Here is a 144,179-nt window from a genome sequence, read left to right on the forward strand (position 1 = left end):
CCCTCCCTCCTCACTCTGCAGTGCAAAGTCAATCCCTGTACACAGAGAGAAACACTGATTGGGAATCATTAGGTTGACCCTTTACATGCGTACCATATATTGTACTTTACATCACAAGAGCTGCTGGGTTTTTTTGTTTTAAAATTTTAATGAGAATCATTGAACAGCATCTGTACACCGTGCATTCAGTTGCAGAACATTGTGTAGTTACAAATTCATTTTAGAATAGAATGATTCTTTTTTTGGGACAGAAACTAAATAGAGACATTAATGCAACATGTTTGTAATTGATCATTTCTATTCTCGTGTATTGACTGGACTGGGTTTGTGATTGAATCTTAGAGGAGAAAATATGACCAAAAATGTATTTGTTTAAACGACTTTTACTTGCAGCAGTGTTGGGACTGCTTTAAAATTTGTGTATGGTCATGTTAAAACATGCTAATGAAGATGCACACACTACATCAGCATGAAAGCAGAACTAAGCTTGTGCACAAATAACGTGCATGAGAACTGTTGCCTCACAGGAAAACTGCACAATGTGAAATAAATGGAAATTAAATATCAGTGGACACAATCCAGCGTATTTGTGTTACGCTGATTATATGAGGAGGGGGGTTTATAATCATGAGAAAAGAATGTATTAAAAGGTACATGTAGATTTAATGACGATGCAGATTAAATAACCATAGCTGAGCACAATGCTAGTGTGTTATGACAGGTGAGGTACATCAATTTATAGCTGAAAGTGGAAATTAGGGTAGAGACTAAGCTCTCCCATTTCATTTTAAAAAGACCAACCATGCATGACCATAGACTTATAAATCTCTCTCTCACACACACACACACACACACACACACACACACAGCTAATCTTATTAGTAAGGTACACGGCCCTAGAAACCACTCTTCCCCAGTACACGGCTGCTATGAGGAACTGGGATGTGGTGTTAGAATTATTAGCTCTGAACTCAACTCAAGATTTTTCAGACACTTGGACCGAGACCTCATCTATGAAGTGATGACTAGGGCTGTTGGGGTATACCGGTACTGAAGATAATTGGGGTATTAAAACATTAAATCTCAATAACGTGTTAAAAATGCGAAGATGATAATATCGTCTTGGGGTTTGGCGCGCGCCTCGCCCACTGTGTCATTTTATTTACACTGAAAATCTGCGCTCGCTCTTGATCTCTTTGAATACCGTTTATTGGTGCACTTCCACTCCTGACCAGAGAATACAATTGAGATACATTGATGGTAGGGTGGCGCTGTTGAGCTACTGCCACCTCAAATCCCGTGAGGTGAAGAAGACCAGCAGCGAGTGAGAGGATGTAGATGGAGCGTGTTAGATAGCGGCGTAAAGACAAGCGAAAACTCAAGATAAGTTAGGAAAATGACTATGTTTTTACCAAGGTCGATTCCACCGCATGGTTGTTGTATGGTTGAAGTCTGTATGAATAATGGGTGCATGTTTTATGTCCTGCAGCAGCAGGCTAAGTAGTACTGATTTTATTTCCTGCATGTTTTGTCCCATGTTGCATTGGCTATTGCACTAAGTGTCTTTGTATTTGAAGTGCCCAAGGCCTAGTAATTATCCATGTATGTCTTCAAATATTTCAGAGTGCTTCAATTCTTTTTCTTGTTTAAAGAAGCCAAATAGATGTTTCTTGAATGAAAATGTGAAGCATAATAATCGGTGTCACTCATTTTTCAGAATTAATTTGAGTGTTTATTTTGCACATGCATGCTATATATTCCCATATTTAACTTAATGTAGTGCAAAATTAACATTTTGGCCGTCGTCCCTGCCCCCAGATTAAATTTTGTCCCTCCACTGGGAAGAATTTGGGCAGCTCTGGTATAAATGATACATTGGCACTTGAACACAGTGTGTTTTACATCTGTTTTCTTACGTTCTTCTGTTATTATGACTGTAATTCATCTCCCCAAAGAGCTGCATTTCCTGGATTTTGTTGTCATTGTTTACATTTTTGTTGATACGTTGATAATATCGTTATCGTGGAGGTGACAGCTTTAGTGACGACCATCCTGCTGTTCTTTGAAATGAACTGAATGGCATTTAAAGGGTTGCAGTGGCAGCACAAGCACACAGTGTCATCATAATGCATCGTACACAGGATGATACCAGATACGAGAAGCAAACTGAAAGTCGGAATTGAATTATATCATAAGATCTTAAAGTATTACACAGGAAAACTCAACTTGTGCATGGTTTAGTGGAGAGTATTGTCAACACACACACACACACACACACACACTGCTGTTCTTTTCATATGATGTTACCTAAAGTCAGAGTAGTATATATATTGGGAAAAGAGCTGAACCCAGAGTGGAGCCATGGAGGATAAAGCAGAGCTGACCTGAACTCCTCAACTGCATCAGATAAGGTTGTGTGCTGCAGATGGAAAGCAGCCTGGAGCGGTGGCAGTGGTGCCAACCCAGAGAGTAGGAGTGAATGATTGTCCGTGTCAAAACCTGCACTAACTTCTAGGAGAACTAAAACAGGATTTTCCACCTTTGTTGCAAGAAAGCAAGCCATTCATCACGTTGAGCGGAGCTGTCTCTCTGCTATGAAGTGAACAAAAGGCAAATTGAAATGAAATTTCTTTACAGACTTTCACCGCTCGGAACAGCATATAATTACTTTGAACTCTGTGCTGGAATAATCAATGGAGTTCAGTCGTTACATTTAATAACGGTCAACATCGAAGGATACTTATCTGGATGAATTTGTATGTGTATACCTTTTACATAACTAATAACACGGAGGAGAGACTGATGAAATGTGTCTGGTTAGGTTCTTGAAACCCACCTCCATTTAGGGACTGCTGCAAAACTGTGAGGCCAGTACGATCAACCTTGGGCCATTTGGATATGACACACTTGGGGGAATGTTGAGATATAATAAAGGCCTGTCCAGATATATGGCCATTCGTTCATCGCCCATCACTTTGTAGCTGACAGTCGGTCTCTAGTGGATGTTCCGAGCTCTGGTTGCTTAGGTATCCCTCTTTTATATTTCTCACCCCCATTTGTTTCCGAGAGGGACAAGCGGTAGATAGAAATCTTGGTGGTGGGTGGATGAAGGTAGCTCCTCCTCCTCACCACCAACAATGACAGTACCTGATCTAGGTTCACTCAGTGCGTCGTCCTCACCTTCCCTTTGCAATAAACCTTTGGAGAACTGTGTTTGCATCATATGTCAGTCATATTTATCAGTCTCTACCATTGGTTCCTGCTTCAGTTAATTCATAAATGGAGATAAGTTCAACAACGATAAGTTCAATTAGAAATTTCCAGTGGTCCCCAGGTTAAACTAATCCCATGTGAACAGGTTTTACCCAACACAGCAGAAATGTAATCAAAAACAAAACACTTTTTTCCTTTATTATTAATTATTATTAGGAAATTTAGTTTTTTCTTTTTGCATGCATGCACAGTTTACACAGACGACATGAAGGCAACAATAACAGACAAAAAGGGGGGGTAAAGTTGAGAGAGGGCAAGTCTAAATGGTGGGGATGCCACCGTTACAGCTCAACGTTACCTTTAGAAAGCAAAATCAAATGTAACAACTTTACTCTGCAACCAATTAGCATTGACCGGTAGCCTAGTAGCCTAACATGCTATGCATACACAACAAAAATGATGCATTTTATTTTAACTTTGCACATATAATATTCAAAGAATAACTAAAAGGGATGTTTTTTTGGCCACACCATGGCCTATGATGTGGGTCATAGATGGCCCTGAATGCCCACCATAGCTCCGGCACTGAACCAGACTGAGAAAACACAAACACATTTTAGTCAAGGTTATATTTTGGTGGCCTCTTTAATCTTTGCCTGGCAGCCTTTGAAAAAAGCGCAGCTACTTGAGTTTTCTGGTCGTTGAGCACTGACCTCCAGGGCGGAAGGGGTTAATACACCAAAAGTGTGGACTGAGCCATTTGTGCCAATATGTTTGCATAGAGTATTGCAAAGTTAAAAGGTATTTTTAAGTCACAGCTTCAGCTAAGTAGCTGACACCTGGTAGCTAACCTATGCTAATTTACTGAAATTGGGTATATGAGAGGTAAAAAGATTTGCTTTGCTTTTCTCCCTGGTCTTTTACTGGGTTGTCAGGCTCCATTACATTTAGAAGACAACCTTCCAGTCACACCTCCCGGAGCACTCGTGCTGCTCGTACCAGCGCACAAGTCACCAGCCATACCTTCGCCACCTAATGCATAATTTGGTTTCTAATTTGACAGTCCTCACTTCAGCCTGTTTTGCCTGCAGCCTCTCAGTCAGCGGAACAAGTGCTGCGTGTATTGTATGCTATTTTTATCTGAGTGCACATCTCTTGTTGATAGGTAATTGTCGGAACCTTTGTCTCATCACCATCAGAGTATGCGAGCCTCATATTGGCACCGTGCAATGAAATAGAATGAGGTCACCCCAGGGAATTTTATTTACCGTGTTTTTATATATTATATGTGGTGAGAATAGCGTTTTAAAAGAAGGAAAACATTTATATATTCAAATGAAGCATTGCACCACACTCTCATGCCTCATACGGTTTTTCTGCATCTCATTTGTGAAGCCAGTCCAATTACTGAACCAGAGCCTTTTAGAGGCAAATGTCGCCGAAGTCATGTGATTATCCTCCTCCAGTCATGAACCAAAATCCTCTCCAATCCTGTTTGTTGATAACCTCTGCCTGTGCTGGCTTAAGAAATATGAAATGAAACCTGGGAAACGGCGTCCACCGGAGTTGCCATTCTCTCCAGTACAAACACAATGCCATTATATCTGCCTGTAATGAAATCGACCAGCCCAGGCTCCTCCGTCTCATCTGCAGTCATTGCCGGCTCTCTGGAGATGGACTCCCTGTACACATTCACTGTGTTGAGTGTTTTATCAGCAAACAACGATTCAATGCTTTGTGGTCTACCACAGGCTGTGCTTCTCACACATCAAGTGGAGTGCTATTAGAGAATACATGGGGTGAGGTGCGGGGGGGTGGGGGGGTGCTTAAGGACAAAGTCTCTTTGCACTGCAGGAATAGTGCTGACTGAGGCATTCTGACCGTCAGGCCATGTCTGTGTTGAGAGCTCTGTAAGGTTCAGGGGTCCTATGTGACAGAAGTACAGTTTGCCATAAGGGATGGAAGCCACAGCTACAACCTTCAGCCTGGTCTCCAGTAAGACTTTTTGGGAATTTTACAGAATACTTGATAATCTCAAATGTCTGCAACCTCCAAATTTCACATTTGACACATGCATTTAGCATAATGTAGTGTACAGAATACATTTGAGTGCAGTCAAATCCCTACTATTAACCCTTCGACTTGAATTGTAACCACAGGGTTGATCTTTTTTGTGGTAGTTCAATTTGCCCATGTGTGAACACATCATATATACTAAAATCTGAGCTGTGGCTTTAATACAGCGCTTTTGAACAGATGAAAATACATCATACAGCTTCGGTATTTATATTGTATGAATCTGTACAATCGTGTGTATAATGATGTGTCAAAATACTCAGTTTGCAGTGCACGCTATTAATATAGATTAAAAATGAATGATATTTAACTGAGATGAATCACATTCCTTAGTGTAGAAGTGAAAGGGTTAGATAGTACAGAAATGTTTTCCTGCGTCTGCAGCTTCCATTTTCTTTGACCTATGAAATTCTTTTTCAAAAGAGACAATTGGCCAGAAAATACAATGACCCTAACTGAACCACACTTTAGTTTGACTTGCTCATGAACTGTTTACTTTTCCACCCAAACTCTTATTGTTCTTTCTTTAAAAAAAAATATAAAAAACCAAGCAAGAAAGCAAGTTTTACCCTGAGTGTATACACACTCTCTGTGGTGGTTTGTCAGCCAGCAGTTCAAAGAAAAAGGCAAGTTTCCTATGCAGCAAGAATATTCAGGTTTTCTCCCAAATTCCTGTTGTTTTAAGAATAGATAGGTGATATGAGCACTGCTGTTTTTGCGAGTACTTAATATGCAGATAAAATATGCTCGATTGCCACGCTTAGAGGAGTGGAACTGCAGGGACGCTTTCAAGTATGTTAGATAGTCCTTAGGTACATTGGTGTACTGCTGGTGCTTTCATCATTTTAGCATAACGTGTTGTTTGATGAAATCCACCTTCTGGAAGAGCACTTAGAAAACCATGAACTACTCAGGACAGAAACAATTGAGAGTAAATGGTTTCTTGTCACAGGGTCAAGGTGCACTATCTTCTCTCCATCTGAACCTGCCACAACCAGATTCACAGATGGTTCTTAAAGCACAGCAATTTATTTATTTATTTACAGAGGCAGAGAGTTTAAAGCCCATATATTTATTTTGTTTTGTCTGCATTTCTCCACATAGCTGAACACCACAGCGTCTCAACGTTATATGGCACTGATGCAGATATATTGTCACAGCTGAATATTTTATTGTTTCAGTGCATGTGTGTGACCATCATCAGCCTTCCCTGGAAGCTAGTTTCCTATCATGGTAGGAACTGATGTGCTGAAAGATCCTGTGCCTTCTGTGTCAACTCACTCAGGATTGAGGTGGTCCAGGGGATTTCTGTGTAGATCTATGTAGAGTTGGGAGAGTCCAGGAGTGTGTGGGCGTCCCAGTAGAGGAGCTAAGTCAAAGATGGGGCACGTAGTCATACAGTGAAAGAGCAGTCCAGCCTAAGTCATCAATTGTTCTTGATGTGACCTAGCACATGCCACCCATGCATATGGGCATTCCCTAAATATAATGACATCATCACCAAGGCTCCCAGAAGTCATAAGGTCAGAAGACCTAGTGCAGGAGCACGCTACAGCCCGCGCAGACTGCCCAAGCGAATGCAAACCAGGAAGGCCCCCACCTTCCTATCCATCACCCGACCATCCACCCCCCACCACTGACATCCCACACCCCAAACTGTTAAATCCCATATTTTAAAAGGTGACCTAAGCTGTCGAGGTGTGATATTTTTTTTCTTTTTAAATTCACTAATGGGTTACTTATCATTGCATTAATTTATATGTACATCTTTATTCAGAGCAAAATCCATTCACCAGTGAAGGTTGTGACATGAAAGCGATGAAATAATTCACTGCCGTGTGTGTCTAAAGATAAATGTGTGAGCTCTCATCGGCAGAGTTCATACACTGTGCTATGGTTTCCATTTGAAGCCAACGAGTGGAGTAGGACGCACACTCAGGAAATTGCTTTAAACGGATGTAATGACGAGTGTTGTGAAAGCACAGATGTCTTTTGAGTTCAGAACAAAGTGGCCTTCGTCATTCAAAGCGAGTGTTCAATAAGCGTTTCATAGGAGAGGGGTTAGTCGGCTATGTTTAATGGTTGGGAAACCCTGATCGTTGATAGAGGACCAAGGCAGCGGAGACGAAACAAACCTGTATCTGTGGACGTTAACTCACAATAAGGTTTATAGCATCATGTTAGTTAAACTTCTGGGATTTTAATCTGGTCCGTTAAGTACTGGAGTGGGCTGTAAATCAGTTTCTGCTGCTTTGGAGATGATGAAATTAACAGAGGTGAAAATTAACACTAGAGGGGCAACAATGAGTCTACCTCCAAAACAATGGGTGGAATGGTTTTGCAGGTGGATGCCACAGACATTTTCATCTTTTTCAGTTTTTTCACTAGTTTTGCATTTGGCTATGGTCAGTATCACTACTGGTAGCATAAGGCGATACCTGGACCCTGCAGAGGTTTAACTCCTCCAGGATAGTGATTCAATATGTGCCATTGGCAGAAGGTTTGCTGTGCCTCAAGAGTACCGACTAGATTCCAGTAGACGGGGAGTTTCTTTAGGAGAACTGGATGGGGCCATAGAAGGTCCTCCTAGTGGGATGAGCACTGCCAGAGCCCTACAACATGACCTCTTTGACTAAACAATCAGAAACAGACTTCATGAGGGTTAACGACATCCTTTAGTGGGCCCAGCACTGTGGAGCTGGAGCTGCCATTGAACACCAGAAGCGGTATATCCGCCACGGGTGCCCTGTGCTTTTCACAGATGAGAGATTTGACAGACGTGAATGGGTCTGGAGAATCCATGGAGGACGTTTCTCTGCCTATAACATCGTTCAGCATGGTCGGTTTGGGGATGGGTCATTGATGGTCTGGGGAGGCATATCCAAGGAGGGACGAATAGACCTCTGCACCCTGAGTGCCATTAGGAATCAGGATGAAATGCTTGGAGTCATTGTCAGACCCTACACTGGCGCAGAGGGTCCTGGCTTCATGCAGTGAGAGAATGCAGGCAGTTCCAAACCCAATAGAACACCTCTGGTAATTTCAATCTATCGGACTCTGCCAGGTTGCGCCTTGGGTTGTGATCAGTGATGCCCTGGTCCAGATCTGGGAAGAGATAGAGGATAGCATGCCCCGATGTTGCCATACATGCATACAACCATTCTGAGTTGCTGAGGTGAATTTTAAGCAAAATGGGATTTGATTCAGCCCCCTGTAGGTTGATGTTTTACATTTTATCACCCGATGGTGCATCCTTTTGTTCTACACATTACTCAGTCTTAGTGCAACTCTGCCTAACTGGGGTCACTTCTAATTATCAACAAGAGGCCAGACTTAAGGGGTTTAAAAGCATTTAAGGAGCCTGTGGGGAACACTTAATGGTTTATGGTGGTCATTTACTTTTTATATACTTTTTTTTCCCTTTTATTGGGTGTGACCTCAAATATTCGCCTCTCGCGCCCGTGTTTGTGTTCAGCAGAGCCTCTTTACGCGGTGATTTTAATAAAGTTTTGTCTGGTTAAATTATTTTGTCCCATTCATGAGCACGGGAGGACAATGGGAGGTTGGCCAGCACAAGCGTGAATTGAAGCCACGAAGGCTTTTGAGCAAACTCGAGACACTGTGTGCTACTGAAGATAAGGCTGCTTCCCTCTATTAAATTGTTAAACAACAACATAAAAATATAGTAAAAACTAAATGTTATGAGCTATAAACCAAATTTCCAACTGTTTATATACTCTACAGGCTACATCCTGAGGCTAAAGTGCCACCGCTACATCTTTTCTCTCTGTCAAACCAGAGCAGCTCACTAAGACATGTTGTGACTGCACATCCTTTGTATCTCCACCAACCTCTGCTGCAGCGTTAATAATTCATCCGAGTTACATGTTTAAGGCTGATGGCTGTGACCACTGCATAGATCAGGTACAGCCCCTGGGCGAAAGAATCTTGTGTCGGTGCATCATGAGCTGCAGCTGGATGGTGCATCACATCCAGCATACCGCAAAAAAAATCCACCTGGGGATGCAGGAGCTCTCCCCTTGAATCCCACGACCCCAGCACATGTGGTGGCAGAAAATTTATGAGGCAGGAGACAGATTGACAGCAATTGAATAATCTGCAGTATTTATGAGTGCGGCGGAGCACCTCCAAAGCAGCAGTGGATAATGAAACATGATGTTGTGTGGTGTTATGACGGAAATGTGACCGATATTAAAGTAATCGAATCCCGTGGAATGAAATGCATGGCGGGGTATAAAAAGGAGGAGGTTTGGCTCAAAGGAGCACGGAGCTGTCACTTCAATAATGCCTCCTGCCTGGTGCAGAATCTTATTCAATCGAGCGGAGGTTAAAGCCCAATGATATGACAAGACAATTCTGCTGCAGAAATCTCATTGTTCCTGACAGCAAGGAAAGACGGACTCTGAATGACACACAGCAAAACAATGAGAGAAATAAGTGCCTGCTGCTTTGTTGCCTGAGTAGATACTGTACGTAAACCTACATTCATGATGTTTGCATAGTCAATTTAAACAAGAAAAAAAAGAGGCTTTGTCCAAACTTAAATTCCAAACTCATTTCCAGCCTCAACAAAAGAAAACATATTAACCATCCACATTCAGTGACGTAACACTCTCCATACAAATTCCAGTCAGCTACGACTTGTTCACACAAACGCTCCGATTAGTGCAACATTATACATTTTAATGCCGGAACATCCTGATCTGGGAAACCGCAGCGTGCCAGGAATCTAAAATCAATCACAACCTTCATTAGAGTCGAGCGAAGATCTCCATCGACACGTTCAAATGTACTGAAAGTGAAATGGATATATTTCAACAGCAACACATTCTGTGTGTGCTGGCTGAGAAGGAAAGGAGGGAGGGAAAGGAGTGGGGTGGGGGTGTAATCTTAGACAACATGCCAACAGTGGAGACTGTTCTTTTTAAGTAATAAGATTAGCTCACAGAATGTGTGCAACAGGATCCTCTCAGATGCACTGATGGTCAGATTCACTGTCGCAAAATGCTAAAAGTCTTCCCAGTATTGTGATGCAGGATCCATTAACTTTAATATTATTTTTGAATTAGCCGTTCCATTTTGTACACAGGATCAATTTGACAAGAGAAAACACCTTCTCTGGGGACAATTACTTACCACCGCACTCGTACTGTAAGTCCAAGATGCTGGGTTTGTTTTTCTATATATACACTTACAAACACCTTCCAGCATCTAAATCTATCATTTATAGCATTTGTGTCGGTTGGTGGGTTGAGAGGGTGTGGGAAGGAAAGGGATGCATTTGGCACTACAGTGTGTGCTTGTTTTTGTGTGTGCGTGTGTGTGTGCATGTATCTGTGTGTATGTGTGTGTATGTGAACTTGGCAAACACGCGTGATGAAAAAAACACACTCAGCAATTCCATTGTCTCCTGGAGATTGTACATCATGGTTCAGCCTGGGTGGTGTGTTTCTAAGCTCTGCGATGCGTTTGCTGTCCAAAGGGAGGATTAGCGATGAACACTCAACAGGATTTTGTTTGTTTTTTTTTCTCTGGAATGGCTCATGTTCATATCTCTGTCAGTAAAAGCTCAAGTTAGGGTTGAACGAATAGTCGGATTCGGGGTCGGAGATCGACATTTCAGTGTATCGTGCTATAAATGTGTCCCATTTATAGCACGATACACTGAAATGTCTAGTTTATTACATATATCGGGGGTATTCAATGTTTTTCAGGCCAAGGACCTCCCAGACTGGTGACAATAAGTAGGAACCACCTACCTACTATATGTGTTGTATGTTTAACTCGGCCTAGTGGTATTTATAATATACATTATTATCATTATTTTTTCAATATGAAATTGAAAGATAAAGAAAAGCGAGTACAGGAGGCTTTGGTTGACAATTTGTTGGGGGGAAATTTAAAAAAAAAAATATATATATACATAAAAATGTCTAATCAACCAAATGTTTTGCGACCTCCCCTGCAGTACCTCTGCAGACCCCCTAGGGGTCACGGACCCCCTGTTGAAGACCTATGATGTTTATTAAATAGGTATAAGGCACAGGTTGCATCGATTTCTGATGTTAGCCTTAATCATTGTTAATGTCGGTCATTGAGCTACTCGCTACATGTGACAACACAGTCATAAAGAGAGACCTTAAGAAAAGATGGGAAATTAAAGTGTTAGTGGGTGAGAAATCTAATGATAGCCAGCAAAACTGAGCTAAGCTTTTATGCTTTCTGACGTGGTTATTGGTTCATTTATGCTTTCATTTATACTTTATTTGATCTGTATAGAATACTGGGGTTCAAATAACGATGTTTCTGTAAAATATTCACTTTAAAATCCTTTATATGCATATAAAACGTCAGATAGAATTATAGAACCTATTAAGCATAAATATATCGAGCATAAAGAAGAGTGAACCTGCTAAAATGTTATGTATAGGTGGGAGAGAAACTGAAGTCAGTTGGACTTATTACCTCCGTCCTGCTCATGTTTGAAGTGTGTGCGAGCAACAACAAGGTGCACTCGGGGTCTCTGCAGTGGAACCTCTGAGGGAAGGATTAATAGAAATGAGGGGGTCTGCTGATGCATGCTCTTGCTCCTTTGGGTCTCCATAATTCACATTGTCAGCTGAAGAGCCGGTGCCGGGCACCAACCCGGAGCTGTCTCTCATCATCACACACAGTCAAGAGCCTGTCAGACCGGATGAGGCCACCGGCTCAGCACTGTCGAGGAACATTGAGCCGTAATTCACATTCTCCTGCCCCGACAGGCCTCGCTAAATCCAGGTCCTGCCATGAAATGCTAGCGTCTGATCAAGGAGGCCCCGAGTCAAAACCACGGGAGAGCCACTTCGCCATGAACTAGATTAGTAATGATCGACTCACCCTAACCCTCCTCTTTACGTGATATTGACACCAATAATTGGCATGTTTCTTTCCACAGTGACTCTGTATGTTCCTGTGCATGGATTCTCACACTGTAAAAAAGGAAATTGAAGACGAATCTTTTCAAATCATAGAGTGCATTGGATGTGTGTAACATATATCTTCACTGCGTTTTTATATTTTAGTGATATTAAGCTCTGGTAGGTTGTTGGGGATTAAATTAAATGTAACGATATGCAACATCACGCCACAAAGCCCTTTCGCCACAACCTAGAGACACGTGCAGTTTCAGCCCGACCCGGCGTAACACGATCCCACATTAATTATCGGCTGCAGCAGCCTGATATTTGTGCCGATACATACACATCCTGGCAGATGCATTCAGAAGTGGAAAAATGAACCACGTTCCTCACGCGGCCAAAGAACTCCTGCGAGTATATTTAAGCGCGGCTTTCGACAGCATCGGAATCCGCGATCCCCGTTTCGAGGGTCTTAATTAAGCCGTGATGAAGAAGTGGGGATGCTACATTCAGCTCAGGGATTTCTGGCGCCCAGTGTCAGACCTCATTTACGGCACTACGCTGCCTGATTGGCACCTCAGTCTTCAGGAAATCTCAGGGCAATATGAATGCCAGAAACAGACTGAAGAAATTATGCTCCACAAAAGTACTAGAAACAAAGAAGAAAAAAAGAATGAAAGAAAATGCACAAACCGTTATAAAAAGAGAGATCCAGTAGCTATTCATTAATACACAGGACGAGATGTTACAATCCCTTGTGCCATGATCTGAGGCAAAACTCCTTTAGAAGCCCAGTCCAACTGGAGAACCGACCAGCAGAGCAGCGGTCAGCTACTAACTAGCATAGAAAAATATCAGAAATAAGATACACCCAGACACCACCTAGTCCAACACAGTAGGTAAGAAATGATGGGAATGCGACTACACTCGAACCAGACATCTCTTCCTTCGGCCTATATCAAAATAAAACACTATTAGACACCAGCTATTTAGCCTAGCCACGGAAGTAAAACACTATCAGACACCAGCTACTTAGCCTAGCCACAGAAGTAAAACACTAGAAGACACCAGCTACTTAGCTTAGCCACCAGCAGTAGGTAAGAAATGACTGGACATGCGACTATGCTGCAATCAACATTCCTCCCCTCTGCCAAGATCGGAAGTTACAACAAAAGAAAACGCCAGCAAACTAGCCTAGCTAACAACAGTAGGCAGTGTGCAGCACATCACTGGGGTTTTCAAGTGGGCACCGATGTTTCGTTAAGTTAGGCCCACGACACCTGAAGAAGGCTTAACGGTGAACTCCAGCGTCCCGGAGTCAGCCCCCTCAACGCACCGACCGATTAGATTAACGCTATTATAACTGCTACCTATTAACAGTACACAGCTAGCCTTACCTAAAAATAAATATTACACAGAGACGTGGTAATCTCCCTGGAAGATATTTATCGGACACATGCTCAGTCAATGATATATTATTAACATAACATGGGTTTAGGAATGTTAAATACCACGCCATCCATTGCTTTAGCGTGCTGCTGATATGAATGTATAATTCAAATACATATTACATTTTCTCCAGGCTTGTGCGCAGGAGAACAAATTACAGGGCACAAAAAGAACTGACATATTAACATATGTCTTCTGCCAGCCCCTGGTTTTATGCTTGCTGCTCAATTAAATGCCTATTCAAAATTCTCCATGCATGTTTCCAAACGTTGTCATTCAGACAAGTCATACACCAGACTGTGTAAAGGCTTCCCGGGACGCTCGCAACTGTTTGTGTTTGTAGCACACAGGAGTCCATGCATTGTGTTGACTAATGATTATCATTTTTGGAAACTGCGGCGTGCACTGTGAACTATAAGCTATTTTTGCACAGCAGAGTATTCTTGAGGTGGTTTCATGATAACGGGCCAATAATGGGCTAATGACATCATTTCTAAAAGGTGATGGCAAGGCAGACAGCTAGCCGCCCGCCCCTCACTCAGGCCACGCCCTAAATTATGGATAATTTTAAACCTTGATATAATTTAATTGGATGTGTTCTATAAAAATGTGCCATGTAATGAATGGAGAGATTAAACATGACAGCAAAACAAATCAGGCTGTGAGCATTTTTATATCGGCTGGTAAGCTGGGACATTTTAACACTCATGGCTCATGGGGATTGACTCACTTTTGGTGATATGATGAAACTGCAGTTTTGGGCACTTTGTTGTTCGCCTCATTTAATCTTCCATTTATTCCTCAAATAAGTTGTCTTTGACATGAGGCCATTTGGATTTGTATCTAATTGTTATATTTTTTTAAGTAATTGCATTTTTTTTGTATCAGTACCACAATTTTCCATACATGGGTTCAAAAATGACCCCAAGGATTTTCTATTGAATATCAAAGATTAACTCTAGGAACTTATATCAACAGAGGTAGTTTACCACCACCACCACTGGGGTGTGACTACTGAGAAATAAAATTATTTAATTTAAATTTAATAATTATAACCAAAATATAATAATAATAACAAAAACAGTGTCTTTAACCAAAGTGAAAGGCATTAATTCTAATTGGGGTCATTTTTGTGAGTATAGGTATTGATAGGACTTGCATCCAAGGGTTAATTATTCAGTTCCAGATGTTCCCGCTTGTGTTGCAACTGCAAGACAGGTTTATCTGAGAACAAAATCTTCAGTTTTCCTACTATTCATGAATCACATCATCATTTAAAGGCAAACCGGGTGCCTTTCTTCCAACATTTTTTATTGGTTTTCACATTTGAACAACCATACATTTGTTTGCAGCATGTATTGAGAGTGGATGTATTCACAAGAAAAATAAAGCGGCTGCAGTATTCAACTGTCAAAGTATCCAATCCAGCCTCCTCTCAAACCCTCCCAAACATCCCCCGCTTGTCCCCTTAAGAGTCTGAATCTTTGCGAGAATAACTGCACTGCAAAAAAATGAATTTCAAGAAAGCAAAACATCCTTGTATCAAAGAAATACATCTTGTATTTTTTTTTTTAGAGACAAGAACTTTGTGCTTATTGTTAGAATGCTGTTTTTGCAGTGTGTCCATTGGGTTTATCCAACCCAAGATTACAGAGCACAATGTACTGTAGCACAATGAACCTTTATAAAGGATAACTGAAAAAAGAATCTGTACAAGGAGAGAAACAAAAGTTAAATAACTGAATAAATAAATAAATAAATAGTTTAAGAAAGTGCAGAATGAGGCGTCTTGTGATTAGGGAAGTGAATTCTATGACTGTGTGAGCTTTGTCTTAAAGGGAAGAGCTAGTTTCAGGGGTGAATCCAAATAATGCACATATGGCGTTGGGAGCGATATCTTCTGTCTGATGTCTTACTGTAGGCGTTAAAATGGCGGCCATAGGACAGGACCAAAACATGTGTATATATTCTGCTGGCTGGGATTACAGCCTGGCCATGAAGGGTCCACATTAGGAGAAATATTCGTTAGTGTTGCATTAGTCAAATGTGCTCTCAAGACAACTTTAAGTTGTCTCCTATTGGTCACCAGTCATTTCCTCTCCAAGGATCGTTTCCCCATAGTCTCCTAACATCCTGCAGTGATTGAGGGATGATTTCTTAAACTGGGGGCTTTGACGATGACATGGCAAGTTGGTATTTATAGAGCTCCGTGTGCTTTGAACGGCAGGAGTTTAATATGGTTAGCTGCTTTAGCCGTTCTAAGTGAGACCTTGATCAGGTTTAATTCACATATATTTCAGAATGTACATTTCATTCCCCTCCACATGCAATTCTGGCATCGTCTGCCTTACATGAGCGCTAACATAAGGAAAACAACCCATGCATTTAAGGATTAAGGAGTTACAGCATAGCATGGAGCCGCTCTAATCTGCCGTTTAGCTGCATCTCCTCATGCAGACTGTAGTGCCAAGTGAAGGCTGCTTTCCAGCGTTAGTGGTGATTAAAGTTGAAGAAAGGCACCGTTAATGAATCCTTGTACACATGATTACTTCCGTTATCAGTTATTGCCTCTCTTTCTCCTCCACACTACACAGATGATTATTAAAGCTGCGCTAATGAACATTTCAGTTCTTAATGACTCCGTTCATTGTGAACATGAAAAATCCTCCAAAGCAAAGGTTGTATGCACATGGGTGTGTTTTTGCTTTAAACATGCAACTTTTACATGTACAGATAGGGTCGACAGAGTTCTGACACTTATGGACTCTTAAAGCTGAGAACTTTAGGAAAGTGAGTGATATGTGTCTTGTTTTGATTAGTCAGGCACCTGTCACAAGATCAGTTTCCAGAAGAAAGCAAAGACATCAGCCCTGACCACTAGGAGAGGTGTACACTGACCAGGCATAACATTATGACCACCTTCCTAATATCGTGTCTCCCTTGTGCCTCTAAAACAGTTGTGACGCATCAGAGAATGGACATGGGCCTTCTGAGGGCGTCCTGTGGTGTCTGGTAACAGGATGTTGTTAGTGGGGGTCCTTTGGATCCTATGGGTTGAGGGGAGGAGCCTCTGTGGATCATCCCATAGATACTTGATCAGTTTGGGGTCTAATGAATTTGGAGGCCAGGTCAACACCTTGAGCTGCTTTTTGTGTTTTTTTGAGTTGTTCCTGAGGTGTTTTTGTGTCTGTGACAGGCCACATGCTGCTGGGGATGGCTGCTGCCATCAAGGAGTGTCATAGGTATGGGGTGGGAGGGTACCTGGTCTGGTCTAGGTGGGGGCTACATGTTTAAGAAACATCCACACGAATGAATGCCAGGTCCAATAGTTTACCAGAAGAGCACTGAATTGTCCCAAGATGGTTGATCTCAGTGGTTTTAATGTTGTGGCTGATTATGTGTTTTGTCTTAGTTGTGTTTTGTACATCTCCAGATGTATTGTTTATCATAGTGTTTGGTTTGTTTCACTATGAAAGATCCGCATTTCCTACAATAGCTCTTTTCAGTTTTATGCCATTCAGCGGAATTCAGTTCACTCAAGAGCCAAATTGTAAAGAAACATCTCACAAAATATTTCAAAAAAATAAATAAATAAAAATTCAAAACTCTCTCCTGAGTGCACTTTAAATAGTGATGCCAAGGCATTGCAATATTATTGAGAAAAACCCAACAATTCCCACTTGAGCAGCACTTGGCCACGGCGTTCAGACAGTTTTCAGCTTTCAGTTTTCAAAAAGCTCTAATAAATCCATTATACGATACCTGTACAGCACCAAACCGCAGCCAAAGTTGGAGAATAGCTTTCCTGACTTTGAACAACATATCAGTTCCAGTGGAAGAGATGTACCTGCTGCACGCCATGCCTTGAATGTTTAATTCCTCTAACTGTCATTATTACTTGTGCAAAAAACTGCAGCTACACCAGAACAAAGACATTATTTGTCAAATGAAACACCCGCAGTCCCATTAGAGTACATGTGTGAAAGGGTATACAGTAATTGCCAGCACTAACTTGAGCTCGCATTCATACAAACAAATTTGCACACGAAACTTCTTAACTTGTGATATATATTCCAATATAGCTAACGGGGTTTTCTAGAGTCGAACGTCACCGGACTAAGAATGTATGACTACTGCATTTAATGGAAGTAGCAAAAAGAAACATTTTCACATTAAACTTTTTTTTTTCCTGCTTCCAAACTAATGAACTAAAACAGACATGGCTCGTAGCTTCAAGGCGTGCTGGCTGCAAACTTTAAATTCAACTCATATCACTAAGTATACTAAAAAAGAAAGCATGAAGTGTCTCATGTGTATCAGGTTTATCTGTAATTTGGTTTCAGCCGCTTATTGCTTGGATCTAGGGGAAGATTTATCATCAAGGTTTATCATTTGAACTAATAATTTTAAAGTTGCTTGAGCAGAATATTCTTCATGCTATAGGAAACACTGTAAAGCATGAAAATAATCATCTATCACTGTCTAGATCACCAAGGTGTTTGCTCTGGTATAATTTGCTGCCATGCAATGCTCTGCAGCAAAAGGGAAGAAAAAGATTCACTGAAATGTCTCCATAAGCTGGAGCACAGGTAGGGGAGAGTGGGGCGATTGGTGCCAGCGGGGAACTTGCGCCACTCTTTGTTTCTAGAAAGCCATAGAACAAATAGGTCAAGTGATCACACATTTTGACTAACCGTTCATTTTACTCATCCTGCAAATAAGAGAGGCACATGGTGTGAGAGGTAAGCCCATTTAAGTTAAAAAAAATGGGTCTATACTGCTGGATGATACAAGTTTTTCAAAATTGTGGGATGGGGTGATTTGTGTCAAAGGGTCTGGGTTAAGTTGTGCCAGTGGCCCCCACTTATATGATGATATATTACATTTTTAATTTTCGATCAAAACCCATTATGCCACACACTTATAGACAGAAAACAGACAGAGCAGTGAAAGAGTTGAAAATCCCAAGCACTCATCAAATGGTTCTCCTGTCCATTCAGAACTCATACTTCCTTTGCCAAAAGATACTGCACACAGGTCCAGAATACGAATAAAGTAAAAACAAAAATCATGACCGGCACACCAGAGAAGATGGAGCTGGACAAGGCACACAAAGAAAAATAAGATAAATAGACTGAAAAGGAAAAGTAAAAGAATGAAAATTAGAAGATAGGGGCTGTGAAAGAGTCCAAACCAACCAAAACCAAAAAGAAAGTGGTCGTCTACAGCAGCTCAGAAGAAATTCCATTTCCATTCCACTTAATGACGCCACTGAGAGCGCAGATGTCCAGAAAGATAATGATGGTGATGGGAACAATGATGTGTCTGCTGATGACTTTGTCTCTGTGAACTTTACAGGTAGAACCAAATCCTATAACTACGCTGGATTGGTGGAGAAGGCTGAGGGTTCATCAGTGCAAAGATTCTAAGGCAAAGTTATAAGAAGTCTGTGGATGGAAAACCCATCTTCACATTTGAAGAAAATGATGAAAGAGTCATCTCTGGAGGAGATGTGCTCAAGAAACTACCCACGCCACAAAAACTTGGTGGTTCAGCCAGAAGGGTGCAGAAGTTCATATTCCACTGTAGCACTGACTAGTGGGATGTCAGATAGTAGGCCGGATCTGTGCAGAGAATTGCAGTCGCTTTGGTCCTCATTTTGAATTTAATTTTGTTCTTTTTAAATAGGCCTTGGTGAAGTGAAGGTGAAGTTTTGAGAGAATTGCAGCCGATTTTGTTCATTTTGTTCCGAACATGTGCTCATGTGGCGCTAGACCCTGTTTAAGAAAACTGTCTTTTGATTTTGTAAATAACACATCCCACTCTCCTCAATATACACACACACACATTAGAAATGTAGTTCTACACATCGAGCCTTTAAGTGTGTTCTGCAAGAATCCACGTTGTGATGATTTAAACTGATCATAAATGACAGCTGCCTCTGTTCATCCACTCCAGAGTGACAATGAATCCAAGAGATCCAGTAGATTAAAGGCACACACGTTTGTTTTCTCGAGGCAAGAAAGAACAAGAACAAAGTTCATTCTGGGCAGGTAGTTTACATTTCACTCAAAAGTTCCTCGGTGCACAACATTTGGATGACCTACTTCCACAAATTACAAGCAGGGTTCCTACCGAAGTATGGAAAGTATGGAATTTGATTTTATGAATTTCCAGTGAATTTCCACTGTTCAGTTTTCTAAAACATAAAATTATGAATATCTAAAAGAAAATAAATGGATCGATCTGTCTTTTTAAGTTACTTGGCAGCACAGCTAAAATGTTGGTGTGAGAGCACACAGTCGCTACATCCATGATCACAGATGGATGATTCATGTGCAACTAAAACAAAACATGAATTTATTTGGGTTTGTTTGCTACATTACCTAGGGTCTGGGGACAAGGTATGGACTTTTGACATTTAAAATGTGTAGGAACCCTGAACTAGCCATCTGTGTGTCCTTATAATCCTTAGAAGATGCATCATATTTTCTCACCCTTGGCCAGCTGATCCTCAAAACGCTCTAATGGACAACTGAGTTGTCCATTAGAGCGGGGGGGGGCGGGGAGTGACAGTTTTTGCTGGATTAACCACGCCCACTTTCAATGTATGACCAATCAGAGTAGAGCAGCTGTCTCTGCCCGTATGATGCTCAGGAACCCTCAAACTGTGAGGACTCCCAAACGAGAACTGTGAGAAAAAAAATGACGCTACTCATTCTCTTCTCGCAGCCCTGCAAACGAGAACAAATATCTCGGTTCTTAGTAACAAGCTCAACACCTACTTTGATTATCAATTCAACAAAAAAAAAAAAAAAGAAAACGTTGGAGAAGGCGCCAATACCGACAACCAAATAAGCAGCAAAAGAGGTTCCTTGGTCTATGTGGCGACATAAGCAACATAACCTTGATTGCAACTTCTTCTTTTGTGGGAACTAAAAAGAAAAAGACACCACTTCAGTCACTTCAAGGGAGAAAAGCCAAAGGAACCATTCAAACAGATGTGGAAAGAGACAGGAGGCTGCAGACGGCACAATGTAAGAGCAGTTTTCAACAAAAGACAAACCAGGGTCTGTTTACACTCCCGATAAGGATCTCTTATTTTTATAGTGAAGTTTTTACACTGCGACAAAACCTGGAGATGAGGAAGTTTGAGGGTGAGTGGGGGTGAACATCTTGACATTTAGGGAAAACCCCATCACATTTAAGAGTAAGTAAATCCTCAAATTGTGCTGAGACCCACTCTGCCACCAAATTTAAACATCACACACACTCACAAAAGAGCTGTGAGGGATAATCATCTACGTTAGTCATGGCTTAGTGGCCGTTCAGTGTGTGTGACTTGAATGTGGAAAGTTTTACATTCAGTGGCTTTGGTTTGTTTAATCTGAAATGTTTTTTACACTTACTGGCTCATAAATACAGTTTTATTCCATTTGAGCCAAGCAGTAAATGTAGTTTTAGTGGAAGAGTTCACACAGTGGTGGTTAAGCCAATCAACTGCTGTGTTTCCATTCTCCCAAAACCTAAATATCTCAATCAAAAACTGGTAATGGAAACACTTACATTTTGAAACAAACTCTCAAATATCAAAAGCTAAAACATTTTCATGAGGTGGTTTTTCAGATGTATCGATATAAAAGTGTATCGCAAAAGCGCAAATGTGACCAGCCTATTTAGTCTCACATATCAAGAATCTAAGAGAATTATGGCAAGACTTTACAAGACTTTCAGCTCTTTCGCAAAACGCCTTTCAATGGAAACACGTACAAAGCGCAATTGTAGTTCACTATCACTTTTATTTTGCGAAAAACTGCAATGAAAAGCAGCTGCTAGCAGGTAAATGTCTTTGCATCTCAATTTATACTTGGGTTTTCAGTCTGGTGTCTGTCGCATCATTTCTATACTGAGGCTCTGCTAGGTATTGAAAAGGAGAAATGCAACCTTGATTGAAACTGTTAGACTACCTGAGCATATGCCACAATGTGCAACAGGGACAAAAGACAAGGCCCCAATTGCACGGCGAGCACAGGGAGGCACAGCAGGATGAAACAATAAAAGGTGCCTTTAATGTGACTTACCGTGATAAACAAGAAGCGCTGCAGTCAAGGCAGGTAATCCACACAGAATTCAACAAGAGGTAATCCAACATAAGAAGTAAACCAGACACCCAAAACCCAAGGATATAACTAGAAACGGCAGGGGAGCATGGGCAAGGGATCACAAAGGAGGCAAAAACGCAAGGAAAGCTAAAACTGAAGAGAAAGACATGGTACAAGGAAGCTTTCAAAGTAACACAAGGAAGTAAGAAAACTGTGAAACGGAGAAGACACCATCGAAGTAAATGGTGCATGGTGAGGACTTGATATCTGTGGCTTCCATCTCCTCCTTTGGCCAGCTTATGATCCCAGCGGGGTATCTGATGACTGCTACATGTTGATGGCTCGGATCTTGTTCTGACCATTTAGCTGACTTTTCAGGGCTTGCCTTACTCTCTGGAGGTATTTGTTTGTGGTTGACTTCCTTGCGGCCTCCTCATGGTTTCCATTAGCATGTGGGATACCAAGGTGCTTGTAGCTGTCTTGGATGTCACCCATGTTGCCCTCCGGTAGGTTGACCCCTTCAGTCCTGATCATCTTGCCTCTCCTTGAGACCATCCAGCTGTACTTGTCCAATTCAAATGACATCCCTATGTCATTGCTGTTGATCCTCATCCTGGTATAACATGGCAATATCACTAAGTAAAGTGGCTTCAGTCATCTACCAATCAGTTAGTCACACAAGGCAGGAGACGGTTGCTGACATTGTTTCCAACACTTTGTAAATGTCCATTAGTTTACAGATGATGAACTGCTCTACAAGCCAGTAGCTTTAAAAATAATTCCTAAAAATTAGTAATTATGTTATTTATATACCGTCAATTTAAATCTCCTCGAGGCGGTTTACAAAATCCCTTCTGATACCCCCATACGATATAGAACTGATGATGACTTCCCGGGGATATGGGTGGCATCATCTTGATATCGATGACATGACCACACTTTGTCCAGACTCACTCGGGGTTTTCCTTTCATTAACATGATGCTGCACAATGGCAGCAGGTGGTTAGTACTGATGCCTCCCAGTGAGAAGGTCTGGGTTTGAATCCAGCCTGGTCTTTCTGGGTGGAGTTTGCATGTTTTCCCTGTGTCTGGGATAGGCTCCAGCAACCCCCGCAACCCTAGTGAGGATTAGTGTTAGCAGATGTTTTGCTCTACCTCCACAAGTTACAAGGAAATATTGCATTATACTTATTTATTTTATTATTTTTTCCAACTTTCATGGCAAGACATCGCTTCATGGAGCGGTTGTCATGGCAACTTGTAACCTCCACGATGTTACATCCTGTTTCTATAGTATCATATTAACTACCTAAAATGACTGAAACCATCCATGAAAATTGAGACGATTTATTTGACACATGCTTTAATTTTAAGTCCCATCCCCCAACATTGAGGGGGTGGAGCTTACAACCTATACTGCAACCAGTCACCAGGGGGCGCTGTACTTGCTTTGGCTTCACTTTAAAGGAGCAGTTCCACCGCCCATCTTTATACTGTCTCCACATAGTCTTCTTCCGGTGCAACTTAACTGCTGACCATTATAGTAGCTAGTAGATAGATATAGATAGATATAGCTAGTAGAGGTTAATGTAGCCTGGATCCTTATGCCTCTGTGGGCTAGACTGGTCCAGCATGCTTGCTTCTTTTTTACTCCCATAAGAAACTTTTGTCTTATGTCAAAACCTTGTTTACAGCCAGAGTTGATGCTACTTGATGCAATATCTTATCTAACTATCAGATCGTGGCAACAGTATTTCCCAAGAGATGAGGAACAGGCTTTGATGTGTGGAAATGTCACAGCTACCATTTAACAGAGCTTTTTGGACAGACTGTTGGATGTTATTAATGTGCGATCAAAGCCTTCAGCACAGCCAGGAAGGAAATCATGTGGTGACATTAGCTTTTGTTGACTGTTGTTTCCAGGTCAAGAACAAAATTTTCACTCAAAAGATCCGACCGGAGTCAGTCAAAGTTAAAGTCGAGGTCAAACGCTCGGCCCTGCCTCTGATTTTGAGTATTCTTGACACTGATGTCGCCTTAAAAATATTGCAGTAGAATGTTAGAAAGAGTGATTTTTAATATGTTTAGCATTCAGTCCTCCCCTTTGGACACTCTGAGTTTGAACAAGGCAGTTTATTTCATCTCGGTTGCCTTTTGAAAATATAAAAGCTGTTGGCATTCTGAGGCATTAACCTTGTTTTTTTTTTTTTTTCTAATTTGTCCACCCTTATCTTTGTGGAGATGCTACATTCACTCACTTGCTTTCACAGCTGGGAGCTGCCCAGCTCAGTCACCGTGCTCTTCTGTTGGCCACGGAGAAGCACCACAAGGGCAAATTGGGGTTAAGTGCCTATATCGGGGCAGTTTAATAGTAGTCACCGGGGAGAAGGAGAAAAAAAACCCCATTCCTCATTCACTTTCCCTGCTCACATTTTTCCTGCTGGCCTGGGATTTAAATGTAAAACGTTTTAGTAAGAAACCTGCTCACCTGACCTGACCTTCACTACTGGGCACCGAGAGGCATCCTTTTAGTGAATTTTGATCGATACTGACCTCTTGATGCAATGCAGAACGTGTTAAAATATTGTTACAGTTCTTTCCTGCATCAATCCTGAACATTCTCCTGTCAATTTTAATAATCCCTCATAGTGCATTTGTTTGATGCTTGTAGTGCAGAGAGACAGGAAGTGGGAAGGATGAGGGAAAAGGGGACGCAATGCAGCAAAGGACGCAGGCTGCAACCGAACCCTTTGCAGTGAGGGGCTGCAGCCTCAGGTTTTCCACACGGGACCTTAAGAAGTGACGCTTTGATGTAAACAGGGCTGAAACAGTCCAGCATAGCATTCCTCATGTTACCTCACAATACACGGATCAGCCGCAACATTAGAACCGCTGACAGGAGAAGTGAGTAACATCGATCATCTTGTAACAATTCAATGTTCTGCTTTTGGACCTGGTATTCACCCTAGACCAGACCAGACATGCCTACCCCATAAAAGGCTGATGAGTCACAAAGCAGGTGGTCATAATGTTATGCCTGATTGGTTTATAGTATATAACAGATGTTGTGCTGGAGGGAATGTGTGACGGTGGGAGACAGTGCCTGTATATTACGAGACTGCCCCAAAATTGTGGATTATTGGAAATGTGTGATAATCCAAATTAAAAGGATTACTGGGTTTGATTTTTAAGTTAGATCCTAAGCTCTGTGTACTGGGCATACTTCCTGAAGTGCAGATAGATAGGGACTTAAGGTATTTGCTGTAAGTCCTGCTTTTAATAGGAAATTGATCACGGTCTTCTGGTTTAAACCACAATCCCCCAGAAGAGAGTAAAAAAAAAAAAAAAAAAAATGTTTATACAGAAGAGAAAATTAAAATATCTTGGGATATGTGATCAGTACTCAAGATTTATCGCATCCAGTTATTTATTCATTTAGTATTGCTTGAAATTACTTTGCAATTTCATCTCTTTTATAATGTTGTTCCTCTAACATATTAGTTTTAAATGGGTTGTTCAAAAGTTCGTAAAATATGTTCCCAAAAAAGTTTTGCCTAACCTGGTTGCAGTGATGCTTTTTAAGACAATAACCAACGTTCTCCTTTCAGTTTGTCCTTTGTGGTTCACATGGGACTTGCCAGTGGTTACGAAGTCACCCACAGTAAACCTCCAGCTCACAGACACGTCTCCTGGCCCTGCACGCCTGACCAGCCGCCTTAAATTGATCCTCTAAAGCTCAGCGAGCTCTAGAAACCTGGATGATGTGGTTTGGCTGGAGCCCCGTATGACTCAAAGCTCCCATGCGTGGGTTCCCTTGACCTCACTGGAGTAAAAGAAAGGGCCTTGTCCTAGTTTGTCCTTCTAATGTGACCATTAGATGTCCCATTTAAGACTTTTTTTTCCTCCATTCGTGGTTCATCTGAGATACAGTAAAAACCACATCTCAACTGAATATACAACCCAAGATTTTAAATTTGCACATATATGGGATTTTGCTCTAGCGAGTGGTGGCTTTAATTTCCCGTTTTCTGCCATTGCTCTGGTCCCATTGTTATATTTTTCTGTCAGATTAACAAACTTACTTTTCACTGAGCTGATTCCACATGAACCAAATTACTTGAGGACCCACGCATTTGCTGGAAAGGCAGTCATTGCGGCTAATTAAACTTGGGGCGGGGATTAAAACTGACCCACATATGCAGTCCAGGTGGGAGTTAAATCACCAGGACAGGTAATGCTAAATTCACTCACATCACCTAGAACATAGATCTTCAGCAGGGGGTCCACGATCCCTAGGGAGTCCACGGAGGTACTACAGGTGGGTCTCAAAATCTTTGGTTGATGAGACATTTATATACATATATTTTTCCCCCACAAATTTAAATTTCTTTAAATACACAATAACAAAAATCCAACATATTTTAGTATGTTAGTATTTAGCTATATTTAAAGTTCAAACTGTCACAAAAATAATTATATTATGCGGCGTTGCGATGGGGGCGGGGCCTACTGTGTACAAGAGGCTTAAATTGATATAAAGAAAATAATATTTGAACTTATGTATCATTTGAATAGCTTACTATTGGATGCTAAATGATGATAATAATGTATATTTAGTTTAATATAGAACACACATGGTAGATAGAGGGTCCCTACTTAATCTCTCCATCAGTTTGGGGTTAGTTGGCCTGAAAAAACGTTGAAGACCCCTGACCTAGAAAAATAAAGCCAGTAATAATTTTTTCTTTAACTATGGTGGTGCAGTGTCTCCTGGAGTTTCCTGAAATACAATACAGAAGTCTACCTTCTAAAAATGAGCAAACATTATACCAGAGTTTTAAATCAGGTCTAGATCATTATATCTATTTGAAAAAATAAATGTTCCTTTCTTCACTTGTGCCCACATTAAAGATTGCCTCTAAAAGCTTTGCTCCGCTAGTGGCTCCACACAGTTTCCAGAGTGATGGATGGAGCTCGCCTCTGATCGCTCCTTTTTTTTCATATTGTTCTCTGGCCACACAGGGCCGATACCCCCTCATTAATAAACTTCAGTGATTAATTTCCAAACCTCCCTCCCGTGTCGCTTCCCCTGTCGCCTGTAAAGAAAGGCGCCCTCCTAATTAGCGAACACTGATGGAGCATCTATAATGACCAGGGACAAAGCGGTGCCACCGCTGAAAAGAAATCCATGAATACTCGCCGGGGCCAAAGTCTTCATCTGTGAGTCTAGTGGCTCATTTTAGAATTTTAATGGCCATTCAGCCCGAGAATCAAAAGCGTCCGAGGCGCCGTTAATGATCACGACTGTGCCCAATGAATCGCCATATTAAGAAAGACGTATATGAAATTAGCGCTTCCCTCTGGAAATCTGTGTGATAAATGTGGAATGAAGTTGACATTTCCTTGTTAATTAGCGAAATGCTCAGTGTCACTCACGTCCCTGATTATGTGACATTTGCAGCAACAGTAGCTTTGTGATAACAATAAACTGATCCCTAGACAGACAGATGGACGGGGGGGTGGGGGATGAGAGGCAGGATGCCCCTGTGCATCACTGTCCTCTGGAAATCACATTTGTTTTCTGACCAACATTTATGTCGCTGACTTCTTGTGCAGACATTTGTTCACGATGACACTATGTCTCCTACAATTTAGAAGGGCCGTGTGTTAATCATAAGAGATGGGGTCGGCCTAAAACTCTACGTGTTGTTCTCACTTGGTGCTGTCCTCATTCTAGTAGAGCACAACTGTTGAATATAAAAGCAAACTCAGTCCATGTCCCTCGTTGTTTGGGGCCCATGAAGAGACACGCTTTGGAAATTAGCTTCTGAAATTAGCTTCTAAATCTACCTGTGGTTAGGCGTGTCTGTTTTCTGACATTTTTCTGTTCAAACCAGTGGAAACCTTTTTAAATTATATTCTTTGATGTTTTGGAAAATAGACTTCACATCCAAGTTCACGGTACATTGAAAAGTCTCGCTTTTATTCTGAAAAAACAGAATGAGGAGGACCCAGAAATGAAAGTAACGAGTCGCCATTTTCTCACCAAAGCTAAGAGACGGAGCATCTACACTTTTACTTCCTGACTTTATTCAGAGAGTCATTTTAGTTCCTATGTGTCTTTGTTTATGGTGGGACAGGTAGAGGTGTTACACTCCTGCTGTGCGTCTGTAATGGAGGAATAAAGTTGTGTGTTTTCTCTCCTGCCGTGTTGGCGTTGATTAGTGAAAATAAACTAAAACTAAACTGTAGCTCACATAACACACACAGCCCAGAGAGTCTGGAGAACGCCTCACCAAGAAATCAGACTTACAAATAGAGCAATGATCATTATTCCCCTCGTACCAAGCTACCCGAATCTATGTTTTCCTCTGGCTTGTATAATTAGAATTACAAACATAATGGATCGCCAGTGTCTCTCCATTGCATACCAAGCTCGTCTTATAGGCCGTCCTGCTAGTTCACTTGAAATAAAAGACTAGAGGTCAGTGCACTCATTTGCTTTCTTAGATGAGATGATGCCGCTGTCAGGCCCCCTGAGTTTGAATTTACAGCCAGTAGCTGGGTATCTTATATTGGAGGAAAAGCTAGCCCGTCACTCTACAAATGTAGTAAGATTTACTTTATAGTAGCTTAGTACATTGATCTTGTTAAAGTGCAAAAAAGTTTTACTGCTTCCAGTCTTCAAAACCCACTTTAACATAACGTTGCCTCTTCTTGCTAAGTCAGTGAAGTTTGAGCTACAACTAGCACCATGAATATTAGCTCAGGAAAAGAAAGGGAGCCCACACAGTAGCATTGCTTCCATTGAATTCCATCAGCAGAGCATTCACATGCTCCTCAAACAGTTTACTTAAACAATACGGAGCAGTGACGTGTGGATTGATACTGAAATATCGAAACCCCAATACTAGGTCTGTATGATCTAAAATTGATTCTCAAATCAAAATATTGATTCTTTTGATACTTCAGTCATTTGAGGTAATGTAGGAACACAGTGGAAAGGAACTAAACTATTGAGTTGTGGCAACACAACAAACCTTGTGAAACACCTCAGGTCAAACCACAACACAGCTCGGCTATATAGTAAATGATTCCACCACCTCAATATACTTAGGAGTTTAAAATAAATCATGTAAATTATGTGCATTCTTTATGAATCACCATTATTGTTACCCCTTCATTTTTTGCACAACCTCTATAATGTCTTCAGAAATAAATGGAAATGTACCAAATTTCTATATATCAGGATCTTTTAATTGGAGGTCCAAAGTAATTTAAGAAAAATATTTTTTTCAACTTACATATTGTTATTTCAAAGAAGAAAGAAAAAAAACAGCTTGTGCAGCAATAATGGCACCCATTTAATATTTGGTTGCATACCTTTTGGCAGTGACGACAGCCTCCAAACGTTTCTTGTAGCCATCTATAAGCTTCTTGCTCTTCTCAGCTGGTATCTTCTCCCACTCTTTCTTTGCAAATTGTTCAAGCTCTTGAACGTTTGCAGGTTTCTTTTTCCCAATGGCAGATTTCAGCTCATACCCAAGATTTTCCAATTGGATTGAGATCAGGACTCATTGCTGGCCATTTTAAATCAGTCCATTTTTTCCTCTTCAACCATTCCTGCTTGCTTTTTGATGTGTGCTTTGGGCCTTTGTCTTGCTGGAGGACCCATGATCTTCGACTCAAACCAAGTTTTCTTACACTGGGTAGGATATTTCGCTCTAAAATCTCTCGATAATTCTCTGATTTCATGAGTCCTGCGATACGTTCAAGGCCTCCAGTACCAAATGCAGCAAAACAGCCCCACAGCATTATGGATCCTCCACCATGCTTAAGCGTTGGAAGGATTTTCTTTTCCTTGTAGGCTTCATTGCGCTGTCTATAAACAAACTGTTAGTGTGCATTGCCAAAAAGCTCTATTTTTGTTTCATCTGTCCACAGAACATTTTTCCCAGAAGGACTGTGGTTTGTCCAGGTACTCTTTGGCAAAGATTAGTCATTCCTTTTCCTTTTTATGTCTTTTCCTCAGCAATGGTGTCTTCCTTGGCCTTCGCCCATGAAGCCCTGTTTGGTTTAGTGTGCGGCGTATGGTGCTTGTTGAAACCATGACCCCAGACTGTTCCAGGTTGGCCTTCAGGTCTGTGGATATGTGATGTGGTGTTTTTTCCACCATTCACACCAACCTTCCAAGACTTCTCTCATCATTTTTTCTCTTCCCCCCATACCCAGGGAGGTTCTTGACAGTTCCTTCTTTATAATGTTACGCACTGTTTAAACAGGGACACCAAGGTCTTTGGAGACGGCCTTATACCCATTGGAGGGCTTGTGTTTGCTAATAATCGTACTTCTGATGTCCTCTGACAGCTCCTTTGTCTTCACCATTGTGACAAAGGAACAGGGGATAACAGATGGCCTTTTAAAAAGACGGAAGTCATCATTCATTGGCTAATTCATGTCACATGGGCACAGACAATTTATCACAGGTGATTCTCATTTGTGATTTACCACAGGTGAGTCACAATGTGTTTCCATACTGATTTACAGCAAACAGTGCCAATACCAGTGACACAGCAAGATTAAAGTTTTTCTATTTTTTACTCCCATTGTTTATTGTTTTAAATTGTTGTTTATCATTTGCTCTTTTGTATCAAGTTCTCTATAGAAAAGAAATGTTTCACATGATTCATTTTTTTCAGAAGATATTCCACATTATGTACTTAAACTTCATGGGTGCCAATAATGGTGAGCAGGACTGTAGATATTATATATCTAGATATCTGGATAATGGTGGTATCAGACATCACTAACATCTGCTCCAATAATTTCAAATTCAAACATTTCATACACAAAAGTGCTCACAAGAGAACGACGTATGGCTTGCAGTTGACAAAACTGTAAAAACAAAAAATTTACTTCATGGAAATTGTGTACTACTGCTGGTCTGTTGTGAATTCCTTTTACACGAACACTTTGTGAAACCTATGAAACAGGCCTCCAGCTGTGCTTGTCACCATATTTTAAAAACTATTTTCCCAAACTGGAGGACGCATCTCTTTTAAAAAAAAAAACTTGAGCAGACCACAAGAGCACAAACTGGGCTGCTCCTTTTTTATCTCCAGCTCATTATAAGAGGACATTCAGTGGTGATCATTTACATGCATAATAGATTACATATCCTCATAAATACTGTAAAACGCAAACATGGAGGTCAACAAGGGGTGAACGCGAGCGGGCAACCTTTTCTGACAAAAGCACGAGTTCAAATCCCACGGCTCGTGTATTACTTGGAGAAGACCTCTGGTCAGAATGAAAGGAGCGTCTATTCTTCACAGATACTGTGTCTGTGCCTGGCTAATGACGGGTAAAATGCACAGCAGAGGAGGCAGTGCAGAGCTGTGCTTTGATGAATCGGGTGATTATATTCTGAAACACTCCTTTGCTCGACAAACTGCTGTGGCATAAAGTAATCCTGTTTAGATCTCGCTGGCTATAAAGGCCGGCACGCAAGCAATGTGTGAATCCCACAGGCTCTCTGCTGTTCTTGCTTTGGCTCATGGAAGGAGGTGCTTTTAGTCTAATCAAGCACCGCTTTGATGTTGCGATCTATGTTAAAGTTAATACATCTCATTCGCACATCAGATTTCGCTTGATATCTGTAAAGTCCTGTCTGTGAACAACTATGAATTATTCAACAGCAGCAGCTATAGATTCATTGGTCTTTTTGTACTTAGAAAGAAATACATAGGGATGGAAATGGCTCATTAAATCGCTGTTCGGTGTACGGCACTTTTCCATAAATGTTATCAGGAATTGGACAATGGAAAAACAGAGGCTTAAATTTTAACGTTTCTCTATGCTTAATGAGCCGTCTTAAACTAACTGCGTACTCATCCAAAACTCTTCTTTTTGAGTGCAGAATTTGATACATAAAGAGGAATTTTAATCTTAAAACGATCTCTCTACTGATACTTTTTGGATGCTCCCTGATCTTAACCTTACTTGACTTCTTCTAACTCCCAGCTGATTCAGAAAGGGCAAGCAGGTGACCCCCAGGCAGACAGCTAACAACATGGGACTGTGACGGAGACTCAATTAACCCTCGTGCATCCTTAGGGACATTTTTGTCCATTTGGGTAAACATTCCCTCTTCATCTGGCCGTCATTTTGGCTACTTTGATGCATATGGCACATTTATTTTTTTGTAGCAAAGTCTCCCTCTGCACAAAGTTTGAAATTTAAAAAAAAAGAATAAATATGTCAAAGGAACACTGTAGTAATTTAATATTTAAATGCTATTTATTTATTTATTGATGCACGCATATATGGCATGCTGTAAGATGAAAAATTATAAAAAGGAAAAAAAAACAAAAAATATATTACTTAGAAATTAGTTGTTTTTTTTCAAGTGAATGCAGTATGCTTCCATAATTAAGGACAAAATTGTCCAACTTCTAAAAAACTATTAATATGAATATATACTACATTTTTTCGGAAATTGCGTAAACCACCTCAATGCTTTACAAAACGATCAAATATTCAATCGTTTAGAAGAATCTAATGCTTTAAATGACAGTTAAAGAAAAAAACCCCACAATAAATTTGTTTAGTAGTAAAGCAAGTGTTTGATTTTGTTTTGTTTTTTTTTATAAAAAAAGGATGTAAAATGATTGTATTTTTGGTAGTTTTGTAAAGTGCTTAAGTGGCTTAAGAGATTCATGCAGGAACAAATATTAATCAGTTTTTTTTAGCAGTTCTTTGGAAGTGGACATTGCTGTCCCTAATGACTCAAGAGGGGAGGAAATTAAACTCATGCCTGAGGGTTAAAGCAGCCACTAACCCTATTTTTCCAGACTGTAGTGGTCATTTGAGGAACTGCAGTTGTGGATACATTTGTATTTTTAGGTCAAGAAGTTGTAAATAAGCCGTGTGTCTGAATTCACGGATTAATGGAATTTGCAAGATCACACTTCTGTACATTAGGTAGATTTATAACCGACCTTTCATCTTACACTAGGTTTTATCGATCATTTTGTGAAGCCTATCATTCAGCACAGCCATTAACCTTTTTATATTGTGTACAATATTTTTCACTCAGCAACCTGGCTCCAGGTTTTCTGCACGTTATCGAGTTGGTGGTAATTAAAACTGAAAGCGATTTAATTAAAACTAGATTGTAATGCAGGATGATGCAGCACAATTGGTACTGTACACAACAAGTAAAGAATCAAATGATCAGCTTTAAGCCTTTGGGGGGCCCTGTGGCGCTAGGTGTGGATTCCTAAATGACACAAAGCCATCGGCATCAATATGTTTGCCAGACACAAGAGAAGATACCGGCAGGTGGAATAAACATTTTTATTAAGTTATAGTTTTAGAAAAAACCCCAACACAAATTCACAAACAATGATGAACATGCACAATTTTAGTATACAAGACAATACAGTTACTTTTCAATATGAAAATGCCATCCTACACGCCAGTATCTCACAGAGATCATTGATTAATACACCAGTATTAAGGTCAGAGAACACACTATAGAAAAGCAGTAAGGTTGTCTTCAATGGCCATGTTTTAAAAAATATATGCAAGTTATTTACACCGCGCCGAGCGCGCTCCCTTCTAGCGACGACAACCACAGAAACAAATCTAAATGAACTGACCTTAATGGCTATAAATAGATATGTAGTTGCTCTGCGATCAATACATTTCAACCTCTCTAGCCGATGCCACTCACATCCTTCACTTTCTTTAGTGTTTACTTTCTAGCATTTACTAAAGCACAAGGCCTGAAAAACAAAATACTTCAGTTTATTTTGTGAGCAGAGGTTAGATACATTAGGCTTCAATGTAAAAGATAAGAAAGCTCTAAGAAACTGCCACATGTTAATATACAATAAATGAATAACTCATTAGAGTGCAATCTGGCAATCAGGTTACCTTATTTGGATGTTATTTCAAACATGAATGTCACTTGGATCAACATGCGAGCCGTTCTGGAGCCCTGTCACACCAGGAGATTGTATGGCAGCATCCATCTGCACATATCTGTGACTGCAAGCGGGTAAAGCTTCTGTAGCTGCAGCATCAGCCCAGAACCCATCGCCGTAGCCTGATGTTCACCTCCTCCACAGAAATGTAACTACGTGTCATGGCAACACAGACAGCACGAGCTGTGATTGGTCCAACAGGTAGTAACATCTTTCCGCTTTAGTATTTCCAGCTGCACAATTTTCAAATTGATTGTTTTGGATCAACAACGAAAGGTTTAAAGATGCAAACATTTGTATGACTCGTCTTCAACAGAGTTTCAGTTGTTGAAAGTGAAGCACTAAGTAGAAACAAAAACTGACCCGAATGGCAAAAACGACACAGCGCCAACTAGTGTTTGGGAGGCGTTTTTTTACAGAGCAAGAGAAACTGATGAGCACATTAGTATAAATGGCTCGACACTGGCGTAGGCTAGGTTGGAAGGCTACGTGCGAAGGTTATGACGTCTAGTCCTGCAGAGGTGTAAACCACACTTAACCTCCTGAGACTCGAGCTCTTGTTTGCTATGCATTTTTAATTTATCCAAGGTATTTGGGATCTAAGAGCATCAAAGCCTCATCTTTGAACAGGAAGTAGTAGTTTTTGAGAAAAAAATAAATAAATAAAACAAGCAATGTCCTCATATGTGGACACTGGGATTATTTCATTATTTATATTATAAAGGAATCACAAATGTGTGACAAAATATAAAACTGTGTATTTTAATACCTTAACATGGCTGTGCAATGTCAGAATTGCAAACAATGAATACTTGCTTATTAGCGAAAATTGCTAATTTGTTATATATGCATGTCCTACTGAACTACAAAAACGTTAATAAACATAAATAAGTAAGTTTTAACCTTTCCTACCACTACAGGGCAGACTAAAGTGTCCATCAATGAGAACAATGGGTTTAAATTAAGCAGAATAAGCTGAAATAAAACCCAAAACTTAACGTCCCCATATGAGGACGAAGGGTCTCAGGAGGTTAAGGGCCAGCTCTCTGAACTATTTACTCAGAACCAGATCAGTCACCCCCCCAGGTAGTCAGTTTTAATTCAATAAAGAGTTAAAAAAAAAAAAAAAACGGACAAAGAAACTCTAAATAGCTAGCTTGCAATCTGCCAGTTAAAAGCCTTATCAATCACAGGACATTGAACACAAGTCCACATTTTATTCAAGATACTTATCTGCACCACTGAAACTCATAACTTGACTCTTTTGTGTAGCAACCTATACAAAAAAAAAAGAAAAAAAAAAACTTCATACGCACAATACAGCAAATAAACCACAGCATGTAAACACCCTCCTGATTCTCTCATACGTCCTGGTCATCTCGCATTCATCTTCCATTAAATCCCACCGATATGAATGGAACCTCTAACTTAATTATATAAATAATCATCATTTGCAGATTTATATTCTTTGTATGTTTGGGTGACATTACCAAAGTCAGACTAACAGGGCAATGTTGTCAGTATGTGGTGCCAGGTTTTTGCAAACTGGCAAACCACGACTTAATTAAGGGGCTGCCGTGCGAGCACCAGCACTCTGGGCAGCTTGGCAGGCCAGTTGAATGTTGAGTGAATAATCTAGCTAACTTGGTTATTAGAAAAATGTCTGTAAAACACCAATACGCCTGCAAATATATGGGGAGTTGGACATTCTTACATCCGATAATCACCAGGGTAAATGGTGTCCATGCCTTCTGCATATCCTGCAGGGTTTATTTTAATATAGGGTACAAGCACAGGCCACTTAAAAAACAACCCAACCCCTTCCAAAAAAACAAGCTTTGGCAACTAAGTTGGCAGGTATGACATTGGAACATGACCAATCAATAAAAGTTGGACTGATCCAAGCAAGTCTGAACTGTTTTTTGATGTGAAATTTCACATAAGTGCTGGTGTGACTGGGCTTTTATACCGTTGGGAGGAGAAAAACTTAAAAGAACCAAGTAGCTAATCACTTTCAGGCCACTGCTTCAATTCCAAGTCACGATCTACCACTACATTAAAAAACACTTCAATCTGTTAAAAAAAGAAAAGGAAAAAGGAAACTCAGCAAATACAGTGAGATTTGTGTGTCAAACCAAAGCACAATGAAGAAAAAGGATGCCTTTGAAGTCGTCCGATGGGGACTGAAGTAGTGGAGGACATCAGAAACATCACTGACCGCAACACAACAGAACAAGTGCAATAAGAACTCGGCCATCAGTCAATCAAGCGGCTGAATTGTGACAGCTGTAATAATGGGGCAGGAAAATCAATATCCCATTGACCGGCCTGCAGCAGTCTAATCAACGGGCACAGAAGCTTTATGAAACTAGTCAAGGACCAGATAGGACAGTCTGATTATGTCAGCCATTTAGACTTTTTTTTTTTTTTTTTTTTTTTTTTTGTAACGAGGCCTCTGCAGTCTGCGCACCTGTTCAGACGGTTAAGTGAGGACCATCAGTCACCTGGTATCAGTTACTTGTGCTTTCATTCGACTTTGGGGTGGGAGGGTTAAAGAGTGCAAAATGCAGACGATGACAGTCTCTGGCTAATGACCGTACACGGCCCCATGCTTGGCAAAGGCACAGTATGCGTAGCAGTTCGGTCGACTGCATCCTTCCGCGTGAACATTTCCAGGCTTGGCTCTTACTTGGGCAGCTTCCGACAGACTCATCCACACGATAAAAGGGTGTGAAAAGTAGCCCCCTCAGCAGAGGAGCAATGTTCTTTTGTTACTCTTCGGTCTGGTATGTGTCCAACAGACGGCGATGAGGTGGGTAAAATGACAGCCATGCCTTTTACTCCATTTCCAGTCAGTGCTTTTTCCACCACAGTTTTCCTATCAATTATTCTGAAGCCTTAATAGTCCATAAATTATGCTGCGGATGGAGTCATACATTTATTATATCACACAGCATACATACTGAGACCAGGATTTCCGCCATATATCTCAATCCACTGCAGGTTTCCTAAAGCTTCAAACCCCATCTTAGGTGCTTTCGTCTCTCAATGAAAATTTAATCAACATTTCCAATAATGGGATCCCTCTCCATTCTGAGCTTCCTGTCCTTCCTGACTTAGTTCTTCAGAAAAGCAAACAATGCCTCCGCTGGACATGGATCTTTCTCCTAAGCTATTGGTAAGAAAAGAAAGATAAAAATGTTGGAGTGAGTGCTAGTGAAGGCACTGTTATCCCATAGTCCATTGTGCACCGTGCCTGCTGGTCATCTGCTTTGCAGATGGAACACGTTCAGCGGTATGATGAACGTATCTAGAACACAGGTCGTCTAAATGCAGAGGAGGAACAGTACACATGGGATCAGTTTGACATAGCATAACACCACACGTCTCTATTCTACGCAATTTAGGCCTTTTTCGCTAGACTGAGAACACTGTGTGTTACAGGCATTTATTATTTAGAGTAGCATGAGATAGGCAGCAAAATGCCAAGATCTATCAGAGTATTGTGGAGAGGGCCTAAAGCTCAGGAGCCCGTGGCTCCCAGACAGACTTAATATTATTTCAGTACTCCGAGATTTCAGACAGTCGATCAATTATCTATGCATCTTTGATACATTTAAGAGAGTAAAAGAAAACTTTTAAGCCTGCAATAGATGTTTCTTTTGGCCAAAGCTGCACAAAAACAGGGTAAATGTGCCTATGGGTTAATGGCAATTAACTGTTTGAGATAATAAATTGCAGCCAATGGTTGTTGGTTAATTCTGCTTAAGAGTGTGAGAAGATAAACATATTTTATCCACTGCTAAAGAAACTGTAAAGCAAGAAGCCTCACCTCCTTTGGTATGGACTCTATACGTAAAGTGGGTTTTAAGGCATAAGTATCTCCAAAGATACCAAGAAGATGTCACGCAGACATCAGAATTTTGAAAAAACAAAACCTAAAGCATGGTGGCACTTATGATGCTGGAAGAAATACCGAAAGATATCATGCACGCGGATAATCACGTCTCTGTCTGGCGGTCCTTTGAAAGAAGTGGCATGGTCCCTTTGAAAATCCGGCGCAGTCCAGTCCTTTCCAGGTCTGCCCCAGTCCTGCCACTGAAGCCCAGGACTTGTGCCAGTCCAGCAGAGGGTTAACACAGGACAGGCTGACTGAAGCGACGGAAGGGTAGGGAGGATACTCCAGAGGCTGTGATTACACATCACCAGACGCAGCGGAGCAGTGCACCGATGAGGACCACAGAGTGGCCCAACGGGCTGAGGCGGCCTGATCCGGAGCCCCTCGCTCCCATGCCTGCAATCAGAACCAGCAGAGCAGCTTGTGAAGAACCAGAAATAACCCTCCAATCAAGCAAGGAAACTTGCAACACACCGTGCTACCCTCTAAATATCTCACTAGTCATCATAAATCAAAAGCCTAGTGTGAATTCTTTCCATATCTACATTATTACTGGCTTTCAACAGGAGAGCCTATTTAATTATATCGAGAAGATAAAGTTGGTATCACATCAAAGAGGAAAATGGCAAACTGAGCAGCCTCACATTTTTGCACAGCAGCATGATGGGGAGCGCAGAAGTGTTTTATATGCTGCAGCACTGTGCAGCCAGTCAACAAGGAATAATAACCCAATGGCAGAGATGGATGACACCGCGCACGCATTTCTAAAAAGGTCGCTTTTCTCACACTCGAAATAAGTCTATTACATGTGGCTGGAAAGGGATGCGATGAAGCAAAATTAAATGTTCTTCCTAAATGATTAAATCCTTGCGTTAACACAATCAGTGGTCAGAAAATAAGCTGGTATGAAGAAGGAAAGGGATCACTAATACTCACTTAATTTGTGGATGTGAATGGGTTCACTGCCCACACCTTCACCGCCTTCACTCACAGCCTTGATCTGGATCAGATAGTTGTCGCTGGCTGAGAGGCTGAGCTCAGCTGTGGTTTTGTTGGTCAAGATCGTGGTGATGTCATTGTAGCGATGCCTCTTCAAGAGCACCTGAAGCAGGGAAAGGGTGATGCAGACAAATGAGTTACAATCATTCTTGTTTTGGAGAAGTAAATCAGAGCTTCGTGAAAGCACTGGGACCCACCAAATACCCAGTGACCTTTGACTCCGTCTCCATGGCTACCACAGGGTCCCAGTGCAGCGTGAGAGTGGAGCCAATCATCGTCCACTGTACGTTGAGCGGAGCCCGATCTGGAGCTGGCGAAGGAAAATGAGAGGTAAATGTATACAGGAGATGCTGTTATCAAGTTCCCGGGGGTTGTTTTTCTAAAAGACTTGCTTGGATTGTGGAACGGGAGACGAATTTCTGTCTTTGTGAGAAGCCTTTGTCTTGATTGGAAAATGCAAGTGAACCAAATTGCATCCCTACAACCCACGTGGAAATTCATGGGTAAAGATGTGTCTGGGGCAGGAGCAACAAAGTAAATAGAGGAAGACGGCTGTGTGCTTGTGTATGGCTTATTGCATACCCGGAGACATGCAATTTAATAAGGAACAACAGCAGATTTGGATTTGCTCACAATTGAGGTAAGTATCTGGGTATTGTAACAGGTGTAACGCTTAATCACACCTCCACGTAGGTCTTTTTTTCCTTCCTGTTGAATGCCGTAATGATGGTCTGAATGTTCATTTGAATTTGAATACTTTCTACTTAACAAAAGAAATGGTAGATGTGGGATATTCTTGGCAGAATAGAGCTCCACAACCCAGGCGTGATAAGGTTGTTTTTGTGAGAATAAACAATATGCCTTGTGAAAACCCCCAGTTTTTGGCTAACACTACTCTCTGCAACTACTCTTGAGAAACACGGACCTAAACTATTGCGCAGGAAAATATTGTATATCAGAAGACTGCATTACAAGTAAAACACTTCACAGCTTCATAAAAAGCTGGCTGAGCAGAATTTGGAGCCAATGTATCCAGTAACCGTTTGGATTAAACTTGTTCTTTTTGGAATACACCTGGTAGTTGCGTCCTACTGAGGTCGGATCATGTTTCCGCAACAAACACAACCTGGCAAATCAATTGGCTCTGGCCCAAGACCTTCATCCTCATCACGGTGAGGTTGTTTTTGTTCACATCTGCCAGTATGAACCGAACCATAGGGGAAAACCACACTATAGTGTAAATCAGTGTAACCACTTTTAAAAACAGGTGCTAGTGTTGGTCTATTTAATTCTTTGTCAGCGCCAAAAACTTCAGTGAACTAGGCCATTGCTTCAACACAAAAAGCTAACTGTAGATACTAAACTCAACCATGAGGTCAGTACGACCTTAGAGACGCTGCCTCAACAGTCTATCGGATATTCAACTGACTTCACAGGCTGCACGTATTCCTAGGCTAGCAAGTACTCTTCCCAGTCTGAAAACTAGCATCCCTTGGCTAATTGTTTTCCATGCTAGAAAGAAGCATTCCTAGGCTCAACTTCTCACCAGCCTCAATTTCCCATGAGTCTCTTAGAACTGAAGAAGCTACTCGGATGAGCGGAGAAGCATCTTCGCAAAACTCTACAAGTCCAGTTGCCTTTTCTAAACGTCTTTTGGACATTTCTAGGCTAGCAACTACTCTTTCCAGTCTAAAACCTAGCATACCCAGGCTAACAGTTTCATTTTTGATAATTATGTTTTCGGAAAACTTAAAAATGCTAAGCAGTAATAATTATTAGCATCCCTAGGCCAGCAGCCACTCTTCCTAGTCTAAAAACTCACATGCCTAGGCTAGCACTTAAGTTTACTACGCTAGCTATACACATCCCTAGGCTAGTAAGGCTAGTGAGCCTAGCCTAGACACAAGCATTCCTAGGCTAGCAGCTAACATGCAGAACTAGCGATGATCATCCCTTGACTAGCACCTGGTAGCCCTATGCTAGTGAATAATACTGTGCTTAGCATGGAAAACTGTTGTCCATGCTAAGCATCAGCAATTAGCATTCATAGGCCAGCAATTACTCTTCCTACTTTAAACACTCACATGCCTAGGCTAGCAGTTAAGTTTTCCATGCTGATGATAAACATCCCTAGCCTAGACACAAACATTCCTAGGCTAGTGGCTAACATGCAGGACTAGCGATGACCGTCCCTTGGTTAGCACCTGGTAGCCCTATGCTAGGGACTAACATTCTTCTAGATTTCCTTGAGGATAAATGATGAGCAGTCCTTCAGAGAGAGAGCACTCTCTTATCTCTTTTGTAACATATTATTTTTTCCCGGTGAAAGGCCAGTAGAGTATTCAGTTTCATCATCCAAGGAGACCCTAAGGCGTCCTGAATTCTCTCTGAGCAGAAGATCACCTCCTGCGTTGGTCATAGTCACGACAAACAAACTGGTAGGAACGGTCATCGTGTTCAGGACAGGACGGTTTCATCCCAGAGGGTTCATATGCAGCGAAAAAACTCACGGGGTTTCTTTGTGGTGTTGTTGATGGGCACCGACTGTGGCCCAGGTCCAGCCGTATTGAAAGCAGCCACGGAAAGGTAGTAAGCTGTGTTTGCTTTCAGCCCGGTGATATTAACCAGTGTGTAGTTTCCAGATATGCGCACTTTGCCGACCGTGTCAGGCTTGGTGTCGTCCTCCCAGTACACGACCTGGTGGAAGAGATGGACATTAAACAGGGCTAGATTCTAGTGGTGCATTTCATCGCTTTATTGAAATTCATTTTCCATCGTCAAATCTGAAATGCTCTTTGTATTACAATAAGGGAGGGAGGGAGACATGGTGAATAATACATTTTTAACTCATGGAAGTCTCAATTACTGATGCACATATTCTCAGCAGCCCTGCTCATATAAACAGGGGATTAGTGGGTCATAACATAAGTGACCCAGGAAGGAAAACTCATTCTCATGTGTCACCCTGATTCTTTTATCTAAGGAAACTGAATATTAAAAGTTAAAATGTTAGCAAAATAACTTCGGAATAATATATTTGTACTGACAAATCGGGACTCTGCTGTGTACAACACTACACTGAATTTCCTCTGGCTATCGGCTGACAATTATGGACGCAGGTGATAAAGCAAACTGAATAATTTGCCGCTTGCTTTGGGTCATCTTCAATATTCATGCGTCTGGTATTAAGTGGCATAACAGTTAAGTCAATAATTAATTTAAATGAAATGTGAAGTCCGCCCTCAGGGGTGCTCCTACCTTTTCATCGCTCATAAATGGTTGTATATGCAATTTGTTATCAATTAATGCTTCACTTAATAATCACCAGATTTCTGTTTACATAAATATACATTTGACCTTAATCCAAATCAGGGCAGTACTTTGTAGTCTTTACAATGTTTAATTAAAGGTTGAGTGCCACATAGGTGCAGTCCACAGCGCTGCTTTCTTTTTGGGTTGGTGGCCTATTGAGATGCAGCAACCACTAAATCCACTTCGCGGCTGCGTTTGGAGAAATGAGCTCAATTCGGAAAGGACAATGTGGCCAGCGCTATGGCAACTGGAGTGCTTTGTGCCGGGGGCCAGAGGTGACAGATATTGAAAGAGCACTGAGGGGGGTGGTGTAGTTGGCGGTGGTACTAAAAACAGCAAAGCTCTGTTTGGATTCTTGAGAAGAAAGGGGATTTTTATTCCACTCTTCAGAGATGCATGACAACATATAGAATAATATTCTGTAGTAGAGATGAATGGTTTTGAAATGATGAAAAAACTGCAGGGAGCAGCCCAATTATCAAAAATATTTGTTAAAAAAAGAAAAAAAAGGAGAATGATTTTGCATTTCGTCATACCTCATATCCAAGCACTCTTTCAGGGATGGCGGGAAGAGTTTCCCAGATCACTTCAATTTGTGCTGCAGACACACTTCTAGCTCTAACCCTCTTAGGAGCCACACTGGGGACTGTAGAAATAGAGCAGGAATGTGGTGAGAATCCCACGGACTCATCCAGCACTAACACACACACACACACACACACACACACACACACACACACACACACACACACACACACACACACACACTAATAGCAATAAGCGGTAAGGCGCAGAATAGACCTGTAGTTTCACTGAAAAGCTATTTCCCCCGCTCTGTTTTAATAGGATCTGTGACTGACATAAGGGAAGACTATCTGCCCAGCGAATTCAATTAACAGGATACCTCCCTGACAGCGTGGTGTGGTAAGTGTCTGCTAGGATTTCCTGTAATCTAACGGCACGATAACTAATATCAAGTTGACGTTCCCAGCTCGAGAGAGAAGAGGAGGAAAATAACAGCACTGAACTAAAAAACTCATTTCATCATTACCATTCAAGGTCATGGTTGTAAGGAGGGAGATTATAGCTTATTTAAGCATCGCTTTCTGCTTTCTGCTTTCTGCCGAGCTGTGAAATCTTTACTGTACCTTCTTCTGCAGAGTACACGGTGGCGATAGAGCTGAAGGGACCCTCCCCTCGGTTGTTGTAGGCTCCCACTTTGACGTCAAATGGCGAGAAGGGAGGGATGGTGTCGTTGTGGAAGACGTAGCGCGCCACGCCGGGGGTGGAGATAACCGCTCGGGTCCACGTGACCGTGCCCACGGGCCGGAAGGCGATGATGTAGCCGAAGCCCTCTCCGTTCTGCAGTTCCTCGGGCACAGGCTGGGAGCGAAACACAAAACTATAGTGATATTAAAATGCATACAGACAAAGAAACAGACAGGCCCGTCTCTGCGCCGCACCTCGACAAAGGTTTCTGTGAATAGACGCCGACTCTTTTCTCTGTACGAGAAACTCTCCACAATCCCTTTATACCTTATCTTTCCCTCTTGCACTGACATATAATCGTGGATAAAGTGCAAAACTCTTCAGAGGAAGTACGCTCTGTCCCTGCTTTCGGAGCGAGAAATGGTACTTGGAGCCTGAGCTGGATGAGAGGTGTCACCCTCTAATGTGGGCCATAAAATTGCTCCATTCAATTCTGCACAATTAAGCAAAACCATTACTCTGCAATGGAAGGAACACTAAAATGTGACAGATGACTTACCTCCCATGTTATCACTAATTCAGACTTTGTGCCGCCTCCACCTCCAACATCAGTGGGAGCTGTATCAGGAACTGAGAGGTAAAGCCCAGAGGGGAGCAATTAGAACACAGTTTACAAAGCCCAACGACAAGCCTCAACTGTACTCGTAGCCTCATGACAAGGCTGCCTACCGCAGATACTGTCCTCTATTTTACACCCCACAAATCCCTCACTCTGTGCAAACAACATTTCAGAGAATACTGAATTACTGCCATTGCCAAAATGTCATTGTGCATGCACCACGAGCCCAGATTTGTAATATTTTGCAAATGACATTTGACTCAACCCACTCCGTTGCAATTCCCACTCTGTTTGTGCACTGCAGCGTGTTGGAAAAAAAAAAGTGTAGGTGGAGGAGCACTCAAGCACGTCCTCGTAGTATCCCTTAGTAAGTGGAGCCATGCTTTAGTAAGCAGCATTTATGCTCGATGCCCATGAGTGATTCGTCTTAGTACGCTTGAATGCCGGAATTGAGATTCCAGTTTTAATCCTGCATCAGTGTCTGAGATTCATTTATATTCATTGTTTTTCTCGACTCCAGCCATTACACAAAGAGTGATAGACTGAAATGACATCTATAACATAGCAGACGTCTTAAGAAGGAGCTTCATGTGAACATTTTTGGAGATTTTTGTGAGTATGCATTTGTTCAACTCCCAAAAGGCCGTATAAAGGAAGCGTTTGTGACTGTTGTCTGTCATACGGGTTGTGTTACATCTTAAAATGTTAAAGAAAGGCAACTGGACTTGTAGTTTGTAGTTTCTTGAAGACATTTGTGGCTGTAGCCCAACAGAAAATTGCTTTGTCTTGTTTCTGCAACGATGAGACACTTACCCTTGGTTAAAGAAAGTAATTAGAAGCTCCTGTAATATTCTGTTTATTAGCTCTTGTGATTAGAATTTGTTACATTAAATCGTTCGTACAAACAGTATTTTTCCACATACACATGTTGAAATGCTGTTACAGTGTAATTTAACTTTTTCATGTGTTATATGGGAACTGCAAGCCTATGTCACGCTAACAACGGCTAAAAACTAAAATTAAAAACTAAAATAACCTGGTAAAGCCAAAACAGAGCAAAACACCATTGTGGCAAATTGGGATTAATAGTGTATTCTTTTCTACATTTAAATTAAACAATTAAAACTTTTGAGTATCGAGTTGATTTAGTTGATTCAAATTATCTGATGAATTTCCAATTTGTGGAACTTAAATACCCTACATTTAGTTTAACATTATAGCAATAACATTAGCTAATATCAAGATCTTTAAAAAAAAAAAGAAGAAAATTCACTCTGCACTCAAAACTTTAAATACTGAACACACCAAGTTTCCGGCAAGTTATATCTGGACAAGACAAGAGCTTTCATGGAGGCGGCCATCTTGTTTTCAACTTGTAACTGGAATGCTAACTCAGGTGTGATGTCATTCCCAGTGCTGAATTCTGTCCTCCGAGGTAAATGGAAAGCACCATTAGTCCTTAAGTTGTAGGACGTGGGTGTACCTCCACCCCATTCACACCCTGAGGCTGATATTGGCCTACTAGAGCAACATACTTTAAAGAAAGACGACAGGGATAAATCAGGGCCCCCTAAAACAGAGGTATCACAAGTATCTGATCGTTAACTAATTCTGATGGGCTACACCCACAGATGTTCCTATTTAAATCTCAACTCCCACCAGTCCTTTAGAAATGTTGAAGCTACTCAGATGAAAAGTCTTCAAGAAACTCTATAAATCCAGTTGCCCTTCTTGCACATTTTTTGCTCATATTTTGTTGCACTTTTTAGTTGTGTGGTTACGATACAGTGTCATTATGCAAAGAAACCCCAGGAAGACACAGTGAGTCGTCATTTTAGTCCTTTCTGTGCTATGTGGAAGTGGGTGTTTATCGTGTACATACTGGCATCCTCCGTCCTGGTTTTAGCTGAAGCTGGGCTAGGCTCTCCGAGGCCCACGGCGTTGCGGGCCACCACCCTGAACTCGTACTCCACCCAGGCGTTCAGACCCACCACCGTGGCTGTCAGCATGTTTCCGTTGACCACCTCTGGCACTGTGAAGCAGGAATGAGAAATTCACGACGCCGCACAACCGGGCTCAAATTGAATGATGAATAAATAAACAGCTACAAAAGTTCCTGGAGAAATAGGGCAAACACGAGGAGCGTTTCAGGATACCCGTGTCTACGGCCTGCCAGCCCACTGTGAAAGGCGTTCGAGCCTGGACGATGTAGCCGGTAATGGGGCTGCCGTTGTCCCTTCCCGGAGTCCAGGATAACTGGGCTGTGCTGTCTGTGATTTCCTCCACTGCCACCTTGTCCGGAGGACCTGGAGGACCTACATCAATCAGACGACGAGGAGGGTGAGCCCAAGGTGATCGCTCATTGCAAGAAGCCGCCCCTCATCAAACTCATAAAGACTCTTATCCCATGTTACTTATCAAGGCCATCACGCTAGCTTTAATTAAAGGCTGTGTTCTCGGTTTGTGCATGCACCGTGTGATGTGAGAGGCCCGCTAAGTGATGACTGGCCATGGGTTCACTGGCAGCGGAAAGATAAACTTGAGGGGATCATTTATTAAAAAGAAGAAAAAAAGAAGGAAATAGAGCCTCCATGCGAAGGAGACATTGGTAAAAAGAAAAGAATAGAAAAATGGGGGAGTGAGTGTTTGTGACTTTTACATGCTCTGGTTTAATCACGTTGCCGTTGTTTGTTCTGCTGCACCATTATTCAAATGCTTTTATGATATTTTGCCGATGTGTAAATGAGCCAATTACAGTCATTTTCTGTGATAAACATTGCCTTCTCAAAGCACCTGGGACAGCCATTACAATTTGGTAAGGACATGAATACCAATGCAAATCACCGGAGATAAGCCTCAGGACTGAGCCAGATACAACGGTGCCCAAAAGTCGCGCACGCCAGCCCTAGTGTACATACCATTTTAACACTTGAGTAGCGTGCGTGTGTAATACAAACAGAAGCTGCGACTGAGACAGCCTCCATTTTTTTTTTGCTTCCCTGTACTGTATCTTTACAGGAGGGCCTCAGGGACTTTTCACACCTTTCTGTCAAACTTCTGTCACTTTGAATGCGTCTACCGATGCTTCAGTGCCACATTATTTTACAGTAAGTATACAAGAGTTTTCCTACGGCGGCGCGCAAAAATCGAGCTGTTGAAATAAATTGGTTCTCTTACCTTTGACAACTAAAATGGCAGAGGTGGACAGGCTCTCCACATCGGTGTCAATAACGCAGACGTACTTCCCACCATGGCTCAGCTGGATGTTGCGAATCATCAGATCCCCCGATATACTCTATAAGACACGGAGAAAAAAATAACAGGCTCTGTAAGAGATGTAGTGTTATTTCATCACGCGGCTTTTGGCGCGAGGATTTGTTAACATTTATAATGCTTTCGACAAACATAGTGTCTCCAGGCCATGGGGTTTTTTTTGCATCTCTTCAAACACCAACAACAGATATGGCAGATGCACTCTGCACAAATACCGGTTTTGGCTGTCCTTCAGGCGCTACCCGACCAAGCCAGCCCTCCCAGCCCCCTGCAAACAGACACCAGCTACACACAGGACACGCAAAATAAACATAGTCTTGGTAATCGGAAAAGGCATTCCTAATTATTCTCTAATTACGCAGGCTCAAGCAAGATATGAGTGTACCTCTCAGTGTAAAGAGCAAATATCAGTTTGCTCCATGCGTGAGGGGAAAAAATAACAGCAAAAACATCACAGCAAATACTGTTTACTTCTCTATCTGAATGAGGCCAGATATTATTTTGGTCGCACAAGAACAAAGTTGGTGTTATTTTCATTAAAAACCACGAAGAGATTAAAAAAAATAAAACACACCATCCACTGCCACCCAAGCAACATTTCCCTTTCCGTGTTGAACTCAACCACCCAGACTCAAAGATTTTTTTTTAAAGGTAAATAACAAAAACTGCACATAATTCCATTTTTTTTCTTTTTTTTTTAAAGGCCAAGCCACTTCCTGGCTCAGCTTTTCATTTAATTGGATTCAATAGTTCATTTGTTGGGCGCCATTTTTCTTTGTGGACTGTTGTATCAGTTGTTGTATACGTGGACTTATGCTATTACGCCATTTGTAATAGTCACACAGCTGCAAATAACCTCGTCAATTTGTGGGAAAACACAAACGTTTGGCTGTCAATCCAAACTCATGCCACCAAGTTGCACAGCTAATTTAAAATTTCTGGCTAACGACCGATAGCTTGCGTAAAACAATCTCACAGCGCATTATCCAAGCGTTAATCACACACGTCAACATGCCAAAAACCTGGCGTCATACCGTAGCTGTCAATCCAGCACAGACTGCAGCAGATATTATCACACCCTTCTTGCACAGTGTGACATGCTCTGAACCCGTGAGATCGTTTTCATTGCACCAGAAGCGCTACACTGGTGATGGCTTTGGCCGACAATAATAAAAAAGTATAGAACACGCCCAACCTCGTCCATTAAGACCCCACGTGTACGCTGGGGATGAAATTTAATTCAGAATGTTATGCATTAGCAATTTTATCCAGATGGTATTATTCCGTTCTTATTTGACTGATGATGGGAGTTCACCCTCTGAAAGTCACCTCTTGAAGTGGCCTGTCACAAAGTGTGTCAGCCAACATTGAAAAGGAGTGCGCCGCTTCAGAAACCAGTCACCTGGGGGCGAGGCGGTTAAGACTCGCTGCAGTCACAGTAGATTTCATCACCCCCAGCGGCTACTGATCATAGCTCCGCCGCCGCAACCGGGCGCGAACGCCCGCGGATCTCCCCGTCTCTAGGGCGCCTGACAAGGCAGAGTCGAATGACACTTCTATGCAGGCACGGGGATAAAAAGGCTGCCTCTCTCATTCTTTTTTGCCTTCCTTTCATCTCCCCTCCTTCCCTCCGCCCTGACAGTTTTAAAGCACCGTGTCTGATTCTGCCTTCGATGTCAGCCGCCACCTGGCCGACCTGAGAGCTTGGGATGCGTCGTGTGGCCTCCTGCCACGGCAGGAAGGAAGTGATGAGGCAGATTTGCTTTAATTATGTTAATTAATTCATCAGAAGCTGTTGAGCTGAGGGGGGGCTCGTAATCTCTCTGGACAGGGGGGAAACAGATTCTCTGAGAACTCTATCTCATTAAATGCCTACGCGTAGTTCAATGTCATTAGTAACTGCCGTTTACATTCGTGAAGATGTGAGTTTGGCGTGTCCACAGCACGGTGAGGGTTTTCCAACATGATGTCAAATAGGGGTGGGCACTGGCAAGGACTTCACGATACATATCACGATACTTGTCACGATACCATGCATTATTGCGATATTATGATGTTGTGATATATTGCAATATTCTACATAGTTCATTGAGACATTTTAAATACAGCTTTGAATACAAGTTGTATATACGTGCATCAGATGACAGTGATAATTCACTGGATAAACCGATATTAATCCAAATGATCCACTTTCAATTTATTGCACTTTTACGGAAAAAGTGTTGGTGGAACCTAAAACATGCATTTTTCTTTTAAAATCGATATTAACTCTCATACCTGATTTTAAAATAGTTAAGTTGTTATCACCAGCATATGTTAATATATGTTTCTTTAGTACTAATCACAAATACAAAAGTGTTTGTGATGACATCACACATTTTTGAGAAAACAAAAAACAAAACAAAAACATAACAATTGGAATATTTTCAATAATCTAAATTGAAAGTGGATTTTTCTTGGGGGATTACAAGAGCCTTGGACCTGTCAATGATTAGTTGCAACATTGATTTATTTAATTTTTTAATTTTTTTTTTATTTATTTACTTTTTGTAGTTCCCAATTTTCCAAAATTATTACGTTGTTACCATTAAGGGACAAAAGAAAATATTACATTTTCGGTATTTAGTACTGAAGTGGATTTAAAGATTTATGGGGGGAAAAAAAAGTAGAGAAAAATATTAACATATGCTATTTTTAGGGTGTTTTTAAAGACGACACTTTTGTCCCTTAAAGGTAACAACATAACAATTTCAGGGAATGAGGAAAAAGTATCAATATATTGGTAAATTGATATATATTCCCACCCCTGGTATCAACCTTTAAACACATAAATAACACGGCTCAGACTTGGAACTCCGGCTGATAAATGGCGCCACATGAAGTAAAGCGAGCCTGTGTAGTCATTTCAAACCGATAAGTTCTGAACAAACGACTTCGCCCTTCATCAAAAGGAACAAATATTCAACAGAACGTCGTCACTTATCGTTATTTCAAGGCACAAGGATTTCAAATGAACGTTCACTGGTGCCAGCCCTGCCCTTGGTGAATGCCAGCCGGCTCATTACTTAATTATTTCGGGGCTCAAGATTCATAAATAGGTATGCAAATTCAATTATGGCAGAGGGAGAGAGATGATAAGGAAATGTTCTCCCTTGAGGTGAGGGAATTGGAAGTTGAAAGGATGAAAAGTATAAAAGACTTTATTAGTGAGAACCCCTCTGTACGAGCAGAATGGCATTTCAACAATATATTTTTAGAGGTGGCGGCTCACACAGACGACCAATTCACAAAGTAAGGATCTCCATTATTGACCTGGTAGCGCCATTCGGTGAGGCTCTTTATGAATGACTGAATGCAACTGATTCCTAATAGATGCCTCCTTCATTTTTTGAGGTGCGACCACAGTGACGGATTCAAACGGACAAGGTTTGGCATAAATCTCTCTGCTTGTGTATTATTAGAGTCTGAGAAGCCTTGAGGCGGTCAGCGGAGCATACCCTTTCACATCACGCAGTATGTCCTACTTAATCCCAGAATAGCGTCCCAGCGTTAATGCCTCGAGTTGACTTACCCCGCCCACTCTTTCGAAATGGTCGCTGTCCTGCTGGAAGTTGATGAGCTGGCCGTTGAATGCCCACGAGAAAGAGACATCCAGAGCTGGATCGCAGGCAATCTGGCAGGGCAGCACGATGCTCTCGCCAACAATAATCTCCATGTTAGTGGGCCTCATGGTGATTCTGGTGGGCTCTGGCCAGACAACAGATGACAGCACACGCATGTTAATATCTCTGCCACCAGAACCTCTTAACACCAACCGTGACCCTCGCAATGGCCGCTTCGCTCCAGTTCACAGCTAAATCAAGTCATCGTCATTAAATTACCCACGGACGTGTGCCCCCTTCTACTTCTACTTCTACTTCTTCTTCTTTCTTTTTTTTTTTTTAACGATTTGAATAACCGCCGGATTTTCAAGGCCGTCTATTTGTAACATTTTAATGACATCTGCGGTTCGGACTACATGTTCCCTGGATCAATTTGGAAGAAGAAAACGGGATCACAAGAGATGGGAGCACATTCCCACTGGTGACGGTGGACTGGGGGCCTCGGAGTACGCCGAGGAAAGGTCACAGTAATTAAATTCTGTGACATTAAATGGTTCAGCTGTCAGTGCATGAGAAGAATAGAAGTTAATGAGAAAAATAAGTTAGGTGGCTACACACACACACACACACACACAAATCGGGGACTATGTGAACGTGTTATGTCACCACGCTCATAAATAATGACCTTTAACTAAATCAAAGACAATGTTTGTTGCCTGCTTTACTGCCATTGTGCATAATGTATACCAGCAAAATTAATTTTGACAATAACCTTGTTTGTCGCGGTCACACGAGACAAAAATATGACTTGAATTTAAGACATTTGAGCATTAGATTGCTGGAAAAAGGTTGATGTTTTTTATTGAAGAACAACAAGGAAGCCAATGTGCCAATAAGCAATCGTCTAATCATAGTTTTACCATCGTAACAAAGAGCAATACCTGGCATTCATAGAGTTTGGAGAATGTAAGAAGTAATTAGTGATATAAGTGTCTCATATCAAATATTCCTGAGGATACTATAATTTATTCTTTATTCTTTTTGAGGATCCCAATTAGCTTCCACCAAATGGTCGCTAGTCTTCCTTACTCTTTGCCAAAGCAAGTAGAGCTCCCCCTGGTGGCTGGAGGCTGCAGTATAGGTCATAAGCTCCACCTCCTCAATGTTGGTGGATGGGACTTGGGCTCAACTAAAACACTTAAATACATCTTTTTTTTTTTTCAAGGATTTCAATAATGTTTTAGTTATTGACATTGTGACATCATGATGACTACAAGTTGCCATGCCAACCGCTCCATGAAGCGGTCCCGTAGGACTGTAACTGTTGGGAAAAAATAAATAAATACGTACAGCAATTAATTTAACATTTCCTTGTAACTGGTGGCAGCAGAGCAGACCATTGTTCAGATTTAAACACAGTCAATGATGCAGACATTTAACTCAGCCAGTAAGAGCTAAGCCTCCGTCTGTGCCTTGTTGAAAGAATACAATTAGCATGCTATAATGTATATGTAGCCACCAAATCCAAATTCAAAGGACATTTACATCTTTCCTTTCCAAGAGTTAAAACACAGATTCCCCCCTCGCTTGTTTCCAGTCAAAGTCTGAAGCTCCAACTGGACCCGACATGGTTTCAGATTAAAAAGGATTAAAATCAGATTAACTGCCATATTTGCTGGCATGTGTTGGCGAGGCTTTTGGTGACCAACCAGGACGTGTCAGATTAATTCACCTTATCGTGTATCTTTTATACTGATGTAACTGTTTTTGTCTTGACTTAAAATGTTGCCCGGCTAAATGGAGCAGAAAATAAACCTACATGTGCAGGACTTAAGTTCCTAGAGCTCCGGTTGTCACGCCGCATCACAGCTGATGACTTAAGACTGGGTTGCCAGATGTACACTAATTATTGCATGTACAATGTACAGTCATTCACTTCAAAACGTCCAATAATGTGTGGTTATGTAATGGTTTTGTGACATTTAATAGTTGAAATTATGGGGTAAATGACTGACATAGTCATTTTTTTTTAGCCTGGTACGATACTTGAACCTTTTCCAAATGTCAGCTCTCCTAGTGTTAACACAAGTAAAAGCTGTCCAATGAAAAGAAGTGAATATACACTACCAGTCGAAAGTTTTAAAACAGCATCAGTAACCTCTGGTATAGTTAGTTGGTCAGGGATTTATCCTACAGCAAGATAGTGACCCAAAACTTTAGTCCAAACTATAGCAGAACTACCTCAGGGTATAAACAAGATAGAAAGCTTGAAACCATGGACCATGGCCCAGTCTCTAGACTTTAACTCCATGGAGCTGGTTTGTGATGAACTGGACAGAAGAGTGAAAGCAAAACTCCCTACAAGAGACACACATTTCTGGAAAGAACTCTCTGACAAATATTTGATTTCCTTCTTAGAAAGAAAGAAAGAACATCACATGTTAAATCAGCCAAAAATGGTTACGTGATGAGTCCAATTGATGCTTTCATTTCAGAGTAAAATGAGACATTAAGCTGCACACATCTCAATAAAAAAAGAAAGAAACAAACATTGGGGTGTTCTAAAACCTTTAACAGGTAGTGTATATTCAGTGCTATATTGGTACCCAACAGAAAGCAATCAATGAGCATAAACCATGCATCCAAACGTCAATCAATCTTTTCATCTAACCCGTGGAAAGAAAGCTGCCACATTTATTTCCCCAAAATATTTGAATATCTTTCATTTATGTTTTGTCCTTTTTGTCCTTTTGAGAGTAGATAATAATTTAGCAAAGCCAAAGAAAAAAAAATCTCCAAACAACAGCTGTCAATATCAAAGAGGTAAATGAGAGGCTGCTTTTGTCCTCCTCCGTTTGAAATCAAGAAAACATTATTACAACCATTTATCCTTTATCGCTGACGGCTGCACTCAAGCAGTTTCCTAAATGGAAAGGTTTGTCAAGCATTTCATATCAGGCCTAATATCAACAAAGCAGAGGTTCCAGGGCTCGACGGGAAGTAAATTAAATGAGAGTGATTTGTGTCTTAGGCAGCTGTTGGTGGAGAAGGTCTTACCGGTGACGAGCAGCCTCCCGGTGGTACTTGCTGTCCCAAACTGATTCTTAGCGATGCACGTGTAGACAGCTGCATCCCGTTTGGTTACGTTGGCGATCTTTAAAGTTCCATTTGGAAGCAAAGTAATCCTGGGGGAAAGGAGAACAGCTTTTTACTGCGTTGACCCAGGTTGAGGGTGTTCAGTTAGACTGGAGTGCTTAGCTTGTATTGCATCGGTTTGTCGTCATTATTCCGTGCCGATATTCAACACAATCACCTATGACTTTTATTTGTATTAAGTATCCATGTAGTGCGTTTACTCTTTCTATCAGTATTGTAGTCTTTTCAAAAGAGAAAGGCCCGCTGAATAGGCACTTTGAACCTGAAGATACTTTGAAAGCTTTCCACTAAATCGAAGAAATATGAAATTCTTAAAGGTTGGTTAGCAGCAGGCAGGGTGACCCATCACCCTGACTCGGCAGTAGGCTAAAGTCTGGGACACAATACTAAATGAACAAAATAATAATAATCACAAAGAGCCTCTCTGAATACCTCGGCAAACGAATGAATGAATGTGCTGTAGTGGCTTTATGCTGCTAAGGTCGGTCAGGAACCTCCATCGTGCTGAGAGGTCACCGACTGGTTAGATATTTAATGAAAGTCCAATAAGCGGAAGGCAGATCTAACATTGTGTAACACGTTGCTGCGCAAATAAAAAGTGTCCAAGGCAATTCACCACAAAATTTAAAAAGCAAGCATAGGAAACATTCCACTATCAAAGGTTAAAGACGTGCCCTATCTTAAAGCTGAATAAAGTTAAATAACATACCAGTTTGCCGTATTTTGAGGGTCTCTGGGTAAAGTACATGACCTTTACTAAATAGAAATGTTAAGTGCCAGGCAGCTACGATGTACTCGTATGCAGATCGCTTTGTTGCCTTTCTTTATTTCCTTCTTTCTCCACCATCCCCATTTGTTTTCTAGGAGCTAGAAGTCAAATTGGTTTCCACTTTATATTCTGGTGATGCTGTTCATCGGTTCATTCAAACTCCAGCGGGTCAATCATCATCTGGGTCCCTCATGAAAAGAGACGCACTCACTCAACTAGTTCTGAAGTTTGATCAAGTTCCTTAGATAGAGAACACAGCCGAGTCTTTTGTTTGGTCTTTCTAATGCAGAGGCATTCATTAGCCATACCTTGTGTGGATTTTATCGTTTCCATTTATTTGACCAACCTCCATTGATCAGCCGCAACATTATGACCACTGACAGAGGAAATAAATAACATGTAAACCATCTTGGAACCATCAATTCAATCTTCTGCTGGGAAACTTTTGGAAATGGTATTAATTCATGCAGATGTTACTTAGACATGTAGCACCCACCTAGACCAGACCAGACTAGACCAGACACCCCCACCCATAGTGATGACACTAACTGATGAGTCACAGCCGCACACACAAACGCGAGAAGAGAAAGTAGAAGACATGTCCTCAGTGCGTCGTCTCCCAGCAGCGTAGGCCTATAACAGCATAACTAAGGGATGGTCGAGTTCAGCTCTAACAATCAGTTTTGTCAAAAGGAAAGTCTTAAGCCTGACCTTAAAAGTAGAGACGGTGTCTGCCTCCCGTACCCAAACTAGAAGCTAGTTCCACAGGAGAAGAGCCTGACAACTGAAGGCTCAAATCTCCCATTCTACATTTTGAAAGTCTAGGACCCACAAGTGGTACAACATTCTTTTTCCAGACACCACAGGACACCCTCAGGAGGCCCATGTCCAGTGTCTGATGAGTCACAAATGTTTTGGAGGTCATAATGTTATGCCTGATCGGTGTATCCCATCTTCCTCAACTATATTTTGTGTAGAACCTTTAAATGTATTTTATCCTTCTAGTAGGACTCCCTCAACCAATTTTGGTTTCATTAGTGTCTCTATATTTCCCTTGTTCCACCAAGAAAATGAAACAGAAACCACAATGAGCTAATGAATTACACCTTTCCCAGCGGGAGGAAGTTAAACAGAATTTACACTGCGTTGCTCAAGTACCTGATAAACTACAATGTATGCATCAAATCCTAGTGTTTTCTGCAGGTTATGCAAAGTAATAAGGACAGAAGTTAGACATTTAATAGGCGAAAACTGAGGTTGAAACTTCAACTCCAACTCCCCATATAGCCTGAAAACATATGTGGGATAAACGTACTGTATAGTGTTCTAGATGCTAGTCAGCTTGGGAATTGTTGTACCAATTGTTTTCGCAGCTATACATTCATCTCCCCATCTGGCGACAACTAAACAGCCTCAGTGCTGTTTTGACAAGTCGCTTTGCTCCTATTGTTCTTTCCTAGGCCCTCTTTTCAATAAGCAGCATGGGAGCGATTCAAACAGCATTTCTTCAGTGCGCTGGGATGCCTGTGTTTGACTTGTTCGTATTCAGTCAGCCCTGCCTTTGTGCGTGCGTGTGCGTGTGTGTGGCAGAGTTTTGTAACTGTCAAAGCTTTTCTTCGCCCGCCAATTGGGCTGATGAAAAGTCTGCAGATGGATTTCTCTCATGTGTCATTTCGTGCCTCTGATTTGCTTTTAGAATCCTCCACCTTTAATTGGTTCCTTAGTTTTGTGTGATTGTTGAAGTCAGACAGAAGGACAACAAACTAAATTAAGCATCTCTTCGTGCTGCTGGAAGTGGCGCTTGATGTTTGCTCATTGTCTTCATGGTGTCGGTGCACCGAGCTACGAGTCTTGTGAGATTTCTTTGCTCTCCGGTCTGCAGCGAATAGTTTTCGCCTGTGCAGTTTCGGTGATTGCATTAAACTCTCGCGTCCCTTTGTACTGTTCCACGATGAAGAAGATAATTGCAGGAGCTTCAGTTTCGAATCCCTTCCTCTGTCTAGAAGCAAATAGACTTTATCTTCAGCTGCAAATCAATTTGCTAATCTTTCATCTGCATAAATATTTAATGCATGCAGCATAGATATGGCCACCTTCATCTTTCTCCCTCACACCAAGCTATTTGCTCGTGAGGGTGCGTGCAATATTTTAGCTACGTCCAATTTTCCCAGTGGGTGCCCCCGCTCTCATTCCCCTCATTAGCCTTTCCTTCTATGCATCTTCACAAATGCCCAATACACTATTCAAACAAGTCGACTTGCAGCGAATGTGAATGAAAGCTGCTAAGAATATGAACTCGGACTTTTATCCTACCTTTCAGTTCTCTGCAGGATCTCATTCCCTTTCTTCCACAGGCTAATTGCTGGGGGCGAGGCCTGAGGCTTGCATTCAAGAGTGACTTCGCTGCCTGAGCGAGCTTTTAGCAAGGCCCTTAACGGACTTTTGGAGAAACTAGGAGGAGACGCTGTGTGAAGGAAAGTAGAGGAAACAGATAAAAAAAAAAAAATACAGGCAAAGATTTGCAGTTCAGTTGTGCAACCGGTTCTGCTTCAGCATTCCTAGAGAGCAGCATGAAGTCGGTTCCAGCCTTCCACATCTTGTCTCCACCCAGCAGCCATCGTCTAAACCTCTCGCCGTATTTTGTTAGCCATCATTAGGACCTTAAAGTGTCATCACATGCATCAAGAGAGAATTGAATTTCTCATCGAGCCAGTCAGTTGGAAGTCATCAAAGCTTTGCAATAAATCAATACCCTGTCTGCATGAGAAAGCATGCACGATGTCACAAAGCAATGTGTTTGCATCTAAAATCAATAGATGAAACGACAGACAGTAAAATGAGACACTATCAGATTCATATTTTGGCTGCCAGAGCCCGCATTGACATCAAATGAGTGTGTAGACTGATTGCTGAGGAACATTATAGCTGGCTGCTGGTTTTTATCTTAGGAGATGATCAAACGCACAGACAGATAAGCAGGATAAAAGCAAAAGGACGGAGAGAATCTTACCTAACACCATCAGTTGGGCACTGGAATAAATGCTGCCATGTTTGTTTTCAGCCACACACTGATACATCCCAGAATCTGACAGGTTCAGCACAGCTATAGAAAGGGCTCCGTTTTCGATTTGTACCCGGCCCTGCGAACAAAACAGACACAGTTCTGCATATCCATTGCAAGACCGGGCGATTATGTCCAAAGGCACAGTAGCAATTACTGGTGCACCAGAACGGGAGGAGCAGGAGAGTAGAAAGAGAAAAATATATATATAAGAAAGCCTCAAGCATTGTGTCATTTCACGTATGTTCGGCTCGGAATAGATGAGGAGGCAGCGGTGAAAACGGCTAACCTGCGTCTCAGATACACAGGAGAAGCAATGCACCGCCAGTATATTTAAAATGTCATTTATTTTCTGTGGTTGTTCAGTTGGAAAAAAGCTGTCACGACAGCTCAGATGATGACTTTGGAGTTTGAACCCAATAAAACTAGTCGGAGATTGTCGCACGCTGTGAGTGCTCTGCATGACTCTTGTGTGCGCGCTTTGGTTTTCGGTCTCTCTTGTGCTTCCTCCTGATACTGTCCTTCCTTGTCCCGGAGCGGCTGGTTGAGCGCAGCTGTTCCCAGTGTGGTCCTGGGACCACTTCGCGCACACTTCCCAGGAACGTTACAGTCAAAAATAAGACCACAGAGAAGAAGAAAGTTGACTGGCTTGTGCTTTTTCCTCCCTTTTAGTTTCTGCAGAACACTCGTGGTAAGGAAATGAGATGTGCTGCAGGGTGAACAATGTATTTGTGGCTATTCCCCAGCTATAGGGCAGCCAAATTATATTTTATGTAGAAACATACAGTGATGGTGTACAGTATGTAGACACTGATTGAGGTATCCAGTCCAAAGGTAAAGGATAACCAGGGTCTAGGGGATGCACAAGTACACAGGAAGAACACACACACCGACAATGTGCTCTAATCAACCAGACCACACCCGTGACGAACAGGAGCCTTTTTATGAAACAACTTAATAAATAAATAAATCATCCTCAGAGCTGAAGGTCACCTCTTTCCATTCCACTTTCTGCCGCTGCTCAAAGCAAGGCCATGCAAACAAATGAATGCATGTTCATATATTGTGAATATTTATGAGCAGGAGAAGTAAATGCAAAGGCCCGTGGATCAGTCGTTATCCAGATTATAATATCCAGTTACTCGTTTGATATGGTTAACATTAGGCCACAAATGACATCTTTTTGTGTGCATCCTTTGAGGTGAAGTACAGACAATTTTTTGTCCGTTTTGCCCAGATTTGCACCAGATGCGTCTGCAGCTCGTACTTCAGTGGAGTCCATGCGGGTGAATAACTGACGTGACGTCACGTGTAGCATTGATACAGCTAAGGAGGCTAAGCTAATTAAAAATTCAGTGGCACCGAAATGAAGCACTGAAATCTGTGTTGCTTTTTGTCCTGGTTACTACTGGCACCATTATGGTAGAGAGTTTCGGTACACATCCCTAGCTATGAGAGCACTGCTACAACTACTGTGCCTGATCTATGGAGGAAGGTCTCACGGTTTGGGTTTGCATAAAGGCTAAAAAAAATGAAGGGGGGGGGACAAAAAAAAAGCAGTAAACATTACATTCGTATTATCCACTAAACCCAAAATCTAAAAAATAACGATGTCTTGTCTGAACACAACTTCCTCTGGTCTCCACTTGTAGCCTGGCAACCTCAGTGTGATGCTCTTTTTCTCACATTTTCCTTCATCCCGTCTTTTGATGAAGGCACACAGCACTGGTTTTCCTTTTAACTTGCCTGCCATTACCACAATGAAATGAAGTTTCCTACCTCAGCTATCACCTGCTCCCCGTTCTTCAGCCAGCTGTAGGATGGCTTAGGCTTCCCGTTGGCCTTGCACTCCCAGAAGAGGTTCTCCTCTATGGACAGAGCCGTGTCCGACATTGTCTGCAGCCACTGAGGTTTAGCTTGGAATGAATGAAAGGATTACCTATTCAAACATGTCTTTTAATTACAGGAGCACTGGATTAGTAGCCATAAAAGCAGGAGTTTAAATCAAAGCTTAAACTCTACAAGTGGATCGTCAGCACGGTGATAAATGCACGCTGGTAAACACATCTGACTGGAAATTGATCTGAAGCCTCGAAAACAATATTCATTTTTCTTCTACCCCGTTTCCCCAGGATGCACGGTTTAATCTGAAATCTGTTGGCGACATTACGCCCCATATGTTGTGGACAAAGAGATTTTCTGTCAAACAAATGGGATTCTAGCTGCTGGTCACCTGCACGTTTCCTGTACAAATGTGGGTATCTGTTACACTCATGCCTGCGTCTCTTCCCTTGCCTTCACTGTCACTCAGTCTGAAATGGATCACTTACCGTGGAATGAAACGCGACCCCGCGCAGCATTTTTGCCTCGCCGATTCTCCGCCATGCACTCGTACGTCCCGGCGTCTTCCTGCTGGAAATTAGGGATTTCAAGGACGGCGTTTGAATTCTTCATTTTGACTTTGCTGGGGAACGGGACGCCGCTGGTTCTCCTCCAGCTTATTTCTGGGACCGGGCTGCAAGAGAGGAACACAAAAAGTTGCCAGGATTTCTACTGTCAGTCGCCGTGATCAAAGTGAGCACGGAAGGAAAGCAGCTGAAGCAAAGGCCTTGTGAGTTATTGATCCCCTACGAATAAAGCTGCGATTGTTCAGATTTCAGATGCTCTTAAGAGAACTTTGATTCCTGCTTCCCTGTCTTGTCGTAGTGTCGTCCCCGCTCTCCTATGGATTGATGAATCTAAGAATGAGTAATGTCACGCCTGCTCATTCTTAAATCATCTTGAGTAGCACTGATGCATGCATGAATGAGCTTACAGCTTATGTCACATACACACACATACAATGAGGCTGACTTACTTTCCCAAAGCGAAGCATTCCAATTCCACCACAGATTCTTTTGCAGCTGGGACGGAATCAGGAAAATGAACTTCTATTTTGGGTTCATATTCACCCATGACTCCTGCAAAAAGAGGAGACAATAGATAACAAGCGTTTTACATCAATAATTAACAGCCGATGTTGCACTCGATCAGAGCGAGAGCAGCAACACGGTGGGACTGCTAAGGCCAAAAAAAAAAAAAAAAAGTCTTAACGCGTACGGTGCAAAAGTGACCACTGAAGGGCTTGTAAAGAGCAGAAAGAAATCAGAGGTTGGTTATAAAAGATTCAGGGAACACATCAGGGGAAAGGACTTGCTTGGCAGAGATTTATCACATTTGGCAATGTGACTTCATTTATGACTTCATTTATATTCACATCACTAGGACGGGTCACAGACTCCTTTGCAGAGATAGTAGTGGGCCTATTTACTATGACCAATTACAACCCCACGGTCTGGATGCAGTCACGGTGCAGGGATAAGAGTGTGGAAAACATGCAGAATGTAGCCAAAAAAAACCAACAAAAAACTGACAATTCATCAGGTGTACTAGTGAAAACAAATGCATTCTAATAGAGGGTATGTATTGATGAAGTTAGCGCCCGGGGCCACGCCCCCTGAGTGGCAAAAACATGCTGAAATGTATCAGTAAATACAGAGAGACCAGGAAAAATGTGGATTATCAGATCAAATTAAGGACAATTGGACTCAGCAATGATCCAAATGAACTTATATGGATTTGGAAAAATGGATTAGCCTCAGTTTTCGTTAGTTTAAGTTAGTTTTAGGTCATTTCAGTTATGATAATGTAGCTAAATAAATATGCCTAAAAAGATTCTCTTTTCTTTGGCAGATATCTGTAAAAATATATCTGCTTTTCAAATCTGTTTGTACAACAGCTCTTCACCTTTTTTTTTTTTAATTAATTTTAAAATTTAGACGCTATTAAAGTCTATGATTCAAACTAATGCTGCTAATCTCCATGATCAACTGTCACTTTTTGCCGCTCAGTGGCCGTAACCATGGAGACTTTGCCTGCTGTGACGTCACGTACACAGCCTCCATCTAAGGATCCTGCACTAAATCCCTCTACATGGCTGTTCTACCCCAGTTTGAGATGATTCTTTTTACTTTTTTTATTGTTTAATAGTTTTATGATTTAAATTTAGTTTCTAACTGGTGTTTTATCTGCTCTCGTGTCTGTGTTCAGTTAAAAATGAAGATCAATCGATTGATTATGATGTTCGTATAATTCAAGCGATGATCATTTTTGGAAGATGCGATTTGTGGTGCTGTTAAACTGTGTGGAGTTGAGCACAAAAGTGTTTCTATTATTAATCCTAATCCTAAAATGGGGTTGTCAAAATAATCGAGACAAATGCTGGTAGAATCCGATACAATTCAAGCTACAAACCCCAGCCTCCAAAAGGAAACATTTTCAAACAGCACGAATCAACAGTCCTCTGAGTTATTTTAACCAGATGCTGAACACTCTAACTCCCATGAAGTTAAGTGCAGGACTGCTAGAATTGTTTTCACTAGTGAGTGTACACCCTGCAGTCAGAGTCGATCTGTGACATTTTGACAGTAATGCTGCCTAGAATCGGCTCACGAAAGCTTTTTGTGAGACACTTGGAACAAAACAACCGATGTTTTGGTTGGTTTCGTCAGCAACCCGTTCATTAATAGTCACGGCTTGCAAAGTCTACAAATTATAATAAATCACTTTACAAATTTGCTCCAGCTGGAGGAGTTTAAACACCATCCCAAGAGATTTCCTCACAATCTGATAACGCCCAAGTTTATCTTAAGATCCAGCTCCTACTCCGGGGCTGAAGTGTGATCGGTGAAATGCTGCTCAGCTGAAAGAGAAACACTTCCTCTCACGAGTGATTTAATTTAAAGTGGCAATTTCACAGATTTTCATTCAAATAAATAAAAATCTGGTGAGTCACTGTCACACAAATTTTGACCGGGCCCACTGATGAAAATATTGTGATATTTACGTATTTTGTTGTTGTAAACTAAGCATCTGGGGTGACGTTCCCGGGATGAAAGAAAAATGCTGATGTCTGAACAGATGTGAACACTGAACTAACACTAGACGATAGCTGCTAATGAAAGCCAAGCGGCAACCTCCAGGTCTCAGCGATTAAGCCCATGTGGAAGTGCAAAAAAAACTGCAGTTCACTGAGTGGCCACTTGAAGCTCCAAAAGGGAGCAAATCCCCATAGACCCCCATGTTAAAAAGCTCAACTTTACAGCATTACTAAACACGTTTACAGTTACAAAAAACAGTGACAGGTGTTAGCATGTGCTAACAGGTAGCAGAGAGTTGACTGGGCAGGTCTCCACGTCCGACACGTCCATATTTGAAATATGTGAAAGTGGGCGGAGTAATGCTTCAGGCTTCATTTTCAAGGTTCAGAATCCAATGGGTGACGTCATGATGGGTTTGTCCATAGTATATACAGTCAATAATGAAAATGGAGCATCTCCTACAGATGCAGCTTCACATTAGAAGCATTTAGTTGATCTTTACTATAAGTGGTAACAAACATTGCGGTGTTTTGTCAGTGATTGATTATTAAAAATGTACCTGCAATAGCAGACATATAATATTTCAGGGTGCAGTAAAAACGAGGAGCAGCCACCATGAGCTGTTAGATGAAGGGCTGCAAGCAACAGGCTTCATACTTAAAACTTTTCAGTGTGATCTGCTGTTTACAGACTCACTTTGTATCCAGCATAAAAATCTGATCACAGTTACTCTCAGAATGATGCCCGACGTCTTCATTAAAAATTAAAACAGCTTGTTTTGGTGCCTTTGGATTTCGATAACCTGTAGCGTCAGTAACTCCACATGTCTACTAATGGACCGCTTGGCACTTTAAACTATAAACAAGTGAAATGCCAAGCGGCCACAGCAAAAACCAATTAACTACAACTATAACTATCATTCCTTCTTTGAGTTCATCAGAAATTAAAGAAAGGAATCTTGGTTATTATCAAGTGTTGTCACAGTGGCTTTAGGTGTAATCACATTTTATCCTTAAATGCAATGGTGCGATTAAGTTGAAGAAACCATATTTGATGAGGACAAGGTAAAGCCAACAACACCACAGAAGAATAATAATGTAATTTAAAGTAGTCACCATCACTCCTAAGGACCAGCGGTGTTGGAGAGCTGAGAACCCGCTCCTTTGTGACTGTGTTGTTGACCTCGCACGTGTAGTTACCGACGTCCGAAGGCTCGACTTTGGCGATGTACAGACTGCCCGTCTCTTGAGAGATGAACCTGCGACTGTCTTGTTGCACAAAGTGCGGGTACTCGTTGAAGATCCAGGCAAACGTCAGCTCTGCAACGGACATAAAAACAATGAAACTCAGTGCAGCGGCGGCAGCAGCCCACCGTCACAGCTCATATGATTCCACACGTATCAGATACACCGGGCCCTGTGTGGCTGGAGCGGCTGAATCAAAGGGAATCTGCTGTGGCCTTAAAATGTTCGCATATCAAGTCATTTTCCTCCCCTTATCTCGGTTTCCTTGGAAGGAGATACCAGACATGGTGGATGTAATAGCTATCAGTGCAGAAAAATTGGCAGACCTAAGGAAAGGGAGCGCAACAAAATGGATTACAGCGCGTCAGCCGCCCTCCCCTGACACATGCCCTCCATTCCCCGGGTCCCTTAGCGCCTTAGTTCCTGGGTGGCACGAACGAATGAACGGATGGATTGAGGGATAGGCGGTTTGACATACGGAAGTAAGAATATGTTGTCATGCCCATTCACAAGCGGCAAGTCTACCATAAGAAAGGAAAGAGCTGCCATGATGAATTACTGTGTCATTTCCGAGAAGCGCACACTGCACAGATTTCCAAGAGAGAGGAGATGCTCTGTGTAATCTACCACTTCGGAGGTGAAGGGCTCAGAGTCGAAAGGTGTATGCAATGACTGTCAATCATACCCTACGTCCCCCAAGGGAGCGAGCCACTCAGCTTTGGATGGGATCGAGCGTCCGAGCTGGGTGCAGCGATGCAGATACAAAGCTCCATCTGATTAGGCAAGCAGGAGCCACGTAGTTCAGAGTCAGCATAACCTCCATCTGAACTATGTGGCCGTAATGAGCGGTGATAGAATTTTGCCGTGCAATATTTTGTCAAGTGAGCACTGAAGACTGAACAAAAGGACTATTATGCAACAGAGAAAAGTGCCAGAAAAGCCCTTTGAGTAGGCAAATCTCAAAAGTAGCACATACACTAAGTCAGCCTACAACAATAGCTTGTGACAGTATCGTATTTAATTTTTCATACGTGGGTGATAATGCAGAAAGAGCTGCTTTGCAGGAACTCAAAGCAGAATGTAAACCAGAAGAAATTCGCTGAGAATGTGAAAGTTATGTGATGCTTTTAAAATTCAATAGAGAAGAGAAACAAACAGCGGGGGGCTGGTGGTTGGGGGGAGTGACAGGGCAAGGAGGGAATAAAAGGGACGCTACCCCCCCACGCACTGCTGGACTTTCATTCACTTCTGAAAATGCTGGAACACACAATAGTGCTACGGTTCCAGCAGCCGACGGCGTACAGGCCTATGTCAGAGAGGAAAGCTGTCAAACTGTATTTCACACACAGTACTCCGGCCCATTATCCCAAAGACCAGCTGCACAATGCGCTGTGCTACAAACAGTTCGCTTGAGAGGGAGATTGGTTGTTCAAATGTGATGGTGACAAGCTAGGCAGCAGCCATTGTGCATGTTCTCAGTTTTCCTGAAAACATACAAAGAGCGGCGGAGCTCATCAGCCAGCATCTTTATCTTCTATCTTTATGTATAACCTCTTAGTTAGAGATGAGCGTTTTAGCATTTACTAGATAGTCCACATGGTTAGCGCTCATGGACACATACCAAATTGCCCTTCAGCCAGACGCTAAACAAAATGAGGGCAAATTTATGCAGTTATAGCTGAATAAGTTCAAAATCAAAGTATATTTAAGGAGCTACATAAATAAAATGTTCAGTTTCTATCAGGCTGCAAACAGACCTACTGTACTTTCAATGTACCTATGGCGCACATGTGACATGCAACCATAAATCAAAGGCTTAAACCTACAACGACCACTTTGAATAAAACTGGAAACTAGAAACAGCTAGCATATCCCTGTATGAAGTAGTGGAGCTCAACAGCCAGCATCTTTATCTTCTATCTTTATGTATAACCTCTTAGTTAGATATTAGAGGTTTAGCCTTTACTAGATAGTTCACATGGTTAGCGCTTCCATCCCTGGCTAATGGACACATACCAAATGGTCCTTGAGAAAGACGCTTAACAAAATGAGGACAAATATATGCAGAAATCATATCATATCATATCATTTAAGGTGAGCCATAAATATAATGTTTGGTTTGCTACCATAAATCGGGCTTAAGCCTACAATGATCACTTTGAATGAAACTGGAAACAGCTAGCATAGCCCTGTATGAAGCGACGGAGCTCATAAGCCAGCATCTTTATCTTCTATCTTTATGTATAACCTCTTAGTTAGAGATTACAGTTTTACCATTACCATACCAAATTGTCCTTGAGCAAAACACGAAACAAATTCAGGACAAATTTAGGGAGAAATACCTGAATGAGTTCAAAATCAAAGTGTGTTTAATGTGAGCCATAAATATAACGTTCAGTTTCTACCAGGCTGCTAACAGACCTGCCGTACTTTCGGTGTACCTATGGCATACCTAGGCGCACATGTGACATGCAACCATAAATCAGGCTTTAAACTACTCTTTGAATAAAACTGGCTAGCATAGCCCTGTGTGAAGCTAATAAAATCCACATCCCCAGTCCTCCTTAAGCTCAATAATTAATAATTAACAAGCCATATCCAAACACCTGAAGTGTAAAAACGACAAGCTGTAGTTTTATGGGACTCATGATTCCAGCACATAAGCCCCTTTTACAACCACACCTTTCTTCTACGGAATAACTAGACCGCGCTAACAAGCTTTAAAGGTGCCGTTTTGCTAATATTGTCACCTTTTGAGTGCATCAAGCTAACCACGGTTTCCCTGTTTTCAGACCTCGTGCTAAACCGAGCATCTGCTCGCACAGCCAAGGAGACCTAGCAGAAAGCATATTTCTTTAAGCCTAATTTGAGAAACATACTCCTTTAATTAGTCATATTCTGAATAAACAACATTAGAGGAGGATGATTAAAGAGCGTTTATACGTGCACAAACAAGGATTACGTTTGAGGTAATCCTTTATCAGAGGTGTGAAATGAGTGAAAGTAATTCCTTTGAGTCACATTTGAAGAAGAAGCAACATAAGGCAAACTTACCTCCAGAATGCGGAGGCGGTCCACATAACAGAACCACTCCTTGTCCCTCCCGCACGTTGACAGCACTCCTCACCGCTTGGCTCTTGAAGTTATCAAGATCTAATGAGTGAAATGAGATCGAGACCGAGTTAGACTTCTGCTCAGCGAAGCAAAGCGCAGAAGTGAGCGCAGGGCAGACGAAAAGTGGGTTTTAACACGGGTTTCTTTGAGAGCGATCGTTCTGAAAATGGGGGCCGTAAGTTTTCGCAAACTCGCTCACAGATTCACAGAGGCATATGTTTGATGTGAGATTTTCGAGCACTGGGACTTTAATAAGGCATCACTGATTGCCCTGGGACGCCTCCTGACAGCCTCACACTCTTTCAAAGGCATCTGATGAAATAGACGACGGACCTGAGTCGGTGGCGTTCGCCCCGAAACGCTAAACTTTGACGCGAGGAAGAGATTAGGCCAAAAACAGGACAAAATGAGGAGGCGAGGGGAGAGGAAGGAAACGCCGTCCGTGGACTGAGCAAACACGGGGAAGCGTTGCATGACAAATGACAGTTTGCAGCGCCAGCAGCAATAAGTAACATCATTATTAAATGTGGTGTAATCTTGCACTTAAAAGCATTAGCTTCCGCATCAATACTCTCAGCACAATCTATCCCGCTGCAAATGAATGAGCAGTTGCTGGCAGACAAAACCTAAACCTGGGGGATGATAAACCACCGATGGCTTTATGACTGATGGAGGTAGGCTGCCGCAGTCCGCTCTGTACTCCGTCTGCACCCTCTGGCTAACCGCCTGGAGTAAGCCTTCCAAACACAAACAAAAGAAAGTCAGTGTGACCGATAAGGGAAATTAGGAGAAGGAAGATTATGGAGAGAAGTGGGACAGAGTGTTGGTAAGATTAATGAGCAGCTCTCTGATGACCGCAGTGGAATCAAACAGAGCCAAGTCACGGCAGGACACCGAGGAGGCCGCAGGAGGAGATGGCTGACTTGAAATGCAGACGGGGGCAAGGTCCCTCTGATCTCACCAGGCTGTCTTAGTAAATACAGAGTCCACCTCCGGACGACGTTTATGATTCCGAGGAGCGGTTCTGGCGTGAGACTCGTATACACGGCGTATGGGAAAAGCCAGGCATCTGATAATTATAACAGCAACGCCTCTAGAATCAGTGGGAGGTGAATCCGAGAGCTACCGGTAATTACTTAGTGGATGAGGAAAGATCGGCTCCTTCACCCAGATCGTGCAAAGTTGTGCAAAGAGGGTTAAGGAGTCAGCTGGAGGGGATGCACTTCTCTCTTCCTGGGCCTCTGAGCAGAAGAATAATGGGCTTCACTGGACTGAGCTGACCACACACTGTAACTCAGAGAGCTAGAGGCCAAACTCACTGTTGCTGCAGTGATTCCTTTGCAAGCAGAATCAGTCTCTGCCATACAAGAGTGGCCCGGCCTAGAGATTACAAAGAGCGACAGCAGCTCGAAGATGATTGGTCTGGGCAACGGCGCCACCGTGGAGGCAGTCCTCATTATATATGGACTTCCTGAGCAAAGGTCCTTTTTCCTGCTCTAAATGCACCACGGCGCAGCTCCCTCGGAAGTGTGGGAACTATTTGAAAGACGGATTCGGGTTATTTACGAAACAGTTAATGTTGCATCTCTCTCCTCAGAAGATGTGTTACAAGCATGTCGTTGTAAAGGCGGCAAACAGTTTAACGCGATTACACCTGCAACGTATTCCATCTCTGCCGAGAGACGAGTTAGAAATGTGCATGTTCTCCGCCTCCCTTTTATTTACTGATTTATTAACGGAGTTGGCTAAACTTTACATAATTATTGCATATCTTTGCACCTCATCATTTATCCATCCTACGTATATAGTGCATATTTACTTTTAATTCCATACTTTGCAGATTATTACATGTAAATCTTGTATATTAGTTCAGGGACCCAAAACTGATAACAGATTAAGTAGGGACCCACTGCCTACTATATGTGTTCTATATTAAACTCAGTCTAGTGCTATTTATAAATAACTTTATATCTTCTGCATTCAGTATTAAGCTATTCAAATCCGTTTTGGCCTCAGTAGTTTTCTGATGGGAGCGAGCTGCACTGTTAGCTTCTCTTCTGCTAATATTGCAACGTGCTTCTCGGACTTTACCTGGGGACTGAATAGGCTATCGGAACCTGACACAGTCAGCGTGTAATACGCGGCTTCGTGATTGGCTCAGCAGTGATAGGGGCGGGGCCTAATGTTTACAGGAGGCTGAGATTGACAGGTCTAGTGTGGCGTTTTGTGTGAGTGTCTTCTGTTTCCATTTATCCCTTTACTAAGATTTGTTCGATTTATATTAATGTTTATTGAAAGCAATTTAAATTTGTGGGCAAAATTAAAAAAATAAATATATGTATATAAAAAAATATCTAATCAACCAAAGATTTTGCGACCCCTCTGCAGTACGTCCGCGGACACCCTGGGGGTCGTGGGCCCCCTGTTGAAGACCTATGTATTGGTTTATTTGCTTATGTATTTTATTTATTTCATTACTTATTTTGATTCCATTTTACCAAATTTTATTATTATTTTTCAATTTTTATTTATATTTTTCTTCTTTCTAGCAGTTTTTTTTATATGCAGCTCAGCTCCTGTGACCAAGAAACTGATCTAACCTAAGTCTAAGTTTACACATAAATGTATAAAATGCATAAACAAAGAAGTTTATTTATTAATGGCCGTTTCTTTACAATGCATGAAGAAGAATATAGTATAAGTGCTGCTGTTTGAGCCACTGCACCTCTGAAGAATCCAAAAACTGTGTTTTGGTGGTTTTTTTTGTTTTTTCTTTCAACAAACGTGCACTTCAGGAATTCAGGAAGATAAAAAGAAATACACAGTCACGCCTGATCATGAAAATGTTTATTATCTCATTTGAGTCTTCTCTGCACTTCTGCAGTTCGGGGGTTTTTGGATGTTATTTTGTCTGTTTGCGCTGTAAAAATGATTTGTGGAAGGAGGAAGGCTGAATTTTGAAGGCTGGGCCAAGCAGCCAAGAAGCCATGATATTTCTATCCGAGAACAGTGGCCTCATTACAGGGGAAAACAGTATCAGCCTTGCTGATCTCCTACCCCCCTCCTCACTGTGCATTAGGCAAGACAATAAATGTCAAGCAGCTCCGTTCTTCACCCGGTCCCCACAAGTGATATTCATTACGGAGCTATAGGGATAATGGCAGTCCATCTCCTGAGAGGAAGTGAAAGGCTCTCTATCCTTGGGGCATGATCAATAGTCAGCAGGCTCGATCAAGAGAGGAGAGGTGCCTCCACGGTGCTCGTCTGCAACGTAGGACCCCGCTCCTCAGCATCACTCTCCGACCTGCCTTTTGGCTTTTAAGCAGCAGGCTGCCAGAGAAGCGCCTCGTCTCCGTCTGATTTACTTACAAGCTGCAGTTAATAACACACAAAAGCAACGTAGCCGGTGATTACAAGGATGCAAACACTACTTAAGTATTATTTGTCTGCTTTAAAGTCTGGATCACAGGGGCTGACGTATCTCTTGGCAAAATATGAGTCAGTTCGGATGGAGCGGAGATGCTGTCAGAACTGGAAGCGCTAATGAGAATCAATGGAGTTCAGAGGCAGTCAGAAGCTACCTCGCCCACTGTGTTTGTTGCATCTGACATTTTATTTGATTACCATTTCTCCCCCTCTCGAAAATCTATTCCCAGGCAATCTAAATGAGAAATCGCATTAGAAAAAATAAATAAATAAGAAATTCCTGGACTACAAGCATGTTACACACATGTGCAAATTACTAACAAAGAGATGGCAGAATGTCATAACTGTGTTGTGAGGAAAAAAAAAAACGTGTTAGCAATTCCAGGATCACTTACATGCAAATTGGATGCTGGCTCTGCGGCTCAGGATGGACCCCCACGTGTTGAAAGCCGTGCACTGGTACACCCCACTGTCTTGGGCCTTGTCCAGGTTGCTAATGATCAGGCTGCCCCCAGACATGTGACGCCGGTAGTCATTCCCCAGATCAATGAGTGTTCCGTTTAGTGACCATCTGGAAAAACGCAAACACAATCAGTAGCTGAGCCCCCTGGAGACGAACACTTGCAGTGTTTATCACAGGAATCGATACGATCGGTCCGCCCCCGCATCATGCTGAGAGGATAAAAGGTGAGTAATAAGAGAAGGGCTTCAGTATTATTAACAGAGAAAGTGAACGCTCTTTGCGGCAAGAAAGGAGGAAGGAAAAGTTTGTATTTTTTTGTCATTGTAGACGGATAAACAGGATCCCAGCTTGCATCAGTTTGATTTCCTTAAAGTAGTTTGTTTAGGAAAATTAAAAAAAAAAACAAAAAAACAAACAAGCGTATCTGCTGCGGTGAGTATTGATTTTTTTCCTACTTCTGCGGTGAAGTGGAATTTATTTCATCTCAGTTTTAATTACCTCCTCTAAGAAGGCTCGGTCCAGTTAAAGCTTCTAGCGGGATCTCTGAAAAACACTGATGTCTGTTGGAAACTGAATATGTGAATAATGTAATGATTTCGGCGAGACTTTGTGGTCCGAGCATCAATTATGGTTAAAAGCGCATTAAATTATTTATTCATAGCATTAGTAAGACTAAGATTTTAAATTTACTCTTTGACTATCGCTATGAGAGTAGGTGCAGACATTCATGGTGCTCAGAGGATGAACCCGAACGGCCTTGAAGGTTAGATTCATTTTGTCTTCGTGGATCTACTAGAAATGTCTCAGCACTTTCAAATGGACCGCCAGTAAATTTGGTACTGGACCTGTGTCCCTGAAGAGGAACTGTAATATAAACTCTGTGGCTTCAAGAATTAAATACCTACAAATCTAATGGCATGAAATGTGTTTAGCACTGCGGACATCAGGGCTGAATATCCATGATACATCCAGAAAAATGCATAATCCAATAAATCCAATAAATATGAATGTCCAAGCCTGCCGAATATTAGCCTTTTAGAACTGGTTGATGTATTTAGCTCAAGGCAGTATTGTATTTAGGCCACCTCCTGGACTGACCTGGCCTGGAAGACACTTTGTTCTTTTTTTTTTTCATGTCATTGGTCTGGGTTCACTCCGTTGGGAGCAGCACTGCAAAAAGGCACCAGCTCAATAAGCAATTTAATGAGTTCTTGGTTTTCCAACTTAAGGGCTTAAGCCAGTTCAATGAAATGGAAATTTCAATGCGTCTTACAATGGTAAGTGGATCTCTGAGTCACAAACCGACCGTGACCATTGGTGCGGTAGAAATATTAATGCGGCGTAAAAATAGTGCTTGAAATTTCGTCTTGATCTGATAAGAGACGGATAATTGTCGCATAAGATCTTTCAAAATATGTCAAAAGCTGCCTTAAAGAAAGAATTGGTGTGAATATATATAATTAGTTAAACTGAAAAATGTAAGTTGAAAAGGTGTGTAATTTTATGTTCTACTGACAGGAAATAGGAAGGACGGGAAGTTTTCTCAAATGGGTGATGTAAAATAGTTTGTAGTTTAATTAGAACTCAAATGCTACTAAATCATGAGTTAAATAATTGATGTAACTGATGTTTGTGGGTTGAAACTATCATAAGTTAACAAGAGAAAGTAAGTTTTATTTAATGCATAATGTAACATAGTTGTTCAGACTCATGCATTTAAGGCAGCTTTCAAACTTACGTTTATGAGTTAAACCACTTGAATTTATTAGAGTATCATTATGCTGTGGCAAAGATCTGCAGGGCTATCACGACCTGCCCCGAGTTACAACATTAAAGGTTTATTTCTTCAAAAAGAAAACAAAAAAGGGCGACAGATGAGATGTGGAGGTCGTCTTAAGCTTGAAAAATGCGCTGCAAGAAGTGAGAAATTTGTTCTTGTTCTCGAGGTGAGCAAGTACAAGAACAAAGTAGTGATCGAAACTGAAATATCGATACTCCCGATACCAGATCTTTACGCTCTAAAATCGATTCTCAAATCAAACTATCGATACTTTGGATAGTTCAGTCATTGGAGGTAAAGCAGGAACACAGTGGAAAGTAGCTAAACTATTGAGTTGTAGCAACACAACAAACCTTGTGGAACACCTCAGATTCTTTATGAAGCTATGATTTGAAATATATCATTTTTCTAGGTTTACCAGACACATTAGGGCATATTTACACAAAGTATTGGTATCATTATCGCTGACACCAATCTGAATTCTACTCAGTATGGGATCAGAAAGAAAACTGGTGGTATCTAACATCATTAGAACCAAGTTCATTCTGGTTAGGTCATTTATACTTAAGAAACTCCCACTACCACTACATTAAAAGTGGGGGTACAGAGGTGTGTAATAATTTGGCTTCATGCAGTGATGAGCAGAACAGTGACATAGTCAAAGACGTCGTCTGAGCATCATGAAGTTGAATTTATTTACAGTAATCGCTGTGATTGGTTGGAGAACTGTTCAGCTGCATGGGGAAAGAATCAAGGATTCAAGGATTCAAGGAAACGGGTTCAGCCAACAGCAACATTTAAACAATAATATGAAGGTATAAAACAAAAAAAGTCCTCTGCACCGGCTGAAACACGGGCCTTGATGAAATTCAAATTCAAAACATGCTACCAGACTAATATTCTGATAAGAGCTGAACCGGACTTTGCCAAGAGTGACCAGCATTCCTTCTCTCATAAACACCACCACTGTATCTCCAGTGTGCCTGCAGTCAGATGCAGATTTAAATCCAAATTGAAATTCAAATATAAATTTGAATAACAAATCTAAAGGATTGCGCGACCTTGGCAGATTTATGTGCTCTTTGAGTGATTTCTAATTAGTTTTGTGTTTGTGCTCCGTTGTTTTCCGACTTATTGCTTTCTGACACCTTCATACTGTTCCGTCTACAGACCATTTCCTTCAGGAAAAGGTCACGAGATAGTCTGTCATGTAAACCGAATTCTGGAAGTGACAGCTATTAATCGCAAACGGTCGTCAGAGACAAAGCGATGAATAACGTTCATGCTGAGCAATAAAAACATTTAATCCGTAATGCGCTGAAAACCTGCCGCCTGCCAGTCTGCTGGAGACATATATGAAGAAGATGTAAAGGCTTTGATATTCTAACGGAGAATTAACACAGATGGAAAACCGCACTTTCGTGTTTCTTGTAGCCTTGGAGAAATAAAGCTTTACTGGAACACCGTGGGTAAATGTGCCCCGTGACAGGACTGTGAAATGACAATTCCAATGATAAGGAGGGAGGAAAAAAAAATCGATATCATTGTTTTCCCTTCCAGGCAAACTAACAGGCAGAATGATGCTTCGTCTTAAAGCCAGTCATGGCTCTCCCCGGTTTCCTCCCTGACAGACTACAAAAGACGAAGCCGTCTTTCATCTTGCCGCTTGCATTATTCATCTAACAGTGTGTGCCAGTCACTTAATCTGACTGATTTTGTCACTGTTCCAACAATATTGCTTTTAAACGCCCTGTACGTGTCAAATAAAAGATTAGGTTTCCAAGAATATCTCAGAAAACACAAAGCATATAATGTCAGCTGTTAGAGTATATTGATTATTAGGGATCTTGTCACTGTATTTATCCATTTGAATTCCATCTCTTTCTCCTTTGTTTGTGCCAAAAGGAGGATTATTGTACGTGCAACAGGGGGAGGAGGTTAAATGGAAAAGGATGGGAGGCTAGTTAGACTTGCAGCAAGCCAGCATGATTGATGTTAATAGGAGGGGACGGTGGGCAGCCTGGACAGATCACACGTCCTCGGAGCAGACGGGCGACTGGGTGTAGCCACGTCTCCGCTCCAATCAGTAAGCCACCCACCCGCTCCCGCTGCAGAAACACCCGAGACGCGCTCTGACATTAGCGGACGCTAATCGAAGCGCTGCTGTTTGCCTTCTTCTAATGCGATTTAAAGACAAGGAAAGGACAACAAGAGAAAATGGGCTTTTTGCCTTAAGAGGTGGAGCGCATAGCTTCATGCTTAACATTATCGCAATCTGTATTTAAAAGACTATTTGTCCTTTTTTTTTTGTTTTGAAAGGCATCAGCGTCCACCATGACCGACCTGACAAAATAACAAGCCTGGAAACTTCTCCCACGGTGAGAGGCTTTGCTAGCTAGACCGCAATCACCGTTTACTAACGGGACCAGAAAAGAGCAACGCAACTCTTTCTTAACCAAACGCTCAAAACCGTTTGATATTTTGAATTTTGTGCATTCGGTGGGATCAGATTTGCTATTTGCTGCTTCTCAGATGGAACCTTGAGTTTGTTTGAAAAAAAATAAATAAATCTCATCAGCTGCAGCTTTCTGAATCATTTTGCTGCAAATCAGTCTCCACTAACTAACTGTACCGACCACATTGTAGGTTAGGAGGCTGATGGCGTCTGCACCGTGTAGGATTCATAGGATCATATCTATCTAAATAAATCACTTACTAATACACTGAAGTTCAATTGTAAAACGTGTGTGATAATATTTGTTCTCAATTAAGAAGAATATTATACTTATCAGTGTAATCAATGTTATTAATAGCATAGAAGAGTTAGTAAGTAAAGGGCAGACATTTCAATTCTTTAACTGTTAATTATCCATTTATATTACTTTAACTGATAATTCCATGTTATCAATGTCAATGCACATTATTCCACCTTAATAATCCTTCCAATGTATGCACATATACTTCAACTCTATTTCTTATACTTGTTTCTATGTGCTCGTATGCAACTCTTGTCCATTTTTTGCTTATGGTGATTTATTTTATTAGATTTTTACTTTTTTTTCTACTTTATAACTGTCTTCACTTATGTTTCTTGTTACTTGTGGTTGTCAAGTTCTTTTTTATGTGCAACTGAGCGACCAAGCAACGTCTCTTGTGGGTGAATAAAGTTTAGGTCTATATACAGTATATAGTCTATAAATACTGTACATACATGTATAAATATATATGTATAATTCACAAGACCTCCACACACGGTGCTGTAGCTTTTTGTTTGTTTTCCAGGTCGGTTTGCGTGAGTTTCCTCCCACAATCCAAACACATGCTTGTTAGGTTAACTGCTTAATTCTAACATGTGAGTACAAATGCTAACGCTTGTCTTTCTGTGTTAGTCCTTATGTGGCAACATGTCCAACGTGTACCCCACCTCAACTACAACACCACCTACACCACTGGCCTCTGGAGGATAAGCGGAAACACATTATGAAGGAACAATCTCCCAAAGTCTGAGGCTCCTGATAATCCGTTAATGCCAATATTAGAACATCTTTCACGCCGAAGGAGGATTTTCCCCAAACCTGGCGCCGCCACACACTGTCCCATTTGATGGCCTACCACTGATCTAGAGGACACTGATAAATAATTTATGGTCATTGAACAAAGCCATTAGTTACGATGTATAAACGGTTCAGCAGAGGAACCTTATTAGAGAGAGCTACCTACTAATCTGAATCTTAACCAGTATTGATTGACGAGAAGGTTAATGATTTTGAAGATTAATGAAGAGTTCTTCTTGGTTTGACCAACCGCCAACAACATCCTTATTTTTAGGTCAATGGCTCAAAAAGTCGTTAAACATTATAACTATAAACCGTGAGACACTGTTTCAGACCGGACCTTTTTCAATGTAGCTCTTCTAAACACACATGGTGCGACTGTGTCACTGTGAGGCGTTGTGAAGATGGAAAGGTCCGAAAAACGAAGCAGCAGAACGAGAAGACGTGTACCAAAAAAGGTGCTGTTTGTGTTTTTTCGGTTTTTCAGATGTTTTTTTTGTTTTTTTTAGGGTGACCAGACATTCACGATTTCTGTGGAAAGTCCCCGTTCTGGATGACCTGTCCCCCAGCTAAAGCTGTCCCCGAAAATGTCCCCAATTTTAGCTTTTGGTGAATGACAGAAATGTGTTGCCCGCAGACTACAGTTATTACGCTAGCTGATTGTGCTGCTATTGCCATTACAGACTTAGCAGTGTAAATATTTTTTTAAATATGAATAAATTTGTCAAAATAAGTGAAACCGTGAACTTCATTTCATATTGATAACATTTTTCCCCCCAGATTTCCACATCAGCAGTCAGTTCTAACATGGGGTCATGCAAACCTGTTTTACCACTAGTGGGGGATTATTCTACAATATTTACTCATCATCACAGTAAAATAGTCCATCCTTAGTCAATCTACTGCATTAATTTCTCTCTCAACCAGAAGAAAATGTTGTGAATTATGTGTGAATACGCACGAAAAGAAAATACCATTGGTCATACTGCCCAGCCCTACTATAAACTCTTAGTGAGAGTTTATTAAGGACTGCAGTGTGCGTGAACCCTTCTCTTTTTTTTGCCTTATATTTTGTCTGAAAGTAAAACTTCTTCAGATCTATAAACATCGTTCTTTGGTTAAACTGTTCACACTAACTATCACAAGGTACAGGGGGGTTACAAGAAGCCACTACATTCTCTCTGAAAGTTGATTCATGCGGATAAAGAAAATACAGCAAAGTATGACAATAATCAATAAACAATTTTCTGCGGCATGTGGTCAGCAAATTACTCGAGTTGGAGCCACAATGCTGATATTTGTCCAGGTTTTTTTTTTTCTTTTTTCTCTCCATGCGCCGGTTTTACTATTACTCCCATTGTAAGTGACCACGTAAACTCAGACTGCAGCAGCGGAGCAGAAAGGTGAGGTAGAGGGCTTAATGGGAGCACAGCACAAAGCCAAAGACACTGAGTCTAACTCGGCGGCAGAGGCTTAGAGGAAAGTCGGACTGAGTCCAGCAGGAGAACAGTCCCATTTGCTGCGCCGTGCTGCAGGCGCGGGCTGATCTGAGCATGCTCCGAGTGAACTCCTCCTGACCTTGAGGTTCACATCAATTTTGCATGAGGTCTCCTCATCAAATAGACCGGGGGATTGTGCTGCAGCGCTGGCTCACCTGGTTTTCCTTGAGGCTGGGAGCCCACAGAGACGGCGGCGGTGACCGCACAGACCACATGCTGTTCACGCACACACACACACACACACACACACACACACAAGCTTTAAAGCCGATAATAGAAACTCAACTGCAGACCACGGTACTCTCTACAATTATGTTTAGCAGGTTATTGCCGCTGCTTTTTAAGAAATTGATGTTCATTCGGCTTTTAAGCCAAACCCAACACAATAAATATTCCTAAAACCATCCCATATCAGTGTGAGTGCTTTTGTTGCGGGGTCTCTTGCGATCGTGCGTGCACCAGCCTGTAAAATCCTGTCTATGGAATTAGAGGAACATTAACAGATATACAGACGTTTATCGGCCGACTTGAGGCCATTTCACAATTACAGCTGATGGTCCAGACATGATGCTTTTACTCAAATTAAAAATAAAGTCGGAAAATAAATCCATGTTAATGCACCAATAAATAAATAAATAAATAAATAAAATGATAAATCCACCTATCTGCGTCTCAGAAACTATATTAGAGACCGCAGCCCTAATTCTTCCACCTTGTTGTTTCATCTGTCTGTTCTATTGCTTTTAAAACCATCTCACAAGCCCGAGGGTCAGATTCCTCTCACCCTATAAACGCACAAGTAACCCTCCGAAGGATAAAAATCGATCCCGTTTAAAACCGTTTTTACATTCCGTGCTGTTAACCGGCTCAAACGCTGCGACTGAATTCATAACAAAATAAAGAATGGTCCCCTAATCACACCCTCCCGGTTCTATTTATGTCCCCGTTACCCTGTGCCAACCCGTAAACAAAAGGTAGAGTCATACATCTGCCTGGAGCCACATTACATGATAGCAGACACCAGCCAGTGCCCTTTTTTTTTTTTTTTTTTTATCCCTCCTGCCACCCCATCCCCCCACCCCCACCTTTTTTCCAATCACTACTGTGCCCTTGATCCTGTGTTACAGCAGATTCATAGTAAACACAGTGACAGGTGTATTCATAAAGCAGAGCTCGGAGCCCTGGAGTGTGCTCCGCCGCTACACCGGACTATTTGTCAACTGAACAACTGTCAGGCTCTCCTGTTCGTATATATTCGCCGTGTCACAGGAGTGGACGAGGTGAAGGTGGAGCGCAGTGCTGGAAACGAAAGCAGCCGGTATGAGGTCGGTGTGGCGACAGAGAATTATGACTTTGAAACACACGTGACAACCTGGCATTCTCATTTTTAACACATCTGTACTGTAACAAAGAAAAAACTTGTTAAACAGCCTGTTAAAGGACTAATGCAGCTCTACATCACTGGTACGTATCAGAAACCTTCATGGTTTGTAAACAGTGTGATGTTTTTCGAGGGGCGGGGCTTAGCTGGAGTCAAAATATCTCAAACACCATAGTCTGTAAACGCCGGTTAGCATATTTAAATGGACTGTTTTGGCAAGACCACATTCACCGACCCCAACACTCTCACTCACTGGATGGATGGATTTGACCAAAGGAGGACATAGAGGGGACGAAGTCTGGTCTGTCTTTATCAAGTGAAGCCTCTCCAACAAAGATATTACAAGAAGTAAGTGGAACCACTGTGGAGGGAGCGACTTCTGCTTGGACACCCCTGAAACATACAACTAACGTTGAGTTAGCTAACGGTTAGAATTAGCATAAACATGTAACAAAAATCCCCCAAATAATGATTAACTTAATCCATAAAGTTATCCAGGCGGAAAATTATTATATATTATGTATTAACCTCACCTGATATCAAATGTGTGCTGCAAACAGTTACTGAAACCAAAGTCATCTACGACTGACTGTGGCTGGTATGTGATAAAACTTCAAGTTAGTGCTTTTGCTTTTTTGGCACCAAAAATACAGCAAGACGTAATTTTCCCGGTTGAAAGTGACAGTGTTCGCCTCAAGCTTCCCTCTGTTTTGCCTCCAGCTAATGTTGTGACGTCACTGTGACCATGAATGGGTCTATATGACTGGAGCTGTTCCTGTTCCTGATCCTCTGTGTCTTTTTTTCTGAGATGGTGTGCTGCCCCTTTAAGAAGAGTGCGCATTCAAGACACACTGTTTTGTCCATGTGGTTGCGGGTTAGACTACAGTAGTGTTGCCAGACCTACGATAGTTATTGTATTTGTACGATAATTTCACTGTTTGAACAACGCACAATCAATAGTTCCAAAAATCCCATAATGTACGATAATTTGACCCCTTCAGCATGTGGTTTTCAACCAGCCAATCAGCAAAGAGATCCATCTACGTCATGGAACATGTCATTATATCGTTTGACCAATCAGCAGAGGCCCGCTACTTCCATGTCTACAGCAAAAACATAAAAACTAACCTTGGTAAGTTGATAAAACGTACACATTTTATGTTTGAATAGTTGCACTAAGTGATGACGTGTGTTGATTTCATAGGATTTAGTGAAATGACTGAAATCGTAGCATGAAAAATGCAGGCACCACATATGATCATAAAACTAGCATTACCATGGTATGTCCATAATCCTACAGGCTTCATACCATGTATGATATGATATATAAGTGATAAATAAGTCAATACAACTGAGGACATTATGCTATACACGGCCTGTGGTAGTGTTTTACTGTAGCAGATGGTCCTGAGCAACGTCAAATCGGGTCTGTGCGATAATTTTCCTCAAAATGCGATAATTACAATAATTTGTCATTTCCCATCTGGCAACACTGAGCATCTCTGACTAAGGGAAACCCAGACTTTTGGGATTTTTCAACATGCCTGTTAAACATCCATACAAACCAAAAGTGCTTTCTTTGCTAATGATTTCAGCCAAAGTACAAGGAAGGCCATTCTAGATATTTTACATCATGCCAATCAGCTCCTTCTGTCATTTGCGCGAAACCCAATCTGAGTTCCAGTGTTATCCAGCAACTATTAGGCCACACAGAATCACAGTCATCTCAGTTATTACTTTATCACTGTGAACATGGGTTTCATTGCCATTTTCTTTGAATCAATCCCACACCCGCCGTCCTGCTGCCCACCAGCTCACCAAATCTGAACTCATTTACAGCCGAAATAGTTCCCGACAAATGTGCGTTTGTGTGTTTCTTGTTTCTGTTTTCTGGTTTTTAAACGAAACAGTAAATATAGGAGCCTTTTTGTTCACTTTTATTTTTCCTCTCACATTTACACCCTCGGCAGCAACCACTGGGCTTTGACAGAGATCTGCATAAGAAAGGGAAATCAGATGGTATTCAGTGATGTTGGTTCTGGTCTTTTCACAGTGTGCAGACAGCGACAAAAATATAGCCTTCTGCTTTGAATTATTTTCTTTATTTTTTCCCCCTATTCATGTGTACAGGCTGCGACTACAAAGCTATGTAGGTGCTGCCAATTCTTCCTCATATCGAAAGACGCATAGTAATCTACATTACAGATTTATTTTCTTATTTATTTCTTATTTTCTCTATGAGCAGGGCAGTTTTAGTCAACAAGACAAATAAACAGCCATCTCCTACTATTGTACACGACTTAAATTACATTACGTGACACATTTTAACCCCTTTCAACTCAGAAATCACCCCCAGAAATGAAACCGATCCCAGTAATATCTGACACCATCTGATGAGGTGGAAATCTGAAACCTGCTCTATTCTGGACTCACACCCTGGCTGCTACGAGCCCATTGTTTTGGCTCCCAGACAAGTTTTTATCATCACCGCCTTTGACAAAATCAATACTGTGTGTCCCAATTTTGAGTATGGATATTAAGGCAAATTGATGATTTTTTCTTAATAGCTGGAGTAACTGAGAAAATTAAGCGCACAGCTCTGAATGTAATATCCTCACGCTTGGCATATCTAATTATACAAATACTGTTCGTTTTCTGGGCGCCGGCCTGTTCACAGTTTGCAGAGTCTGGTGAAAGTCACAGTCCCAGAAAGTCATGACCGCCTCCTAAAGGCATTTCTTTCAGCCTGCTCAGGACATTTTTGAGGTTCTAATTGCGAAGAATTTCTGCTTTGTATTTTATCAGCACGACAAAAATAAATAGATAAATAAATAAATAAAAAGTCCTCCCCTTGCCTGAAGGGAAACAAGTCAAGGACAATCAGTGTCAGAAAAACTGATGCAACCCAAATAAAGTAAAAAAAAAAAAAAAAAAAAAAACACCCAACTCCTTCCTCAAAGTAAAATTAAGGACAAAAACATCTAGTGTCTTTAAAAGCATTACTGAAACTGTCAATCCTCAGTGGTGAGACTTTGCTTACTCAGACGTCGGTTGCTCCCTTTAAACCTGGTTTCACATTCTTTATTCATAACTGAGGGCATTAAACCCAAGCGGTAGAGCTACTGACCTACATGAATATCACTTGTGTAAGATATGGGTGTTCTGCCTGAACTACAAATGGGACTAGATTCTGAAACCGTGGGAAGTTAGCCAGTGCCAAAATTAGAGAATCAGATGTACATGAAGCCAGATCAATGGAATCACACTAAAAGTGAGGTTTGTTTTAATTAAATTCATATAGCTACAAAATATTAGATAGATATTAAATTGGTAATGAGAACAGAACACATTGCCGGTGATCCGTTAAGGCTTTTGGTTTTTGAATTACCGTAACTCACATGGTTTGCGCTATTGACAAAATTCAAAGTGTGGCTGAACTGATCTGGAAGACCTTTGTCACATCTCAAGTGTGCAACTAACTTCGTTTTTACCAACAAATTCCCCCACACAGGTCTGTCTTCCTGGGTCTCCCAACACCCTTGAGCCAAAAGCAGTGGTCTGTTATCATTACCGTAACAGCAGCTTTTTCATCGAGTGGTCTTTTGAGGATCCAAAAAGGAGCAAATCCCCATAGACCCCCATGTTAAAAAGCCCAACTTTACAGCATTATTAAACATGTTTACAGATTGGTTAAAAAAACGGTTTTGGTCTCAATGGTTATTTCACTATTCATGGCAACTATCCTCGTGTATTATTTTTTTAGGTTTAAAATTCTGCTGACAGGTTGTAGCCTGAGCTAACAGGTAGCAGAGTGTTGGGTCTCAACGTCCGACACGACCTCCCCATGTCCATATTTGGAATATCCAAGTGTGGGTAGAGTAAAGCTCATCCAACATGGCGATCCAGGCTCCGCCCACTTTGGGCTTCATTTTCGAGGTTCACAGTGCAATGGGTGACATCACGATGGGTTTGCCCATAGTCAATGTAGTCAAAATACAGTCAATGGTTTAGCCACACTTTGAATTTTGTCCATTGGTAAGTTACAGTAATTCCAATACCACAAGATTTTTTTTATCCACAGGTGGATGTTTAGGTCTTAAAGGGTTAACATTTATGGGGTGACGAACCATGTCTGAGGTGGAGAACCATGTGGTTTTCACCCAGGCAGTCACGGAAGATCAAGGCAACATCAGGTCAGACGCAGTCTACAAGGTCCACCTCTGCACGAGCGCTGAGTGCAACTCCTTTATTAACAGGTGATAATGATGAAGAAGTGGCCTAATGTTGTCTTACGTCATAATGTGTATGTTGACAAATGCCTGATTCAGCACTTAGGATTTTATGGTGAAAATACATGTTTACATTTGTTTACCACTTAAGTGCAATGGACCATATATGGTAATTTGTGGTAACTTGATTTTCTACATGAAAATGAAATATTTCCTAAAACAGTCTTTGTTTTATTTTCTCAGCTATCCTGACACATGCATTTGGCACATTAACTGCTAAATACTACTCTGTGTTCATTAGCTAGCTGCTTATTTGGTCTACCAGTGTTTGGTGCTGTGTAAGTAGTGTAAATTTCATTTATGAGAGTTGTTGTTGTGTTTTTTTTTTTTTTTTTGTTACTGCAATCTGCTCCTTGGCACACAGCAGATGAAGTCAGTAAAGTTGCAGGACATAAAACCACCATAACAGTGAGATGGAGGACATCAGTGCAACTCTGTAACACTGATGGAAATGACATGATTTGGTTTCCATCTGTTTGATGTTTGTCACTGGAAGTGAGCCCCTTTCCTGCTGTATGTTGTCATTTGTTTCACTATTTGTGTTAAATATTAATTGGAGCAGCTTTAATCTCCTGAGACCATGCGTCCTCGTATGGGGATGTTAAGTTTTAAGTTTGTGGCAGATTATTCTACTTCTTTTAAACTTTTATCCTCATAACTAGATACTACTTGGTGTAAAAACATGATAGTGAGCATTTCAGCAGATTCATTCTGCAGCTGATCATGTGCAAAAATGTGCAAACCTCATCAAATTTTACAGTTTAAACTTCTTTTTTATGCTTATTAACTTCTGGTTTAATATTGCAGGCTGTAACTTTGCTAATTAGCAAGTGCTCAATTGAGGACTTTGGGAATTCATTATTTGCAATTCTGTTTTTGCACAGCAATGTTCAGACATGAAACTGTTACATACTGGTGACTTTATTATAATACTGAGTGAAATAATCCCTGTGTCCACACATGAGGACTTAATTTTTTTCCAAAAACTACTTCCCGTTCAAAGACGATGCTTAGAAATTGAGAAATCAAAAATGCATACCAGACAAAAGCTCAGATCTCAGGAGGTTATACAAATGAGGGCTAATGGTGATAATTTGTGTGTAATGCTATGTCAGACCTGTGCCTGCTCAGCTGGAGGACAAAAAAAAAAAAAAGCTGCAGGTCGACAATATTTCCAACCGAGAACTCGAAAGAGAAAATCTCGCTGACACCACAAGTGAGCGTCGGGTGGCTTTAAGTTGTGGGTGAAATAATGAAGTCAACGGGTTTTGCCTTCATCCCTGCAAGAGCTCAGGTTCCACAACAACTATAATGATGCCCCCCCCACCACCACCACCACCACCACCGCTTCTGGGCCTGGGCTGTGTTTTCAGTGCAGACGCATTATAGGAAATGTAAGCATTTAACAGAATGTCACTCACAAGGTTATTGCCTCTCTCCTCTGCTTGCTGTGCATCTACATGGTGCTGACCAAGCTCCGAAACACAATCTACCACACACAAAAAAAAAAAAAAAAAAAAAAAACATTGCCAGCTGCCATTTTCAGCCGGGCCTCCTGCACCGCCTGGGAATAGCCAGAGAGATATCAAAGGATCTGTGGCGCAAATGAGTCACGGCATTCTCTCCTAATGATTTCTTAAGCCGCGTCATATTATAAATCAGCAGCTTTGGCTCATGCAGCGGCTTAAAGCTTATCATTAATAAAGTTAACCTCACTCATATCCTAGGTGTTGGCATATTCATCAACGACAGCGGCGCCTCCGCCCTAACTCGACATCATAGCTCGGGCTGAAATGAGATAAGCTTTTTTTTCAATTAGAAATGGATGCTCAATTAAGCAGTAGCTCTTTGAAGCCCGTCTTTTTGTTGGATGCTGCGTAATCTCTCTCGGGCATTTATGTCCAGAAAGCGCTGTTTTTTAACAAATCAATAGCAATCAGCGCTATCTGTACCCTCTTTGATTTCCGTGGAAGAGGCAATGAAGATTCACAAGCAATTAAGCAGCATTGGATTTTCCCTCATGTGATGGGAATGTAGAGCACCAAGCGGGGGGGAGGACGAGGAGGAGGAGGAGGAGGAGGAGGAGGAGGAGGCCAAGGCCGAGGCACGTGCGGCGAGTGAATGTGTGGAAATATTACCTGTACTGCGGCGGAGGGCTCCCCTCTGCCCCGCATGTGATGGTAGCCTGGTGGTCTGGGGAGTTGATCGGTAAAATGAGGTCACTTGGCTCCATCCTCCACGTTGGCCCTTGAAATATGACATCCTCTGTGCAGGCTGGAGAAAGAGGAGAAAGTCTATAGTCGAACAAGCTAGAAAATTTGTCTCTTTGACCTTAAGAGAAAACACCAGAAGGATACACCGAAAGCTCTGCCAGGGCAAATAGTTAATTTAGCACAAATACAGTACAGGAACTGTCTGACACTCGGCGTATATTACTTTTTCAATATCCTATAAGCAGTATATTGCTTCCTATTCTCCGAGCATTCTCCGAGTTGCTCTTCACAGAGAAGCACAAGGAATACATTAGGACTACCCTCATGATGCCTTGTGTTCATTATTTGCTTATCTCGGAGGCGGGGAAGTAAATCCCACTTACCCTTGTTAGGCATTACCGGCTAATGCTGACATATTTGGTATCTGACACTTCGAATAGTGAGGGGAAAAAAGCACTGACCGCAGCACTTGTGCGTGTATTTACTCCAGTTCTGCACACTGGGCCCGTTTCTCCCAGGCCCAGGTCACACTTTGTCACTTTATCGTCATGATAAATCATCATGTTATTGCCAGTGTACGGGATATTAATCTGCCTCCTTCACGACTGCCTTGCAAAAAAAAGCAAGTAAATAAAAATTGCAAAAACTGTCACCGCTTTGATTACTTTGTAAAATGAAATATATATATATATATATATATTAATAAAAAGCTGGCTCAGATGTTTTAGACTTTATAATGGAATCGCAGCTAAACTAAAGCGTGGTGTTCGGCCTTAATGACTCGCTGAGAACAATGACAGATAACATAATAATATTAGCAGTCGAGTGCTTGAGTTGAGTGCTTAAGTCAACAGTAGCTGACTGCTAATGCAGAAAACCTGTTCTCACACATAACGAATGATATATCAGTGAACGGGTTAATAAATAAAGCGGAGTGATCCATTTTCAGAGCACTGATGTCATACTACACGTGCATGTTAATTGAGGCCATAAGGCTGCACTCATCTGCCAGCAGCCTAAAAGGAAAGGGCATGCAACACAATCTGGTACTAAATGAAGGCTGAGTTAACAGCCGGCCAGGGTAGGCCTAATTAATGTCCTACTGCTAACAGATTGCAGCATGTGGCTAGCACATCGACGCGTGGTTTGATCCGGTTATAGCGTGTCAAGATGTCAGAACAGGTTGAGAAGCGAGAAACGGGTTTGCGGTTGATTAGCAATATGGCGAGTCAGCTCCAGGCCAATCGAGCAAACGGTCGCGTGGATGTGAGATTTGGGAGGAAATCTGAAACCTCGCCATCAAACGATCTGTTAATAAGCGCTCAAAGAATGTACCGGAGTCGGCTCATTCACCCCACGGTTTGGTTCCTCCCTGATGGGAATTAGAATAAAATGCCACGCGGGCCAACGGCGCAGGCCTCCAGAACACAGAGCCAGACAACATGCCGCGTCAGATGTTGATAATGACTGTTGTGGTGATTTTCCTCCAGGGTTCGATCAAGACGCTGAATCGGAGCTCGCACCTACAGGAAGTTAAAAAAAAATTTAAAATCCAAGGAGTCTCACCGTCCGCTGGGAAGGTGAGACTCCTTGGATCTCGCTCCCTTGGGGTGCGGGGCGTGAATTACCCATGAGCCAATTTGAATAACATTCATTGGGATTTACAATGTCATTTGAACAAGGGCTGACATTCCGGTGGAGCGTCTGTGCTTCTCCTGCTCGAATCCCCAGGTGGCTGCACAAGGGCAGACTGATGCGCAGCGGCAAGTAGATTGTGCTAAAACGCGAAGGCTGGATTCATTGCGTGGATCCCGATAATGATCTGGACAGACCATAAACAGAAATGGGATTGGGCTCCTGGTTGTCCCTGGCAGTGCACTGCACGCGTGCAGCAGGACACCACTCAGGGGAGCGGTGAAGGACATGACGCCGGAGCGCTGTACATGTAATGACTGCGACTTAATCAGCGTAACCTTCTTGGTCGAGAAGATTTTCTGAGGTTATTTACAACTGTTCTGATTCTGTCACATTCTCACTAATGGATGAAAGTCTACACTTGTTGTAGTTATAGCAAGGAATGACACACATATTTATTTTGTGCAGGAGGAAGAAAAAAAAAAAAAGCACAAAGGTAACACTGCAGCATATTAATGTGTTGACGTGACATAAGCCGCAACAACAAGTACAGCGAGACTCAAATATAATACGTGTTAAAATATCTTACCTGCAAGGCATCCGGTGATTGATAGCAGAACAATTTGTTTCCATGGTAACATCATCTTTAGTTGCCAGGGGCTAATGAGACTCTCATCCAATTGCTTGTGAATGGAATGCTCTCCCTTGAATACAAGAATTTTAATCTGGAGGGAAAGTAATTATGGATGTGATTAAAATATGACATTTTGATCCAAATACGACAAGCATTCAACAGCAGGGGGAGAAAAAAACAACATGATTACGGTGCTGCTAAGTTACATAATTGGTTCTTATTATTTTTGAGTTACTGTAAGTAAGGGGAAAAAAGTGAATCTTGAGGAAATGAGAAGGTGCAACAACAGCAGCAGCAGAAAAAAAAACCTGAGGATACAACCTGAGATTTTGAAGGTGGCGCAGGAGAAGACACAGCTGCTAAATGGGTATGTTTTTTTTTTTCTGTGCATGTTTCTCATCCCACATAACAAGCTCAATTCTGCAGCTTTAAAGGGAAGTGAAGGAGGAAATGATTGACCTCAAAAGATACTTCTCTCGCCCAATTTGACTATTAATAGGAGCTGGCAGACTGTGTACCAGCACTGCACAAGATGCCACTTCATACTTTAACAAAGGGTTTTGTTGGCTAACCGAATGTAAACTGACTGTTTTCATTTGTATATACATAGATCATATTCCCTTACTGTGGATCACCACGAGAGGAGAATGAAAGACAGGAGTTTAGCATCCTTTGCCGTCACTAACAAGGTTTCTATTCTGTTAAATCCAACTATTTTACACCTTAAGCTCAGTTTACAAGGCAGAGGAATTACGCAGCCTATGAAAATAGTCGAAATCAGGTATGAGACAATGAGTCATTCTGTGCCATTAGCTTCATTGTTGAAGTGGTGAATTCAAATTAATGCCCTGGAACACCGTGATGACCTCTGGGTTTTAATATGTAGCACCAACGCTGATAGTTATAGACGGTGATTACATTAATAACCGTAGGAACTCCACTATTTGACTGGGATATATGAGCTTAGTGCCGGCCCGAGCACTAAACGGAGAATTAAAATACATGACTCAGGAGTTCTGTATTTACATTTTGAATCTTATGCTAAATTAGCTGGGCTCTTTGAGAGTTATAACGCATAACCAGAGCTTCCCCGTCAAGGATGGGACTGCAGGTCAGACTTCTAACATTTAACATAAAAAAAACACACATACACACAGAAAAAACAAAACAAAAAAAAAAAAAAACAGTCTGCACCCTCTACTCAAAAATTCATAACATGCACTCTTAGGTCAGAGTGAGTGTACTGCTGGAAATTAGCATATTGTTTGCTGAGGGTGGCTAAGTGTGGCTAAAGAAGGCTGCATGCTGAGTTTTACACTACTCTGGTTTCCTTTAGATGTTAAAGGAGCCGGACGCTGCGATAACAGAAGTAAAGGAAAATGTTCTGATTGTCTTTTATTTACTTAAAAATGACTTCAAACAGTAGCAAGTAAAAGGTAATTTATTGTAAATTTAGAGTAGCTAAAAACAGTAGGAAAAACAAACAGCTTGTGCAATGTGCCCCTTTTTGATGCATTATGGGCAATGTAGGAGGACGCGGTGGATCTGGAGCGTGACACCATGTACAGCAGAACAGCTCCTCTAAAGTGAAGCCAAAGCAAGTAGAGCTCCCCCTGGTGTCTGGCTGCAGTATAGGTCATAAGCTCCACCCCCTCCATGTTAGTGGATGGGCCAAAACAAAAATACACATCAAATATATTTTTTCGAGGATGGTTTCTGTCATTTTAGGTAGTTAACATGATGTTGATGCACGTTCAAGTGTCGATTCTTTGGATGAGTTTCGTTTTGGTTATTTGATGCTACAGAAACAGGATTTTCCTGTAATTTCCCAAATTTGTGGTAAATAAAGGTTCTCTATTTCCACTGTGGCACTGAGTGGCTCTACTCTCATACCGTACTAATCACATTCTGGCTCCAAAGTTGCAAGATGGCACCGGTCGTATCCCTGGGAAAATGGTGCTACTGCCTTGGCGACACGTTGTCCATACCTATTCAGTCTATGTGTAACATCTGTCAGGGATTAAAAGCCACAATATCCCAGCATGTGGCGCTCCAAATCTGAAAATGCTCTTTGACATTTGTCTTTTGTCAGACTTCAAACTTAGGGGATGCTTTATATTCAGAGGTTCAAGTGGACTGTTAATATCTGGTTGCATTGGGTCATTGTAGGTGACACAGGACTGCCTAATGCAGGACTGCCTAATGGTGGACCATCTGATCAATATTCAGCTGGGTAGATTAGCCAGAAGGAGACGTTCCAAGTCTTTATATCACAATATCGATACGGTAAAAAAAAAAAAATGATAATGTGAAAGAAGACTTCATCCTCCCACAAGGAGCTGCTGCTCTAACCAGTGATCAATGGCACAAATGGCCGTGAAAACTTTTCTTAATGTGGAGGCGGAAGTGAGAGCTCTGGCACTGTAATTGTAGCATCTTCGGCGCAGGAGGGGCTTTGCTCAAGCTCTGACCTACATCACAGTAAGTGGAAACGGATACGCCTCTCAGGATTAAGAATTCATCCCAGCCCCTCATCCTTACAACACAACCCCGTTGTGTTGGATTAACCCAGGGCTATCTTTGGATTTCTTGAAACAGACCTAAATACTAACCACTCACTTGTTTCATCAACTTGTAACTATAGGATTGTGGCTGCGGTCTGACGTGAAAGGCATGACTACATAATCTCATTGAGCGCGAGGAGTGTGACACGCTGAATCTGCATAGAGAGGATATAATGCCATTTGCTTGATCAGAACTTAATGGCCAGTGTTGGCTTAGCTCAACTGTCCTGGTGCCAGTAATTGTTCCTCATCTACTGTAATTGCGGTTGCGGCCAGATTCAGAGTGGATTTCCTGGTGTCTTTCAAAATTTAGGGGGCGTTTTGCCACTCTGAAAGCCCATCACATTGGATTACACGGTTCAAGATTCTACTGGGGAAAAAAAAAAAGAATGTGTGCTGCATTTTTCAGTTTAAGTGCAGTATTTCCCGCAATGCACTTTCACTAGGACCCAACCTCGTCATCCAAACCCATCAGTCCAACAAGCTGGGAGGACTTGTGAGAGGAAAATCTCCTCCTTGCGAGTTGGGTGCTACTCAGCGCACGGCGCAGTGTCTCTGCTGACATAATGGATGTTTATCCCTGAGCACAGCTTCATTCTGCCGCTTCTAAAAGTCGCTGTGATGTTTTCAGTTTAATATTTTGTTTGTGGAGTTGAAACTAGTGTATTAAAATATCCAATTTATGTCCTTCGTGCAGCTTTATCTGTAAGAAAGGGGTGCTGCCCTGCTTCGGAGGATTTCATTTTCAGTGGCTCTCAATGCCCGGCCTAAGAGTCTCTTGATGCGCTGATCCTTTTAAGTCTTAGGACACTTTTTCTTTGTTGTTTATATACACTTTGTCTTTATATATATAAGTGTTTGACACTTTTGACCGTCAAGAAGCTGCACGGGTGTCAATTTGTGCACAGAAAAGATTTAGCAAAAGCGCAGAAGAAAAATAACAAAAATAACTCAGAGAGATTCAACTCCTCCGTGGCCTTTGCGGTGATGATGGTTGAGGTGAAATTGTTTAACTTTAGATTTTCACATGTGAAATGATGAGAGGAAAAACTAAATAAATAAATAAACTGCTGCGCCGAATGTAATGAGGCATCGCACTTTCACCTCCACAGAAGCTAAACCTAATGGAAGTCATTGGCTAAACGCATTCCCGAGCAAATGAGATGACTCCTTGGTTAGTAGGGCTGTTGTTTGGTGCATAATTGATAGGAGAGGTGGTTAAAGGCATCCATTCCCTCCCCGAGGGCAGCATAATTGCCAAAGAATCTAATAAGGGAGGGAGGGAGGGAAGGAGGGAAGGAGAGTTTCTATCATCGGGGTGGGTGCACTCAAGGTCTTGCATGCAGATCACATGCGGTACCCAAGCAACGCGGGGCCGGCGCATCAGAGAGTGCAAAAGCAAAAATGTCAAAAAAACTGAACACCAATGACACAAAGGGCACGACTTCACCGCAGCGTATGATGAATCCATTCTCGTGTAGTTATTGTTTTTATGGCTATGTGCTGCCAGCTCCATTAAATCACTCAGCAGGAGAACCTGGGAGACAAGGATCTGCCACCAGAGGCGACTCAATCCGAACACACAGCTGCTCTGCACTGTTGCCAGTGAACGAAGGATTCACAATCAACCGTGCACCGACGCCTCCTACTTTACTCGCACTGGATGAGGACGTCTGCAAAAAGCCGGTTGGGTTAAGCAACGATAAATAAACGAATGATCGAATTAACAAACATATAAAGGCAAACATTAATGGCCGTATTTCACAGCTTAGTGTGCAGCGCGACGCTCGGGGTGACAGGAGAAGAAGGAGCAAAGAAGGAGTAATTGTTGGGTATTGATTGCGGCATCGCACTGCACTAGGCTCTTTGGTGAGTGAGCATTGCTTTCCATGTCAAATTATGCATTAAGGTTTCAAATAAAAAGGCATTTCATGTAATTGGCCCGGCTCAAACCCGCTCTCAACAGCTGTTACATTAACATTCATGAAACAACTGGTTGCATCCATATTCTCCCTCCTTAGATGTTCCTTCCACCTCATTTCAAACACTGCCTTGGAGACAAAAAAAAAAAGAAAAGAAAAAGAAAACGAGTAGCCGCTTCCCAGTGTGACATGTGATTGACATGTCACACTGCTGTGTGCATGAATAAAACCCTGCGGTTTGAACTTATGGAACCAATTATGAGCAGGAGAGATGCAGAAATATGACTCGAGAAAGGGGAGCTGTAGCCCTTCACACTCACTATTGACTTCTTCACACACGGATACAGATACACTGTAATTTCACTTTTACTTCGGGCCTCGTCTGACAGATTCTGTTACATATCTGTTCACCACAGTAGAATTAAACATCTGGGCAGGGCGCTTCGCAGACGTTATCCAGCTGTGCATTTTCCATGCGAAAAATCACTGAATCCCTGGAAGACAGCAGGACGCCCCCAGTGACTTCCTCCAATGTTAAACACGGCTGCATCCCTCAGCTGCTGCCTAGCGCGGGGTGGGAGGGAAGGGGAGGGAAGGGGGGGGGGGGGGGTAAGGAGAGTAAGTGCACTTAAAAGAGAGGGGAGCAGCGATCCATTTCTCAAGCCCATCATCAGCCAGGCACATCCCCAGACCCTCATCCTAGATACGGACGCGAAAAAACGCATGACTCCAGGTCAAGGATGAGGAGCCGGAGACACTCAGACAGGCTCTTTACATTTTTCGTTCTGTGCTGTTCAATTCATTCCGCAGCCTTTCTGCTGCAAAGAACAAACTGGCCATGGAATGTAATTTCCACTCTGGTTCAATCAAAGGGGCTTTTGAAAGCGAACGGCGCTACAGTACAAACTCATCCCCTGCACTGCCTCGCTGGATATTGCCACGTTATAGAATAATTCACAGCGTGGCTTCAAAGACATGTTTCACCTCTCATTTGGCTACTGCTTGTTATTCTGCAAAGGATCTATGAATAAACATGAATGGAGGAGAGAACGATTACAATCCCCGCTGAATTGTAGGATACTTTGAAGATGCAGCCGGCTTCATTTTTCTTTCACGGTTCTGTCCAGTCGTCGGGTGGGAGGGGGGGAGTGGGAGTGGGGGGAGCTCGTGTGCAGACCACTGGTGGGCAAATATTTGGTTTCCAGACAAAAAAAAAAAGAGAGAGGGAGAGAGAAAGAAAGAAGCTGGAGCGGGGCTGATAATTTCTTTACTAACTATATTGCATCCCAGTGGACTAATCCAGAGGGATTTAAGAGGAAAAATAACATCACAATATTTTAATATTATTATTATGTTACTATTCTGCATCACTATTTGGAATAATCCACTTGAGCTCCCTTTTCATTTTGCCTCAGCAGAGGATTAAATAATTGCCTTAAACAAGTTCAAGTGAGAGCTCTTCTCCAGGCAGACAGAGCTGATGCCGTTTCTCTGTGTGACCGAGCAGAGCAGCACCATATGGACTTTGTCCTAGATGAGGGAAATGAGCCCCAACAGTAGAAATCCCAGTAGGACCGTTCAGACCATTTCAGGTCCATCTAGTAGTGCAATCAGCAGCAGCATCGTGCATGTGTGACCACTATCAGCATGCACGCTCTGTCTCAGAGCCCCTCTCACACGTTCAGACGACGGGGATGAGGTTTGCAGGGTCGTGTTACTTTGTTCTGCGTCGAATTAAGTTCACTTAGCTATCTTTTTTTCTTTTCCTGCAAAGCAAAAGAAACTTAGCAGCACACAATTCCTGACATAGACGCATTCAAATGAGGAGAGACGGTAACGTGCACGCATGCAGTGATTTGTGGCTGAACACTCACTTGTCCTGGAAGATGCAGGTTTTTTCCTCTTCATTAAACTGCTTTGATTGTAATTCCAGTATCCGTTAGGTGTGTTGCTTGACGCGCATTTCTCGCAGCGACTCTTGTCCTCTCGGGAGCCTGAGAAGAGCGTCCTCTGTGCTCCAGCAGTGTTTGCGCTCTTCTGCACTTCTTCTGCGCTCGGTGTTTTGAGGACGGGACCGACGGTGAACTCAGCCTCGGTAAATTCCAAAGCACAGAAACGGATTCGCTGGCTGGGCGGGACGCGGGCTACGGCGGGGTGTTCCACCGACCTCCTCGCGTTACACTCCTCCGCAAGATGCTGCCAAGAAGCTGGAGAGGACAGTGGTGCCTCTGAGCGGAGACTCACGTTGTGCGCATCCCCGGGCTCTGCTCTCTTTGTGCGCAGGAAGAAGCGCCCACTGGTGACGCGTGAAAACACCCATCGCTGCACAGTAATGCGCCACCAGCCTATGGGCACCTGCCATTCCTCTGCTTAAGTGAGTGAACATTTGATCTCGAGGTATTTAACGCAGGGGATTAGCGGGGATCAAATGGGAATTTCGAAAAAAGAAAAGAAAAAAAAAGATATTGTGGGAATGGAGGGCTGCTCGGTGTTCCAAAGAGAAACGCTCAAGAGAACATGCTGAAAATGAGAAAGAAATAACTTATTGCAATAATAAACGGAATCATCTGTGACAGCATTGTATATTCGTGTTAAATCCGCGCAGGGACTTTGCAGTAAATGTGGTGTATTGCGGATTCTGCGGATCCGCTCATATAAGCAGGAACAGAAGTGATGTGCTTTGGTGAAAGTCGCTCAGCTTTTTATATCAAGACACATACGTCCAATTAAAAACAAAAAAATAATAATGAAAAATAACATTTTTTTTTTTTAGCTGTGAAGGATCCAACGCGCAGTTTTTATCGTTTTCATCTGGAAGCACTACACTGGAAAGAAAAAAAGTACAGCAGCTACAAACTAGACGTGTGCTGTAGAGGACCACACGGGCAGGTGCTTCAGAGCCTTTTGGTTTATGAATATGATGTCACCTAATTTCAGTTTCATTGTTTTCATGATGCAACCCTTCGAAATCACACAGTGTGTATTATTTTCCCTACAGTTTAAAAAGAAAAAAAAAAACTCCTTGCAGGAGGATTCAATCACATGCCCGGGGCTGATAGTGTGACCTATATCTCCTACATGTCTGGCCACGGGGATGCGCTAAGGTCTTCCTTGGGCAAAGCTGCACTGATCATTATTTCCAAATTCCAAAACATCAGCATGCCTGGTGTGAAATGAATCAAGAATATTGTACAGACTATTAACACCTGGAGATTCCCCCTCAGCTTTTTGGGGGACATTTTAAAATCTTTCAGCTCCTTGTTTTGCTTTTGCATTTGGGATGTTTGGCTGGGACCACGGCAGAGATGAAAGAGGGAATAGATATTGCACTTCGATTGGATATCTGCAGACAGACATGACTTCAAATGAATCTTACTCCAGGAAGATAACATTCAGATACTGTGTTTGAATCTGGATGTGATGCTTTAGGTGTAATATATTTTGAGGATGAGTCTGAACCAATACTTCTCCCACTAGACCACATATATACAGGACTGGTATGATGGTATAAGGGTGTATTACGGTATTTATTTATTTATTTTTCATGCATAATTACGTGTTCAACAACGCGTTCTGAAATGAAATTTAGAGATGTTTACAGCTCGGAGATTAAAAAAACAAAATAATTAAATATTATGAAGATGGAATTAAGTAACAAGAATTATGGTTTCATTTATTTTGACATATTTATTCTTATTTAAACCGCTAGGTCTGTAATGTCAATAGCAGCACAACTGGCTACCGTAATAACTCTGCCCACGACATTTTTTTCCTTATTCATTCTCACACATTTTCAGGGACAGCTTTACACAGGGACAGATCACCCAAAATGGGGACTGTCTCCAGAAACTGGTCTGGTCACCCTAAAACAAACAAACAAACAAACAAAAAAACTACAAGAACTGACACAACATCTTTTTTGGCACAAGGTCTTCAGTTTCTTTGTGGTTCTCTCTCTCTCTGCAGGTTCGTTTCTCGGACCTTTCCATCTTCACCACGCCTCTTAGTGACGCAGTTGCACCCAATGGTTCCACCATGTGTGTTCAGAAGCGCTACATTGAAAATGGTCCGGTCCGAAACAGTGTCTCGCGGTGCAGCGTTCCGAACGCTGTGTAAATCAAATACACCAGAATGCTGGTATATTATAAATAAATAAATAAATAAATAAAAATCATATAACAACAACAACAAAAATAATAAATAACTGCTGTATTTAATTTGCAGGTTTAATTTTCCTCATCTTGTGTGCACTGTCCTCAATACCATGTGCTGCTGCAACAAAGGAATATTTTATCTTATATCCTTGAAATTAAGAGAAAAAATAAAACACCTAAAACTGGCGACAAATCAAAATCACTACTATTCGGTACTATACTACTAGCCAGTCTGTTTAGCTCACAAATTTGGGTTCAGCTGACATAACTGAGCAGGCGTCACGTTCAGTTTAACCTCCTCTAGGGGAGGAGATGAAGTGCAAACCTGTAAAACTGACCAGCATCGATTTCTGATGTGTTAAAACTTCAGCAATAGCGCGACATCACCAGCCCGATTTAGGTTCAGTCCAAGTATAGCCCAGCGAGCAGTGGAAGCGAGCGTGCGAGGCCCATCATCATTAAATGGCAGTAAAAATAAAAATGGAGCTGCCACTTTAGCTCTTTTATCCGCGCTTTATCCACAACAATCTACTGGATAGCACAGCCATTTGTAATTCTTATGTTGTCAGACTCTGTGAAAGCGTCCCTGTCACTTTCAGTTACGTGTTTGGATATCTCTTTTTCAAAACTCTTCATAAGCTGCGCCAGCGATTCTCTTTCAAGTAAAGAGAGGCCTTGAAAGAAAGATGTTCTGTGGTCAAAAAAAAAGAAAAAAAATAGCAAGAAAGAAAACAAGACATAAAAATAGACAAAGAGGAGGGAGAGCAGCTGACATTCAGCCTCATGTTTCCCCAGCTGTCACTCATCACACTAAATAAATCTCCCTATTGCCACATAGATAATTGCTGTTAGCTTTATCTGGTGCAATCCATTTGATTGACTTAAATATTAAAATGATGGAGATATGAATATTTAATGTTTCTGGGCACAGAATAAGTCCTGGGGGTAGGAGTAGGGTGGTTCTGGGGAGACTGATGGAAAAACACCGAGGAGGTGAAACTCCATTAATTAAGGTCATCTGGTGTCTTATTGGCTGAGGAGGAGAGGTGTGGAGGAGCGTGAGTTCGTGTTTGGGAGAAAACGACAGCTCAAGGTCAGCAGAGATATGAGGCCGTCACATCCACTGACACTGCACATCATCCACCGTCATGTGCAGGGTGAAGCCGGCGTGGTGGAATGACTGATGGGAACATTTTGCATGCACAAGCAGCAGTTTAAGAGAGCGAGTCCTGCTGGAGTGTCTGTGGATAAACCAGGTCTAGAGATCCCCCCCGTATCCGAGTGGGAGATGACCTCCTCTCGGATGAAGTCAAAAGAAAATGAATGCTTAGTTCTGAGGTGACATTGTACATGTATTACATTTATTTTTATTATACAGTCACGTGTAAGTTAGAGTTTTAAAGGAAAGATATAATCTATGAATACATGGAAATGTTTTGCCTTTTTTTGGCTAGTTTTTATTTCCCTTTAACTTTTGGTCTAATGCAGAGGTCTTTAACGTTGTTCAGGCCGAGGACCCTCACACTGATGGAGAGATTAAATAGGTCTAATGACATCACCATACATGTGTACGGTGATATGCATAGAGAAGAATATTAGTGCCTCACATAGTATATTGCATGAATAGATAATGTTAGACTCAAGCTATTGATCAATAAAGCAAACGTGCCATACATTATTTAGTTTCCATTCTGTACATTTACATTTGAGGTGCAAAACGTTTCAGAACGTACACCGATCAGGCATAACATTATGACCTAATATAGTGTAGGTCTAAACTTGTGCCTTCAAAACAGTTGTGACTCATCAGAGAGTGGACATGGGCCTTCTGAGGGCGTCCTGTGGGGGAATGTTGTTATCTGGGGGCCTATGGGTCCTGTGGTTTGAGGGGAGGGTCATACTTGATCACATATACGTGATCAGTTTGGGATCTAGTGAATGTTGAGGCCAGGTCGACACATTGTGCTGTTCTTCATGTTTTATTTTTTGGGTTTTTGCCTCAAGTGTTTTTTTATGTGTGTGCCATCAATGAGTGTCATTGCTATGGGGTGGGGCTGCCTGGTCTGGTCTGGTCTAGGTGGTTACTACATCCATAACTGAATGCCAAGTTTCCCAGCAGAATACTGAATTGTCACAAGATGGTCGATGATATGTACTTCTGCTCTCAGTGGTCATAATGTTGTGGCTGATTTTTGTATAACTAGAAAATATGTCTATTATATACATAGTATGTAATGGATATATATATATATATATATATATAGATATAGATATAGATATAGATATTTAGATATTTAGATATAGATATATATGTATATGTGTGTGTGTGTGTGTGTGTATTTACCATCTTTTTAATGTAATTTGTTTCTAGCTGACTCTTTTTTCTTTTTACACAATCATGTTTTTCATGTTTAGTATGAACAACCCAGAAGAGCAACACGGCCGACATGTATCACTACATTAGTTTTTCAGTGTTGTGTCACCTGCAGTTCATAGGTACACCGCGTCTCTACAGAGTGCAGCGAACATTTAATTCCATTATATGTTTGTAATGCTTTTGAAGACCTTCAGATAACCATGTACAGTTTTATTTGTCCTGGTAGCCGCCCTTGAAATGCTATTGGAACAACAAGTCCCTGCTCATGTAGCCCAGGTAGCTGGGTCACGGCCGAAAACAGAACTGCTTCATGGCCGTATTTACAGTTAAATGTGTCCATTTTAGATTTTATCTTCTTATCGGTGATTGTAAAAAAATGTATTTCCCCTAAACTGTTTTGACTGAAACCATTCAAAATATCATACATTTCCACAATCAGAGACACAAATATTCAAAATATCCTGAATATAAACCACTAAGAAATGTCAAGGCAGATAAAGACCTGGTCTTAAACCGAAATAATTATGCAGAGATGTTATTAATATGGCTGCTGAGGCCGAATTCTATGACGACATTGGTAAAACTATGAGTTATTAATCACAGTTTCTTGCATTAAAATGCAGGTTAATGTCAAAACACAATAAACCAACATGGACTCATAAACACAATCAACTGCTGGTACAGGGCGTGAGTACTATAGGCAGTACTTGACAATAAAACTGATGATAATGCGGCAAAATTCAAAGTGATTTCTGTTGCATGTTCATCAAGATGCTTCATGTCTCTATAAGTCAGTGTGAGTGTTGCCTCAATACTGGTTCTGCACCATATTGGAGGGGGTGGGGGGCCGGGGGGGTGGTCTCAAAGAAACCATATGTTCACATAAACACATGCAAATTTGTTTTTCCAGCTCATAAAAACAGGTCATGAGGCTGGAAAGGATCAGTTTCTTTTCTTTCTTTCTTTTTTTTTTTAAAAAAACACGGACTCCAGCAGAGAGCAGGGATTTCACAGTGAAATGAAACATCTCGTTATGAGTGACTCACGCTGATTTTTCTTCAGTCTTTTCAGACTCAAGACTGAACTTCCGTCAGGAGAAAGTTGGAGAAAAAGAAAGACCAAGTGAAAAGTGATGAGAAAGAAAGAATTTCACCTGAAGGTGTCCAGTGCATCCCAGGGAGATTTACAGCTTCGACTGAGGGACTCGTGAGTTTTTTTATTTTTTTTATTTATTTATTTTTTTAAGCTCCAGGCTTAGCAGCATACAGCACACTGCTCTGATTGTTCTTACTGCCAATTCTTCAAAGTTGGAGGTGTAACAACATCCACTGGCGAGAATAACACTTTATCTTTTATTGGTGGACTTGGGGTCTGTGCTGTGAAGACAAAACCAAGAGATGTTTCTCAACACCTCCCTGTGAACGTGTCAAAGGTGGAACAAGTGCAAGAAATAGGAAAAAATAAAAAATATTGAAAGAAATAAAGGAAAATTGTTTCGTGTACAGTCCAGAATGAAAGTATTTGGACAGTTACATGTTCTTTTGTTCTCCAGGCTCCCTGCACTGACACAAAAACAAAATAGACTAAACATTTAGTAGCCAAGTGTCCAATGACTTGTGAACCGTTTCAACTGGGCACCATGTCTTGATCTTGCATCAGTGTTTTATTTTAGTTTGTATAGAAATACTTTGACTGGAAGAGTCTTGGAGGTCTGGACTGCACAGCGTTTCCCATTCAATGGGATAGACACTGAGGCACATTCTAAAAATATTTTCATAGAATTCAAATGGTACCACGTGAGTACGGCCAGATTTCTGAAGTGAAAAGAAGAAAAGTTTCTCCTGCATGCTGACACGTATGTAAGGAGGTTAAATAGCTCTCTGCATGCTTGTTATAACTTGTTATAATTTCCATCCCCTTCTCTGGGGTTCTGAGATGTTTTCGGTTTTATAATCTTGCCACATCACGCCCATCCATGTCTCTCTGTGGCTCCCGGTTCGTTTCAGGTCCTCCACGGTTGCTACTCATTGACCCAGCATCTCTTGGTGGTCCATAGGACCAGACTAAAAACTAAAGGGGACAGAGTCTTCTAGGTGGTAGCTCCAAGGCTCTGGAACCCCCTCCCACTGGACCTGAGAACTGCCCCTCAGAACAGTCTCTCAAAACTAAATTCAAAACTCATCTTTTTAGGCAGGCCTTTGGCATTAGCTGGTCACCCTTTTACTTAATTGTTTATTTGTATTATTTTTATTGTCAGTCTGTTACTGACCATCTTTTACAACCTCTAGCTCACAGTGAAAAAAAAAATGCCTCTGCTACATCCACAGATACACTGGGAACTCTTTATTTTATTGCATTTTTAACTGTGCACTTTAGCTCAAAAACATTCATCTTGCCTTTAAACTTTTAATGTTGGTAAGACACTTTAAATACCTGACATGTTTCAACTGTCATTTGCAGTCTTCTTCAGAGACGTCATTGGGTAGGAGTGACGTGTCATTTTCCCATGGGTGGGAATCATCCTGATTCATGGTCCGGTCCACCCGCTTCCTGATCTCGATTGCCTCTAATGACTCTTGCTCCGGTCCATAATGTGATTATTGTGTTTGCAATGATCTGGTATGGCCGAGTTCAGCTTTTGTTTAGACTCTAGTGTTAGAAAAGGTCTTCATCTGTTGTTCCTGTGCAAGGTACCTCTTCACCGTGGGACATTAAGAAACATTTTTTCAATTCCTTTGTATCAATAAAGCTGACTTTATTGCTGTAAAGGACTCGGTGAAGTCATGCTGTGAAAGGTGATTTGCTTATTTACTAATCTTCCTACAAATTCTTCATGGTACAGTAAGATTTCACCAGGTTTGAAAGGGAGACGTGGAAGTTTATCCAAACTTGGTGGTTATGAAAAGGCCCAATACTAACAGACATGATCCGAAATAAATACAAGTGCTGGAAGCAAAAAAATGATTTGAACAATGATGTAGTGAAATATCAGCATTAATATGAGAAGGGGAGGATTTTAGAAACGGAAATGGTTTTACAGATAAATTAATTCCAAAGTCTAATTTCAAACATTTCCCATGATAAGAAATTATATTCTGGACTCGCTCTGCCCCCAAGGGTCAAGTCTTGGTTCCTCCCAAAGAAATGTGCCTGTGGAGAACTCCATCATGGATTCAGAGTGTGAACCGTTTCCATGTAGACTTGATTTATATTTAGTGGAATCCAAAGAGCTACAACAGCTCCTTCCTTTCCCAGGCGTTGCTTTGATGAGGCTGCAGGTTAGGTTGCCACCACTCTGCTTTTGCTACCGTGCGGTTTTACTTTTCCTTCCTACCCAGCAGATGTGCAGTTGTATCTGAAAAGTTTTCTTCCGGAGCCCGTTCACTGCCAGTTCTTGATGACAGCTCAGCCGGTGGAAATTGCAAGCTGGGGTGGTTTTGATGGCCTTTTTATAGCCTTCCTCTACTTTGTAGGCATCACTTAGGGTTAATTTCAGATTAGTCAGTCAGCTGCCGACCCCCTGATTCATCATATCGACGCTCAGTCCCTTAATAGACAGTTTTCCTCTCTGTAACTTGACTACATGCAGTATCTTGGCGCCGATCGCTCCGTCAATGACGGCTTAGGTGGACAACAGCTCCCCATTTGCATGTTTTTGTTTTTCCCCTTTTGATTTTTTCTTGATTGTTAATTATTTATAAATTCAGTATACAAGACAAAGCCACGGGAAACCCCACCCACCCTAGGACCCCCACTGACGAGGACAATTCCAGTCATCCGCTACAGTAGAACAGTAGAAGCCACTCATTAGTTGAACATCTAGATAGATGTAATCAAAAGGGCACAGCTCTCATTATGACCAAAGTGCACAGTGTTTGCACGTCATGCATCAAACCCAGAAATAACATTAGCAATCTATAGCAATATATTAAATAAAGCTGACATTGAGACATCATACAAAAAGGGAGAATATTGCAGTACTGACAAATAGGGCCAATTATGTTATTTCCAAAGGCAACAGTGAATTCTACAAATGGAGACCACACGACCTTAAATTCCTGTCGGGACCTGAATCTATTGAGCTTTTCCAGCAGTTTGCACATGTTGCATTTTTATGTCTTCTGAAGTTATTTGTCCATGTTGTCCTCTCTGTGACTTTTAATAGCCCATCAGGAACAAAAACAAATCATTGAATTGACTGTCATCACATGTTTGAAGATCATTTATCAGGTTCCAATGCTTAATGAGAAACTTTAATACCTTTACATTGAATTAAATCCAAAACAATTAAAAAACAAAACTACATCCAGAACTTTAACACATACTCTACCTCCAAACATTTATTTTAACAGTTCATTAATTGTGTTGAAATTGACTTTAATATATTTTATATCTGCCAGACAAGTATGGATATTAGACTTATTTAATAAAATAAGTAAAAATAACTGTCTTAAACAGAGCCAGACTGTGGCTTTGGTGGCATTAATTAGGCTTAATCAAAATTATAGTTGGCTGCCAAAGAGGAGAGTAAATTATACTGTCAACCTGTCAATTTTTTTTAAAAGAAAATAAAAAAAATAAAACAGAGGATTCATAATTACTAGAGTTAGCCTGGTTCTCCGGCTGCCACTAAACACCAGCATTTAAAATCAAGTTCTAAAATTTAAATTGGTTACATTTGTACCTCATTATAAATTCAACTTACCGTACATGAAGATCAAATGAACATGTTAATGTCATTAGATCAAAAGAATAATTTCCCCAAATGTCATAACTCAGAAATGCAACGTCAAAACAACAACATTTCATCAACGGCAATAAAAAGAAAGTTAGTCTTTTTCCCAAACATGTTGTGTGAATGTGTGTACTGGAGATGGTTGGAGGTCCTGTTGAGATCAGAGTATTTGTTGATGTAAACAGATGAAGGAGTTTGAGAAGTTTACCTTAGCTTTGCCAGAAGGGACAGTAAAGTCCTCCCCAAAGTCAGTCCATGAGATTTTCTTATCCAGTGGCTTTTGGACGACTCCAGAGATTTCTCCCAATACAGCTGGTTATATCCAGCTGGTTTCGGTTACAGTTCTTCTTTGCTTACTTTGACAAAAGTAATTAATTGATTTCCTTTATTGTCTCTAAAAACTATAGGTTTACTCTTTGTAGTCATTCTCACTGTCCTCTCCTCTGTCTGTTCTCCTCCATGTTAATCTTGTTAATTGTCCACATCAGGTGTGTCTAATTTATCTCCTCCCCTCCCCCCTCCTCTCCTTCCTTTCCTGTCTAGATGGAAAAGCATTGGTCGGTCTGTAGTGCTGCGACTAAATTCATTACTCATCCATTGACATTATGCATGAGGATCAGGTATGTGGATTATAAATTAGAGAGAAAATGTGGCATAAATCAAATTTCTCCAATTTGAAATAGTTTTCTTTCACCTTTTTCTACCAGACCTGTTCAGTTATATCATGCACAGGTTCTCTTGTTTCTCCACAGCTGAAGAAAAAAACAAACAGAATTACCATCTAATTATAACCCTGCATCTTAAGCAAGCTGGAAATTAAATATGAATTCTGTAAAATGAGTTTGTCATAGCGGTGACAGTCTTGGCTTCTTCCTTTATGTCGACCCCTCGGCTCTTCATTTTATCACAGGTCAGCTGAGCTCCGGTGACACACCGCTAACAGCTCTATTAATGTTTCTCGGTCACAGAAATGTTCACCACCTCATTAACATGTGCCACTCATCGGGCTAAAAGTGAGCGAGGAGAGTTTATGGGAAGAATGAAAAGCGTGAGGTCACTTTCCCCTAAAGAATAAGAAAAGATGTTATACCGTCTGTTTGCGTGCTTTACTTTCCATACGCGCACGTATGTAAACGCCTCAGCTGAGCAGCAGAACACTTGAGACCGACTGTAAAATATACCAAGTTCAGTTCATATTCAGCTGGAACCACGATTTGAAACGCTTTGGACAGTATTCACAGTACTTCGTGTGTTTCATTTTTGTATAAAAATTATTCTACACAGTCTGTGTGTACAGTTTCCATTTCTTTTTTCTTTCATACCGTTGTCCAGCCAAAACTCAATGAAAAAGCAGCTCTTATGTTCTGTTTTTAAGAGGCTGACACCAAGTTCTCATGTGTGATAAGTCAAAATCTGCTTGAAATTGCATTACTCAAAGCTCCACGGTGCAGAGATATACTCCACATCCAAATATATGTATATAAAATCCAGATTCTTCATGCTGTGAGGCATCAGCACTACCCTCCACAGCTCTGTGTCGCACATCCGAGATAAAAAAAAGAAGAAGAAGTCAATAAGTATGCTGTATACAACAAAAATAAGGCACATCATAGACCAAAGCAAGTTCAGTGTTGTGCACATATACTTACCGGCTGCTTAATTAGGTACACCTTGTTAACACAAATAGCTAATCAGCCAATCACATGGCTGTAGTTCAGTGCATTCATTCATGTAGAGGTGATCAGGACAACTTGCTGAAGTTCAAACTGAGCATCAGAATGGGGGAGAAAGGGGATTTAAATGACTTTGAACGTGGTATGGTTGTTGGAGTATTTCAGAAACTGCTGATCCACTGGGATTTTCAAGCACAACCATCTCTATGGTTTACAGAGAATGGTCCGAAAAAGAGAAAATATCCATGGATGAAAATGTCTTGTTGATGTGAGAGGTCAGAGGAGAATGAGCAGACTTGTTGGAGATGATAAAAAGGCAACAGTAACTCAAATAACCACTGGTTCCAACCAAGGAATGCAGAATATCATCTCTGAATGGTAACCTTTTACTAGCAAGGTGTACCTAATAATGTGGCCGATGAGTGAACATGAGCACATAGCATGCTTTGAGTTAGACTCCTCCCCCCTCCACATGCACTGACAACAACCAGAACAAACTATGGTGAATTTCCCACAGTTGGGGTCAGAGCACAGTGTGAACACAAAAACATTTCTGCTTTTACTGTTTTTCTGACTTAATTTCTTCACTCATGAAACTTGCTTTTTAATTAGTTAGTCATATAAACGATTTGCGAGCATGAGTTCATTTGTGAAATGTAGAATTTGCTTGTTTTGCTGAATGATTCTGTTTGTGTTGTTCAAACCATCACATTCATGAAAGTGAAGACAGTAGTTTTTGGCATCGCAACATGAACATTTGGAAATGTGCCGCCCTCCTGCATGAAGTCTCTCTACAGTCGCTACACAGCGCTCTTTGTATTTTTCTTCTCTTTAGTCCGTGTGTGCTTTTCATGAATAAACTCCACGCACCCTAACCTTTTCTTCAGTGTCTACTTTGCATAATGGTTTATCCATTCGTTTTTATCTGCTACCCGTCTCCTGTGTGTCATGCGTCACCTGCCACCGTGCACTCTTGTTTGTATTATATTTATATGCTGCTGATGCATTTATCGGCTTGTTTCTATGGCTCTGTCCCACTCTTCTCTTCTCCTCCCTCCTCTCCTCTTCTGCCCCATCTCCCTCTTTTGTTTCTGTCTACCAGGTCGGCCTCGAGCTGATGGGTGAGAGTTCGACCCTGCTTAGACTTAGATGGACTTTATTGATCCACAAGGGAAATTGCTTGGTCACAGTACTCAGTTGCACATAAAAGAAAAGACCTTTTTGGAAAAGCACTAGTAAAACAAATATATATAGGTGTACAAAGGAAAAAAAAAATTATACTACTACCACCACTACTTCTAATAATAATAATAATAATAATAATAATAATAATAATAATAATAATAAATAATAATAAATAATAATAATAATTAATTAAATAAAATACAACAGTATGAGCATAGATGTACAAGACTGGCACATGTACAAACCCACAAGAAATAGAAATACAAATAAATATACACTTCCTAGGAAGGATAAATGATGAGGTGGAAAAGCGTTGGCATGAATAAGATAGTCATCCGTTACAGAAAGGTGAGTTGTTGTACAGCTGGATTGAGTATGGTAGGAATGCAACCTAATGGAAATGAATTTTTCCTGAGGGAACGAGAATTTTATTTGACACAAAATAATTAAAAATTCAATGTATTTGGAAGGTATTTAATTTAATTCCTGTCAGTTGTTTTATTCTGCGTCATCTTGTAGAGTACTGTCAAACCTGATTAAACACCAACATTTTATGTTTGTTATTTCTACTTTTGTGAGACTGCGAGTGCAAACTATCCACACAGGCCACAGCGAGGCAGAATATAATTAACACCGAGTTAGCCTGAACCCCACAGAGGTTTCCCTCAGTCACCATCATTTACATTCCGTTGCAGCCAGAAGGGATGGATTGCAACACAAAAGCAGCGCACGACCCTAAGGCTGCAACACAATACAGCTGGCACGTGACTGCAATTGGAACCGGCTAACAATTAGTCCACTAATCAAGTGGTTAACAGAAAACTGGTGTGAACGTTTCCTGAGACTGTACAGGCTGATTTAAGATGATAATGAAAATATTTGTTACTTGAAGACTCAGGCTTGGTAATACCATGCAAGCAAGTAATATGGTATTATCACTGCCCACGGTGTCAGTTTGCAATACAGCACAATTCATCTGATGTTTTATGACTGAGCTGAACTGTCACGCGCTGGCTCAACAAGAACCCCCTTCATCTGAAAGCGCTACAGAAAAGTCGTCAAAATTTGCCAGAGTGTGTACCTAAAACACTGCAATAGCTGCTGTGATTGATGTCGACTCGCCAGTTTGAGTCAGAACCAACGCTCTGACAGCTGTTTCATCAAATTCTGCAGTGCCTCTCATTGGGACATGTCTGCAGAAGATCCAGTTCGCTGTTGAAATCGCCTGAAAGCTCACACAGCGTTTCCATATCCTGCATTCAGCTGCCAACTCCGACGGAAAATGTGTGTAGAATGTGTGAATATTTGTGCTGTGGACATAAACGGTAGCATTAAGAGTTCGAGGTATTGCATTTCTTTGTGTTTGTTGAAAACGATTAGCTCTCACTTAGCTGTAGCACATTTATCTGTCTTTCCCCTTTTTTCACTAATGGAAAGCTTTATTTTTTTGAGTCTGCTGCCTAGCGACGTGCCAAAGATCTGTTCTGATGGAGGACTGGGTGAGAGGTACTTGTCTGGGTCGGGGACCTTTGAGTCCATCCCCTCTACCAAGCTGACTGATTCATCTAGTATCATGACACCAAGCAGCAGCGTCTCGGTGGAAAAAGCCTTCGTTGTCAAGCTGTTATCAGGCGGAGATGTTGGTCCCTAGTGACTGGTTAGGAAAAATTGTTGTGGATGGAAACAAGCTGACAATTATATCAGACAAGAGTGTTCTTATCTAGAAAGGGAGCAAGAATATTTCCAAAGCTTCAAAAGCAAAACCCCATCAAGTCTCAGTCTGTGCAGAATCTTTTTTAATTAATACTCACTGTTCAGTATTATTGTCTTTAATTAAGCGGTGAAAGAGTGAAATGGGATTTCAGACACAGTACTGCAGTTGCCCGTCAACCGCCATCAACTTTAGAAACTCACTGCTCCCGGGCAATAAACAGTCTCCCATATACCTTCAATAAACTCTGTAAAACCAGACATTGATTTTCTTTGTGCCATAAATCCACACTGTGTCATAAAGTTCCAAGTTTCCCTTAAAAGTGCCTTGATCGAGGCATGCGGCCTCGTAAGCCTTTAAAAAATAAGACACCATGCAGTCCGCAGAGCTAAACCTGAGATTATTGCCAGTATTTTTTTCTATTATCAATTTTCATGACCCCATTAACAATGAAAAAAATAAATAAAAAGAAGAGTAGGAACCTCATCTTTAAAAAAAAAAAAAGGCTATGCCAAACAGTAGGGATAAAAACCCGACCACTGCACAAACAGCTTAATTACCATTAATTATTCATCACTACTAAGGCCACAATTGCCAACAATGCTGGAACATGCTCCAGTCATGCAAATTTAATTTAATGACATGTGTACAGTGCTCTGGCTTTGTTAGTGATTCCCAAAGTTAACTTGGCAAATTCAGACTGAAACAAAGTAATGAAAAGTTATGCAGCTAGACTATCTGATGGGCTGCCATAGCAGAGTAAGTTGTGCCCCCAAGCATATAATATCTTAACAATTTTAATTATGCATTAAATTGCCTTATTTCTGTTACATGGTACTGACGATGCTTCAGGAAGCCACTAGCTAATTATGGAAAATATTTGTTAGTATGTCTTAATACACTGTTGCCCATGAAGTTGGACTTACATATTGTTTTACCTCTTCTCATGAAATGATTGTGACAATATGATTTAGATTAACCCTCAGGCAACCTGATGAGGATAGTAACTTTTAAATCTGATGCTACACAAAAACTAATAATGCAATTAATAATGCAATCAAGTCAATATTTTACACCAGGGGTCTTCAACGTTTTTCAGGCCAAGGACACCCAAAATGATGGGGAGATTAAGTAGGGACACCCTACATACTGTATGTGTTCTATATTAAACTCAACCCAGTGCTATTTATACATATACATCATTATTTTCATTTTGCATTCAGTATTAAGTTAGATAAAATACATTTATATATATTTATAGTTACTTTAGTAAAATATGTGGGATTCAGGTTCATGTGTATTTAAATTTAAATATGTGGGGTGAAAAATAATACATATATATAATGAAAAATGTCAATCAAAAAATTTTGTGACACCCCCGCAGTACCTAATTTTTAGTATTTGTTTTTCCGTAAAAACAACCGTGACTTCAAGTAATCAAACTGCTATTTAAAGGGTTAAGATTCCTCAAAATGATTGAATTTTTGGTAGTTTTCCAAAGTGCTGAAGTGGTTTAAGAGATTTATGCAGAAAAAAACAGAAACAAATATTAATCAGTTAAGTTTTTATAGCAGTGTTTGGACGTGGACTTTTGTCCGCTAAGGTTACAGTAAGGTAGTAAATAAGGGTTAATAAAAATATAAAGAGGAATGTGCCCAAAACAAAATGATTGCAAATTTATGGAAGTACAGCTTAACCAATGGTTCAAACAATTCAGTTCTTTTGAAATTACTTTATTTGTCCTCAGAACTCATTTAAAAAAAGACTAGAAATACATACAATCATGATCAGTTTTCAATCAAAATACCCCAATAAATGCAGAACCAGTGCAAAGTTTTCAGGGGTTATTTAACTACAATCTAACTGATAATTCGCTTATTATTATTTATTTTATAGAAATGGATGGACCAAGCAACAGAAAGCAAATTGCATTGTTTGCCCAGTTTAACTGGATTATCTGAGGAATAAAATGTTGACTATCTTTGTTTTTCTATATGTCAACGTAGCTATGGTTGCTAAAATGCTAACTTCACTTGCTGAACACCTAGTTTACATGACTGGCTGACAGATTTTCTAGCCAGTGTCTTACTGTGCATGGCCTTTGGTTTTTACCTCTGTTTTTATTTCACACTTCTGCATTTTTTTTTCTTCTTTTTATTGCAAATCAAAAAGTCCCATTCCAGTCCAGAATTGACTGAATGTCATTTGTTGGAAAGCCTTATTGTTGTTTAATTGAGATATTTCACAGTAATTTCATTTTCACTCAATTAATCTCAACCTCTCCAACCACGTTCTGCTCTGGTGACGCTGCAGCTTTCACCGACCTGTCGATGGACATTTTACGAGCTGACAAAGTGCCGGGAGTGATGTCGATCAAACGCAGCATCCCCCATCAAGGGCAAAAAGTAGAAAGAAAAGGGGCTTGTTGGAAGTGAGAGAGGCTTTAGATGGCAATACAAAATGTCCTGCACAACAAATTAGACTGGCTCTGAAACATTTGCACACTGTACATTGTACACCTCCACGTCGACTTTGACAAACAGGTTCAAAGCTGGCACATTGGAATCAGAGGACAGAGGGTTTTGAAAACAACTTTTATTTTGAAAAGCTCCCGAGCAGACATCTTGCAAGGCTGTGGAAACTCAACAAAAGCCACGTGTTGAACCAAAAAACAAATCAGATCCATGTCAGACTGAATGTGACCAATATTGGGGTGTATGTAAAGCCTGCTTTACAGATAGATTTCGGGATATCTGGGTCAGTGGTGTCCTCTCGGAGCCTTTCATCTCGTGCCTCTCCTCTGGGCACTGCTCCCTCCACACGCTTGCATAATTTAATATTTAGATAGGCGTTTAATCCTGTTTGTGGATAACGTTTTCCTTCCTGCAAAAACTCACGTTGATGAATTAATTCCACCTGAACGTGATACTAGCTTTTATTTTCACTGTTAGAGGCGGTAATGAACATATTGAGGAACCCGGGCGAAAATACACGGCGCCATATGTTTCCTGACTAAGTAAGACTTGCATATTGGCGGTGAGGAAAGCTAATGCTATTTTCTCCTGCACCGACAGCCTCTGGGTGCCAATTTAGGTGTTAACACAGGAGTGAAAATACCTCGCAGACAGCTTCCCTTTAACATGCAGGTATTTGGCTTCCTTCTTTGAAGTATGCGGCATTTAACGTTAATGGGTGATGCACTACTTTATTTGCTTGTCTCGTTTAGGACTGAATTTCCTGCTCATGTGTGCTAAAGACTGAACTGACACCAACTAAATAGAGTGTCTTGGAGAGGTACTAATAGATGAGAAAATGTGTCAAATCATGACAGCAGCCCAGAAGAACATAACACCGCGAATTGCGTGTTTATAGTCATGAATGGTGAAGAAAGACAGAAAAATGATTAGTGCGTGAAGCTGCTCTCCTCATAGTGATCACACATGGCCTTTTCTGCAGATGTTGATACACTGACATTCAGAGATGGAGCGTAAGTGATTCCGATGGAGAACCAATGGAGGCATTCATCTGAATTCTCCAGGAAGGAAGGATCGTGGGGACATTAATTGGCATGATTCACTCCACCGCAGAGCACAGCTAGCAGCTGTGTTTTCACCAGACTGCAGTCGTCTGCAGCTGCTTTTCTTTACCTGCAAAAGTTTGAAGGTTGAGCCGCAGCTATGAAGATGTTCCCATTGTTCCGTCACATGTGGCCCTGCCAAGCCGGGGTCTTTGTTCCTTGGCGGTGTGCCACCGCACAAACCACCGCCAGAGGAACTGTGTCATGCACCCGTTCGGTTTGGTTTGTAGACAGGGAACACAGGGAATAATCCATTCCATTTGATAGCTCTCTGGCATGAATTTGAGTGGCTGTCACGGCAACTTAAGAACAGATTTGCTGTCAAAACTGAAATATTATGTATATCACCACCCATCTATTAAGGCACATTCTCACCCCCGGGGCCTCACTGCTCCCTGTAAGCTGAGAATAGCTATTTATCCATGATCTGTGCTGGGCTCCATATGTGTAGCTTCAGCAAAGTTCAGAAAGTTTTTTTTTTTTTTTAAAAAAAACAAGAATTCAAAGAGCAACTTTTAAAATCTTTCAATGCAGAGCATCAAGCTCCTGCACGGAAAAGACAGCCTTATAGCACAGCGCCAATTAAATGACCTTGTTTCTAATCAGTCACTGGGGGAAAGAACAGAAAGATTTTGTCGTCCAGTCGTAGAAATAGAAAGCAATTAAAAGTGATCAAACTGTCATTACAACATTTTCCTGTGGCAAACCTGACTGATCTGGGACAAAGTCTGCCAAGACAATGCTGCACAGCGGGACAAAAAAGACAAATCTAGCTAATTATTCCATGTGCCACTGGGTTTGTGAAAATGCAGAAACCATGCTGGAAGACTATCGGTTGGGTGTCAGTCCGTCGGCTGATATTTCGCCTCCACACTCTGTCCGTAACAACGGTACAGGTAATACCAACCACAACAACATTAATCTCAATGAGAGTAGGCTAATGGAACAGCTGACCGTGCAGGAAACAGCACATTTGTCAGTTAAGGAAACAACATGGAACCAAGCGAGGGCCAAAGGCAGAGCGCAAACACGAAAAGGTTCAGGCTCATCAGAAATTACTCAAGTTACAGTGTTCAATTATAGCGTTCTTTAAAAATAATACACTGGGGGGGTTTGATGGTTCATTAGAACAGGGCTGAAAAACAAAAGATGACAAAAATCTTGTCCACACAGTAACACAGAGACTTTCACACAAACATCCTCGATATTAAGAACAAATACACTCGGCTGATGTGTGCAGACGTCCGGAACGGTGTGGTTCACTGAGCAGGAGTTTTGTTTGACTACTTCCAGAGGATCACGGGCGTTAATTAAAACCAGGACGAGCTTCTCGACACAGCTCTGGCACGACCTCTCAGCTCCTCACCGAGCCTTCGCTCTTGGTAGTCTCTGAGGTTTCTGAAGAGACGTTTGGGCCAAAAAACGCTCCTGTTATTGAGCTCCGTCGTGAAGCCATTTTTAATCGTTGCAGTTGCTTCTTTTTGAAACAAAACAGAGTCCTAGAAATGTTACTGATCTGTAATACCAATTTTGGATTTGGTATTTGGACTCGCCACCTAACTCTGTGTCTTTAAATACCTTCCCTTTCTTACTCACCCTGCCTCGGTCAGCGGAGTCTTGAAACTACTTCAGGTTCTCCACAACCACGCATTCAACCTTTTGTGTTGAACTCAAACAGATGAAGAAAATAAGATGTTGTAGTAAAGATTGCCGATGTGAAGGACGTAACTTCTTATGAATGGCTTTCCTCACCACTGAGGATACAGTTGTTTGTGTGAATGAATGGGAAACAACAAGGCCTGTTGGGTTCTCTATTGCTCTTGAGAGAATGACACTGCCTTGGCTGCAACATAAAACTGGAGCGTTAGCACAAAGCTAGCAGGTCAATCATTTTGTTTTATGAAGGCTTGTGTTACATATCTTGCAGCCACCACGTTGGTAGCGTCTGCACTGAACCCGAATGGCATCTTTTTGAGAACAGCCGACAGTCAAGCTACCGGCAATGATTGAATGTAACCCTAACACTGAAGATGAAGGGACTTTCAAACCGTCTGTGAAGGTTCTCAGTCATCCAGGTCATGGTAATCCAAAAGGCATTTAAAGAAAGGCAACTGAACTCGTAGAATTTCTTGAAGGCATCTTGCCACTCAAGTTGAGGTTTAAGTAGGAAAACTCTGTGGGTAAAACAAATCAGAAACTTGCTTGACTTGTTGTGCAGTGAGGAAAGTACAGACTTGTACACTGGGGAAACCAAACAACTCATCCACAAACGCATTTACAATCAGGAGAGGCAGCTCATCAGAGAACAACTCACCGGTCCACCTCGAGTTGAAGGACAAAGGACACTCTTTTGAAGCAACATCAAAGTCCTAGCCAGAGAGGACGGATGGTTTTAGAGAGGACTAAAGGAAACCATCTATGTCAAAGTGGAGAAACCTTCTCTAAACAGATGAAGTGAACTGAGATTTAATCTGCCATCTATTTACAAAACAGTCTTGACTTCTGCCCCCAAGAAGCTTCCACTGACAATGGCTTCGTTAGAGCACCATTCATAGGGTAAGTAGACTAGACACACAGTCCTCCCTCTTAACGACAGGTACGTATCCAGCCGTTAATGGAAAGTAGTGACACTAGTTTCTGTTTTTTATAGAAACAAGTCAAGCAAGTTTCCCATAGAGCTTTCCTACTTAAACCTCAACCTTAAACCAGTCTGAAGAAGCTACTTGGATGAAAAGTCTAAATTCTACAAGTCCAGTTGCCTTTCTTTAAACGCCTTTTGGATTACCATGACCTGCATGACTGAGAACCTTCACAGACTTTCCCCAGCATTTGTTTTAACTAATGACTCCTACAGTTCCAACTTTTTAAGTTTTGTTGTCCTGCTGCTTCACTGACATATCCTCCCATTGGTCCACTTTAATTTTCTAAAATCCACATGCAAGTAAGAGGTATTTATTGTGGTCAGGTTCAGGTTTAATTTAAAAGTTTTGCAGATGACATGATGACATCCTTTTAAATTGGCACAAATACAAAACTGAGACATGTAACATGAAACGTGAATCGAACGTACAAGTTGATTATAAAAAACATTAAAAGTACACAGACTCCACCAATGTAATAAATAAAAGGTCAATAAAATACGTAAAGGACGGCTATGGTAAAAGAAGTAAAAATAAATTAAAAACCCAATCAGTACCTTCGTAAATGTTTAATGAGTTCATAAATAAATATAAAAAACAAAAAGTTATGTGCAAAATATTAATTACAGCTTGTTCAGCTGTGTGACAGGAACAAGGACAAAGCTGTTTCTGTGTCTCCATGTTTTGGTGCAGTTGGACGTCCCGAAGGAGTCGGAGATTATGTTGCTTCATGGTCACAGAGATAAAGTTTAGGGATGAACAGCAAGCTGCAGCTAATAGTTTTAAGCCGACAGGTTCGTGTGTGGCTGAATCGGAAGCTAAAATACTGACATCAACAGGACCACGACTGCAGAAATTCATCAAATCCAAGAGACGCCTCCTTTTAAACCACATCCACATGACTGTAGTGGGATTGTAAAATGTGGAGGCCCACTGGAGATATAAATAAAGTGCAAGCTGCACAACTGAAAAACAAAAATAGCATTGCTTACTGGTGATACAGCGTGAGGCCTGAAGTTTGTTACGATATAAAACAGGAATGCTAAGTGTATGTACTATAAAAAAAAGTACACATATTTTCTTTAGTAATAACTAAATGAAGACTTGCCAAGCTTGCATAAGTAATTGAATTAATATCACTATTTGACTTTATCCAGGATGTTGTGACCTGCATTGTGCTGTTTGGATGTTTGTGCTACTTCCATTGATTTAAAAGAAGATTTTTACAAATGCATACCTAATAATCACTTCCACTGAAGACAGATGTGCATCCACTGGAACCATTCAACATCCTGTACTATGCAGTGAATCAAATGATTTTTTTGTTTGTTTCTTAACACCCTAACAACTAATAAATGTAATAAAAACATAATTCTTCTCTTTCAGGTCCTGTATAATTTCCCCTTTTTTAACATGTTGATGGGTTTAACTGGTGTCCTCCTACTCTGCCCTCTATCCCTGATTTCATTTTGTTTTCTGGAGGGCTGTGGCTTTCTGTGGATACCCTGGCAAAAACAAAGCAGAAAAAGAAAATACAGTATTTTTTTTTTTTTTTTTTTAATATACATGTAAACAAGCGGCAGGCAGAGCTTATCCCCGTATGGCTTCCTTCAGACACAATATTATGGGTGGAAATAGGGAAAAGAAAAGGGATAGTCATTTTTTTCCATATTTTTGCTTGCCCCTAGACGCACCAGTGAAACTTAATAATGTTCAAGAAAAAAAAAAAAAACAATGAAAATATTTGCACGAATGGGATAATGACAAGAATCGCTGCACGAGAGAGCGCAAATAGGCAAATCAGTGCAAAAGCATCAGGCATCACCACGACGACTGGGATCCACAGTGATGCAGACACGGTCAACAAAACCATGGCCATGAAATGCAGATATAAAGGTATATGAATAAAATACTTCACATTTGTAATTGAACATTGATATATATCATATATATTAATCCTATAGGCTAACTTACGATATCACACAGTCACTTCTCCAGAAATGATGTGCAGATCGACACTAAAATATCGATACCTCCAATACCAGATCTTTATGCTTTAAAATAAATTCTCAAATCAAAATATCGATACTTTTGAGTTATTTTTTTAGTGTTTGAAACAGCATTTCCAAATATTTTGTATGATTGTGTCTCTGGTTTTTCTCTTGTTGTATTAGCTCGGCTATATAGTTAATGAAGCCACTACCTCAGTATACTTTTAAAATAAACAAATAAATGACTTTAAGGGATTGTATTTTTATAATTGGGTTTTAAAAAAAGGAAATAGAGGAAGGTGAGAGGAGAGGAGAGACAAGTTGTCCTCCTAACTTGTCCACTCTTGTTCTCCTGGACGCCATAAACAAGATGCAGCTGCAAAGCCTTTTTGGAGAAGTCTGCATTGTTTTACTCATGTTTTGTATATTGCCTGAGACTGTTGCTGGTGGGGAGAGAGCCTTCAGCAAGCTTATACTGATAAAAAACTGTTTGAGGTCCACAATGTCCCAGGGCAGGCTTTAGAGCATTCTTGTGTTGTCCATTAAAAGTCAGTTGCATAGAAAGCTGGACTTCAAAGACTTGATAAATGACTTTGCACCAAGAAGGCTCCACGCTGGGCTCTTGGGGACTTTTAATTTGGTCACTGGTTCTGTTGCTTTGTTATTTCAAACCTCAAAACCTATTAATTTAGTCACTTTATTTTCTCTTTTCAATATGTGCAACATTTAAAAATGTTGAGAGAATTTTATTTATTTACGATGGGGGTCCCAGTGTGATTTCTTTGGGGTTCAAAATTCCTGGTGACGCCCCTGTCCAGACCTGATACATAAGGACTCTATACTTGTCCTTCACTGTCATCAATTTTGAAACGCGTTAAACGAAATGGTGCAGCTTAGCTAACACTTCAATGAGCTACATGTTACATCTCATTTTATTTTTAATTATTCCCACTCTATTAACTAAAATATATTACGCTTTATCGCCGTTTATAATCTTCTTTTTTCTTTTTTTTTTGACGTATGTTTTGCCTTTTGCAGAACGTGTGAGTCGAAATGTTGCAACGTTATTTGACACCTCGTGTCAGTGCCTAGGGCTGTGCTGATCCGGGGGCTATAAACATATCATAAGAGTCTTAGATTTATCCGTTCATTTCAAGAAGATTTACTGACTCGTCTGTTTAGGTGAGATACAGGTGCCTTCGGTTGTAAATCCTGCCTCTGAAAACTTCCCGTTTTGCGCGGAACTGTAGCGCTTGCACTGGCCACTAGGAAAGTTTCATCCTCAGGTTCAGACATCCATCGTATCCAAAAGATGTCAACATGTGAGCAGTGCACCATTAGTCCTGGAGGGAGAGGGGTGGATAAAACTTATCATCAATGCACCATTAACCTTTAATGAACTGGTGCTACATTTCCAAGACAAAGCTCTTCTGATACTCCCCCTTCCCTGGAGGTCTGTCTCCTCTCGCCAGGATATTCTTGTTAACACAAATTTAGTCCGACACTGCATCAGTAACGGAGCTGTTTTGGATATGGAAAGAAAACCAACCTGAGTTTACACTGCTGGCTGAGTTGTATTCCCAACCACACGGCATTCTGAGAGAACGTCGCCTTCTAGTGATTTACTTTCTGCTCCGTGCTGGGCTCCGCTCATCAATAGAGGTATTCTGTCATCTTGTAATAGCTGTTGTTGATGTTGATGAGGTATTATCCTGCACATAAAACTCCCCCACATGCTGACTATTTCAATGCTAATTATGTTTGGCTTATATTTTGATGTCTCTGTCACAGTGGGTCGGCCTCGCTCGCAGTCCCGCTGTTAAGGCTGAACCTTTAACACAGCTCATCTCCTCACAGCACGTTCTGACCCACACTTCAAGTTCACGGGGAACAATGACGAGCCACTGTGCCTTGTCATTTTCGTCAAGGTGGCGCTGGAACCCGACTTGTTTGATCACTGAATAAAAAAACTAAAGAATGCGGCCACGCTGGGATTAAAATGTCCCTGCTGGTGTTGGGCTTTTTTGAACTTGTCTGGACTTACCATTAGCCAGGAGGTGGCACACTGACATTTGGTCATTTGAAATTAGCACCAAGCTGTGAAAAAAACAAAAAAAAAAACAATGAACATGCACTAACCTAATTATGAATTCTCACTTGTGCTTTAGGATTTAAAGATGCATTATTTGTTGTTGTGTCTTTTCACTCAGTGGTAAAAAAAAAAAAAAAAAAAAAAAAAAACTCTTTGTCCAAAGATTTACTTATGCCAATTTATTTAAGACACAACACTACACGTTACATTCCTTGGCCCATGTCTACATGTTACACTCTTTGGCACGGTCAAAAAACCATATGGCTTCCTCAGTGTGTGCACCTGTGCAGATTAACCCATCTGATTATACTGACAGCGAATCAGACGTCTAAAGATACTCTCACCTACTGGCACACATGTGCACAACACCCACAAGAAACAAAAAATTAACAATTTGGCTCCTACAGATTGTTGAATAACTTTGTAATTTTGCCTTTAGTTCATTAATTACAATTATGATAAAACACATGACAAATATTTTAGGCAAATAACCCTGTTTCTATTAACTAATTACAATATAAAACAATTCTACAGCACAAAAACTTAAGCAATTTTCCATTTTGTTACACACAATTGTAGAGAAAAAGGTCATTAGTGCAAAACAAGAAGTAAGAAAAAAAGAAAAAGGAACTATGTAACACAAATTTAAACATGGCAATGTAAACAAAAGCAACAATGTAATAGTAAATATAAAAACTTTTACTACAGGTGGAGATGAAGATGTTCCTGACATGCACAGACTTGGAGAGAAGCTGCACTGACTTGAAGTGTTGACCTCATCATGCTAGTATTGATATCAGATACCAAGAGTAGCTTGATCAGCTAGATATCAGTATCAGATACCGATACTAGCCATGGTATTGATACTATCGATATTTAGATTGATATGCCCAGCCCTACTCAGTATGATGTAGTACACCATTTTTTGTATTAAATTTGCTAACAGAGCTCATGTTGTGTGACCCTGAACCAGTTCCTAAACTGGGGTTCTGAAAACTTCAAGGTGTGAAAGAAAAAGATAACACAAATTTGGGCCCTGCTTCCTTGTTTGTTTGTTTTTTTATTTTATTTTTTTTAGATATGGTGGCCTAATGACCAGCATTGTTAACACACCAGCCAGTGTTTTATAGCTTTGAGTGTAGCCAGCAGAATACCGAACCAAAGACAATGGATAACTGAGCCAATACTTTCCAACCCTAGGGTGCAGCGACAGCCATTTTCAGATGTTTGGGCCATCGGTGAGCATCTGTCGCCCTAGATTTTTGTGTGTCCCGCCTATCGGTAGCTTTTCAGATGATTCAGGAATCAGTGGTGGCACGAGTCAGTCAAGAGAGATTCCTGTGATTGGATGCTCAGCTTTGGGCACCCAGGTGCATTAAGAGAAATGGAAGTGAACAAAATAACAAAGTTGGCAGATGGTCAACTTCATTATCTAATCTAATCATTTAACATGTCACAATGATTGTTACACAAAACTGTGCTGGTTTGTATTTCTTGCTCCTGCTAGCTCTTCTGGTTTCTACGTTTGAGTGACAGATACAGACTACTGCCACCTGCTGGTGGTATGAAGAGTTCTTGTTTCATGCAGAGCGCGTACCAGCTGGACATTGTGCAGCTCTTTGTCAAGTGCAACTTTTAGATCCAGACACAGGCCATGCAACATTCATTGCTGTGAGTTCTTTGATGTCAGTTTGGTGCACCCAGGCCATCAGTCAAGAGACTGTTGTTGGAGTTTAGAGACAATGTCTACAACACAGTTTAAAATCGCTACAAGACCTTTGTTCAAGGTATTTTCTTGACAATCTGTATGTGCTGCACATCGTTCTGGAACAGATGAACAGAGCTTAGCCCGGTTACAGAAGGTAGACTCAGCAACTATTGACTGAACTATTTTATAATTATATAACCAGCGGTTTATCTGATGCGTTGTTGAAAGCGTTCACACTTGACAGAGGTGTCTAACCGCACACTCCTGATCCATCTGAGGTGTGCGTGTGGCAGCAGCGGCAGGGAGTCTTCTCATCAAATATACACAAACATCGTACAAATCAAGGCTTAGATGCTCGATCGAACTGAACATGTTGTTGATGTGCAGAACGCTGGTGCAGAAAGAAATGACCACGCTCACTTCTGATGCTCCATTTGCGATTGTATTATTTCTTGAAATCCAATTATTGCTTCAAAATTATGACCAATTACTTATAATTGTACCTGCTTGAAAGAACATGATGTTGAGGACGTGTTGGAAAAGTAGGACCACCTTCCTAATATTGTGTTGGTCTCCCTTGTGCCTCCAAAACAGTTACAACTTATCAGAGAATGGACATGGGCCTTCTGAGGGGTCCATCCTGTGGTGTCTGGCAACACAGTGTTGTTAGTGTGGGGTCCTATGAGTCCTCTGTGGATCATCCCACAGATATTTGATCAGTTTGGGATCTAATGAATTTGGAGGTCAGGTCGACACCTTGTGCAGGAGCGTCTTTGCTATGGGCTGGGGCAGGGGCGCTGCCAGGAATTTTGGGCCCCATGGAAAAAAAATCACATCGGTAACCCCATCATTAATAAATAAAATTCTCTTAATATTAAAGAAAGTTAAATTAACTCAAAATAAATTAAAATAATACTCTAAAAATAATGAAAACAGTAGATTTTTTTTTTTAAACTGCACACATTGAAAAGAGAAAATAAAGTGACTAAATTAATAGGTTTTGAGGTTTGAAATAACAAAGCAACAGAACCAGTGACCAAATTAAAAGTCCCCAAGAGCCCAGCGTGGAGCCTTCTTGGTGCAAAGTCATTTATCAAGTCTTTGAAGTCCAGCTTTCTATGCAACTGACTTTTAATGGACAACACAAGAATGCTCTAAAGCCTGCCCTGGGACATTGTGGACCTCAAACAGTTTTTTATCAGTATAAGCTTGCTGAAGGCTCTCTCCCCACCAGCAACAGTCTCAGGCAATATACAAAATATGAGTAAAACAATGCAGACTTCTCCAAAAAAATGCTTTGCAGCTGCATCTTGTTTATGGCGTCCAGGAGAACAAGAGTGGACAAGTTAAGAGGACAACTTGTCTCTCCTCTCCTCTCACCTATCTCTATTTCCTTTTTTTTTAACCCAGTTTCCTTTGCTCCTGGTCAGCAACTTTCTGCCTGAGCTACCAATGAGCTAAGGTAGGACCAAACCATTATTATTTACCTTTTGATTAGTGGAACATTTATTGCCAAAATCAAGTGAGAACAAAGATATCACATATTTTACTACTATATTTTATTATTATAATTAAAATGTGTAGTTTTTATGATGATGGTTTAATAATTCCTTATCTTTTGTGGCCCCTGTCAGTCAGGGGCCACAAAAGAAGGGAATTGTGTTAACTTTCCCCTGTATACAGCGCTACTGGGGTGGGTTGCCTGGTCTGGCCTGGTCTGGCCTGGTCTGGTCTGGTCTGGTCTGGGTTTGTATCAGTAAGAATATCGATACCGTCTGCATGTTCTAATGCAGATTTATAGATTGCACTACCAGTGATCAACTGCTTCTATTGATCAAAATGGCTGAGAGAGAATCACTAATACGCAGACGCTGTTAAAATAATTATCTCATTAAGTCAGCACGAGCTAATTAAATAATGAGACGGGTATTTAAATAGAAAGAGTCAGAAATTACCTGTCGACAACAATGTGAAAGGAGCATGTACTCTGCCACGGGGAAGGCACTTGTTCCCGTGTATTTCCAGCCTGAGTCGAGGCATGCTGCAGCATCCGGTCAGGCACAGTGTTTCTTTTTGTCTGGTTCATCCCCCTCAGTAGCCGCAGCACAGTGGATAAGCTGAGGCTGATTCCAGTCTCTGTGAATGAGTAGATAGGGAGGTGAGTCTCATATCTCCATCCTGACAGGCTCAACACACCCCCGCCACCCGGGACTCCACACCAATCATCCCCGATAGCACACGACTCACATCTCCCCCTCGTGCACTCAGACACACACACACACACACACACAAACACGCACATAAACATATACTACCACTCTGCAAGACCTGGCACTCGCCTTTTTATTTAAATGTGATAAATATTTAATTTGTGAACATGTTGTGAGAGATCACACGGGCACGCACAAAGGACCCTCAGCTGAATATGCAACGCTCTGATAAATATTTCAGTACTCCATTTCCCCAACCCCCGGTTGACTCACCAGGAACCTGGAGCTGATCCTGGCGGGAATTAAACATGTTTTCCTTACAATATTTATTCAGTAAAAACAGTCAGTGCCTTGCTGCCGGTTCGCAGATTTGAAGAGGTTACTGTGACGCTTGGCGCTTGATCTTTTGTCCATTTAAAGATGCTGACTTTAATGACATAATTTATCTCCCTATCTCCCTCTTCCTCTCATGTAGGTTAGTAGCACAAGGCTAATAACACCAATAATCCTCCCACTAATATAATATCCCCCCACTGCCTTTTTGCTCCTAAAAATAGATTCACTTACACTGTAAACCGTGCTCCTCTCTTTTTCATTCACATAGGCTCTGTACACCTGCATCCCAGCAGCACTGTGTACTCTAATTAATTTAGTTTTTTACGTTTTCTACGGAGCCATGTCTGGGGTTAGTTTGATAACAAACAAGCCTCTGATGCTAATTTCAAGGGCCGTCTCTGTTTAATGCTGCAGTTTCACATTTATTTCTCCACAGGGAAGGTAATGAAACAACTTAGAGCTCGCAAACAACATGAGCCACGATTTCACTCCTCCATCTAAAGACGCATTTCATTTTCAGAGAGCAGGAAAAAGGCAAGTAAATAACACCAATAAAACATAAGTACAGGGTGGTTGTGTATGAAAGGACTGCCTTTGAAAATAAGATTTAAATAAAAAAAACTAAAAAAAGCAGGACCAGTAATATTCATTTTGGTGTGTTGAAAAGTCCTGGTTGTGGAGCTCTTCCTTGTATGAGACAAATTCATCAATAAAGCAATTGTTTAAGCTCCCAGTAGGTTCCAGCGCGGGCTGTAAAATTTATGAGCAGGAGTACAAACAGACAGTGGATGGATCGAAAAGGGTCCCGAAGGCAGCCGGAAGAGAGTCCTTAGCAATAACAACACAATCAATCACATCTCGCACACGTCACATCCAACCCCTCGCTCCCCGGCAGCGCGTTCAAAACCTATTCCCACATTCACATGATTGCGGTTCTGTCATCGCGTCTTACTGTGGGAGAGGCTGGTTTTATATGTGCGAGGCTACGCCGCCCGGCAATCTTCATATGCTAATACGGTTCTGTTGGTAGCGTCTAGACCGTCTGTCTCAGGGTTATTCAGTAACAGGCTGCTGTGTAATTACACTTTGCTGCGTGACAGCTGTGTGTTTTACTATAATTCACTGATTTATTTTGGGTCACTTTACTATACTGTATTGTCACATCAGCAGTGGCTGGTTAAGGGATTAGAAATATCCAGGCATCAATTATAAATGGAATGAAGGGACATATTCTGATTAATCAGCGTTTTGTAGGTGCTGTTTGACTGGATTAACCTACTGAGTTGACGGAAGTTTATAACCACATCACTCAACTTTAATAATAGACCAATCCCTGGGCCTTTAAAGGGCTTTCTGCTCCATGCTGGAGCCTGCTTTTATGTCAATGTTGCATGTCACGTCTCTCAGCTGTCACCTTTTTTGTGGTTCTAAAGAGAAACAGATAGAATAGAGTAGACCAGGGGTCCTCAACGTTTTTCAGGCCAAGGACCCCAAATTGATGGAGAGGTTAAGTAGGGACCCCCTACCTAATGTATGTGTTCTATTTTGAACTCGGCCTAATGCTATTTATACATATACATTGAGTATTAAGCTATACAAATATTGCATAGGTTCAAAAATGTGCAACAGGAGGGTAGCTGTGCAACTGGCGTAAACATAACGTTAACACACATACACACATGGGGTTTCACCTGAGGGACTCAGTAGAGTCTCTTTAAATTAACTATACAACAATCTTGAGGTCACAGACCCCCTGTTGAAGACCTGTGCTCTAAAACTTTAAACTTTTCCGTTTCTAGTGATTATTTATGTGTCCAGAGAGCTATATCATGCAGAGACAATTTCCACCACAGCTTGTCTTTGGATCATGGGAGGAAGCTGGAGACATCAGTGATAAAAAAAAACCACATTAGTGTGCTGTCCTATTATTAATTAATCAGTTGGACATGGTTCATATTTTTATAGTGTACGTTTAATGAGAAAACTGGTCAGTAGTGGAACTAGAGATGACTTGCACACAGAAGCATCTGGAAACGCACTTAGACGTTGTAATCCAGCATGCGTATGCTTAAGACATGTTTCTGATGGCACTGACAGACCTGTTTTGCCATTTTAATAATAATTATGCATTTTATTTATATAGCACACACAAACACAACATAAAACAGAACACGTGAACATTGTAAAGTAGCTCAACGTTAAAAGCAATCCCAAAGAAATGGGTTTTTAAAAGGGATTTGAAGGTGTTGGGGTCAGAGCAGTGTCTGATGGGGGGTGGGAGGGAGTATCAGAGGGTGGGACTTGACTATCCAGGAAAAAGATACTGTCTTAGAGAATTTTTCAATGGTAGTCACCATTGTGATGCTACAAACTGACTGTTGTTGCTGCAAGAGCAACAAATCACAGTTGGGCTGACCTCGGCTTTTTCCAGTACTGCAAACCTTTGTGATCCATTCTGTCTGTAAAACAGAAGAAAAGCCTATTCTTTTCAGTTGGCCAGCTCCCAGTGCTCTCCAGCTATCGACTGATATTGCTCATTAACCAAAAAAGAAGGCTGCTTGGCAGAAACTGGAAGCTATTGAGAGGGTTGGCAAGCATGAAGTTCTTTAAGTTGGTACAGCCACTCTCTGCCATACTGGAAAGTTTTCCCATTTCACCTGGATGCACCAGAGTCCATACTCTCTCCTCTCGATTCATAATGGCACTTAAATTGCCCAGGAGGCACAAAGTGTTGCTCACCTCTTCCATTAAACAATGCCCAATTTTTGTTCTCAGGAGAGTTACGTGTGGTAACTCCAGATGACAAATCTGGAGAATGAAGAAGAATGTCAGTAATGTCGGCCTGGCTTTGAAAGGGTATGAAGAGAACGTGGACAGAGTTGGCATATCCAAAAGGCAGGTAAGTAGATGACAACTAAATCCAAATAAGTCCAGTTGTCCTTCTGTCATCTTGTTATTTATTTATTTATTTGATATACCATGACCTGGGTGACTCAGAACCTTCACAGAGGACGATGACCCAGCTCTCCACCCACCAACAGCTGAGACGGCCACGTCTTTTTGACATGAAGTCCCAGGAACCCTGCTTCACTTGGCTCCAGAGTAGAGTGCCAAAATATAATATTTTCTATTCAGGAGTTGTACTCTTTGCATTATGTTTGTCTTTTCCTGTGCATATGAAGATTAAACTGAATGAAAGGTTTAATAACAGAACAGCGCCTCTGGCTTATTGCAGTATAGGTCGTAAACTCCGTAGACCCCCTCCATGTTAGTGGATGGGACTTTGGCCAAACTAAAACACTAAAGTAGTCATCTAATATGCACGCACAAGCCACTTTATTATGCATTTAGTCATGTAGAGGTGATCAAGGCAAATTGCTGTTCAAACTGAGCATCAGAATGGGGAAGAAAGGGGATTTAAGTGACTTTGAACGTGGTATGGTTGTTGGAGTATTTCAGAAACTGCTGATCTACTGGGATTTTCACACACAACCACCTCTAGGGTTCACAGAGAATGGTCCGAAAAAGAGAAAATGGCCATGGATGAAAATGCCTTGTTGATGTGAGAGGTCAGAGGAGAATGGGCAGACTGATTGGAGATGATGGAAAGGCAACAGTAACTCAAATAACCACTGGTTCCAACCAAGGAATGCAGAATACCATCTCTGAACGCACAACACGTCCAACCTTGAAGAAGATGGGCTACAGCAGCAGAAGACCACACCGGGGGCCACTCCTGTCAGCTAAGAACAGGAAACTGAGACTACAGTTCACACAGGCTCATCAACACTGGACAATAGAAGATCGGAAAAACGTTGCCTGGTCTGACAAGTCTCGATTTCAGCTGCAATTTTCGGATGACAGGGTCAGAATTTGGTGTAAACAACATGAACGGTTCAGGCTGGTGGTGGTGGTGTAATGGTGTGGTGGATATTTTCTTGACAATATCATGTCAATATGGATCAAAATCTCTGAGGAATGTTTCCAACACCTTGTTGAAAGTATGTCAACAAGAATTAAGGCAGTTCTGAAGGAAAAAGGTGGCCCAACCTTTTACTAGCAAGGTGTACCTAATAAAGTGGCTGGTGAGTGTATATTTTTAGGTAGTTAATATAAAGCTGATGCATATTCAAGTGTTTTTTTCACTTTAGTCTGTTATTTGGTGCTATAGAAACAGGATGTGACATCATGATATCATGATGACTACCAGTTGCTATGCCAACCACTCCAACATGTCTTCATTAACTGGCGGTAGAGCAGAGTGTGATATTAACTGGAAGTTTGGGCCTGTATCCCTGGAATTCAAGCTCCAGGTACGGAAGTGGGGACGTGTCGTCCATATTTTATACAGCCTTTGCAGCATGAAGTGCTAAAATATTTAGAGAACCTATTTTGTCAGTTGCTTCCTCATAAATCATTTCCAGTGGAATTGTTTCATCCGTATCATTTGACACCTGCAGTTATGTTATGTTACGTTATGAGTCTGCTACAACTCTGCTCCCGTTCTGGTATGACTTAAAAAACATGAACAGGGCTTCATCTCCCAAGCCTTGGTCCATAGTGTCATCAGTAAACAAAGCTTTTCAGTGTCATATGCTGGTCCACATTTCTATACATTGTTTCTATTATTTAGGTTATATTACAAAAAGAAAAAATCATTATTTTTTTCCTATCATATTATATTATGTATAAGAAAAATATAGTGGTATTTTCTTGCCCTTGCAATTTCAGTTGCTCTTCAGTCACAGCACAGTATAATACTTAACCCAACACTGTATCTAAGTACGAACGCCATCTTCTCCGACTGCATTTAAACGTGTCTCAAGCTGCATTTAGTCGTATCCCCTCGTGTTGGCTCCTATGATGCAGTCAGTAAACTCCCGGAGTCCCCTGTTCACAGTGTTCATGCTCGGAGAGACACGTGGACGGCAGATTTGCCCCTGGCACGCTCATAGCATCAGCTGAGACTCTGCTCATTATTCTTCCTGTACAACAAGTGGTGTAGCTCAAATGAGATTGGCAGGCCTGGACAACAACCTTAACCCACAGATCCGGGGCCAGAAATACCCTCTGATCTCTTCGCATGAATATACAGCGAAAACTGAAACAGAGGAAGAGCCCTGCAATTTCAGCCACAGTAGCATCTTTGTTGTTTTTTTCCCATTTGTTGCAGAGCTGTCTTCCTTTTTGCAGACAAATGAGATATGAAATAGACAGCACAGAGTAGAATTATAGATCTGATACAAGTGCTTTTAAATGAAACCACATACCATACCTTCTTACACCTAATTTCTTTGTCATCATTCGTGTCTTTTTTTTCTTCTTCTTTGAAAGATTACTGTGCTGGAATTTCTTTTTTATCTCACACAATGTGCTCAGCTCACAATAGACCGTGCCGCATTAATCACGAAGCAGTGTTCATTCAGACTGGAGGTTTAGCATTAAACACAGTCCGTGCAAAATATAGACACTATCTGCGAATCTCCTCCACTGACACGTCCGTGACGGGTACAAGCTGCATTATGTTATCAAGGAAGATTTAATTTAACGTTTGAATACGACTTTATTTAAATGAAAATGGCCTGCCTGGAATGATTCACGGGCACGACGCAAACTCCTCTTTGCAGTGGGATTTTCAAACCTCACACACACCCACACGAAACTCCAAATAAATGTTTTCAGATCCTCCACACTTCTGATCATGTGTACGGCGCACCGCAACGGCGCGTCGTTGGCGTTGCCACCGCTTTTATCCCGAGATGTTTCTGTCATTTTTATTTAGTGATACAAATCGCAGCCCACACACAGACAAAGTATAGATCAGAGAACTGTAATCCTTGCATTAAACACCAAGTCACTGAAACACATAGTTAAAAAGCAATTTACAAGTAAGACATTCTTACTGATTTTATATACTTTGGTACATTTGGTATATTTTAGTAGGAGGATGCTGAGTCTAGATTATGTGCGCCACGAGTTCCCCCTTCAGTACTCCCAATCAAAATGTGGCATTGTGCTTTATATAAAAAAGTAGCATCATCATCTTGAGGTTCTGAATGGCTTTTCTAACTAAATTCGACAACTCAGAAAATGTCTCTGTAGAATGATGACTAAACTTTTAAGCGGTTATTCGCAACAGTTATGAAATATTAAAAAAAAAGAAAAAGTCAGAAGCAACTTTAGACAAAAGTCAGAGTGCTGTGTCAAAAAAAAAAAAAAAAAACATTGCTCTCTGGAAGCAAACCTTGCCCTTGTCAGTATCAGACTTTCATCATGCGCCTCCACCGACACGTTATTTTTCTCATGCGGTACATAAACGCAGCGCTGCAGTTATCTGAGAAATGACTGCCTGGGAACACACCTCAGGCAGCGATCGCATTCTCACCACGGTGGAGACGGAAACACGCCGACAAGTAGATCAAATTTGAAAATGAAATTTGTCTCAAAGCAGTAGGCGTAAACTGACAGCGAGCCATACGCTTGACCTCTTGTTTGCTCTATTGATCTATGAGTGCATTAAGCTAATAGGTTTAAGTGGAGGAGGACTTGAGAGCAGATAATCACGGCCAAAGCCCTCATGATCCCTGATGTGACGGCCATGTGAGCTCTGTTGCGTCAAAGGTGCTTGGTTCCTGCAAGATAATTAACCAGAGACACAAACCTAAAGGCTCATTAAGCAAAAGGCTGCCATGTATCTTTCACTAAAAGGGGGAAATATATGCTTCTGATGCATAGACTTGATGGCAGAACTGCTCCTCAAAGGTGAAGCAAAAGCAAGTAGAGCTCCCCCTGGTGTCTGGCTGCAGTATAGGTCATAGGCTCCACCCCCTACATGTTAGTGGGTGGGACTTGGGCCAAACTAAAACATGAAAGTACACCTCAGATAAGGGTTTTTCAAGTTTGGTTTCTCTGATTTAGGGAAGTTAATATGATGTTTATGCACATTCAAGTGACAATTACTGTATACGTGTGAATGTTCTAAAAAAATAATAAAGTACAGTATATAGAGGGTTTTCACAGCATCATCAGTGCGTCATAAATCCGGAGGCCGCCATCTTGGAGGGATTGAGCAAGATAAATTATTGCTGTGTTTTTGACTGTACCAACCAGGCAGAACGTGAAAAACATTTGGAATTTGATAATTTTCTAAAACTTATTAAAAAATGAGATAGAACAACAACAACCAAAATTAGAGTAAAGGAGGCGCTTGTGGTTAGCGAGACTAAACCAGGATCTACGAGGCAAAAGTCCGGACAACATCCAAATTTCTGCCCATTTCTTGTCCACATGTGTCATTATTGACTTATATCTGACTGGTCACATTTAATAACCTGCTACAGCAGCAACACTGTTCTTAAAATGTGGAGCTAAAATCTGCTGTGTTTTTTCATTTTATTCCAGGTAAAAAGTCTGACCTTTATCAGAAGAATGACCCAGATCAGGTGAAATTTGTTGGAATGACAGGTCAGCAAAAGTCACCTGAGCTTGAAATGAATTATATTATTACCATTATACAAGACAATTGGTTAAGAGTCACTGCTATCAGTATTTCATTTACCTAACAAGAAATGGGCCAAACAAGTGTGGCTGTTGTCCAGACATTTGCCTCATAGATCCTGGTTTAGCTTTGCTAACCACAAGCGCCTCTTTTCCTCTGATAACATTTTGGCATTGTTCTCTCTGATTTGTAATAGCTTTTGGCAGTCTATGAAATTCCAAACGTTTGTCACAGTCCGCCCAATTGGTACAAGGCGATATTTCACTATTTTCCACCATCTACTTCAGTCTGTGAGCTTTGTTGGCCTTGCAGAGTGCCTCCAACATGGCTACTTCAAGACCGTACTGATCAGATTCTGGCTCCAAAGTCTCAAGATGGCGCCGCCCATTTCCCCGGGAAAATATCGTCAGTTTGACCAATGCAAGGAAGTGGCGACACATTGTCCATATTAATATACAATCTATGTTCTGTATGTTTTGTGCATTAAATCCGATGTTTAAGTATGCTCCTAAATGTGCTCATTATCTTTGCACAGCTCTGACTGATCCCGTAGAATTTAAGTGTCTCGGGGAGGAGAGGTGTCATTTCACCTCCCTTGGTAAAATGACCAGCTTTTGTCAGTGGCACTCTTCCAAAGCTGGCTCCATGTGCACAGCTCCTGTCTCTCAAGCATGCAGGCGAAGGGCCCAAAGCTTCCAGGCTAGGAAAGGGACTCAAGCAGACAGTGGTTCTTTGCGAACATGACTGACACCTTGGAGACCAGCACACAGCACTGCGCGTCTCATCATGGCCGTTAGACAGACCGACACCTGCAGGCTGCAGCTGTGGCTGATTCCTGCAGACAGTGTCGACTTTGAGATCGTTCCTTTTCAGCTTGACATGAAGACTTTGTTTAGTCTGTACCAGGATGGAAAAAAAAAGGAAAGAAAATGACTAACTGGCACCAAAACAAACAAGAGATCCTCACACCGAGGAGAATATGGAGCGGAGCTCAGCTACGAAATAGATACTGATTTGGGAAGTGTGGAGTTTATTTCACTTCAAACGCGTCTCATCATCTTAAATATTTGTTCTGGGACTAGTCAGCAAATTCTCCCCTTTTAAATTAGAAAAACAAAACCAATCTGCAGGAAAGATTTTTGTCCGTCTATGCTTTTAAAAGCATTACGGCCTGCAACCAAAAGCTCTCATGAAAAATGCATTGTCCACAGGGAATAACAACACTTTAAACTGCAAAAAAACACTAAAAGAAATAGCCAGTGTGTTCACTCGGTTTATAAATAGTCACCAAACCAAAAGAACAGATGGAATTACACCTGAATGCAAACTCTCACAATAGGGCCATTCAGGGAGCGATAACGTGTCCCTACCGAGAATACATCCAGGGGGTTGTTTCTAATAGAAGAAAAAGAATAAAATCCTTGATATGTTTCAATCACTTCTTTAGTCTGAATACTGATTTACCTGGAATAAATAATGAGAGGTGGGAATTGGAGCTCTCTTTTGCAATTAGTCATTGCATTTCTAAATATAATTTGGCTTAGTTGAAATGCCATGGCTGGGATTTCACAGCGTCTGTCTCCAAAGGTCAATCTAAAGGTTCCTCCTCTTCTCCTCTCCTCCCTCCTCCTCTTCTCTGCATTTCTTTCTCTTTTTTTTTTCCTTCAGATTTTCACAATTTCCAGTAACACAATCTCGTCTCTGAGAAATGCCACCATATTGCTGGGGGGATTGTGGCGCTCTATCTGCAGTAGTGTTACTGTTGCATCTTTAAAGCAGCCCACACGCCGGCAACACTATCCCACAAAGCAGCGTGGGACATGACAAAGTCTGGGTGCTGACAGGTAATAGAGCGATGATGATAAATACCACAGAGCCTCATGTGCACCATGCAAAAACTGGATTTTACATACTAGTGAGACTAAATGTTAAGTCCTACTTGAAGAATAATAAAAAAAGACCTTTTCATCTGTTTCAAGCTACTATGGCAACAGCAAATGCTGACGGATGAAATTCCTTCCTTCAACGCAAACATCCTGCGGGACCGAATGAAAGTGCAACTTCTGAAAGCGCCTCCCGTCGTTGTGGAAGTTCACCACAGCTTAAGTGTTTGTGGTTCCTGTCCTCATCGAAACAATTCTGAAAAGCGTTTTTCTTCTCAGACACAATGAGGCCCTCAGAGTTTCTCCTGCTATTGTCGCAGCGTCAGAGCAACACTGGGGATTACACGGGTTTGCGGTCTCAAATGGTTGCTCCGAGAAACAATTATCTGATTGCGACTCGAGGCGAAGGGATAAAAGGGTGTTCAGGCTCCGCAGGGGCCTGTTGAGAAGAAATGCGGGGCCAACGCACCAGAGAGAAAGTGTCATACTGTAGCAGAATGTAACAGATAAACACGGCGAGGGTGAGAGGGTGACCAGCGACGGGATGCAAACGGTTGTTTGGCTCAATCGGGAAAGCAAACTCTCTCTCAAAGCACATGAAAACAACTTTGCCGAAAAAATAAATCATGTTGTTGGTTATTTATAAATTGTTGCACTGTCAAAAAAATCAGTAAGTGGCACCCCACTGATTGGACACATACTGAATATATTCCCAAACATGTTCTAAAAACCTTGTGCAATTGATGTTTACACTTTCACCACTGGTGTAATAAAAAACAATATATATATTCAATATTTTTTTAGTATTAGTATTATACCTTCTTTGCAATATTTTGCATATACTTGTATATACTGTCCAATGACAATAAAGGGCACTATTCTATTCTATTCTATTCTATTCTATTCTATTCTATTCTATTCTATTCTATTCTATTCTGTTCTAACATTATCATACTATACTACCAAACTCTAAAAGTTCCTTGCATAGAGAAAAGTTCCCAGCTACCGTTGAGTCAGCAAATAATTTTTGTCTGACAGGTGACCGCTCTTGATGGATGGAGGGACGGGCGGAGGGATGCGAGGATGGTTGGGCTGGTAGGCAGAAAAAAAAAACAACAAAATATTTCATATACTTTCATGAACCCAAATGTGCTTTAGACTCCGTTGTGCCTCCAAAACAGTGGTGACTCATCAGAGAATGGACATGGGTTTTCTGAGGGAGTCTGGAAACGGAGTGTATGGAGCATATTAAACAGCATTATTAGAGACAATTACGGAAGAGTATTAGGGGAAAAAACCCATGAGAAAAAAAAATTAGAGGAGGTAGATTTGTTTTTCATTATGCAGTTTGAGAAAAAAGTCGAAAGTAGAAAGTCAACCTTTAAACCAGCAGAACCGAATGCATATGGTGCCACTGATGCTCCGCGGATTATTGGGGTTTCATCAATAATTAATATTAAGAATTTAAAATTTTATTGTGATTATTTCAGGTATATTGCTGATATATTATACTGCACTGTTGCATGTCAACAGTGGCCTGGATATTGTCACACACTGTTGCCTTGTCCACTGAGGGACGTAAATGCCAAGGCTACGGAGCATGTCCCTATCTGCCCATAGAGCCCTGAGGTCGGGCACAGATTGGAACTTTTCTCTCAAAGTGCATAATGAAAAAAAAAATCTAGCTTCTCTATTTTTTTCTCTCATGGGTGGCCCTAATACTCTTCTATAAACAATGGCAGAATTTTAAATCATAAAAACAATGTCATTAACGACTTCAGTATTTCTGCGTACATGTGGGACCAAAGTTTGCAGAAAAGATCAACGGCAACAAATAAAAAAAAAAAAAAAAGAGAGAGATGGAGGTTGATACTTAACAAGTAACCCAAGATCAACCTGCCTCAAACCTGTAGAGAAAAGAGAAATCACAGCTATAGTCAATTGTAAAAAATAAAACTTCCACCGTCTGGAATGGAATCAATATGATATTAGTTTAAAAAAAAAAGTCATAAATAGTGTCACAAAACCACCAGGACATTTCCACACACACACAAAATATTCCATTACATAAAGACATATATATAAACATCATTTCACTAACTATAGACCTGTATCGTTATTTTGCCCGTTTTCTAATATACTGGAGAAACTGTTAATACAAAGTTTAGATAATTTTATTAAAAAGCATAATTTATTATCAGATTGTTAATATGGCTTCGGAGATCAACATAAATTGCTGCGTTTCCCTAGAAATCCATAAAACCAGAAGGAACATTCCTTCTTTCTGAACTACAGGGGTTATGGCAGGAGGTATGTGAAACCCTGTCTAACATCCACAGGGTTGCTTTTCCACTGGACCCTGAAATTTGTTTACTAGGGAACATTAATAATTCCAATCTTGAGGCGAATTATTCTAAGAAACTTAAACAACTCCTTCTGACAATTGCTAAGAAATGTATTGCAGTAAAGTGGAAATCTGATGCCCCCTTCTCCAATTAAAATGTGGCTTTCTGAGATCAATAGCTGCGTGCCCCTAGAGTAAATAACTTATTGGATGCAGAAAAGAAGGCTTTTTACAAAGTATGGCAACCATTTTTAATTTATATGGAAAATCTACGAGCACACCAGGCTGACTAATCTAACCTGTGTTTGAGCGCGACTTGTCACAATCTGTGCTTCCCTTAGTGGTGCTACCATTTGTCTCTTTCTGTATCTTTAATTACTGCATAACGTATATGTTTTATTTATTCATTTATTGCATATCATTTTGAGTTGCTTCATTTTTATTTGTCCTTGTTTTCCTTGATTTGATGGTGTCTGGTCAGTTTGTAACTGTGACTTTGTTCTTGAAAAAGTTAAAAATAAATATACAAAACAAAACAAAAAAAAGAAATGTGTGAAACCTAAATATTGCAATAAAATGTAGGTAATGTTGTAATGGAAACGTTTTCATTCCTAAAAACCTCTCAGATATTTATATCTGAGGTGATTTTTCCGACTTATTGATGTAAAAGTGCATCACGAAACTTTAATGGAAACACTTTTTTTAGCATTTCCCCATAACTGGCATCAACGGAGATGACGCAGGAGGTCATGTGACCAGTTTACGTGTGTGACACACACTTCATCTCAATTCCAGAAATATCTCTTTTATTTAGAGGAAAGACTGTAATAGAAATTCTTCCACCTTCACACAGAGCCCTTGTGTTTCACATTGTGCTGCTGTTTGTGAGATCAGTCAGTCTTTGGTTTTCCTGTGTGCAGTGCGGGTGTTGTGGCTGCTGCTGGTTTCCTGATGTCTTCGCCTAAGGTCCTGGAGATGGTTCAGGGTGGGAGCGGTTTGCCAGGACCCCATGAACCACAGTGTGAGGTGGACGCTGAGCTCCAACCCACCTCAGCCCAGCAGCTTCTGGAAGTGTGAGTTTTAGCTTTGCCTCTGCCCCAGAAGAAAGCCAAACACCCAGGCACGCACTACAAAAATAAATAAATAAAATCATACTGTTGCTTTAAAATTGATGTATTTTGAGGCAAACTACTGTATGTACCAAAACAACTTGATAAAAATCACATTAGGACAGTTTATTTAAAATCAAAGCATGAAGCTGCAATAACCTGAGGAATAACCATGGAGGCTCAGTCATTTGAATGAAACAGCTGCTTTATTCCTTTGCCCTTTTCAATCCTACAGGCTATGAAACAATCATATAAATCTGATAATAATCATATATCTAGCAACACTGCTGCCACAGCCCTGTGTCTATCTTAGACTGTACAAAGGGGATGTATGCTATGTTTCAAAGTGCATCACCTTTACACTACATGATGTTATATCCCTCTGACTTTTTACTGACACATATGTAAACAGTGTACAATAGAGTGCATGATGGGTTAGCATTTGGCAAATTAAAATTGTCCACAAATGTCATTCCTTTTTTTGTGTATAAGTCCAAATACAGTGGTGCAGTAAACCATTCAAGTTCGAAACCTGAAATTTATTGTTTAATACCTGAAATGTTCAGAATGTGTTCACCCTGAATGGCATTCGAGACATCTGTGTTTATTGCACTTTAAATTGAAGTTGCATTAAATATTTTTTTCTACTTTTGTGACAAACATCCAACGACCTTTAGTCGACTAAAACTGTGAAAGATAATGAAGATTTCAATTAAAAATGTCTGTTAAAATTAACATTGATATGCAAATCAGCACTTACTGAATCTTCTGTGGTCTATTGGATCGTATTTCTTATGAAGACTTTTTATAATTCACTCCAAACCGCCAATCAATTTTTTATTGGACTTACAGCTAGCTAGCTAACTGGCTCCAGTTAGCTTTTAATCAGGTCATTGTCTCAATTAGGTTTTTTTCCATTCAACAGTAGCTGGGTTTACATGGAGCCAAATATTCTGATTACAATCAGTTTAGAAGACCAAACTGAATGAAAACGCTCCATATAAACCCCTCAATCGGCCCAAATCAAATTGAATTTCAGTGGGTTTTCCAGGGGTAGAATATTCCCAAACCGATCGAAAGTCATGTGAACTGTGAGTCTGAACCAAGTCCGACTCTGTCTGAATGTAAACGTGCAGTGATGTTCCAGTGATGTTTCCTCAACTAGAGAGCTTGTTTTTATTAACAACTCTGCAAAAACCAGACATTATCACACGCTTAGACGGCAGAAAAATAGAAATATTGAACTGCTTAAAATGTTCCATCAAAAAAGCCAGGATAGACTGTAAAACTGATAAAACTGTAAAAACAAAAGCAGCTATTATACTGATTAGACGAGAGATCAGTTTTCATCGATCTGTCAAAAAAAAAAAAAAATCATCTTTCAATATTGATTTTTTTATTTATTTATTTTTTGATATGTTTATTTGGACTGATACTCGACCCCCGATCATTTGCATTGAACCGCACAGAACATCTCTAGTGTCAGGGGGGGCGCTCGTCTCGGCAGCTGCTGTCAATTATATCAGTCAAACCAAGTCCCAGTGAAGAGTTTTTGAAGTGTTAAACTCTTGATAAATAATATATTGGATGTGTTCTCCCCTCTCTAACTTAAACCGATTCAACTTATTTAGTCTTTAATATTTAATGTCGGGAAAAGTTTTGAAACCAAGTTTGCAAAAGCTTTGATGTTTAAAGAGAGGTAGAGTTTATTTGGAGCCCATCTTTGCCCAAAGTCCCAGAGACATCATATTTATTTGGTGCTCTTGCTCCCTGCCTCGGCTTCAGCCAGAGCTCATGCGAGTACACATATTTGGATTGCATGGTTTGAGCAACTGACAAGAGAGCTGCAACTTTAACCCCAACTCCAGACAAACTGTCCCTGCTGCATACTGTATTTTTTATTTATTTCTTTTAGATTTAGATGTTGTGAAGGTTCATCATAACCCCAAACAAGTGCAAAAAACTGTCAGTGCATGTTGCAGTATGGTGAAAATAGCAAATCTAACAAGTTCAGGCTCGTATTTATGAGGCCGAATTGGTTCGCTGTGGTTATTGTTTCATTTTGGCACTTGCCTGTACACGGCTTTTCAGTGCTGTTGCAGGTTGTAGTATTAAAATTTAATCAACATTCAGCTTTTCATTCTGTGCAGCGTGGCCACAGGTTCCCCCGGGGAGAGGCACTTTGGCAGAGGCATGATGCAAATGTGCAGAATTGAGTTTTCAGTGTGCCAATGAGCCGAGGCTGGATGGAAAACGGATATGAACACAGAGCCAGACTTATTGACTTCACGCTGTTGTCCTCCGCAGCCTCCTGTCCAAGAAAGCAGATAAACCCTCCGTCATTACGCTAAGACATGACAGCTGATAAGATACTTAAGATAATAAGATAATTTATTGGCAGGTTTGTTATCAGATCGCTCTCAAGTCTCAAGGCAATGAAATGCTAATCTCAGTCACTGACAATAACATGCTACGAATAAATAGCCAAATAAATAACCCGGGAAACATACAGGGCAGAATGCTAATACCCGGCCCCAGCTCCAGTGAGGCAGGCCAGGGTTATATGAGGCACTTCATTTTATTTGCAGTGGCCTATTGTTTGTGTACCATCCAGGACAACTATGTGTAGGAGGTACTGTCATGTTGTCTTGAGTCATCTCATCGTTTCTCCACTCGCCTGCTACCTGCTATACCGCTCAGTCATTTCAATAATAATAACAACTTTCAATCATGCGTTTGCTTGGGAATAAAGAAAAGAATCGCTAAGTAATCAAAGGCAACAATGCCGGCCCGCCAAAAGTGTACAGCTTGAGAGCAGTTTGATAGCAGGCACGAGAGAGTACACGCGGAAATTACTGCGCTCGCTGATTTGTGACAGGCTTTAACGAGACCTGCCGACGAAAAGAAGCACGGATCGGGCAATATTGTGATTTTTGATTCTTTGCAGAAACCGAGCGACGTGGAAAAAAAAGTCACTCCCAGTAGAGTCGACGTCTTTATTTCATCCTGCCCCTGTCAAACTAACTCATGATGAGATGTGTTATGGGGAACCAACCAAACCTTATCCTTTAAACCACTATAACCTCATCCTATAATTAATTAATCACTACCCTATAATTAATGAACATCTAAATTTGAATTCATTGGACCCCGTCCCATTTTATGGCCGCATTAATCACGGCGGTCGGTGTACCAATCACAGCGCTGGCACTGTTAATTGTTGAACAGTAATGAAGCTACAGTGGTCTTGTGAGAATAACAGTGAGGTGTGATTGATTAACAGTTAAAGGACCATTGATTTACTGGTCTCTGGGTGCTGAATAAGCACCATCGATAAGCACCGTTAGACAGCACCAAAGATATCCCGACTCCAGACTCCTGAGCCCTCGAGCAGCAGAGCTACTGTCCGACTCCTAGAATTTAAAGCTTGGTTTTATTTCACAGTAGAGCTTTTACACAGCAGACGTTTTGACTCGTCTCTGCAGGGAAGGCACAGGTGTCTTAATTATGACTGAATTCCACGTTGGGGAGCTCCTGCTTCCGTGCATGCTGGTTCCCTGTCATTGTTTACTGGGACTCTTAATGGAATCGAGCCATCATTAATACACCTGTGCTTTTCCCCACTGTGACAAAATGTCGTCTCTGAAAGCGACTAGCGTCGCACTGCAAATGTGTTCATTTAGAGAGGTGTTTTGTTAAAAAATAAACTCTTTTAAATGCACGCTGTTAAACGCTGGAAACAAATGTGCAACGTCAGACTAAGATCACGACAAAAAGAGGCAGAAATCTTTCTCTCAGTTGGACTCTGTGACAGCTCCAGATCTCTGAGGGAGGACAGTTATTTCATTTATGGCTAAGGTGTCTCAACAACTCGTAAAACTTTTCTTTTCGCCGCGCTACAAAGAACAACAACAATTGTGAACGGCTCCAACGTCTGGAATGAGTTTGGCTCAACAATAAATACAGAGGGTGATCTTCATCAGATCAGATTTATTAGTTCAGCATGTTCAGACGTAAAGACACCTTCAGTGTTAATTTTCAATTTATATTTCAACCACTGCACCTACAGCAGACCCCTTCATTGTTTGTAAACAATATGTAATTTTTTTGAGGGGTGGGGCTTAACTGGAGGCAAAACATCTCAAACACTATAGCCTGTAAAGGACGGTTAGCATATTTCAACAGACTATTTTTGTAAGAATGGAAAAGGGAAAAACATATTTTAGAGAATATACTAATACATTCACTCTCCAAGACCTTGAGTGTTATTTTAAAAAGTAGACTCTGACTGATGGGACTACATTCACCGACCCCTACACTCTCACTCACTGGATGGACGATTTGACCAAAGGAGGACACAGAGGGGACAAAGTCTGGTCTGTCTTTATCAAGTGAAGCCTCTCCAACAAAGATATTACAAGAAGTAAGTAGAACCACTGTGGAGGGTAACGTAGTAAATGCAACTTCTGCTTGGACACACCTGACACATACAACTAATGTTGCGTTAGCGTGTCACGGTTAGCATTAGCATTAACCTGTAACAAGAATCCACTGAATAATGATTAACTTAACATAATTTGTCAAATCATCGATCCAGTGACTGATGGATGATTTGACAGGACTGCCCATCATGCAATGGGCAGACATTTACACGTGCCTTACTGAGAAACCCAGCCTCCACAAAAGAAAAGCTTGTCCTGTGTCTTCCTGTCCCCCACTGACATAAATCTCTCAAACTTACTTATGCTAATAACATTTCCAGCCAATTGGATCAGTTTTGTTTAGTGGATGAATGCAATTCACCCCCCCAAAAAACACCCATGCTCAAATATGAATCAGTAATGTAAAATCTGATGAGTAACTGTGCAAAAGTAGATGGTAAAAAGGTGAATCGGAACAATTTTAGAGATGTTTGAGCCCATTTATGTCCAGACAGAATCTCAAATTATGCTTCACGTCCACACAGATGCTGGTGTGCTATGATCATTCCACTTTCACTCTGACTCATTTGTTATTTTGAAACATCTGACTCATGGATTTTGATTCAATTTAGATTTCGGCCACTCTGGAAGACGGAAGTTGCTCCTGCTGTGTGTGCCAATGAAAAGACATAACTAGAGCAGTGAAAGTGAACCAAAACACATATCAAACCAGCTCAAATATGAGCTAAAACGACAAAGACATGCAAAGCCGAGCCGAGGGCAGATTTAGCCAATCATTTTAAACAGTTTTAGTCCAAAAAATATTGGTTACAGGCAATATTAAAGCTGAATTGTGGTTGATTTCAACATTTTGCAATTACAGAAGAACTATTACAAAACAGATTTGAATGACAGCTTTGTGACTTGTGGCACCTCTTTATTGCAGTGGCTGGTTATTTTAGGAAATTGAGTGATTTTACTAAATGCTTGTAGAAGACACAGGGTAAACTGGTAGGATTCATTTTCAAGGTAGGACAAGATGCCAGGACAGTGAACGAGTGCAGCAACTAGAGGGTGATTAAAGCTGACACATTGTTGTACATGAACAATCAATCAAATGTGAATGAGAATGATCAAGTGACTGCAGTTAATCCTAAAACAGCTGTTTCATGGCCCACAGATGTAATTTCACCTGTAGCATGCACAACCCCAAACCCCAATATGTTTAGCTTTTATCATAAGTAGGAACAATGCTTGTTTAAATGTGGTATTGCAGACTTGATGCCTTGAAAACATTAAATGCAGATTTAAGACTTAGACACGTGTAGTTTGCAACAGGATGCAAACTTCCTTTCCTTACGCATGTTAATCATGTTATTGTTTGATTAGCAATTTAACCATTTAATCCAGTTTCAGCTTGTACAAAAACAACTGCAGATCATATTCCAACTTGAAACTGCAAAATTGACATTCATGCATTTTATATTAGCTATTATTATCATTATTATTACTATTTTAAAGTCCTTTGTTTGCAGTTAGGACACATTCTCCTAGCTTCATGAATTTACTCTCCATCTATTCTGACATAGATCTATAACATACATTGGTAGGTGAACCCACTTGACTGCGCGAACCTGACAATATCCCCCATCAACATGTTTTGCTTTGTTTTTGTTTTTTTGATGGTGAGCTCAGATCAGGCAAGTGTTGGTGATCTCTGGCGCTTCCCTCGGACGTGGACCCCAAGTTCGAAAACAATGCTCTAGAAGGCTGTCACTGGTCACAGTGCACTGTAGAACACGCTCTAATGTTAAATCTAATCTAATCATATCATTGGTTATGATTTGCTCTCGACTGGATGTTGAAACTCCATTGGGAGAAAAGTTTTTTTGCTGAGCAGCATGTGCATTTTTAAAATCCGACCTCTCAGCACCTGACAAATTAGCCATGTGGTCACTGGAGCTGACATCCCGCAGAGTCGACACTGAAACAAACAGTGGTCAGTTTGTGCAGCCGAGCAGCAGAAATGTAAAATTGCAGCTTCAAGGCAAAAACATCAAGCCGCATTAAATAAACGCTTTGACTGCTACCCACCAATACGAATTTAATTTGAATTGAATTTGGAGCAAAACACCGCTCCTTTTTTTGTGTGTTTCTGACCCACAGTTCTTTTTGTTTTGTTTTGTTTTTTAACATATCTTTTTAATTATGGTAAGTAGTTCACAGTTTGCCAAGACATGGATGAAGAAAAGCTAATTAAGAAAATCAAAAAATGTCCAGAGGTGCCAGAGTGTGGCTCAGTGGTCTGAATGCTCCCCTCGCAGCATAAAGGTCCTGGACTCGACTCTGGACTGGGAGAGACTCCAGGCTCTCATAACCCTGGAGAAATGACAGTCGTATCCGTCTGTAGTCTAGTTCACATGGGTGCTATTGTAACTAATGGCAAATCTGATTAATGGATAAATAGTAACAACACAACAGAGTTCAAAGAGTCAAGCTCATTCACTGGCTTTTCTTCAAACACGTGAATCGACCTGAGGAGGTAATTACCGTCCATCATGCTGGAAGAATCAAATGACAAATCAATAGCATCAGGCACAACATTATGACCACCTTCTTAATATTGTGTAGGTCTCTTTTGTGCCTTCATACCTGATCTTAAACCATTTTAGTGTGTGTCTGTGTCAGGCTGCATCCTGCTGCCATCAAGGAGTGTCATTGCTATGTGATGAAGGGGTCGTCTGGTCTGGTCTAGGTGGATGCTACATGTCTATGTAACATCTACATGAATTAATACCAGGTCCAAAAGTTTCCCTGCAGAACATTGTGTTGTCCCAAAATGCTTTAAATGTTATTTATTTCTTCTGTCAGTGGTTTTAATGTTGTGGCAGATTGGTGTATGTCTCTGCCTGAGCCCCTCTCTTGAAACCTTGAAAACATACTGTCTCTTCTTTGAATAACATGTATTTCCTGTGACAACAGGACAAAAGCCACTGATGAGTTCACAGATTGAATGTTTTTAATGTGAAACGTTGGTTTGCCTGAACGCTTCACTTCCTGTTCATCTTTAGCATCTTTAGCAGTTTGGCTCGACTCCACTCCACCAACAACAATGAGGGCTACTTGAGGGAATTTGAGAGCAGAAAGCGATTGTGTGACAATAGAAATGCCAGTCATAAACTGTAAAGTGTGGTAGTGATTGTGGTTTGATTCGATCTGATTGACTTGCTGTGGGGTGGGGTGTCTGATCTGGTGTAGGTGGGTTCTACATGTCTAAATAACATACACACAATGAATGAAAGCCTGAACTTATGGCTGGTTGTCCATTAAAGCATGCTGTTTTTAAATTACCGTAACTCACACTGGTTTGCTCCATTGTCAAAATTCCGTGTTTGGCGTTTGTACTTTTGTCTGAAAGACCTTGGTGACATCTCAATTAACTTCGTTTTTACCAACAAATTCCTCCAAACAACTCTCTCTTCCTGGGTCTCCCTCAGTCTTGTGTCACTCCCCAATGCGTCATCATTACCGTAATGGCACAGCTTCCCCGTATTCAGCCACACTTTGAATTTTGTCCATTGGTCAATTACGGTAATTCAAATACTGCAAGATTTTCTTTTATGCACAGGTGGATGTTCAGGTATTAAAGTGGTAAATGTTATTTACATCTCCTGTCAGTATGGATGAGCGAAATGGGCTAAAAAAATTAGCACGATAAAACCGTAATAACTGTTGTAGTCTGCACACAACATTTTTCTCATTCGCAAAAAGCTAAAATTGGGGACGTTTTTGGGGACAGCTTTATCGCACAAAACAGGGACTGTCTCCAGAAACCAGGGACGTCTTGTCACCATAAATTACAGGAGGATGTCTAGTTTCTCCTGAGGCTCTTCCTGGCTCTCGTCATACTCTGGTTTGTAGTTGTAGTTGATGTGGTGGAATAAATTTGTTGTGTTGCTATCCTTAGCCGTTATCTTTTCCTTTTCTTTTTGCACACCTTGCACACAGGACAAGTCTGTTCCACATCCACCTTCTGATATCTGAACCAGTTCCGAATTATTGATGAGGAGCCTTGTTAGCTGTTAGCAATAGCCACAAGTTAGCTGAGGCTCAGGGACGTCGAGTGCATGTCAAGCGCCTACGTCATCAACGTATCACATTTATCACGAGATGGGAAATTCGTATCGTTTTTGGCGTTATACGATAAGTTATCGCACATTCCTGCTGGTCATAATGTTGTGGCTGGTTGGTGTA

The 144,179-nt window shown here is 41.2% G+C and overlaps 1 protein-coding gene across 1 annotated transcript; it reads right to left on the minus strand.

Annotated features, from left to right (window-relative positions):
- Positions 1 to 36,191: 36,191 nt before the first annotated feature.
- Positions 36,192 to 94,631, minus strand: cntn3b (contactin 3b). The gene is made up of 23 exons (XM_047584257.1): positions 94,157 to 94,631; positions 87,752 to 87,887; positions 85,453 to 85,588; positions 70,744 to 70,919; positions 66,863 to 66,961; positions 63,680 to 63,883; positions 60,503 to 60,605; positions 59,976 to 60,160; positions 59,425 to 59,561; positions 57,595 to 57,724; positions 56,898 to 57,048; positions 53,717 to 53,844; positions 50,629 to 50,804; positions 46,962 to 47,079; positions 45,941 to 46,099; positions 45,667 to 45,816; positions 43,725 to 43,795; positions 43,105 to 43,339; positions 42,493 to 42,602; positions 41,155 to 41,341; positions 38,842 to 38,954; positions 38,582 to 38,747; positions 36,192 to 38,041 (listed from the first exon to the last, which is right to left on the minus strand). The coding sequence occupies exons 2-23, from the start codon at positions 87,804 to 87,806 to the stop codon at positions 37,950 to 37,952; spliced, it is 3,081 nt and encodes a 1,026-aa protein (XP_047440213.1). The 5' UTR covers positions 87,807 to 87,887; positions 94,157 to 94,631; the 3' UTR covers positions 36,192 to 37,949.
- Between the last annotated feature and the right edge of the window lie 49,548 nt (positions 94,632 to 144,179).

The sequence above is a fragment of the Mugil cephalus genome, chromosome 4 (genome assembly GCF_022458985.1).
Source record: "Mugil cephalus isolate CIBA_MC_2020 chromosome 4, CIBA_Mcephalus_1.1, whole genome shotgun sequence".
NCBI lineage: Eukaryota > Metazoa > Chordata > Actinopteri > Mugiliformes > Mugilidae > Mugil > Mugil cephalus.

What these genes read in the sequence shown, in the direction of transcription:
- cntn3b (XM_047584257.1), bottom strand. Translation starts at nt 87,806, where the DNA reads ATGATGTTACCATGGAAACAAATTGTTCTGCTATCAATCACCGGATGC. An exon ending in AATCACCGGATGCCTTGCAG is followed by an intron (nt 85,589 to 87,751) that starts GTAAGATATTTT and finishes CTCTTTCTCCAG; the next exon opens with CCTGCACAGAGGATGTCATA. An exon ending in AGCCCTCCGCCGCAGTACAG is followed by an intron (nt 70,920 to 85,452) that starts GTAATATTTCCA and finishes GCGTTTTTCCAG; the next exon opens with ATGGTCACTAAACGGAACAC.